This window comes from Gopherus flavomarginatus, chromosome 7 (genome assembly GCF_025201925.1).
Source record: "Gopherus flavomarginatus isolate rGopFla2 chromosome 7, rGopFla2.mat.asm, whole genome shotgun sequence".
NCBI classification, from domain to species: Eukaryota; Metazoa; Chordata; order Testudines; family Testudinidae; genus Gopherus; species Gopherus flavomarginatus.
In genome coordinates, this window is record NC_066623.1 from 99007117 (window position 1) to 99151295 (window position 144179).

At 40.6% G+C, this 144179-nt stretch overlaps 3 protein-coding genes across 6 annotated transcripts; 1 reads left to right on the forward strand and 2 right to left on the reverse strand.

Annotated features, from left to right (window-relative positions):
• The first annotated feature begins 701 nt into the window (after positions 1-701).
• ITGB3BP (integrin subunit beta 3 binding protein) lies at positions 702-55487 on the forward strand. Of its 4 annotated transcripts, XM_050962080.1 has the most exons (9): positions 706-894; positions 8315-8357; positions 14183-14317; positions 31484-31575; positions 38291-38369; positions 39940-40033; positions 40649-40708; positions 51514-51567; positions 53265-55487. In XM_050962080.1, the coding sequence occupies exons 1-8, from the start codon at positions 890-892 to the stop codon at positions 51564-51566; spliced, it is 561 nt and encodes a 186-aa protein (XP_050818037.1). In that variant the 5' UTR covers positions 706-889; the 3' UTR covers position 51567; positions 53265-55487. The 4 variants fall into 4 exon arrangements, with proteins under 4 accessions (XP_050818038.1, XP_050818039.1, XP_050818040.1 ...); XM_050962081.1 differs by lacking the exons at positions 51514-51567; positions 53265-55487 and adding an exon at positions 48263-49913 and having other exon boundaries at positions 702-894; XM_050962082.1 differs by lacking the exons at positions 51514-51567; positions 53265-55487 and adding an exon at positions 45666-45739 and having other exon boundaries at positions 703-894.
• A 1286-nt stretch (positions 55488-56773) lies between these two features.
• Positions 56774-100942, reverse strand: ALG6 (ALG6 alpha-1,3-glucosyltransferase). Its single transcript, XM_050962084.1, has 15 exons — positions 100872-100942; positions 89476-89586; positions 84986-85070; positions 80459-80548; positions 79371-79459; positions 72544-72626; positions 71489-71553; positions 67635-67820; positions 66464-66599; positions 62665-62750; positions 61884-61968; positions 60535-60605; positions 58770-58838; positions 58419-58617; positions 56774-57808 (listed from the first exon to the last, which is right to left on the reverse strand). The coding sequence occupies exons 2-15, from the start codon at positions 89555-89557 to the stop codon at positions 57611-57613; spliced, it is 1524 nt and encodes a 507-aa protein (XP_050818041.1). The 5' UTR covers positions 89558-89586; positions 100872-100942; the 3' UTR covers positions 56774-57610.
• A 13920-nt stretch (positions 100943-114862) lies between these two features.
• Positions 114863-117483, reverse strand: FOXD3 (forkhead box D3). The gene is made up of 2 exons (XM_050962061.1): positions 116917-117483; positions 114863-116752 (listed from the first exon to the last, which is right to left on the reverse strand). Exon 2 carries the CDS (start codon positions 116709-116711, stop codon positions 115515-115517), a length of 1197 nt encoding a protein of 398 aa, XP_050818018.1. The 5' UTR covers positions 116712-116752; positions 116917-117483; the 3' UTR covers positions 114863-115514.
• Positions 117484-144179: the final 26696 nt, after the last annotated feature.

A 144179-nucleotide genomic window follows, 5' to 3' on the forward strand; every position in this document is an offset into this window, starting at 1 on the left:
TTCTGTGATCAAAATTCTAGTTTCTACCATTTTGTCACAGCAAAGGCAAACCTCCCAGGTCTCACTCATTTGACAGCAAGAAGCTCGCTCTCTTACAACAGTATTTTAAGCCACTTCCTAACCATCTCCCCTTCTGCTCACAGAATCCTGATTCTGTGTGTTTCGGGGAGATTTCAAAGCTAGTTTAGGGCAATTTAACCCTCCAGATTACATACATCCCGCCACCTGATTTCACTGGCGAGCTCTAAGCCACTAGCACAGTGGTTCTCAAACTCTTGTACTGGTGGTGACCCCTTACAGAGCAAGCCTCTGAGTGCGACCCCCCTCAGAAATAAAAACAAAAACACTGTCTTGTAGATTTAACACCACTATACAGGCGGGAGGCAAAGGGCTTGGGGTGGAGGCTGACAGATTGTAACCCCCCATGTAATCACCTCCCCTGGGAACCCCTGCCCGAGCAGCACTCGGGTACTGAGGCTGTTGCCCAGGGGCAGCGGCGGACGCGTTCTCTTTCCAGCTGAGGGGATTTTGCTCCCGTCTCCCGATTTGCTTTGTAAACGAACGTGCCCGGCCCCTAAACGGGAGCGCGAAGGGCCGGGGGCTCCCACAGAGGCCGCGTATAGGAAGGGGCAGAGAGCAGAAGGCGGGGGGGGGATGGAATGACCGCTCCTGTGCTGACCTGGGGTGGGGGGGCTCCTTTTTTCGTGCCTTGCCCCGGCCCGGGCCCGCCGCCGTGCACCCTCCGCCTCTGAGAGTCGGGTACGGGCCGCCCCCCGCCTGAACGGAACCGGCCGCCTCCTCTGGATGGTGTTTCCAACCGGTGGGGTTTGGGTGGGACACGGCGGGCGGGAATCGAGAAGTCCCCGGAGCGGTTCCCAGCGCTGGCATCATGCCGTAGGTAGCGGGCACGGGGGCAGGGCAGCCGGCGTGGGGGCCTTGGTGGTGAGAAGGGGGCAGGTGTTGGGGGCAACCGGTCAGAGTTGAGGGGCGGGCGCTGGGGGCGAGAGAGGACAAGAGCTGGGGACAGGATCTGGGGGCGAGGGGACAAGAGCTGGGGACAGGATCTGGGGGCGAGGGGACAAGAGCTGGGGGGCAGGCGCTGAGGGCAGGAGGAGAGAAGGGGACGGTCTGGGGGCGAGGAGACGAGCTGGGGTGCAGGTGCTGAGGGCGGGAGGGGACAAGGGGACAGGGTCTGGGGGCGAGGAGACGAGCTGGGGGGCAGGCGCTGAGGGCGGGAGGAGAGAAGGGGACGGTCTGGGGGCGAGGAGACGAGCTGGGGGGCAGGCGCTGAGGGCGGGAGGAGAGAAGGGGACAGGGTCTGGGGGCGAGGAGACGAGCTGGGGTGCAGGTGCTGAGGGCGGGAGGGGACAAGGGGACAGGGTCTGGGGGCAAGGAGACGAGCTGGGGGGCAGGCGCTGAGGGCGGGAGGGGACAAGGGGACAGGGTCTGGGGGCGAGGGGACAGGAGCTGGGGTGCAGGCGCTGAGGGCGGGAGGAGAGAAGGGGACAGGGTCTGGGGGCAAGGGGACAGGAGCTGGGGGGCAGGCGCTGAGGGCAGGAGGAGAGAAGGGGACGGTCTGGGGGCGAGGAGACGAGCTGGGGGGCAGGCGCTGAGGGCGGGAGGGGACAAGGGGACAGGGTCTGGGGGCGAGGGGACAGGAGCTGGGGTGCAGGCGCTGAGGGCGGGAGGAGAGAAGGGGACAGCGTCTGGGGGCAAGGGGACAAGAGCTGGGGACAGGATCTGGGGGCGAGGGGACAAGAGCTGGGGGGCAGGCGCTGAGGGCAGGAGGAGAGAAGGGGACGGTCTGGGGGCGAGGAGACGAGCTGGGGGGCAGGCGCTGAGGGCGGGAGGGGACAAGGGGACAGGGTCTGGGGGCGAGGGGACAGGAGCTGGGGTGCAGGCGCTGAGGGCGGGAGGAGAGAAGGGGACAGGGTCTGGGGGCAAGGGGACAGGAGCTGGGGGGCAGGCGCTGAGGGCAGGAGGAGAGAAGGGGACGGTCTGGGGGCGAGGAGACGAGCTGGGGGCCAGGCGCTGAGGGCGGGAGGGGACAAGGGGACAGGGTCTGGGGGCGAGGGGACAGGAGCTGGGGTGCAGGCGCTGAGGGCGGGAGGAGAGAAGGGGACAGCGTCTGGGGGCAAGGGGACAAGAGCTGGGGACAGGATCTGGGGGCGAGGGGACAAGAGCTGGGGGGCAGGCGCTGAGGGCAGGAGGAGAGAAGGGGACGGTCTGGGGGCGAGGAGACGAGCTGGGGGGCAGGCGCTGAGGGCGGGAGGGGACAAGGGGACAGGGTCTGGGGGCGAGGGGACAGGAGCTGGGGTGCAGGCGCTGAGGGCGGGAGGAGAGAAGGGGACAGGGTCTGGGGGCAAGGGGACAGGAGCTGGGGTGCAGGCGCTGAGGGCGGGAGGGGACAAGGGGACAGGGTCTGGGGGCAAGGAGACGAGCTGGGGGGCAGGCGCTGAGGGCGGGAGGGGACAAGGGGACAGGGTCTGGGGGCAAGGAGACGAGCTGGGGACAGGGTCTGGGGGCGAGGGGACAAGAGCCGGGGCGGAAGCTGGGAGACAAGGACACTGACTTGAAGTCAAGCCTTAATGCCCTTCCATCTGCCCGTCAGCTTGGAAAGGGCTGTACAGGCTGTGGCCAAAACATTCAAACTTGAATGCTTAAAGTTCCCAGCTAAATAAGCTGCCCCTTTGTGGGGAGGGTTCCCCTAGAGTCGCTCAGCCCCTCACAGATGTCAGTGTGTGTGAAGACACTTTCAGATTTGGGTGCCTTAAAGTTCGGCACCTGAATAGGCTGTCATTCCCTGTAGCACCCCCAGCAGTTAAGTGAGTCCTCAGCGCCTTGGAGAAGCAGGTTACTATTTAAGTGCTTAAAGCTAAGCTACCCCAATTTGAAAATGTTAATTGTTTCTACATAGAGTGCCACCAAAATTAAGCCATGAGGACTACTACCAGCCCACATCTCACTGCACAATAGCAGGGGTGGAAAAGGAGATTCAGAACACCAGAGCAAATCCCTTACTTCAGGAGTTCTCAAACTGGGGATCGAGACCCCGCAGGGGGTTGTGAGGTTATTATCTGGGGAGGTCGCAAGCTGTCAGTCTCTGCCCCAAACCCCACTTTGCATCCAGCATTTATAATGGTGTTTAATATATAAAAAATGTTTTTAATTTATATGGGGGGGGTCATACTCAGAGATATACTATGTGAAAGGGGTCACCAGTACAAAAGTTTGAGAACCACTGCCTTACTTGGAAAGTGTGTGGGATATTTTGTGTCAATGTGGAGTAGATATAAAACATAGTTAAACAATTCTGCCACAACAAACAGGAATCTCTGAATTTTTATTTGACTAATGCTTTCCTACAAATACCAGTTTTGTATATAATGTTAACCCAAAGGCAATTTTTTTTAAGGCAAGGCTATTTTAGTAGGGGTGTCTTACTGTGACATCAGAATGCATTGGGGGTGAAAATTTTATAACCCACATTTGTACAAAAAGTGAAATACAGATTTCCTCAGTTTAAATGCTGTTTTCACACTGGTATTCAGGTTGGAAACTAAATAAAGGATTCTTTTTTGAGTGTATGTTTTTGTATTTCCACTAACAATGAGAGAGGTATATTCAAATTAAAAATATAACTTCCTTATTAAAGTCTTCATGCTGTCATTACTTAGAATAGGATTATGAGATAGTGCAGTGCTTCTCAACCCACGGCCTAATTAGCACACACCTGCGGCCCACCTCAGCTGTCTGCTAAAGGCTGGTCTGCAGAGTTCCCGACTGCCCAGTATGGTTGCATCCGGGCAGCCGCCTGGCCCCGCAAGCTCCGGGGTTCGGGTCGGGCAGCTGCCCAGCACTGTGTTGCGGGGGTCCATGGTAGGTGTCCAGGCTGTTCCCCTGCCACCCAGCCGCTGAGGCCCAGGTAATACATTGTGGGCCGCATATGTAGCCCATGATGATAAGTTGAGAACCACTGATATAGTGGCCTTGAGGCTTGTGATTCAATCAGTGACCTCATGTGTGACCTCTTTATACTTAGTTCCCTGCAATACTAATTACCTACCATACCAGGTTTTTGTAAAACTTAATGTCTTTCTATAAAGTGAGTTAGAAAATAGTAAGGTTGAAAGTGTGTGTCAGTGGAGTCTGTATAACACCCAAAAATACATTGTGATTTCCTCAGAATAAATTTTCTATTAAGAAATACAGCCACTTCATCATGCCATATACTTCATTTTTTACCACCTCGTACAAATACCTTTCCCCACTCATCTTCATTTTATTTCTTTTATAATTTGCTTAAATACATGCAAAGTTTTAAAAAAAATCTTAGCGTTCCAGGAGACTAAAATCTCACTTCCTTACCAAGGGCTAGATGGTGAAACCCATACTCTCTCTGATGAGCAGTTACTCACATGAATTGTTTCACTGGAGTAAATAGGAGTACTTTTGTAAGTAAATGCTCACCAGTGTTAGCAAGAGACTCTGAGTCTGGCCTAAAGGGATTTTCCAATATGTTACGACAAACTATGGTTCTAACTTTTTTTTAGATTAGTAAATACACCTCTACCCCACTATAACGCTGCCCGCTATAACATGGATTCATGTATAGCGCGGTAGCAGTGGGGCTCCGGCGTTGCTTTAAAGGGTCCGGGGCTCCGGCTGCTGTGGGGAGCCCTGAGCCCTTTAAATCACCGCTGGAGCCCTGCTGCCGCTACTCTGGGGCTGCAGCAGCGGGGCTCCACCAACACTTTAAAGGGTCTGGGGCTCTGGCTGCTGCGGGGAGCCCTGGGCCCTTTAAAGCCTGCTGAAGCCCTGCCGCTGCTACCCCGGGACTGTGGCAGCAGGGCTTACCGGTGGTTTAAAGGGCCCGGGGGCCCTTTAAATCACCACTGGAGCTCCGCCGCTGCTACCCCGGGGCTGCGGCAGTGGGGCTTGCTGGCGATTTAAAGGGTTGGGGACTCCCCACAGTGGCTGGAGCCCGGAGCTCTTCAAATCACGGCTGGAGCCCTGCTGTCCTACCCTGGTATAACAGGGTTTCAGCTATGACACGGTAGGGATTTTTGGCTCTCTATGACCGTGTTATAGCGGGGTAGAGATGTATTATGTGTAAAGTACCAATTACTAGTATGCATATACTTACATGAACATTCAACACCGTATACTGTGCACAATTAAGAAAACAAAATGAACTCTGTCACTGGAGGTTTTGGATCAGCTTGAGGGTAGGGGACTCAGGTAAATGAGCTCTTGTACACGGTAGCTTCATGTGCTTGGTTTTTCTTTCCTCTTCCCTACTTGCGCAGACTGACATTTACTACTGTCCTGGTGCTGTAGTAACTTTGTCCAGCCATGGGAGAAAGAGAGTTGGAACTAACAGAGGTGATGCTACTGCGCTCTATATCGTAAAGTAGTGTGGGGTTCTCATTTCCACAGTTTAGATTGTGTTGAGCTTTCTCTCCTCTCCCCCATAGGCATCTTTTTGAATGTACATGGGAGGGAGGGAAGGAGATACCTGTGGCCCAGTGGGGCTCCTTTTTAATTTCCCAAATGAACTTTGTTTCAGAGCTTTTAGCCAAGGACAGTGGTTTGGACTTTAAGACTGCCAGTTTTACATGATCCTGATTCAATGATAGTTGATTAGTAATTTACCTGCCCCTCATTAGGGCATTGGGTGGGATAGAATCTAATGCTTTCACTGGAAAGAGCAAGGCTTAGATCAGTAGTTCCCAAACTGGGGTTCATGAAATGTTACAGGGGGTTCTTGGGAAAAAAATTCCCTAATGGCGGACAGAGCTGTCCCTAGGGACCCTGAGCATCACAGGGCCAGCAGCCTGGAGCCCTTGGACTGCCAAGAGCTAAGCAGATCAAAGCAAGCATATCTATTACACTGAGAAGATTTAAACTTCAAGACTCCTTATAAGAAATGGAAAGGGAGGTGGATATTTTTTGCTGTTTTTAAAATTAAATAGGCAGCTAATATTGTTTTTAAAATTATTATGAAGAACAAATTTAAGCTTTGTTGTAATGTGTGTTGTTTGCTTGGACTGCTCATGACCTGAAAGTTTGTGTAGGAGGAACTCTTTGAGTTGGCTTCTTAAATATCTTCATGCTGTTTCACAAATGGTGCTCCTTGATGAAACATACGAGCCTTGTGTATAACAGGTTTATTCAAAGTGTTACAAGCTACAAAAGTGAGATCTTGGAAGAGTGTTGCAGTTTTCATAATGTAATAAAAATACCGTAATGATAAATAATAATAAATAGTGTGTAATAAGCATGTCATAAAAACAAATTTTATATTTCCAAGATCACCGCTTTTATAATTTATACTCAGGTAAAGGAGAAAATCCCTGGAAATATTCATTTTTAGGAGGGGGTTCGCAAGACTTCACATTCTAGTGAAAGGGGTTCCCAGATTGTTAAAGTTTGGAAACCACTGGCTTAGATGATCACAGAAGGCATTATGCAGCCCCTTCTGATGTAGAAGTACTTACCTGAGAATCTGCCTCTAAAGCTGGATAGCTCAAGGGGCTTATAGAGGTTCCACAGGCCAACAGAGGCAAATTTGTGCTGACTAGAACTCTTGCTTTACGCAGTATCTGACAGATTTTAAATAACACGGGGCTGTCCATTCCACAACTTTTTCTCCGAGAAATTTCCCAAATCCCTGTAATTTAGGATTTCCATGTAGTTTTTCATTTGTCCTCATCATAAAGCTACCTCAGGTCCAGATTCTGCTGTACTTTGGCTTCCAGCTCCTTTTGAAGTCCATCATAAAAACTTCCATCATAACATAGAATCAGAAATGTAGGGCTGGAAGGGATGCCTTAGTATAACATGCAAATACATTGGCCCCCAGAGCACCCTAACCGAGAGAATGTATTAATGTATATAATGTTTTTCTGCTGCCACTGGGGTGGAAGATATAATGGAGTCTGCATTCCTTAAGCAACATGGGTCACTATATTAAAACAAAAACAAAAAAACCCACACACGTTGTAAAGAATTCCATCAAACTGTTACACCTTTGACTGTCTCTTGGCAAAAATTGGTTGTTTTTTTTAATACAGAAAATGTAAATCTTACATGTTTGGCTTTTTTAAATATAGTATTTTTCTATTATCTTTTTAAAACACAGATAATTGTAAACCAGTGTTATCTCATACAATAATATTACATGAATAATATTTCAATGATGCATTTTTAATTCATTTTTTGGATGCCTTCACATTTGAAACTCAGAAACAGTACCACACTCTAAAAAATGGTATATTTTAAATGAGGTCATCTTACTTGCTAATGAGTCAAAACAATCTTTTCCAAGGTGAAATCTGTGCAGTTACATTTTGAAGTAAAGTGCATTTTCCAAAGCTTGTTTAATCCGAAATGAATGAGTAAAGTTCTTATAGAATGACTTTATAAATATTTTTATAATTTTCTAGTTACCTTGTATAATGCTTTAAGCTATTGTTTAAGATTTAAGAAAGTACTTAAGTTGCAGTTGTCTCTGGGTAAAATAGTCTTAATTTATGTTGACCTTTCTTTCCTTTGAGTATTTAGCCTGCATTCAATAAAATTTTGATGACTGCTCTTTAGAAGACAGCTGTACGATATAAGAATTATAAATATTCAGCTTTCCTTTCCTAGTGTTGTCATTAACAGCTGGTCATCCAGTTCAGCAGAGCAAATTTTGCAGAGAGAGATTGGCATGTTCCTGAATCAGTATAGTGAAGAAGACTAGAAAATAGTTTCTTATGGTTTGGGGACTTGTAAAGACATAGAGCATCTGTTCCCCAGTTAAGTCATAGTCTGGCAGCATTGAATCATGTTAAGAGCTAAAATGATGGGAAGAACTACCTTTTTCACCTTGCTGTATCCATGTTTAAATACTTAATACATTATTTCTACTAATGGCAAAATAATTATAACATCTACCCAGAAGGTATGTAAGTTGGAGTGCACTTGTGTACAGTTATTTTAATTGGTATTTTATATGAAAGAGACTAATATTTGTTTTTTAATATATAATCTTGGTTTGAAATGGTAAATACTGGAGAGATGGATGTTTTTTAGTACAAACACTTGTGTTCCAGCTTCTAAAAAACAACCTTTTTGTCACATGTTCTTTGAATTAGTTAATAAATTTGCTGTATCTGAAATTACTTTCCCTAAAGAAGCATTTAATGCATAGAAAATTTAATGCATTCATAACTAGGAAAATATTCTTTTAAGACCAAAGATAATGGATCTTATTACTAGACACTTTGTATTTGAAGGAGTGTAAAAGTTGTCTGTCTTTTGCTTGCAGAGTTAAGAGAGCACTGAAGTTGGAGACCCTTGCAAAAGAAAACGTAAGTACTGTATTCAGTTTTGTGATTGAAATTATATGGAATTTACATAAATACACAGCATTTCATTAGGGTTATGTTATAGCAGATTGGCTGACAGTCTACAAAAGTCTCACTAAGGAGAAGAAGTGATTACTAAAAATCTTTGGCATGAAATTATTGTTTTTTGTATACATTTCCTGTCAATAAGTAAAGTATTTATCTGCATGAAGATATAGGCATATTTTTGGTTACCTTCACTACTTGTCCAAGAGCTGAATGAATTAGGAGCCTTTTTGAAAGCATTTATTAGAAATTAGCTCCATAATTGTGGAAGCAAATGTTCTGCCATCTAATTGTACATGTAACAATATGGAATTATGATAATGCTATAATCTTCATATAATAAGCTGCAAAATTGAAATGAAAACATTAAAAGCATTTTTATGTCAAGGATATAATTACATCCCTCAGCTAATCTGGCATAATGAAACAATAAAATACTAACGCTACAATAAATTTCACTACAGTTATCACAATAAAAATAAAATTGTACTGTTGCTATTATTTTTTGTAAATGCAGCCATTGTATATTCCCAGTGCCAGCATGTCATGACATATGTCGGTTTATTATCTACCCATACCAACAGGGGGTGTTGCTACAAACACTAGCACGGAGGAGTTCATGAGAATGGTAGCCTTAAAGGGAAGGAAAATTAGTGGAAAAGTATATTAGAAAAAATAGCTGGTCAGTAAATGAGCCTCTGGTAAATCTCCACATGGCTATGTCATTTTAGAGAGATTTGTTTATATGTGATACATATTTAGGAGTCTCACTGGTATTTAGCAAAATAGAAACTTGCAATTTTAAAAATTTGCTGGATACTTTTTTATTTAAATAAAGGTGGCAAAATACCACAGTGGCACTAAAAAAAATCATTAGCAATTTAATTAGCAGTTTAGTGTACCATTACCCAACTTGTTCTGTGCAGAATGCAGCTGTGACTGTAATTTTGCATCTGTTTCTTGGGTTGGAGTAGCATTTTTGTGGATGAGTGGTCCAGCCTGAAATTAAGCACAGTTTTTTTTCTACCCTAAAGCTGTTATTTTTCTGAAATGGGAACAAAAGTGTTTTAACAGAGAAGAATTGCATTTCAGACTAGACTCTCCTTCTGCAGCAAAATGACTATAATAAAAGCCCTTGTTTACATCAGCTTTTCAGAATAGGATGGGTTAAAATATTCACTTGATGTCATTTAGATATTGGGGGGCTATCAACTGTAACATGATTATACAATAAAGTTTTCATTTATATGGCACCTCTCCTCTTGCATAGATTGCATCCCCATCCCATACTGCTGCTGCTCCTTTGTCTCCCAGAACCATCTCCATGGCCATAAAATGCCAAACGTCTCCCACTATGCCCTCACCTGATGTGACCTCTGCTTTTTTATATAAAAAGGCAGGAATGAGTGGTTAAAACTGTGTAACATTGATATAACAGCATAAGGATTTGCCCAGCTGTGCAACAGATCTGGACTCTCTTTCCCTGAAGAGAAACTCTGATTGCCACAGAGGTATTATCCTGATTGCCACAGAGGTTGTGTGCTGCAGTTAACTCTCTTCCCAGGTAGATTCTCAAAGGAGGCTTCCTTCATGTCCAGAAATATGGTGGCTGCAATGTCAGGCATTCAAGGTTAAACAGAGAGGGCCCCTTGAGGCTTCAGTGCAGTTGCACAGGATCTCCATATTGCAAAACAGTGGATGTAGGTTAGATGCCTAATGTACCATTGATAGCGTTTTATAACTAATATTTCTCTGAAAAACTGTCTTTACTGGCAGCAATGGGCTCAGTTCATCTTAATGTGGCAAAAAGTTAGCAGTAGGGTAGTCCAAGGTTTCCTACTAGGACAGGGACTGTTTAAAATATTAATGAACTGGAAAAAAAAGGATGCAAAGATGATATACAATTATTAAATTTGCAGATGATACAAAATTATTTAGGCTACTCAAAACAATGGAGAAGATTGAGTAATTCAGAGGTATATAGGAAAGCTAGATGATGAGCACCAAATCAAAATTCAATGTTAATATATACAAGATAATGCAAACTGGAAGAATGAATTAGATCAATTCATAAAAATTGCTGTTTTATAAACTAACAGTAACTGCTCAGAAAAAAGCCCTGTGTATCACTGTGGGTAGTTCAGTGAAAACTTCAGCTCAGTCTGCAAAGGCAGTCAAAAAAAAAAAAAAAAAAAAGCAAACAAAATGTTAGAAAGCACTACTTAAAATATGAGGCTATTCTACAGAACAGTGTTCCATCATCTGAAATTATGTCCATTTCTAGTCACCCTGTTAAAAAAGGAATTGCAGAAAGAGAAGGAGTCCATATCCAGATAGTAAAATGATGAGAAGCGTGGAAAGACTTTCCTATAAAGATAGATTAAAAGATTGAGACTGTTTAATTTAAGAAGATGAAGAAAAGGGGACAGGATAGAATGTTATTAGGAAGGTAAATTGAGCATTCTTATTTATCCTTTCCTATAATACAAGAGCAGGAGGACAGTCAATGAAATTGGAAGGCAGCATATTTAAAACTGAAAAGGAATTTTTTTTCTTATCCCGCACATAATTATCCTGTGGAACTCATAACCTCACCAACAGCTGTGGGCAAAGGACTTAGAAATAAATAGACATTAATATGCATAATGAGAATATTCATAAAAAGCTACACAGAGGAAAATATAGGGACATAAACCCATATGTGTCTGTCATAAACCACTGATTGCCTGGAGTTAGGAAGAAACTTATCCTGTGGGCAGGTTGCTACATAATTGACCATTAGGCATTTGGTACACACTCATCCTCCTTTTTTCATGGTTATTGTCTCTGTAGACTTGTGACAACAAGGATGCTCCCGATAAGAAAGTATCCTTGTCTGAAAAACTTTTAGAATCACGTAAATAAATAAATATTAACTAGTTGATAGTACACGTTATTCTACCCACTGCTGAAATGTAGCCGCATCTCTAAAAGTAACAGCACTGAATTCCCACATGTGGGAGGCAGGGAGCAGCAAAAGTGTCTTAAAGCCATCTCTGTGCCCTCCTGATCTTGGGCTACTTGAGGGCTGAAGAGGCCCCACTCATAACTAAGACTCAGCACTTTCTCCTTAGACTTTTGTGTAGCAGCCCTGCCCTCAGAACAACCCTCCTGCTCCCAGCCTTGTCCCAGTACAGCTCCTGTATCAGTGCATGCAAGACGTTCCTGCACTGGGGAATTCTCCCCTGGCTGGGTCATGGGCTTTCAGGTATGTCTACACTGCAGCTGGAAGTGAGACTCACAGCCCTGATAGACCGACTTGAGGGGCTTGAGATAGCGTGCTAAAAATAGTCATGTGGACGTTGAAGCTCTGGTAGAGACTCAAAGTAGCCACCTGAGCTCAAGTCTAGGGGATTGGGTGGGTTTGAGCTTGGGTGACTAGCTTGAGTCTCTGCTGGAGCCACAATGTCCATACAGCTGTTTTTAGCATGCTAGCACGAGTCTGTCTGCCTTGGCTGGGAGGTTCACACCCAGGTGCAGTGTAAACGTATCTCTGGAGCCCTTTACGCTGCTCTGGCTCTTTGTTTCAAGGAGTCAGGGTGAGGTGAGGTTCTTTCGCCAGAAGAACATTTGTGCACAGCAACATTGAACAAAATTCAGGATTAAAAGTAAGGAATACTGTATTCATTTGAAACTGCAGGGAAATTTAGGTAAGCAAAATACAGATAATCAAGTTGAAATCAGCTCATACACTACGTAAAGTATCAGAGGATCATTAATGAGCACAAAAGGGGAGAACTGTGATTTTATATTTTATCCATGGTGTCAAAACTGTGTAATAGTCATATAGCCCTGTAATTATTTTGTCTATCATTAATGTATGGTGCTTAACTGAAGAGATTATAAACACAATTAATAAAGTTGCTGTAAACTAATGTGTAAAATTGAAGAAATATTCTGAGTAATGCACAGAAAAAACACAGATGATATATATTGAGTTTTGTGGTGTACAGTGCATTGTAGTGACAGGAGAGAAGCCTGCTTCCTGTTTTGTGAGCTGTTTTTTATTTGTGAAAGTGTGGATTAACAAAGTTAACTTTCTAAACTAAATTTAACAATTAAAACAACTAAAATGAGAAAAAGTACTTTTGGTTTTTATTCTGCTTTTCTGTGAAGGGTTCTTTCTGAAAGCTCTTGTTTCCAAGGAGAGGAAAGTTGTGAAATACCTACATGTGGTATTTTTAATGGCTTAAAAATTTAATATGAGAAACTTTTTCAGTAAAATATCTATGGGGAAAAAATGGCCTTAGCCAAAATGTCCCTTTCTCTTCACTATTCCAGCACCTGTTGTGCACCAGTCCATTTCCATCTTTTATGCCAGCAGTGTGTATAGTAGCGATATCTTGCCTGGTGACTTGAGGTCCTTTGATATGAAAGCTGCTGGATAGAAGGGAAATATTATTATGCAAATCTTGAAGCTGGGCCTTCCAGTTGGTTCAGTGTTTCATTCTTATGGCCCCTTGTTCAATTACTGGGTCAGCTGGTTACTTATTTTACTTTGAAGTTGTCAATATATGATTGTGTGTTGATTGTTACACATGTTGCTTAATACTTAAAATTCAGTCAGAGGTAAAAACTGGTGGTCATTGTACCATTTGAAAGTGTCTGGGGGCTTTATATCACTCCTAAGGATATGAGTGAAATCCTGGCTTCAGTGAAGTGGGAGACTTTCTTTTTAGCATTGTTTGAGTTTGATGGTGTCTTTGTGTGTTTCCTTTTTGACCTAGTCATTACTGATGTTACTTGAAGCTGCCATTTCTTCCTTAGTAGGATGCAAATCATCATCAGAACTTAGATCCTCAATGTACCAGCAGATTCCTAATTTCTTGTGTAGTGGTAATGCAGTGCAGCTCAATTTTTTTCAGGGTTAACAGTTTAACATCTGATCCAGGAAGCAAAATTTATACAGTAGAACCTCCATTCCCAGGCTGTTTGTAACTCTGAGATTCTACTGTACCAGTGACTTCCAGTCAATGTGTTTTCTTCTAACACTTGCAAAAATATTGAACACTAGTTTGGTACACAACTACCTTTAGGTTAGTAATCACATTACTTTAAACTAGAGACTTAATTTTGGTTTTAATTGACCTCGGCTGTCTTAACACTGACTTTTTTCTTTTGTTTTTAGGAAATCAAACACTTGATAAAAATGATTAAAAATAAGCTAACTCTTTAGTGGAATAAAAAGCCTAAAAATTCTGACCATGATTTTTAACCATAACGAATCTTGGTGATAAAGGAAAGTGCATGCCATAGTAACATCAAACTAACTTATTTTCACCAATAGAATTAACTTTTAGACTACCTGCTCGAAAGAGGACTTGGCGCTCAGTTTAGGCAACTATATCTCTAGGTACCTCGCAAGTTGGACTTGTGTATGAAAGCTGAGAGGTTGACATCTAACAGTTTAATTTGCATGTTTAAGTGCTGTTTGCGTGTACATTTGGGGATGTTTATAAACGGGGACACTCAAAATTGGGAATCTCTTTGAAAATACGCTTACAAGTTGGCCTATACTGCTTGATTAAACATTAGAAAATTGGACCATTTTAAGACACTGTGTGCTGACTGGTTCTGGGAGTAATGTGTAGTCCGCCGTAACAGGAAGTGTGGAGGCTGTAATTATGAAGCACTGAGAATGGAAATTGGAGGGAGAGATTGGACTTGTCAGGGTTACATAAGAGGTATGGAAGGACCTCCCTATGAACTAACATTTATTTATTCTTTTTTAAAACTTTGTTTAGCCACACGAAGCAACACCTTTGAAGACCAGAAAGAAAAATTTAAGCTCATATTCACCAACAACAGGAACATGCCAAATCAGTGCATTTTCATCTCCCACGAGACATAATGTACAAAAGCTCGGAAATGGTCTATCAAATGGTTAGTTGAACATTCTCTTTTACTTATTGCAAAAAATTTCTTATTATTGGTTAAATCAGGGTCTTGATTTAGTAATTTATGTCTCATCTGGTATGTCTGATTTCTTTTTTCTCTTAAGGAGTTTTGAACTTTATGGTGAAATCCAACATTTTTAGGGCTCTTATCACATAAATGTAAGCTTTTGAGGTAATTATGATGAGCATTCTGTAGAAGCCTTTTCTTTTCTTTGTTCAATATAGAACCACTAGCATGTGTGGGGGCAACTCCATTCCTTTCTGGAATTAGGCCAACTTTTGCCCACAATGAAATTTTGCCCATTCTCTCTCTCCAACTCCCAGTTTTCATTTAAAGTGACAGTGTGTACTACTTTTCTGAATTAAAGGGAGCATATATTTTGGAGTTGCTGCATATTACCTGAGAATGTTATAAAAGAAATCATGTTTTAATAATTTGGAAGGCAGTGTAATCTAGTGGCTAGAATAGAGGTGCTGTATTCTCAGTTCTACCACTGAGCTTGGGCAAGTCATTTAATCTTTTCTATATGTCAGTTTACCTGTCAGTAAAATGGGTGTAGTACGTGCTTCTCTTGTGGGAGTTTTGAGTCTTTATGAATATTTGAAAGATGCTTTGGTATCCTCTGTTCAAAGGTGATATAGAAGTCAGGGTGGATTTGATTTAAATCACTAGTCAGGAAGACTCAATTTAATCGTGGATCTCTACATAAAAGTGCATTCTTCTTAGTTGTTATAACCTTAATACATATTCTTCACAACTCAGAGATAGACGAGACCCAGACTGGGTCTCTTTTGCGGCCTGCTGCCATTATAGATTTTCCCTTCTAGTGTGAGAATGGTATGGTAGATCTCAAATCAATGAAGGCTACCCTCAGAAAGACCTCAAGACTTCTGGAATATGCTGCTCAAACAGTTTCACTTTTGTTTCTACTGCCTGTCCCTCCCTTCTCACGTTTATCTACAGACTACTTCTTGTCCAGATCTATTCCGCCCGCAACAATCTTCTATTCATTGAACTTTTTGAAATTTTGCACTTTTAGATAGAGGTAAGGGATTGATTGTCTACACAAATTTGCAGAGGGACAATAGGGTTGAGGTCTGTTATTTCTCATCTCTATATGTTATTTATTTATTTAAAAACATTTTTGCTGTTAACAAACATGTTATCTCTGGAGACACAAATCCACAGTTTGAGAACTGCAAAACTAAGCAACTCTGATGGTATCTTCTAGCCTGAGCACTGAATCCCATTGGGTAGATAGAAAGATTAACCTAAATAATCTATACAGAATCCCCTGGAACCCCATAAGATTGGGTCCATAATCCATGAACTATTGGAACTCATTTACAAAACTTTTCTTAAACATTACATGAATATATTGTCTCATACTCTAGAATTAGAATTTATAATCCCTATTCCATGATGAGATATCTTTGAGCTATAATGTATCTTAATTAAAACTATTTTTAGATAGGTTTTGTCCTCAAAAAACATTTTATCAAAAAATCCAATTTGAATCAAAACAAATCTGATTTTTTTATTTAAAAAAAAATCATTTATTTGTATCTACCCTGATAGAAGTACAGTGAATTAACTCTGCTGCTGTGCTTTCTTTCATGTATCTGCTGGGTAGGTAAGTGGTGTAGGGTTTTGGTTTTGTGGAAGATTGTTCCACCTTTTGTGGGGAGTAGGGCTGTATAGTTTGGATGGCCTCCACCTTAGAACAGGGATCAATCTCCTTGGGGACAGGCAGACTAGAGTATTCAGGAGAGTGTTAACTAATAACAAAAGGGAAGAGTAAAAAAGAGAGAAGATGTGAGCACTCAATAAAAAATTGAGATGCTCAGAATGAAATCAAGAAGCCTTAGGACATGAAGAGAAGAAATTCTTGAATTTCTTATGCTAAGAGAAACGCTAGGAGCCTGGGTAACAACAAGAGGACCTGGAATTGCTCATTTACTAGCATAAGTTTGATCTAATTGGTACTTCTGAAACGTGGTGGGATTATTTGCATGAATGGAAAATTAAAATAAATTATCACCCATTTAGGAAGGATTGAGTAGGCAAAAGGGGAAGGGGAGTGGCACTGTATGTTAGAAATGGCATGACCTGTTTCTGAGTCATTGATAACTCGCAAGAAAATGATCTTAACTGCTTATGGATCAATTCCCTAACAGATCATATACAAGATGGGGTATTAGCTGGTGTCTGCTACTAACCATCAGATCACACTAGGGAATAGAGTGACCACCTCCTAGCGCACTTATCTATAATATATAGGGGGGAAAACTGTGTGATCATAGGGGACTTGAATTTGAGTGACATATTTTGGAAGTCTCATGCTGCAATTACTAAAACATCCTTGGAATTTCTAACCATTATAGATATTTCTTAACTCTAAAAGTGCTGCAGCCAACATGGGGGGATTCTTTATTAGACCTTGTTAGTTTGACAGGAACTGATCACAGAACTAAAACTTAATGATAGCTTAGGTACGAGTGATCATTACTTGATAACATTTAAGATGTGCATGCAGAATACAATCCAGACTGGTAATTTCTATACTTGGTGCTTTAATAGGACCAATTTCACAAAGGTGAAAACAATTATGAGCCTGATCAGCTTGGAGAGAGGATTTAATCAGAAAAAATTTGAATGATACTTGGGAATCATTTCAGAATACCCTATTCGATGCCTAAAAAGCCACAATCCCACAATGGAGGAAGAAGGTTGTGCTGGTTTTAAAAAAAACCTAGTTTAGAGCAGAAGTAAAGACAGCTGTAAAATATAAAACAACAAATTGAAGAAGGGGAAAGTTGATCATAATCAGAAGTTAGTAATTGTAGAAAATTGCTAAGGAAAGAAAAGGGATACAAAGAAAAACTTATGGCGAGAAGAGTTAAGGACAATAAGAAGTTTTTAAAATATATTAGAAACAAAGAGAATGGCATTGGTCCATTATTAGATGCAAATAGTAGAATTAACAATAATGCAGAAAAAACAGAAGTTTTCAATCAATATTTCTGTTCTATATTTGTAGTCTCATCAAATGGTGATATAATACTCTTTCCATTCCACTAGTATCTCTGGAGGATGTTAAACAGAAGCTACTAAAGTTAGACATTTTTAAATCAGCAGGTCCCAATAACATGCATCCAAGAGTTTTAAAAGAGCTGGCTGAGGAGCTCACTGGACCATTAATGTTGATTTTCAATAAGTCTTGGAGAACTGAGGAAGTTCCAGAAGACTGGAAAAAAACTAATGTGCCCATTTTTAAAAAGGATAAACAGGATGACCTGCATAATTATAGGCCTGTCAGCCTGACATTGATTTGAGGAAGATAATGGAGCAGCTGATACAAGACTTGATTAAGAAAAAATTAAAGGAGATTAATTTATGCAAATCAACATGGGTTTATGGAAAATAAATTATCCTGTCAAACTAACTTGATATCTTTTTTTGATGAGATTACAAGTTTGGTCAATAAAGGTAACACTGTTGATATAATATACTTAGACCTCTGTAAGGCATTTGACTTGATACCACGTGACATTTTGATTAAAAAACTAGAATGATATAAAATTAATATGACACATACTAAATAGATTAAAAACTGGCAAACTGATAGGTCTCAAAATGTAATTGTAAATGGGGGGTCATCAAGTGGATGTGTTTCCAGTGGGGTCCTGCAGGGATTGGTTCTTGGCCCTATGCTATTTAACGTTGTTAAAAGAAAGTCATCACTGATTAAGTTTGCAGATGACTTAAAATTAGGAGAGTGGTAAATAATGAAGAGACAGGTCACTGATTCAGAGTGATCTGGATCACCCGGTAACTGGACAAAAGCAAACTATATGTGTTTTAACACTGCTAAAAGTAAATGTATACATCTAGGAACAAAGAATGTAGACCATCCTTACAAGACGGGAGATGCTATTCTGGGGAGTAGTGACTCAAGAAAGATTTGGCCATTGTGGTGGATAATCAGCTGAACGTGAGTTCCCAGCGTCATGCTGTGGCCAAAAAAGCTAATGTGATCATGGGATGCATAAACAGGAATCTCGAGGAGACGAAGAGAGATTATTTTACCTCAGTATCTGATACTGGTTTGACATGATTTGTTCTTGGTAAATCCATGCTGGTTGCTAGTGATTACCCCGTCATCCTCCAAGTATTTGCAAACTGAATGTTTTATACACTGGTCTAGTAGCTTCCCAGGTATCAAAGTCAGGCTTACTGGTCTGTAGTTCCCCAGCTCCTCCTTTTCCCCTTTTTTAAAAGATGGACACTACATTAGCCCTTCTTCAGTCTTCCGGGACCTCTCCTCTCATCCGTGAGTTTGCAAATATTATTGCCAGTAGCTCAGAAATTTCTTCAGCTAATTTCTTCAGTACTCTTAGGTGAATAACATCTGACTCTGCTGATTTGAATTCATTCAAATTGATCAGAAGATCTGATATATTCTGTACTTATCCTGATCTGCATCTCTTTTTCTTTATTGTCTATGGTAACTTCACTAGTTGTCCAATCACATGTTCTTTTTGGCAGAAGACTGAAGCAAAGTAGGCATTAAGCAGCTCTGCCTTCCTATCATCTTCCGTTACCAGCTCACCTTCTCTGTTGAGCAGTGGACCCACACCATCCTTGATCTTTCTTTTTTGTCTGACATATTTGAAGAACCCCTTCTTGTTCTTTTGACAGTGAAGACAATTAGCCATTACAAGGGTCCTGGTAGATTCATAGATTCTACCAGAGTTAGCAGAGACTACAAGGGTCGTCTCGTCTAACACTCCCAGGATTCTCCATCACTTACAATTGTTAAATCAAGATTGGATGTTTTTCTTGAAGGTCTGCTCTAGGAATTATTTGAGGAAGTTCTATCGCCTGTGTTATACAGGAAGTCAGACTAGATGATCACAATGGTCCCTTCTGGCCTTGGAATCTATGAATCTATTAATATTTGTCATTGTTTCCATAGTCATATTAATTAACTGTGTTTTAATTATGCTAATACAGTACCCAAAGATCATTAGCTATCAGAACAGTTGTCTTTACTTTATATTTTGAGTATATAAGTATTGCCAATTAGCCCTAGAAGATATAGCCATTCATTTCCAAGATCCTTAAGAGTTAAAAACTGTTGTAGTATATTTTCAGAAGGCCAATCTCTTTTTTGTGGTTACAAGTCTGCTTACTAGTTCCTCTAAACGTTTTTGGTAGCAAATCAGACAGAAGCACAATTACTCTATTTCAACCAAGTTTATTTCCCTTCATGTGCTGCCATTAGTATGGACAAGTGTTTGAGTCTGCCTCACCAAAATATCAGGCAGACAGAAGCCAGTCCAGTTGCTTGATTTTTGTGTCCAGGTCTTCCTCTCAGCTTGCTGCTGGGCATCCCCAGTTGTCCTCCTGTCTTAACGGAATCAGCTAAAGCTGGTGTCTTTGTGATGAAGTACAATCTTTCTTTAAAGCCTCAGTGGAATCCCACAACAACATGGAACGGGAAATTAAAGAAAACGTCCTCCCAGAAAAAGCCAGAGGAGGGCGAAAAAATATTCTTTTTGCAGCCTTCATCAGCTGAATCCCTCCTACCCATCTTGCTCTCCCACTCCCCACAAGCTTGTGCTGAATTCAGGTCTAAGCAGTGGCAGGAGCAGCTCCTAACTGGGTGACCATGCTCTGGTTTTCTCCACTCAATGGTAGTAGCTCGAGAACTGGAAGAGTGATAACCCTCCCATCCCTATTTTCATACCCACAGGTTCTCCACACAATACCCATCAGTCTGGCATTGGTCCAAAGACCTTCCTGAAAATAACTGAGAGCAGTGTGAGTCAGGATCCCTTTATTATGCTCCCTATATTCAACAGAGGAGCAGGTGGATTGCTCAGTTCCTTCCCCTCAATGAGTGAATTCATCTCTCAATTGGCTGTGCAGGTCTTACAATATGAGGGTCTACTTCAGTACCCCTCTACCTCTACAAAACTACAAATGCCATCTGCAGATTGGGGGTGTGGAGCCCAGTATTCATCAGTCTGTTTAAGGAACACTGTCCTCTTGGGAATAAAAGCTCCACATCCACGTGTACTGAGTTGTCATGCTTGAAGCAAAGTGTCTGTGCCAGAGCCCTCTCTTTGTGGGAGAATGATCTCATTACTGGGAGGTCTTCAACAAAGCAGTTGGCCTCTTGGCTGACTACTTCATGTGGAGATGCAGCTCCTCAGTTTTCAGATACAGAGAGCCAATACCTAGACCCCCAGGCCATAGGGTAACTTCTCCATGTCCTAGGAAAGGGATGTAGCTTATTCCTTCTTTCCCCACTCTTGACATGGTGGGTTTTGAAGAAAACAGGCATCAGTACCTCTCATAGCTTGAGTGGCCAAAGTGGGCCTATTTCACAGACCTCTAGCTGTCCTGAGGTCTAGGCCTCCACTTACTAGAATCAAAAGCCGCCGACATCAGGAGCCCTGCTCTTCACCTTGACCTTTATCCTCCTTAACTTCATGAACATTCCCTCCTGTCAAAACTAAGTCAGGGACCTCATCATCTCAATTCCTGAAAAGATACTTCTCTGCTTACTATGAGGTGTAGCCTGTCTTCTTGGTATAGGTCTCAGAAAATCTCCACTATCCCTTCCATTCTGCAGTTCTTCCAGAATTCCTTTGAAAAATATCTGCTAGCCCTTAAAATACAGGTCACTCTCACGGGGGTCTATAGGAGGTTTCCCTGTCAAGTTCTACTCCATTGTAACCCAGTTGGTTCCTCAAGGCAGTTACCTTGTCCCTTTGTTAACTACTTGATTCTCCTTGAAGCCTAAAACTAGTGCCAAATGCTCTCTGCTTGGACCCTTTTGAATCCACCCTCACTATTCTTCTCTTTCTCTTCCCTATGGTGGAAAGTAGCCTTTTTAGTGACCAGCACTTGGCCCAGAGAGTTGGGGAGCTCCCAGCCTTGGTTTGTAAACTGCATGTTAGAGCTAAGTGGAAATCTTTTCCCATCCTGTAAAAGTTTTTGAGATTTCAAAAATGTTTCTCATTCCCATTCATCAGGATGAAACTGAGACCTTTTGAAATTTCACAGAAAAAATGAAGCACAGACACCCCCCCTGAATCGCCAGTAGCCCAGGTGGTAGACCCAGGTTCAAGCTACTGCTTCAAATCAAGCAAAGGATGTCCACAGCCCAGATGCGTACCCTAACCACTGGGCTATTGGCAATTCTAGTGTGGGTGGGTCTTTCTCTCTTCTTTGAGACCAGAAATCCCATCCTGGACCTGGGAAACTCCCGATGAAGTTTCTCCCAAACTGACATAGTTCTGTGAAAAGTTTTGTGTAAAAGGAGACGTAACTACCTTTTTCTGTGTTCATATAGCTACAAATTGGTGTCAGATACTGACTGCTGCATCCCATCCTTTCAACCGATTGCTTCTCTTTCTCCCTAGACATTTTACATTTATTTTAAATGTTTTAGGATTTTACTAGGCCTTTGATTGGCAAGTTTTCAGAGGGGTCCTTCCAAAGCAGCTCTTGGGAGGTCTACTTGCCCCAACCGGCTCTGTCTGGTGTTCTTTACCCACTTCCTTCTGTCAGTTTCTTCCTTCTTGCCACTTTATGGCGAAGCTTGATTGGGTTTGGCTAGTTACTCCTTCTCTCCTTGAATGTGATCATTGCTAGTCAGATTCGTTTGTCCATAATGGCAGTAGTCATTTCATGGAAAAGCAGATTTCTCATACCTTGGTCATTGTTTTCCATGATGTGGCAGCACTAGTATGTACACCAACCTAGTCGGGAATCATGCTCGGGCAAAATGACTAGATAATCAGGGTAGTGTATACTAACCATAATTGTGCTCCAGCTTTGATGTTCTTAACGTGGGAAACTTGCCTGCACCCTGGGAGGAAAGGGAAGTGGGATAGAAATCCTGTGTCCTAATGGTTACATCTTGATAGACTGATAGATGAGGAGGCCTCATCTGTTTCCAGTGTTGCCATGTCTTAGAAAGCAACGAACAAAGAGGAATCTGTTCTTGTGAGCACAGAAATACAGTTGCAGATTTTGTGGGTGTCTGCAGATAATGAAACTGTGCCTCAGCCTTGTTGAATATATACCCCAGAAGGTTAATACATTAATTTAATACCTGATGTTAGCATTATATGCAGCTTTAGAATCTTTCAAAAATTCAACAGGCTGGGGCTTTTAAAATATGCAATATTATTCACTAGCCCATTGTGTATGCATTTACGTTTTTGAACAGCTCTTTCATTTGGATGTCGATAAATACCTTCATCAAGTCATACATAAATGTGTCTGTCTGTACAGCAGGTGTTAATTTTCTGCAGAGCTGCACAACTCTAGGTGTGCATTATACATCTTTTTTTATAAAAAGGAAAAAATGCCTTGAGGACTAAAATGCTTGTGTATTGAGATGTCAATGGGAAAGGTGAGCCTGTACTGTATTTCCATACTGAAATTAAATATGGACATAAGGGAACATTTCTTTTGGGTCATAAAAAGACTGATCACATGTTCACAGCTGACATTTAGATGGATAATTATTCAGTAATGGAGTACTAACTACCTTTTTCTACATTCATATAGCTACAAAATGGGGGCAAAGACTGACTGCTGCATCACATCCTTTCAGCAGACTGCTTCTCTCTCCCTAAAGACATTTCAAATTTTATTTTAAATGTTTTAGGATTTTACTAAGTAATGTAAGAATACAACAATAGAGAATTGTATTACAAAATGTATTTTATTAGCTATAAAGACTTTCCTATTTACACCATGCAAAGTACAAGAAGTTCCATATATAAATGCTGTCTATTTGAGAACACAGTAAATATTGTTTTTCCTTTGAATAAGAGTGACTAAGTAAAGCCCTTAAGAAGTCTAAATGCCTAGAGCATGGTACAGTTGGTTAAAAGTATACTGTATTTTTCAGAATCTAATCACCCTGATGTAAGTACACATGCATGATATCAAGAATTTGTTGTTGCAGTGCTCTGGTGGGCTGCCTGAGAACTTACGTGTGCATTGGCAGACTACCTTGAAGTACATGGCCCATTTATTACCTTCTGAATAAATAATATGATCCCTTCCTCAGTTCCTCTTCCTTAATAGCTAGTATATTTTTTAAGATTCATTTTTAAATTAATTTACTAATTTTCAAATGTACTTAGGGTTCAGCTCTTCTACGTCACTGGTGCAGTGGTAATTTCTGTCTCATAACTGATGGTTAATTTACTACAAGTACTTAAATTTAAATTTTAAATAACTTGGGGATAGGGCCCTCAGCTATTGTAGTGGAACAACTTAAACTTTTATAACACTTTGTCATGCTGAGGAATCTCAAAACCCTTTACAAAATATTAAAATTAAAACTTAATCCATCCTACAGCGCTAATACTTACATGAAATAATTTAAAAGCCAGTAAAAAGAAGTGAAAGTACTTAACATTTAGACTGAATCAAGGGGAAGATGGGGCTATTTCTAATGTAAAAAAGGTGATATATAATAGCTAAGGGTGAAATCCACCCCAGTGCAGTGGGCCTGCACTGGTACCTATGCACCTCTTAAACCCCACATTAAGAGCCCACAGCTTGCTGTAACTCCTCTGCCCTTGAATGTATTCCACCTTACAGAGGCAATGAGACACTGTAGTATACTTTGGGAATGAAGCTGTGTGTATTGAGGTAGGGGTAGGTATTTTAAGAACTAAGTGAAAATGCTTCTTTATTAAATTGTTTTGGTAAAAATAATACTGATTTTTATTATTTTTGGAAATAGAAGAACTGGGCATTGTATTTGATCGGGTCTTCTGACCTGTAAATGCTGTGGACACTAAAATTGACTGACATATTACAAGCGCTTCTAAGGGTACATCTACACTACCCGCCGGATCGTGGATCAATTTATCGTGTGTAGTGTAGACACGATAAATCAATCTCCGATCGCTCTCCCGTCAACTGCTGAACTCCAGCAGTGCGAGAGGCAGAAGCAAAGTTGACGAAGAAGCCATGGCTGTTGATCCCGCGCCGTGAGGACGCGAAGTAAGTAATTTTAATTCGATCTAAGATACGTCAACTTCAGCTACGCTATTCTCATAGCTGAAGTTGCGTATCTTAGATCGATCACCCACTCCCCCAAAGTAGACCAGGCCCAAGGCATCCATTGACATAACCAAGTTTAAAAAACCCTCTATCCTATATCGGAGAACAATAGCATGCATCACACTTGCATCATCTCCTCTTAACGAATGGCCATTGCAGAGAAACTAAATTAATTCTTTGCATCGGTCTTCACTGTTGAGGATGTGAGAGAGATTCCCAAACCTGAGCTATTCTGTTTGGGTGACAGATCTGAGGAACTGTCCCAAATTGAGGTATCATTAGAGGAAGTTTTGGAACAAATTGATAAACTAAACAGTAATAAGTCTCCAGGACCTGATGGTATTCACCCAAGAGTTCTGAAGGAACTCAAATGTGAAATTGCAGGACTACTAACTGTCATCAGCTTCTGTACCAAATGACTAGGGGATAGCTAATGTGATGCCAATTTTTAAAAAGGGCTCCAGAGGTGACCCTGGCAACTACAGGCCAGTAAGCCTCACTTTAGTATCAGGCAAATTGGTTGAAACTATCATAAAGAACAAAATTTGTCAGAGACATAGATGAACATAATTTGTTGGGAAATAATCAACATGGTTTTTGTAAAAGGGAAATCATGCGTCACCAATCTACTAGAATTCTTTGAGGAGGTCAACAGGCATGTGGACAAAGGAGATCCAGTGGATATAGTGTATTTAGATTTTCAGAAAGCTTTTGACAAGGTCCCTCACAAAAGGCTCTTAAGCAAAATAAGCAGTCATGGGATAAGAGGGAAGGTTCTCTCATGGATTGGTAACTGGTTAAAAGATAGGAAACAAAGGGGAGGAATAAATGGTCAGTTTTCAGAATGGAGAGAGGTAAATAGTGGTGTTCCCCAGGGATCTGTACTGGGCCCAGTCCTATTTAACATATTCATAAACGATCTGGAAAAAGGGGTAAACAGTGAGGTGGCAAAATTTGCAAATGATACAAAACTGCTCAAGATAGTTAAGTCCCAGGCAGACTGCGAAGAGCTATGAAAGGATCTCACAAAACTGGGTGACTGGGCAACAAAATGGCAGATGAAATTTAATGTTGATAAACGCAAAGTAATGCACATTGGAAAACATAATCCTAACTATACATATACAGTGATAGGTCTAAATTAGCTGGTACCACTCAAGAAAGAGATCTTGGAGTCACTGTGGATAGTTCTCTGAAATCATCCACTCAGTGTGCAGCGGCAGTCAAAAAAAGCGAACAGAATGTTGAGAATCATCAAGAAAGGGATAGCTAATAAGACAGAAAATATCATATTGCCTCTATATAAATCCATGATATGCCCACACTTTGAATACTGCATGCAGATGTGATTGCCCCATCTCAAAAAGATATATTGGAATTGGAAAAGGTTCAGAAAAGGGCAACAAAAATGATTAGGCGTATAGAACAGCTTCCGTATGAGGAGAGATTAATAAGACTGGGACTTTTAAGCTTGGAAAACAGGCAGCTAAGGGGGGGGGGGTATGATAGAGGTCTATAAAATCATGAGTGATATAGAGAAAGTAAATAAGGAAGTGTTATTTACTACTCAAAATACACAAACAAGGGGCACCAAATGAAATTAATACGTAGCAGATTTAAAACAAACAAAAGAGAGTATTTTTTCACGCAACACACTGTCAACCTGTGGAACTCCTTGCCAGAGGGTGTTGTGAAGCCCAGTACTATAGTGGGGTTCGAAAGGAAGCTAGATAGATTCATGGAAGATAGTTCCATCAATGGCTATTAGCCAGGATGGGCAGGAATGGTGTCCTTAGCCTCTGTTTGCCACAAGTTGGGATTGGGTGACAGGGCACGGATCACTTGATGACAGCCTGTCTGTTCATTCCTTTTGGGGCACCTGCCATTGCCCTGTCAGAGAACAGGATACTGGGCTTGATGGACCTTTGGTCTGACCCAGTATGGCCGTTCTTATGTTCTTAATGGCAGATACAAGGGATAATTTAATCATGACTGCTTATTTTGCTCAATTCCAACTGATTTGGAAAAGAAAGTCCAATAATTAGGAGAGAGCCTAAACAAGGAGAAATCTTACATTGCACGCAAAAGTGACAAGGATTGGCTTTGATGGATATTTGTTGGGAGCAGATTCCAGAGCCAAGGGTTCACAGTTGAGAAGGCACTACTCTGTACAATGCCTTCAAGTTCAGCCTTTGGGACAGACAGCTGAAGTCTTCCACTAGTCTGCAAGTATAGAAATGGGACACAGAGGGAGAGTTGGTCTCTGATTGTAGCTGAAATTTAAGCCATTGTGATGTGTAACTTAGAAGCTGCCTATGTAGGCTGTATGATACAGAATACTACTATCATGAGTTACAACTCATGATAGTTGGCTCACTGCCAGAAGGCTTTTATGCTATGGGGTTTTATATATATATTTATAATATCTCTGGTATAATCTGTAGTCCCCTGAATGGACTTGTTATATTCAACAAGAAAAAACTCTTTGCTCTTGGGCCACAAGTCACTATAGACTTATTATCCTCCCTCTTCCCCCACCCCCGAAAAAACAAAAAAAAACCCCCAGTCAAATAGAAAAAGAGAAGAGAGGATTTGAGTCTGTAAATAGAAGCTCTGAATTTGTACATGAAGCAAAACCTATTGAAGTCATATGAATTTGAACTTGTTTTTCCTGAACTTAAATCTAGCTTAAATTTTCTTATATTTTTATTAGGGCTGTCGACTAATTGCAGTTAACTCACCCAATTAACTTAAAAAAATTAAACATGATTTAAAAAATTAATCATGATTAATCGCAGTTTTAATTGCATTGTTAAACAATAAAATACCATTTGAAATGTACTAAATATTTTGGATGTTTTTATATATTTTCATATCTATTGTATTCTGTATGGTAATTTAAATCAAAATGTATATTTTTTATTACAAGTATTTGAACTGTAAATAATATAGTATTTTTCAATTCAGCTCATACAAGTACTGTAGTGCAATCTCTTTGTCGTGAAAGTGCAACTTACAAATGCAGATTTTTTTCGTTATGTAGCTGCTCTCAAAAACAAAACAATGTAAAACTTCAGAGCCTACAAGTCCACTCAGTCCTACTTCTTGTTCAGCCAATTGCTAAGATAAACAAGTTTCTTACATTTACAGGTGATAATGCTGCCCTCATCTTATTTACGTCACCAGAAAGTGAGAACAGGCATTTGCATGGCACTTTTGTAGCTGGCTTTGCAAGGTATTTACATGCCAGATATGCTAAACATTCGTATGTCCCATCATGCTTCGGTCACCATTCCAGAGGACATGCTTCTATGCTGATGACGCTCATTAACAAAATTATGTGTTAATTAAATTTGTGACTGAACTCCCTGGGAGAGAATTGTATGTCCCCTGCTCTGTGTTTTCCCGCATTCTGCCATGTATTTTATGTTATAGCAGTCTCAGATGATGATCCAACAAATGTTGCTCATTATGAGAAAACTTTCACTGCAGATTTGACAAAATTCAAAGAAGGTAACGATGTGAGATTTCTAAAGAAAGCTACAGCACTCGACCCAAGGTTTAAGAATCTGAAGTGCTTTCCAAAATCTGGAGGGACGAGGCATAGAGCATGCTTTCAGAAGTCTTAAAAGAGCAACACTCCGATGTGGAAACTACAGAACTGAACCACCAAAAAAGAAAATCAACCTTGAGCTGGTGGCATCTGACTCAGATAATGAAAATGAACATGCATCGGTCCGCACTGCTTTAGATTGTTATCAAGCAGAACCTGTCATCAGCATGGACGCATGTCCCTTGGAATGGTGGATGAAGCATGAAAGGACATATGAATCTTTAGCGCATCTGGCACGTAAATATCTTGCGACACTGGTGTCATGGTACAATTCCCCACTCTAAACCTTAGCGTCCAAAAGATGGGGTACCAGCATGAATTCCTCTAAGCTCAATTACCAGCTTAGAACCTGTAGCGCTGCCACCAACCAGGAATTCCAGTGCCTGGTACACTCTGGTCCCCCCAAAACCTTGCCCGGGGACCCCCAAGACCCAGACCCTCTGGATCTCAACACAAGGAAAGTAAACCCTTTCCCCCACCATTGCCTCTTCCAGGCTTCCCCTCCCTGGGTTACCCTGGAAGATCACTGTGTGATTCAAACTCCTTGAATCACAAAACAGAGAGGACAATGCACCTTCCCCCCTCCTTCTCTCTTCCCCTCCCAGATTCTCCCTGAGAGAGACAGTGATCCTAACACAGAGAGAATTTAGCCTCTCTCTCCCCCTTCCCTCCTTTCTCCCCACCAATTCCCTGGTGAATCCAGACCCAGTCCCCTGGGGTCTCACCAGAATAAAAAAAACAATTAGGTTCGTAAACAAGAAAAACTTTTAATTAAAGAAAAACAGTAAAAATTATCTTTGTAAATTTAAAATAGAATAAGTACAGGGTCTTTCAGCTATAGACACTGGGAATACTCTCCCAGCCTAAGTATTCAAGTACAAATTAAAATCCTTTCAGCAAAAATACAAATTTGAACTCCTTTCAGCCAAATGCACATTTGAACTCCTTCCAACCAAATACACATTTGCAAATAAAGAAAACAAGCATAAGCCTAACTCGCTTTATCTACCTCGTACTCACTATTTTGGATCTATAAGAAACTGTATCAGGGAGATTGGAGAGAAACCTGGTTGCACATCTGATCCCTCTGAGCCCCCAGAGTGAACAACCACCAAAACTAACAGCACAGCACAAAAACTTCCCTCCCTCAAGATTTTAAAGTATCCTGTCCTCTGATTGGTCCTCTGGTCAAGTGACAGCCAGGCTTACTGAACTTGTTAACCCTTTACAGTCAAAGAGATATAAAGTACTTCTGTGCTATTAACTTTTCTTATCTGTTTATGACAACTGGCTACACCAGTGCCATGAGAACTCCTGTTCTCACTTTCAGGTGACACTGTAAACAAGAAGATGGCAGCATTATCTCCTGCAAATTTAAAAAAAAATTTTTACCTGAGTGATTGGCCAAACAAAAAGTATTTTTGAATGCAGTTTTTTGTGTGTGTGCATAATTCTACATTTATAAGATCAACTTTCATGATAAAGAGATTTCACTACAGTACTTGTATTATATTATTGTTTTACAGTGCGATTAATCGCAATTAATTTGTTTAATCGCTTGACAGCCCTAATTTTTATGGCTTTTTCTTCTTCTCTGTCAGATCCTTCCTTAAAACTTGATCCTTCCACTTATTCTTCTATCACTAGTATCCTTTCCAGGGCTGTCTGCTGCCACTCTCACACTAATCCTTTTATAATCTCTGTTGTATCAATCTGGTTTACATGATAAGATCCTTTGAGCAGGGCCTTTTTTCTTGCACATAAGTAAAATGCTATGTACTTCTAAGGCACTATGTAAATAACAAAACTAAATCTCTGAACTAAAAGTTAATGTTGTGGTTCATAGTGATGATAGTCACTAATATTGTTGAAGATATGATAAAAAGAACTAGGTCTCACTTTTTATCCTTTTGTAAATGTGCTTTAAGCCATATTTATATTTTAAATAATGTATTCACTGTCCAAGCAGTCAGGTCAGCTGACATAACAACGTGAATGGCGGGGAAGAGAAATCTCTGTTGCCATTTAGTAAAATTTTTTTTTGGAGTACCATCCCCCCTGTCACCTGTCAGAGGACAATCAGAAGTGAAGACACTATTTTATCTGGATAGAATTTCATGTTTGTAGGGACTCTGACTCAAAAACAACACTGTATTGGGTCTGGTTGTTTGAGAGCTTTCTGGCTTTGAGAACTTTTGATCCTCGTGCAATTATTTCTTTGTTATGAAAGCATAATGATAGGTTTCTATAAAATCTTCAGAATAAATTATTGGTGAGAGGGAGAGAATAATCATCCAGCTCCTTCCTTGCTGTGCACCTGAAGTGCATGGAAGTGAAATTTAAACACAGTAAAGACGGACTGTATATTTTGCCATCCCTGTAATAAAATCTCACGGGAAATATCTTCATACAGTGATTCCTGGGGCTCAGGCTAGGAACTTTACATATAATATTTGATTAAGGTTGGCTTTTTGTCCCTCAATATAAGTATACTGTATGTTTCTTGACATTTATATATGGCTATCAGAATAGCTCCAGCAGATATGAATCAAGAAGCAGTAGATTTAGTTAGTACTACAATAGCTTTCTAAATTCTTGTCCATTTGATTGTTCAGTTGAAAAACTTTTTTCAAGTTAAATTGATCTGAATATACACCAATCTAAAGCTCGTGATCTATAATTGCTCAGCTAGCATCACCGTGTAGGTTATACAGATTTCTTACCCAAAAGGCAGTTTCTTTTCTTTGCACCACATTTGAATTCAAGTTTAATTAACAAAGACATAGCAATGGAGTTTTGTGGTGATTCCCTCTCTCATCCCATTTTCTGACAGAAAGATGCAAATATTCTAACAATCTGTACATGGAAATACAGAAATATGACTTGTTCACACCCTGTCATATGACAGGCACTTGGCTAGAATACTGTAATATCAATGTACTATGTGAGAGCATTTGGAAAGAAGTTGCACTGTCTCCTTTTAGTCGCATACAGGATGGGGTTCAGGGTAGAGGCCAATGCTTTCTGTTTGTTAAATAAGGTGGAGGTTTTACTTCTCAGTCATAGCAGTGCTTTGTAGGTAACAATTTTTCTCCAACATGCTGCATTTTAAAAAATATTCTTAAACAAGGTGTTCAACAGTTTTTGATCTTTTAATTTCTGACAGAATCATACCAAATTCCAGTCACTGATACTGTAGTTCCAAATTCTCTACATCTAAAAGCTACAGAAGCCTCTGTATTAAAAATTAAAAAAAAAAAGTTGGTGTGTTTGTTCATGGACAGTCGTCCTTGTTTCATAAGCAAGCTGTTTTTAAGAGATTTTTCTGTAGTGAGGATGCATGCTAACACCTCTTTTTTTCCCTACAGCTTCAAACTATATACAGTACACCAGTTTCATTTTTATCTGTGTTTTTGTTTCTTTCTTTAATGTGGACTACTTAGGAGACAGAGATGAGCTGAATGACCCAGAAATCAGTGTATCCAGAAGAGGGCAACCTCAAACAGAAGAGTATGATAAGTAAGTATACCAGTTTGTGGTGATAAAATGTCATCATTTTCAGTTATTAGAGAAGTGACTGTTTCCTTAGAGAAATAAAATTTAGAATGATTGTTCGTTTATACTTGAGATTATACAGGGTGGGATTTTCCAAAGCAGCTAAAGGAGTTGGACACCCAACTCTGATTTTTCCATGGGATTTGGTAACCTAACTCCATACCCATCATTAGAAATCCCACCTATAATGGCACTATTGTAATTAAGGTACACGAAGGAATGTGTTTTGTTTTTCCAAACTGTTTTACATGTGCAAGCTCTATAGATTTTGCTGGAAGCATTGCTTGTGGCAAAGATGCATTGCCAAATTCTAGTGGTTGATTTTGATACCTCTCATCACAATGGGTCATGATTCTAACTTCAGGTGTATATTTGTTTTGCTGAAACGTTCCCATAAGAATCTTGTTTTTCTTGCTGCAAACTATCTTTAGTACATAAGCCTTCTGACAGTGATGGACGTTTATAGACATCAATTCAGAAAAGCACTTATGCAGGTACATCAAGCTAAGTGGCTTCTCAGGTGCTTTGCTAAACAGGGATGGACATAAGGAGTGCATAAGGAAGGAATGCTTAAGTGTTTTGCTGAATAGGACTCAGAGCTGGTAAAATATATTATAGATGAGGCTGGTAGCGTGATACATATTAAGGTTGTCTGGCACTGCCCATTATAACTGAGGCTATGGTTTAGTCACAGAGGTCGCGGAAGTCACGGAATCCGTGACTGCCAGCAACCTCCATGACTTCAGCCTCCGGTGGTCGGGAGCTGCAGGGTCCCCTGCCTCCAGTGAGGGCAGGGAACTGCCAGGTATGCCTGGTGCTCCTGGTGGCTCCTGGAGCTCCAAGCCACCACAGGCTCAGGGGAACCCCCAGCTCTCAGCCGCCATGGGTGGCGGGGAGCCCCCGGCTGCCGCAGGCAGCGGTGGAATCCCTGAGCCACTGGTGGCAGAGGATGAACCTCCAAGCCGACTGGGGAATCCCAGAGTCCCAGGTACAGGACCTCCAAGCCCTCGGCTGCCACGGGCGGTGCGGGAATCTCTGAGCCTGCAGGTGCCACCACTGGCGGGGAACCACGCAGCTCCCGGCCGTGCTGAGGAAACCCCCACAGCTCCCGATCCGCTGCCGATGGGGTTACCCTGCAGTGCCCAGACGATATGGGGGGTGAGGGCACCCCACAGCTCCCAGCCCCCATAGGCAGCGGGGGCAGGGCCGGCTTTAGGAAGTGCGAGGCCCAATTCTAATAGTTTCGAGGGGGCCCTGGCAGGGAAGACAAAACATGTAAAAAAAACACGTGGGGCTTGCACTCACCAGGCAGTGCTTCGAGTCTTCGGCGGCACTTTGGCGGTGGGTCCTTCACTTGCACCAGATCTTTGGCGGCACTGAAGGGCCTGCCACCGAAGTGCCGCCGAAGACCCAGAACAAGCGAAGGACCCACCGCCGCCAGGTGAGTAAAAGGACCCACTGCCGAAGTGCTGCCAAAGACCCAGAGTGCCGCCAGGTGAGTAAAAATTAAAGAGGCACCTCTAGCCAGGGAAGGGATTCTCACTGGGTGCGGGGCCCTCTTAGGCGCGGGGCCTAATTCGGGGGAATTGGTGGAATTGCCCTAAAGCCGGCCCTGAGCGGGGGACCCCTGGAGTTGCATGCAACGGGGTGACCCTGCAGCCCCTAGCTGCTGCAGAAAGCTCCTAGCCCGTGTATAGCTGCCCCGCTTCAGGCAGTGTGGAGACCCACAGATCCCCATTTTTTTGAGGTATATTTTTAGTAAAAGTCATGGACAGGTCACAGCTTCCGTGAAATTTTCTTTTTTGCCCATGACCTGTCTGTGACTTTTACTAAAAATGTTCTTGACAAAAATCTTAGCCTTAATTATAAGACTCTGTTTTCTGTTGCTTATAATTTACCAAACTTTAACAGTTTGGTTGAAATTTTCCATGCCAGGTATCTGCCTGAGTTGAAGTTTGGGGGCAAATTTCATCCAAAATGGTTCCGCCGTTTCCAAGAATGAAGCTAGGGAAGACACATGCTGTTGTGCCTATGTTAAATGCTGGGTGAACTTTTCGTTGAAAAACTCTATTGCCCCCTTGCTTTGGAGCAGGGCCTTGAAATTTGGCCTTCGTGTCAGCAATGTGACTTTTGCTGTCCCTTTGAAAATCTATCCAGATTTTGCCAAGGTATAAGCCTTTGAAAAATTGCAGTTTGAATAGACTTGGTGTATTCCATTCTCACTGAGCATGCTCTGTCCCCTCCTTGCTCCTGTGTGTGACCAGACTGTGAATGTACAATTCCCACAGAGCAACTAACCATGTTCGAACTAGGGCTACAGGGGTCAAGCTGGACTTTCCCTGTCGTTGCTGCCCCCAGCTGCTTGAGGCTGGGCATTGGCACTGAAAGCAGGGATCCTGTCTCTCCTGTGCTCTAAGTGCCCCCCTGCTACTACCCTGGCAGCATGGAGGAGGAAGCCACCTGAAATGCAGAGGAGACAAAAGCTCTGAAATGCAGAGGTGGAGGAAAACTAACAGATTGGAGCAAGGAGTTTGGTGAGACTGGGACAGGAATTGGGGACGGACAGAGAAGTTACTGGAAGTTGGTTAGAGAAACAGGACTGGGAACCAGCTGGCTGGAGTGGCAGAGGACACTGAAATTGGATGGGGATTTGGGGTGCAGAGGGAGAACTGGAACTGGGTGAGCAGAGAGACTGGGATGAGGAGGTGAGGGAGGGGAGACTGAATGAGGAGAGTAGGACTAGGAGTCGGCAGGGGGGAAGGAGAGAGATCAGTTGAGGAGCTGGAAGGAGGGAACTGTGCAAGGAAATAGGTAGGAGAGAACTGCGATTGGATGTGGGGACAGGGAGAGATTGGGTGTAGGGAGGAGCATTAGACTCAGAGAGCACACCTGGATGGGGGAGACTAGGACTGGCTAGACAAAGGGAATAGGGCCTAGATGAGAAGCCTGAGGAATGAAGACTGGGACTGACTAGGAGAATGAGACTGAGACAGGGACAGTTGGGACGGGAAGGTAAAGAAGAGGTCACGTTTGTGGGAGTGGGCAGAAGAGTCTGTGCCCTCTAGAGTACACTCCTCTCAGGAGCCTGGAATGAAACCAAAGGTTCCTGAGTCTCATCATTCCTCTGCCGTCAGCAAATATCTATGAAACCCACTGTCAAGGTGTGTCTTTTCTCCCTCCCATGCTGGTCCACATAAAGAATGACAATCTACTGCTGCAGTTACTCTGTTAACTTAATTGGCAGAAGTCTATGTGGTGGATCTCAAGTTTCCACCCTGCTGATGAACCACGTGGGTGTCCATATGATGCCTTGAGGGAATCTATTTTTTCAGTTCATCTAAAACAAAAACAAAAACCTAGAAAATTACAGAAAAGCCCACCATTAAAAAACACTAGTAAGATTGCGAGGTCAATGCCTGTGCAAATGTAATTTATTCCTCTTGTGCATATGCATTGATACAGTATTTAATTACATGATTGCATGCTATTTTTTCCACTGCACCCTTGCCTCATTCAGTGGACAGGATGGACAGTGCTCACTTACTGAGCAGCTCTTCAATATTTTGTTTTTTCCTCATTGTTCAATTTGTCCTGCAGACAATGGTCTCCTTCTTTACACAACCTTGGCTTATCTCCAGAGCAGGTCCACCCACCCTGTGCACTGAATGAGGTAAGAATCCTGTGGATGGTGCATATGCAGTCTGGTCAGCACTAGGAGATCTGAGAGGCTCAAGCATGCTAACTAAGGATGGAATTTTCAGAGATTTTAGATGCTGAAATCTAAGTTGCCACTACTGAGCATGTGCAAATTGTGATTTTTTTTCCCCAAAGATTTATAATGCAGCCAAATCTGGGTGGATTTTCTTAGGGGTGGCACAAGGTACAAGGTGATACAAAGGCCACCCTCTGCCAAATTTCAAGCCCTTGCTCCAAAGCATGGGGATGCTAGAGCTTTTCAAAGAAAAGGTCATGAGAATTTTTTTAAATGGGCAAAACTTATTTTTTCCTAGCCTTATTCTTGGAAACAGCAGAACCATTTTGTCTGAAAGTTTCCCGAAAAGTTCAGTGTGAGGCAGACACTTGGCATGGAAAATTTCAGCATAAAGTCTGGTAAAGTTATAAACAACTGAAAAAAGGGTCTGATAATTGTCAGGCAACTTTAATAATAGCTGGCTCTACCACCCCTGCCTATAACTGAAAGTTTAGCAGCTTCAGTCAAACAGGAATTCTTATTCACTTCCTCCAAATCTTAAGTAGTTTCTATAAGTTTTCCAAAAATGCTTCTAACAGTTATGATTTGCAACCTTTATTTGAATAAGCATTATATTTTTTTTTCTTGTGCTTGGAGTTAGAGCTCTTCCTTTTGATAAAGGTATTTCAGAAGGTTCTTTTTATTATACTAGATGCTTCATCTTTTTGCTTAAATGTGGGATTCCTTTATTGCAGGATACTAAATATCATTTAAGTGGTGGAGCCCACTAGAACAGTAAGCAGCACTCTAGTTGTTAGGAATTAAAATCCTTCAGCTATATCAGTGATTGTAATTCATTAAGTGCTCATTAAAAACTATGACCCAGTCCTGCAAAGGGATCCACATACACTGACCTTGATACCTACTTTACAATTTAAGAATGTAAGAAAAGTGTCTTATGTCCTGACCTTTCATCTCAATCTGCACAAATTCAGGGGACCATGCTAGTAGATTCCCATGCAGAACTGGAACTTAACCTGCTTTGACTTGTGATAAAGGGACACCAATTTTAAAATTTACCTTGATCTTTTTAATTTTGAGCATGGCATTTAAATCCTCTTTCATGATTTTAATTTTTTTACACTAAAAGCTGTGGGTTTACTTGTAGGTTTTATTAATTTTTGGAAAACATTTTACTAAAGAGACAAGGTGAGTGAGGTAGTATCCTTTATTGGATCTTTTATTGTTCTCACCAACAGAAGTTTGTATAATAAAAGATATTGCGTCACCCATCTTATCGCGCTCATATCCTTGGACCTACAGTTACACTCCATACATGTTTTACTAAAGGTACATTGAATTTGTGTGGAAGTCACAAATGAATGTCAAAGTTAATCAGCTAAAATGCTTTCAATTGTGGAAGAATTCACTACAGTTCCTTCATATGAAACAGTTGTTTTTTTTCTTCATGCGTAAACTAAAATCCCAAGAGAGTACGTAACAATTGGAATAATTAACCTGGTTGACTCTCCATCACTGGAAGGTTTTAATTCAAGGTATGGTCTAAAAGGTATGTTGTAGCTCAAAAAGAAATGATGGGCTTGATGCAGAAACTTTTGAGTGAGGTTATATGACCAGGCTTGATTATCATAATGGCTCCCTTTGGACCTTTTAAAAAAAATATTTGAATAATCGTAATCTCTTTAGGCAAATATTTACAAATGTCTTGTTTTTAGTGTGGAAAACTCTTAATCCAAGCAAATATAGTCTTCCCATGATACAGTAAATCTCTGGTCAATGTATATACCATTGTTTCCAAGTGGTGGTAACCTTTCAGATGCAAACCCATTCAAGTAAGCATGGTCACATTTGACATGTAAATGTTTGTATTCAATATGTTTAAAAATAACTGCAGAAGTTGAGAACAGTGGTTAGTGACATGTCAATAAAGCACATGTGCAAACAGACACCTACATAGTAATATTTTATGTGAACTTCCATACGCTTTATATTCTAAGGGGAAGAATATATTGTATGATACACTGACATTGGCATTTCCTCGTCTGGGTAATCATCTGTTGCTGTGTAAAAATGTGATGATAATAATAACTTTCTTTTTCCATAAGGCTCAGTATGACAATGAGATCCTTCCTTTTGTTGGGGAAAAGAAAAGTGAATGGATGTTTTTCCACTTGTCCATATTTGATTTCTATGCTGACATGCTACAAAAAGAACCAGTTCTAAATCTTTGTTATAAGAACATTTGATGGTTCCCCCCATAAGTATTTAGTGCACTTCCTCAATCATACACTGAATAATCTGTGATTTAGAACCTGATCCAATTGTGTAGTACTTTGCTTTTCTTACTACGCTCATCAACCTCTAAAATCTGACTAATCTTTACATCAGTATTAGAACAGGTCTGTGGACTGAAGGATGGTCTAGTGGTTAAGTCACTGAACGAGACTGCATGGGTTCAATTCCTGGCTGTGCGACAGCCTTCTTATGTGATCATGGGCAAGTTGGATTGGGTATGTCTACAGTGGACGTGGCAGCAAGTCTCCCAACCCCAGAGGCTCAAGCGAACAGGTTTAAAATTTTGTTTTTTTTAAAAAAGAGTGTGGAGATTGTGGCTCAGGCTCTCAAGCTCACCTGACCCCTTAGGCTTGAGAGCCTGAGCTGCAACATCCACATTGCTATTTTTAGCTCACTAGTTCAAGGCCCGCTAGCATGTGTCTGTCTACCTGGACTTGGAGGCTTGTTCTGCTGTAGTGTAGGTATAGCCTTAATTTCTCTGGGCCTTAGTTCCCCATTTTTAAAACAAAGATGATACTTTCCTACTTCACAGTAGTGTTATCAGGATAAACTATTGTTTACCTAGTGCTGAGACATTACTGTTGTTGGGGGGACCTCTAAGAAAGACTTTTTAAATGATTATTCCCAACAGATGCTGACATCATTGATTTAAATCATTTCTCTTTTATGTAGGTTTATGGTGTTGCAATCTGAAGTTGAAAATTCATTGGTGAGATTTCTGAAAATGAGACAAAGCTTAACAAGTTTACAGGTGTGTCTCTACTGGCATTAATTTTCTTAATATACTTCAAAAAGAAACTAGAAAAGAATGAAATCTTATATACAGTATCCTTTGAGATTTAAAGGAGAGAAAAGAAAGCTTTTGACCAGAAAATCATTGAGACACAAATATAGAAGCTGACAATACTATTTAATTTTTTTCCCAAGTCACTTTTCAAAGTGCACTGGCACAACAAGTTTTTTATTCATAGAGTCCAAGGCCAGAAGAGACTATTGTGATCATCTGGTCTGACCTCCTGTGTGACACAGGAAAATCTTTGCTTGTCCAGGATTTGAATCTGGGACAAATCCTGCAGCGAAAGCAAAATTTATACCTCTATACCAATGAGCCAAAAGGTCTGTTTTTAACTTGTATACCTGTGTCTAGGTTGTATAGAAATTATACTATGTAAGGTCACTACTAAGTAGCATTGACAGAGTTATAAATTATTGCTGCATAGATTTCATTAGAACATAATAATGGTCCATCTAGCTTGTCTTCTGATTGTGGCCAGTGGTTCAGGGAGAATGAACAGAACTGGGCAATTATCAAGTGATTCAGCCCTTGTCATCCAGTCCTAGCTTCTGGCAGTCCTACTGTTGTATGTAAGGACTTGAAAATTAAACATCTATTTGTGTTGAAGTCATCATACTATTACATTCATTGTTAATATGTCAACTTTTGATGATGTCTATTTATCACACACAATATTGTTATTCATATTCTCATACTGAATAAATTCATGACAAAGTTCTCTTGTGTTCTTCAGTGTCCTCAGAAATAATTCAGCATATTCAAATTGTTTTATTTTACTTACACATGTTGTTACATACACACTGTTGTTTCAAAAAGACTTATTTAGATTGACCCCCTGGCACTATTTTTGAAATTCTTTAATTAAAGATTTTCAATTTTGCTTTTACAAATACATTTAAAAATAAAATCTTGGCCTTGCTAATGAAATTGATACAGTGAGGATTTTTAGATTTATTATTAAAGTTGAAGACCATATGCAAGAGATTCTTAAAAACGATAGATTTTCTTTCTTTACTAACATATTAAGGCAAATTTATACATGTACTAGAATTTTTTTTCTGGGGATCAGGTGTGAATCTCTTTATTTAAAAAGCTGAAGATATATAAATGAAGCAAACATAACAGGAGTTTTCAAATAATGTTTTCAAAAATACACAAGTTCCATTTTCAAAAGTGACCTACTTACTAAGTCCCACTATCTTTCATTTACTTATGTTAGTTAGGTGCTTGTGAAAATGTTACCCTTTGCTGGAGTAGGTTGTTAATTATAAGTTGCATTGAAAATATTTGTTAGACTGTTTATGCAGTGTTGTAACTGTGTTGGTCCCAGGACTTTAGAGATGAAAGGGTGGGCGAGGTAATACCTGAAGAAGAGCTCTGTGTAAGCTCAAAAGCTTGTCTCGCTCACCAACTGAAGTTGATCCAATAGAAGATATTACTTCACCTACTTAGTATCTCTGTTAGTCTGTATAGCAATTTGTTGGTTTAGGAATAAAATTAATATTGTTTTTAATTCTACTTTCAGGCTTTAGAGGGCAGTAGAGAGCTTGAAAATATTTTTGGCATCTCAGACTCATCCTGTAACTTGAAAGCTGAAGTGCAGAAGACCAAAGTGCTAAGTAAGCTTCAACAATTTTTATCTCTTTACTATAATTTGACAACTAACACGTATCAGATTTTACACTAATTTTAAATTTTGCATGAATACAATCACTAATACTAAGTGCTATCGTAATACAAACAGAAGTTTTCGTAAACAATGTGCTAGTGTTTGGTATTGTCTTTGTGCTTACATTACTAACCAGAGCAAGTATGTTCAGGATAGGGCATAAGATTGCCAGGTCCAGGAGACTGATGTAAACAAGATGTCAAACCTACATGAACCTATAGCACCCTTTGTAGGCATGCATGCATTTCTGCTGACCATAACAGGGAGAAGAACCATTCCTCTCATCTCTGAACTTGAGACAAAGTGCCATGTTATCATCAGAGGGAAAGATTAGAAGAAAAATAATGGGTGGGACATAAGCACTAATTTGAGACATTGTGCTTGGGTTTTGCAGATTATTTTTTATTATGGCTTTTAGCCAACAATATGTGCTGTTTTTATTGTCCTTTTAAAAAATACATCTGCTGGGAGAGGGGGTAAAGACAAGGTATCTTGTCTTTAACTGCTTTCATTAAAATCTTTAGAGTAAAATTTTCTTGGCCTTTAAATGTGTTTTATTCATTAGTGGCTCAAGCAGAAAAACAAAAGCTGCTGAAGAGGAGTAATGCAAAACATCCTGCCCGAGGTAATATTTATTTTTAAATTTGTTATCTAGCATCTGCTTTGATGGTTAATGTCTATCATTGGGTTCCTTTCAGTGACTTCCTTTTGAAAGTCTTCAAATAATCTTTAGCAAAGAACCATGTCAGATTTGTGTTTCCTTCCTATATATAGGCTAAACTAATTTTTCTTTTTTGTTCTTTGAAACTTCATGTTTCTTTTTAGCCTGATTAGTTGTATACAGAAGTTCCTATTTCAGAAACAATGCATGAGGAGGGAAGTTACATATTAGTAGTGCATTGGGGCCTGATTGAAAGGCCACTGAAGTCAATCAGGCTCTTTAGCCTTTTTTATTTATAAACATATTATCTACCAGTTGCTCCTGTTCATCCTCCGTTTTCCCTCACACACCACTTTCTTTGCATCTTTTTGTGTCAGAGACCATCTCATCTTATCTAAATTGTGAGGTGACTAGTACACTCTTGAGGACATTGAAATACTAAATGTTACATCATTTCATAAGTTATTCTGATAGATACAAATCCTGATAGAATTGATTAAAAACGCTATTGAAACTGCAGTGGAAAAAGAATGCGTGTGTCCTAGGACACTAGAATGAATACCTTTGTAGGGTAGAGAAAGAGACGTGCTAAGAAGTTTCTAAATACAGAAAATGGAGAGTACAAAACAAAGAAATGGTGTGAACTGAGTTAGTTTTAATGTATTGTTGATGGGGGCTTCCAAGCTTTCTGGTGAATGTTTCCAGCAACAGACCAGTGTAATCTTTAAAACGTGAAGAAGTGTCAATATATGACTATTGCAAATTTGTTCTGACTATACAACTTTGATGAGATGAGACTGACACCGTTTAAGGGAACTTCTTTTCTGGAAAGCACGTGCACTTAATGTAGGAGGAAGCTTTGGAGCAGCAGCAGCCTCACCATCAAAGTAACCCACACTCCACTCTGGGAACCAGAGATTTACCATCTTGTCGCTGGGCCTTTTTGCTGATCCTGAAAGATGTTGTGACTGGATCAAGTGAGGAAAGGGAACCAAAACAACAGTATCTATTTCCAAGGCTGTACCCTGAGCAACTTCCAAGATGCAAACCCCCTCCTTCGTGTCAGTTTTCACTCCTGTCTTTGTTAGGAGTCAGTGTGGCCTAGTGAATAGAACACTGGATTGGGACTTGGAGATCTGGGGGTCTGTCTCCAGCTCTGCCACTGATTGGCTGGGTGACCTTAGGCAAGTCACTTCCCCTCTCTGTGCCTTATTTTCATATCTGTAAAATGAGGATAATGATAGTGACCTCCTATTTAAGCACCTTGATGGAAAGCCCTATATAAGAGCTAGGTGGTATTATTAGTCCTGTCCTCTTTCTCTATTTGCTTGTTCTCTAAAAACAGTCTTGCTTAGCCAGCCAAAGTAAATATAACCTTGCCACTCTTGAGCACATCCAGTTTGGCAAGCTAAAAATGATTCCCGAGTGGCCTGATCACAATAAAAAATTCTCTCCCCTCTATACTGGCCAAAGGGAAAAAAGACGATCCTAGCCAACCATTTACCAGGCCCAGGAAAGTAGAGCTGGTGTCCAAGAGGAGCTAACTGGGTCACGTATCTGTGGTTTTCCATCAGCCAGTCTGCAAGCAACAGAGAGAGAGATGCATTTTCCTGTCTCTTGTTATTCTATTCTCTTGTGCAGTTGGTTTAGTTTAGGAAGGAACAGGATCAGACTTAAACTGCAAAGCCTGAGAGCTATACTATATGATTAATACTCTTTTCCCCCAACAAAACCATTTAATGCCATTTTAAAAAAATATCCAAGAAAGAATTTTTTGTTTTAAAATCTGTCTCTATAGAGAGAGGAAGAAGAGACTATAAAGGAATTTAATATGAAGACTGACTTGGTTTATTAAAGTTACACATTTTTTGCTTTTTTCCTCCTCCTTTCTTTTTCTGTGTTTAATAAATAATAATGAATATCTTCTAATGTATACAACAAGCAAAACTGAGTTCCTAGTAACAGGCCTTTGAACCCCCAAAACCTCTACCACATTCTGCAAATTCTAAACTTAAAAAAAAATTGTAGCAAAGGTGTAAACAACAATCATGAATTTGAATAGCTGATCCATATTCAATAAAATATTTGAAGTGCATCTCATACTAAGAGCTTCTAGCACCTCTGTTCATTTCATAACTCAAGTATGTTGTCATTACAAAGTTTCTTTCAGATGTAAACAAACTTCCCTCTATGTTTTTACCTGATGGAATTTAGGGAGACATGTAACAGACAGGTGTGATTGGAGTCTCACTAGGGGAGATTTCTAATACCATGAAGGGTAAAGCCAGATAAGAACCCAGGTTCTTTGAGTTTCATGGACTTCTGAAATTCCCTGGTGGTGAAATAATCTGATGAAACACTGTAGCGATTAGTAGTCAGTCCGCTACCACTTACCTCTACATGTGTTCTTCTTGCTTCTACCCCCCCCCCCCAATCCAGTCAAGTACCCATTATTCTCTGATGGCAAATAAATGTGAGGGTAAGAGACTTGCTCTAAAGCCCATCAATTAATTAAAAATGTAGATAAGTGTAATTGAAAAAAATTAAAATGAGGGAATTTTTACTGTCCTATGTTCTAACTGCAAAGGAAGATTAACTTTTTGTCCACCATAAGTTCCAGCCAACAGAAACTGTTCCAGGTAGCAACATCAAATCAATGTGGATTGCCTCTGCTCAGCTGCAGATCCCTTTACTTCCTGCTGTGTGGAATTCTCCTCCTATAGTGGAAAAAAATGAAATTCAAGACAGTCTTGCTTGCTCAGAGGAGACTAAGACAGAGAGAAAAGAAACAAGTTGCACCATATTTTTTGGTGGAATGTGATCATTTGTGCAAGCTGAGGTTTTGAAAAGCATGAGGGGAAGTCTGTGCTGCTATCTTCACAATGGTCCCCTGAGCCTCTTGGCCAGTGAAAACCAATGGAGAGCATCTTGGGCCATTGCTGACAGGCAGTTGGTGCCTCTCTTGTGGAATGCTTTCTAGCTGCTACAGTGGAACAAATGTATAGGCCCATTTGTGCTACAGAAACTAGCCTGTGCCAACTATCAAGCTCGTTCGATGAGATTTTTCACCCTGAATCTGAATTCATTGTCTGAAAGTAGGGCAGAAGCATAGTTACCAGTTGTAACAAAGTTAGTAAACTTATTAAACTTTATCCATTTTAATACTACTTCAACAAGGACTGAGCTTCATTGTGCTCTGTAAAAATATGGGAAAAAGAGGTGCAAAGAAAAAGTGTGATAAAAGAAAGTATTTGGAGATATTTTTACTTTGCTCTTTTAGTTTTGGATGTGGTTTTTTCATAATTATTTTTAATTAGTTATGCCCAAGACTTGAAACCTATGACTATTCTGTGGCTTGATACACATGGAATGTCACATTATCATCACATGGTGAGGCATGAAATTTATTTACTTTACATAAACAACCTCTGCTTAAAACAACTTAATCCAGAAAATTCCTTAGTCAATGGGCAGCATTATGTAGAACTCAGTACATCATTTTGTGTGATCAGCATAAAAAATGGCATCATTGTTTGTCCATGACTAGCATTTACAGTAAACAAAATGTTTTTTAATAAAATGTAAGCAAACTCTAGAGCAACTGCCAAGAGATGAAATCTAGTCAGTTTGCTGTAGTCCAAAACATGCTTTGTGTGTGTGTTGAGAATAAATATATAGGTTGCACTATGCATATTTTAAAGAGCACTTGACAGTTTGAGCATTTAGAGGATTGACGATGATAAAATTCTAAACAGTGAAGCAGCTTCAGCTGGCAGTTACAAAATATTAATAGTTTCTCTACATTTCCTGTAAATAAAAACAATGTATCACTAAAGTGAGCATGAACCATGCCCATGAATGAGTCTGTTGAGGCGCAATAGAGAGTCTTCTGGCTAAAGAGTCCCAGAAGATCATATATTTACAGTATGAAGAAAAAGTATATTCAGAGCCTTAAGCTCTAGGCTATATTAAAATAGGAAAATGAGCCTATATTCCAGATACTCGTCCTTGCAAAAAGTTGGGTAAATTTGGTATTTGTATTGCAATTACTCTTCCTCAGCACCAATAAGGAAGTTTTTCTTCCTCTTTTTGTACAGGGCAATGGAACCAATTTCTGCCTCTCCTTGTACACACTCTTTAACAGTGTTGGTTTTCAGGTGAAGAAGTCAGTCTTTAACCAGATGAGTTTTCACTCAATCATATGGGAACAGGCAGTTACTGCTGTATGAGACATCAGTCTAGGGCAGGGGTCGGCAGCCTCTGGCATGCGGCGAGAAGCTGCGGCCAGCACATCCCTCGGTCCACACCTCTTCCCACAGCCCCCATTGGCCTGGAGTGGTGAAACACAGCCAGTGGGAGCCGATCCCTAGTCTAGGGCGTTTCAAGATTCTTGTTAGCCTCCACAGTCTTGCTGTGCCTCATATGATGGACGGTGCAGTTTTCTTGGCTCTGGTTAGTTATACCTGATATACCAGAGGAGGCTGAGAAGAAGAAAATCACTGCTCCTCTGTGGTAGCAGTGCACCTTGCTCCAACTGGGTCTTTCGGTCACTCATGCAAAAATTCTCAAACATCATGCTCTCAACCATCAGTTGCTACTAGACTACTGTTGCTCAAACTCACTGCCTCAACAGCAACCAGAAAGAAGTTGCCTCTAGCAACGCAAGGTACTCAAGTAGGCAGCAATTATACAAGATTTATATCAGGAGACATGCTGTTGTCTTCCCAGATGTACTGACCATGCCAGGTGTTGGCCATCACCTTTGTGGAGGCTAAATTTGTAGCTGGATAATTTTTGTTAAACCTAAAAGGCCTCTTGGGTTGGAGAGAGACCTTTAGTTAAAACCTCACCTTCACCACCAGTCAAGCTAAATTGTCTCAGATCCCTGTCTCATCTAAATCTTGTCTTTAAATACCGTCAGGTCACTCTTCAATGAAAGACAATTTCAGAGCCTGAACTCAGCTGCTAACTATGACCTTCGTTGAACAGTTTGAGAATTAAGGAGCCAAAACCAGCCTTCACCTTGATGAAGCAGAGAATCTGACTCTTATATTTCTGCACAAACAGCCTGTGGAAGAGTTGTCCAACCTTCTGTTTTCAAGAAATAATCCCACCCTCTTGTATTTAGTGAGTGTTTACAAACCTAAACTAGTTGGACGTTATCCTCCACTTACACACTAGACAATTAAGAACAAGCAAACTGTAAAAGGGATTTCTTTAGTAGACAAAGATCAGCTTCCCCTTCGTTTTGTTTGTTTGCATAGTTGAGTCATTAATGGTGTTCAGAGATTTTTGCTTGCTCTGTCTGGATAAAAGCTGTTTCCTTGGCTAAGCTTGAATAGCGCTCTTTTCTCATTCCATCAAGTGTCCTCCTCCCCACATCTTGGAATTGTACTTATGGAAAAATTTTTGCCTTCTCCAGCCTATAGGGCCATCAAGTGTCTTGACCAGTGCCCAAATTCAGCAATGCCATTGAATTTTTAGTTAGGTTCAAGTGGTTGTCTTGGTTGAAGTGAGAAACTAACTTTGTCCATTAGAGAAATACCACTGATGGGTAAGAGAGATTGTAGACTATTTCTTTGACCCAGAGTGTACTGTTTTTTCTCTCTTCATTGTTTAAAAAAAAAAAAAAATTTCCCAGCAGGCTCTGGTTTTACCGTGTTGCATGTGCACCTTAGAGTGTAAATATAAAATACATTTTGAAATTTGGAAAGTGTGTGAGTCTGAGGTCAGAGACAGGAGCTTTTGGGGGAGTAAGTTACAAACCTCTCCAATGATTTAACGTCCTGTGCTATGCAGATGAAATATTAAGCTATTAACTACTGGCTGACAGAAATGCACGATACACACAGCTATAGACTTCAGACATATGTATATACTGGACTGTCAACTTACCATCTCTATGTGGGTATCATCAACCACATTGATTCATGAACTTTCACACCTTTGTTTATTCCCTATTTTCCTATCTACTTTTTTCAGAATCAATTTAAAAAAATAATCTGGCAGATCAAGGCTTTAGAGTATGAAGCTTAATGAAAAATTAAAAAGAACTACTGCTTCATTACAACATGAATATGTATAGCAACTCCTACATGACTATAAATACTCTATCTGTATTCTCCTGGGAATATAATTATTTTAAATAAAGAAACAGTTTGAACTCACTTAATAGCAACCTTATGTTTAAGAGGTGTAAATAACTTGCTATCCAGACATTACAAATATCCAGGTGCTCTATATGTGCTGATGACAACAAAATTGAAAAGAAAGACTGTAATAATTCTGACTGGTTTTCTCTGCAGAAGATATTGATTATTTGTGTGTGGTGAGAGATTTGGAAAATTCAATTAAAGGAGTTGTGCAAAGGTTTCATAAATTTTCCCTGTACAGCGTGTACATAGACATTGTTGTGTATTAAATCAATGCAGCATTTCACAATATATTTTCTTTGAAACATAAAAATAAATAACATTTAAACAGTTCTGCTTACTACAGAAACAAATTTTATTTTCTGTGAAGCATTTAGTCATGTGCTATCACTGACTCATACACATTTGCCAGCTGTAACAAATTTTATAGACATTTTCTCCAGAGACATAGCTCATATACTATGAATTTTTAAATGAGCAAATGGTGAAGAAGGGATGTCAGCAATATAAAAATTGATCAGTTAAAAGATAAAAGCATAAGTAAAGAGATTTGTATGGTAGTCTTAATAGGTTTTATTAAATAAAAATACTATAAAAAGACAGTAATGAATAGACTGAAGGTTTTACCTGTAGTTGAGGTGGAGAAAAATTATTCTGGCACATTTAGTAGAAGATTGGTTTTATAGCACCTGACAGGTGAACATTTTTTTCTCTCTCCTTTTTAGATGTGTAAATGTTTCAGAGCAGGCCAATTTAGTGGTGGGGCCAGGGGGAGGAACGGGAGACAGACATTGCAAAAATCCTGCCCTTTTGCTATACTTGTGGAGTGGGAGAGGGAAGGCTCATGGGAACTTCTGCCATACCACAGAAAAAGCAGGGCAGGATTTGTACCTAGTATTCAGGCAACTATCATGCATGCCTGTGCACTGAAACTCCAAGGACTTTAGTTTAGGGTATCACGTCCAGTCCCCTATTCCAGCTGGTGTGTGTGCTGCAGAGAGCAGCGTCTGCTAGCTGGGGGCTGTTACTGGAGCAGAGGGTGATAATCCTCCCATCTCTGCATTTCTGGCCAACTTCAGAGAATTTTGCGCTGGCCGATGGGTTTTCAACTGCAGGGGATCCACTGGGTAACATTTCTTCTAGCTGCACTGACCAAGACAGGATTTGACCTTAGTGAAGGTTAGGTAAATTTTGTTAGGTTTGTATTTATTAGAAGGGGTGGGGGGAGAATCATAATTAAGATGTATGTCTGTAAAGGTGCTGATGATTATGAAAGAGTGCTGCTTCATTGTTATGTTTTGAGTCATAGCTTTTAAGGCCAGAGGGGACCACTAGATCATCTAGCCTGATCTCTTGTGTATCACAGGCCACCAGCACCACCCCACACCCGCACACAAAACCCAACGTCGGAAATGAGACTAAAGAAAATGAGGCCCCCAAGAGACTAGACTATTATGTTCCACAGGCAGAGAAAGGTTGGACCTGATTATCTTATGAGCATCACAAAGAAGAAAAATTCAAACTTAGGACAGGTATAGTAAGTCACATGAGCATCTGTGCAGTTTATAATAGGTCATATTCTTTGTTGGCTATTTAAATACGTAACCCTTAATACTATGTGTTTAAAGAAAACTATAAATACAGATATTTTTTCAAAGATGTTAGAGTGAAAGTTCTTAGAAAAAGCTCACTAATGAATGCAGTTTGAGTCTAACCCAGGGTGAGTTAGATATTTTGTCAAGGTACTTTTTCAGACTGTGTGACTTGTATCTCTTTGCACTGGTGGATTTCTTATGCAATTACTTGCACTTGGGCAAGTAAAGAGTTATTACAAAGATTTTTTTATTCAGAAATCACAGCACAAAAAAAACAGCAGTTTAGAAATAGACTGATTTAATATTGATCACTGTATTACTGTCAGTTACTGCACCATACAATCTGTGATGTCAGTTATTTCCCTATTCTAAATACAGGTAACTGTCAGTAGAATTTTGTTTTTTAATGGCTCCTTGTGTAAACAGCAAAATTTGTTTAGTGGGTAGAAGCCTAAATAAAGATAAACATGGTGCAAAGACACACTGGATGCATTTTTTATTAAATGACTTTATCAAACCTAGATTAGGCCAAAATTCCTTGGCAAATTTGGCCCAGACCGAGGCACCATTTTGGAAAGTCCATTGCTTATACTCTTTCATTGGGCTGCTGGGGCAGGCATCCTGAGCCTTGCTGGCAACAGCCAAGCTGGGAATGTTGGACCTTCATGTGTGTGCACTCTCCCCCTGCACCCTTTGTAAAGGTGGAGCCTTAGTCTGCGAAAGATGGTAGGTGTAAGCATCTGCACACTAAGGATGGATCACTTGATTGAGCTACTCCTCTCAGTCATGCAGGGACTAGCTACGTTCCTGCTGCCCTAGATCATGTATCACCAAAGCCTACCCAACTGGATGTAAACAGAAAAGAAAATACCCAAACAGTACTTAAACTGTGCAGTAAATTATACAGGGGGTGGTGCTACTGAAACCTAGAGTAAGGTGGAAACCCACTGAAAGCAAATACTACTTATGCAGGGCTAACCTAAGGTGGAAAATATAGGGGGAAAGTATCTCCTGAATGTGAATGTGGTCATATCTAATCTTGTGCGTTTCTGAAGCTAATACAGTCAGGTTCCATCAGTTCTCATCAAGTTTGGCTGAAACAGACCGTGAAGGCCTAACAGCCTTCCACCCATGATCTCTGCATTTCCCCTTCTTCTCTCCCTTTTCATTCTCACACAATGCGAGTGACGGCCAGATGTTCCAGCCATACATGATCTTGAGCTCACTCTGACTGGCTCATTGCCCGAAATAAGGACAGAAACAAAATCTGCAGAATCCTTAGTACATAAAATGCAGCAACCCCGATCCTGTTACAGGCCTCAGATCTAAACTTTGCTCAGCTGCAGTAATCCTGTGACAAAGTGACTCACCAGTCAATGCGCTGCACTGGGCCTGTGTGACCTTGTAGGATTTTTTTGTCTTCATAGCTCAGCTGGCCAGGTCCACAGGTGGTTCCCTTCATCTTGTGACTCAGCCCTCTGGCAAGGTCACATTTAGTCTCACCCCTTTTGGAGTACACGCAAAGCCCCACAACCTCACATCAGGTTAGTGGCCTGTATCTAGGCCCAATAGTGCTACTGTGTCTGGGCTCTTCACGCTCACCTCTTCGGTGACATTGTAGGGGAACCCAGGCCCAGGCACCCTGTAACAACCAGTTAAAGTCTGTCTTGTCAGACCTCTTGTTTCTTCCCTGGGCTACTTCTTGCATTAGCCTGCTGTCTCTTCGGGGAGCTTGCATTCTCAGTAAGGGTCTGCCCTATGGCCAGACCCCTTATCCCAATTCCCAGTGTAACAAAGGAAGGAAAATTAAACTAACAGAAATAAAGAGTGGCACCAGCCCTTCTATCCTGCATGGTCCTTCAGCCATCTGTATTACTGCTCCATGTTCACAGGCTACCAAAGGCAGCGTGTTCCTCTTGAGGAGCTAAGAATGAGAGGTCTGTCCCCCTATGGGGCTAGGAAGTTCAGAGCTAGGTTTCTCCCTTTCAGACTCCTCCTCTAAGTCTGGCATGCTTCTTTTAACCCATTCTTGTCTAGAGCAGGGTTTGTATACCCCATCACAAGGTGTGTCTATGCCAGCGCTGGAGGTGTAATTTCCAGCTCAGGTAGACATACCCATGCTAGTTCTGACTGAGCTAGCGTTCTAAAAGCAGAAGGGTAGCTGTGGCGGCACAAGCAGTGGTACAAGCAAACTGCCAATTCTGTCCAAGGCACATATGCACACTGTTAGCCCGGCCTGAGGCTCATGCTGCCACAGCTATACTTCTAGTTTTAGCATGGAAACACAATCAGTGAGTGTGGGTCTGGCTACCTGAGCTGGCAGCTATGCAGACATACCCACAGACCACTAAGTGACAGACAGCAGCATTCCAGACCAACCTTAGGCCCCAGCCTTGCCTCTGCTATACCTTTTCCATAAGGCCATCTGTGCTAGTTCTACCCTATTGTGGGATTTCCCTTAGAGTAAGAGAATCCCCAAGAAAGTGGTAACTTCACCCTTCCAACAGGGGGTGGAACAGGAAAGGGGGAACAGGAAATCTTGCCCACTGTGCCCCATATGTAAAATATCCACAGGCTATAAGACTTTGCTTAATATTGTCTGTGCATCTGTATTTAATTTAAGATTCCACCCAAACAATTTAATCCTAGATTGCAGAAGCATATAAAAAAACAAACAGTTCTATTCTCTCTATCTGTCAATATTTCCATTCAAGCCCTGATAGAATACACATTAAATTACTGTAGCTCTTAATTTTACATTTCCTGGTGTATATCCAAACTTTTACTTATATATATAAAAACAATGTATTTTTAATTGGTCAGAGTTAAGTAATGGAATCATGAAAATGTAAATAGCAAATCATACATTGTAGAAGCTGCAGCTTACAATATTGACAAATTATGAACTCTGGAATATTTTACTTTAGCAGCATGTTGATTTTGAGATTTTTATTTTACAAATAAATGATGGTTCACAAACCATCATTCTGTTTGTGAACATTTGGTTTTGTTTCATCCACAGAACACGTACAATCTGGTAACAGCTATGAATTCCTTAAATCCCTCATTAACTGAGGTAAGCAAGCTTTCCCACTTCAGTGTTTGACTACACAAACTAATGTTTACAATTAACAGTAATTATGAGGACTGAATTTATTTGAACATTTGCAAAATGATCATAGGTACAAATGTGCATGATCAGATTGTCATATTTTGATCTGAAGACAATTGCTGCTCATAAATGTAATACCTCAGTAATAACAAACAAATCTACTTCTTAACATTTCTGCTGATTTGCTGTGCAAATGGGTTCCTATTGAACCTATAGAAAGCTATCATATTGAAGACTATTACAGGAGGATTTCTCCAAGTCACCAAAGTCAGGTGATAACTAGAAGGTTTTTCAAATATTTCACACTTGAATAGGCACGTGACCAAAGGAATAAGGGAATTTAAGTGCCAGAACAGGTTATACCTTCTTAGATATTATGGGAGACTCTTCTAATGAGCTGCTTCAAAGAGGACTGCCTGCCCCTGTCCTGGACAAATAGATTTTCTGTTCTGTTCTATTCCTGAGGCCTATGCTGCTCGGGAGACATTGCTGTCCATTGTTTGAGCAGTAATGCCATCTCCTCGGCTCAAAGGGGCAATAGGAAGGTTTGCGTAGGGAACGATTTCCAACTGACATTGCCACTTCCCTATGGCCTCCTCACGTATATCGGCAAAGTCCTGTGTTTGCTGCTAGCCTATTTTTCAATTCTCTTTTTTGTGGCAGTGTATTAACAATTTACTGTTTGCACTTGCTGGATAAAATTTCCTTTTAACAAAGTTCCTTTCTTTCTCTAATTTCATTTAAGACAGATATGGCACCTCTCCCAGCTGCTCACCTATTGTTTTATACTCTATTTTGTGCCGTTCACACTGGTGAGCTAACAGAAGCCACAAGGCAAGCTTTGTGGGTGCTTAATTTCTGTTATTCCATTGGATGCTTCACCCTGTTCCAGTGACATAAGCAAAAGCCCAACTAGAGACTGACCCTGTCAATCAGCAAAACACCACTTATGCATAAGAAAACTGTCTGCTCAGGGTGTCATGTTTCAGATTCTTTTCAGACATATTTTCATCTTTAGATATAGAGACGTAGCTGCAGATTAATTGGGATGGATGGAAGGTATCAGCATATACCCCTCTTTAGAAAGTCAGTTTATTCTGAATATTCATAATACAGTATGAAGAAGGGAGAGTTGGCTCACAGATATTCACAGAATGTGTATATTTAAAAAAAGTAAAATGCCACAAATCTACAGTGTAACTTTGAATCATGTCTTCACTGTTCAGTCTTTCTAATAGGTAGCCAGTGATATCAACCTCTGTCAGTTGTTCCTAGTAAAGGCATATTTACCTTTTCCTGCTTTTATTGTGTTCTTGTGTAAGTGACAAACATACAGTTCATTCATTTTCTTACTATAAAAAGGCCCATAGTAAATCTGCTGATGGTGAAAAAGCTTTCTGCGGTTGGCAATATTAGATTGTCCGCTTTGATTTTCAACAGTACCAGGAGAACTAATTATGAATAAAAAACACCCTTTTATCTTCTACCATCAAAAACATTTTACCTCAATGTAAGAGAAACACAGAATTGTTCATTTTCTGTTGTATTATGTGTTTTTACATAATGAAGTTAGGGATAGGCAGATACGTTATTGTGAGCAGTAGGCATATGGTAAAGTTGTCTAATTAAGTCTTATTTCAGTCATTCTTTTAACCCCACAGGCACTATGTGAAAAATGCATTCCATATCAACACAAAGTTCTACATCTGCTTTATTGTACTTAAAAGGAGAGAAGAAATGCCTGTAAATCTATCTCCCCAGCAAATACCAATTAAGGATTGCTCATTGCACAAGGCAGGTGCATATCTAGATAAAATGTCTGGTATCTAATTTAAACTTTACAATGTGCACAACCAGATAATCTCAATGTAAATAATTCATTTCTTCATGGCTCTTTTATGCATGTTTATGTACTACAATCTGATCTAGATTTACTGCTGTACAGAGTATAAACTTCTTTTGCTACGTGCAGTTATTACAAACAATAGTTGTGCTGCCTTGGTGTAAAGGCTGTAATATGTTTTAGCATTGAGCAGGAAGACGCTGAATGTTTCAGGATGAATACTGATTCCCAGGCCTTCAAAGAGACTGAAAATTTCACAGTAATGATATGCTCCATCTCTAGGAATGGGTGCCAGTTTTACCATGAGCAGCAATGACAATTTGTAGGGCTTTGTTTATTGCAGTTCATCAGCCCACCCAAAAGTTGAGATGTTATATAAGATAAGTTGCAGCAGTTCCATGGCATTTTCAGCAAATGCTGACATACTCCAAACGGAGTGTTTGCAAAATATTTTATTTTTTTGGTTGATTGTGATCAAATAACCTGGTAAATTACATTATGGTAGGAGTTCATTCTGAATACTCAACAAATCCAATTTGTTTTCAGCTAGATAGCAGACAGTTAGGTTCCCTAACCCAGGGCCATATTTATACTGCATAAGTGGATGCTATTGACTTCAATGAGAACGTTTGTGGAGTAAGGCATAACTGAACATTAGTAAAGGTGTCCGAGGCGGGCCCTCACTGTTTACATGCATGTACTTAGAGAATGATTATGTGCTTCATTTAGTCTAGTGTACATATTTAGTACAAGGGAAGAGTTAGCGTAAAAATGGGTTTGCTATTGTTTCGGCCATCCTTTGCCTATTTCTGATTACTCTGAAAACTCTCCACATTTAGCCAGAGTTGCCAAATTTGTAAAGGCTGTTGTGGCCTCTCTTGTGTGTTCGGTAGAAAGTACAGGAGATGTACAAAAAAAGGTGCAGGAGCCTCACCATTGTAGAGTAGTGCTTCTCAAACCAGGAGGCGACTAGCATTTTACAACTGAAGTTTTGAGTTAGACAAAGCTAAAATGATGAGTAGTGCAGAGATGTTGCCAGCTTTGTATACTCTACAACCGTTCCATAAATGTAGATATTTTAGAAGTAGCAGAAACATCTCTTTTTAGTAGATATGCAACCTGATCCAAAAAGGCATTTGGTGTGCAAATAGAACGCAGAATGTCTTAAGTTAGACAAGGGACAGTCAGCAACTAATGTCAAGTTAATAAATTATTTTTATCTTGACCCCATAATGTCAGAATAACCAATGTTAGCAATTTTTTAATTAAGGAAAACAGAAAATTCCGGGCTGAATGGGGAAAAAGATCTAAGGTCTTGCCCCAGATATTACTCTTAACTATGTGTACCTTAATGTTGTTAAAGTCGTTACTGTTTCTTTGACCTCTTGGTATACTTAGCTTTTGCCTTTCAGAAACAGCTGGGTCTGCTAAGAACCATTTCCCAATTCTACACAAGGTAGATCAGATGACTCTCGCTTTATCACCCTTGGAGGCCATCTGAAGGACAAAGAAAAGAGATACACACAAAACGAATGTTTTTATATGGTGGGAAACACTTGGCCCTAATCTTGTGATGAATACAAGACAGAAGAGACTAACTGAAATGTGAAACTATTCCATTTTCTTCCATCTTAGTTGGATGTTTTACATTCTTTTATTGAGAATAGAGGTTCACTACATTGCTTTAACTTATGGCAGTGTTTCACAAGATTATTTGAGCAAAATTCTGTAGGCGTTGTTTCTCAAAATCATGGTGGACTCTTTCTATGGCTGATACACATAACTACCCACTCCTTTTTAAAAGAAAAAAGATTTTATTGTGGATGGAAATTTTGCATGCCTTACACATGGGTAATTATCATGATAGCACCCTCTCAGAAGAATGTTAAATGTTTATGGAAAGTTTACAGTTACAGCTTTGAATAAACTCTCATACACTAAGTCAAGTGCTGTCTGTCTACATATATAATTGCAGTTCAGTAATGCCTTATATGTTAAGTGGAATGTTTTACCTCCTACAAAATAAAGCTGCCTTCTAGAAGTGCTGGTAATTACTTGTTGACAAGATTAAGACAAGTTGTTTCACCAACAAATACACTGCCTCTTTTAATTAAAGAAATGTAAACTCAGTGGGTAGAAACCTCTTTTTAGTGATCTCGTAATTCATACATGGGGAAGTAAGTTCATAGAACACCTGCTACATACATTCATGTCTTATGCTACACACCAAAGACAGCTCTAGAATATTTTAATGTCAATGAGACTTTGGTATTTTGCTCAGAGTAATCAGGTTAATATGGGAATGCCCTTAAACAAGGATGGTTCATCCTTTCATGTGTGCCCAATCTGATTTCAGCTTCTAGGCTGTATCTGTCTCCAGTGATACCAGCTCAAGGGCTCTTTTCCCCCCATTCAGCCCTACTGTGCTGTATAATTACATTAATTAGTTTGGATTCTCTGAGCTGCTAATACACTGTGCAGAGTGCCATTCAGATAAGAAGGATAACAAGTAGCTCAGTCTGGAAGTTATTCCACAGCAATGTGTAGCAGAATCCACTAGCTCCTTGTTTCTCAAGTATGCTAGGGTAGCTCAGCTTCCATTTTAGTAAAATTAAGTTTTTGTGGTTTATATAAAACCTTTTTATTTTTTAAATACTAATTTAAATGACACTTACCCAAGGCTTTTGGGGCCTTAACACAACATCAATGCAATAAAATCCTAGAAGCATTGATCACTCAGCTAAAGGTGAACAGTATAAACTTAGGCAGTGTTGTCTTCCGGCATCTGCTGACAGTCTGTAACAGTAACTGAGAAGTATAGACTGGCTCAGTTCATCTCAGTAGGGTATTAAATCTGAAATCTAATATTAACAGAATACATGTCCAAATTAGCTTTTGCTGTTAAACATTGTAATAGATTTTCTGTAAATGTGATTATCCAGTATTGCTTGATGCAGTTTTGGCTATTCATAGGGAAGTAAGTGAGGTAGCTACTACTAGGAACAAGAAGTCACATCTGCCCAGTCCATAAGGGAAAGGTAGAGAGAGATACAGTCTCTCCCATGTGCAAGAAGCATCAACTCTCCCATAGCCAGCTGTTCAAAACTCCAGTTCTTCCCCCCCTCTATCAACTTCCACATTGTACTGAAAAATGTAGAAATGCAAAGTTCTGTGACCCAGAGTGTTGGGACAGCATAAATAACACAATGACTACTGTGCCCATTAATTATTTTCATATTCGTTTCAGCAAAAACCTATAGTTCTACTTGTGGCTGATGAAACAGGATTTTGGCCTACAGAATACTTTAAACACTCTGGAGAAGAAAATGCAGTTTAACCAGATTTTAATTTAAAAATTGACGATTCCATTCAGGTCATAAAATTGACAATTATCTACAGAGATGTGTAGTTTGTAAGTTATATTACCCATATGAAAAAAGATATGTTGGAAAAACAATAGCAGCAACCATAGCACCCTGAAACTCTTGTTAGAATAAAAACGGACTTCAGCTGGTAAAGGGGTTATTGCCAGAGTAAGATGGTCATGTTACCATGAACTAGGATAGTGAGTCGTGGATATCAGTGCAGTGGCCTTGATGATTTTAAGCATATCATATGAAAGCATCATGACAGTGAAATAGTGTGCAAGGCTGTTTAATTTATGTAAATCAAAAGAAGCCAGCAAGAGATGCCACTTAGAAGCAACAGCCAAGAGTTATTGTTTAACCTATATTTGTATCTCTTCCACATTTCATGCTGGGAAATGTATGACTTGACACTAGCAAATTATATTCATGGCTTTGCTAAATTAAACTGGCACTGCTAGTTAAGGGTCAAGACTTCCTGTATTTAATCATTTATAGTTTACAAATAGCCTTTTCATATTGGAAAACCATATCAGAAGTACTGAAGTTCTTGAGAATATAACAAGTTGAGTTAAATTTCAAACACTGTTTGGTAATAGCTACTCTTCCTCCTTAAAATAAAAGTCATTAACTTATTATTTGTGTTTAAATGTAAAACAATTTGTTTCCTACTTTTCATTGGATCATGGGAAATATACTAAATAAGACAGTGATTTAGAGCTGCCTATTGTAACTGATATTTTCACTGAAAATATTCTCTTTCCAGTTTAGTCTTGAGTTTTCAAAGCTTAGAATTTAACTAATTGATTTTCTTCTGATTTCTACCATTTCTTGAGTCCCACAGTACAATAGCATTAAAATACATCAAAAAGAATAAGAAGTGTAAGCAGGAAACAACAGACACAGATACAGGAAATAAATCTGGTAGCTTCTGTGGAGGAGTCAGTGTGGCACTCATTGAAGTGAGGATGCCCATCAGAGTTAGTGAGACAATAAACTGTAAGATAGAGAATGATACATTAGTTAACATTGATTTACAGTGTCAAATGAAGAAGAAGTTACTTTCATTGCTTAGGTGCCTTGAATTCTTCATCCTCTATATGGATGACCTCTTAGAAAATACAGTGTGCATCTATACTGACATCTTGTGTGCCATTCTCTAAGCTGATATAAACACAGTCAAGCTAATCACCTCAAAAAAAACCAGCCAGAGATTAGACAGTTTCCTACTATATATTCAATACATTAAGGAGTATTTTGGAATGGGCTCTTTTGATATGTTGCTGCAAAGTAAGGCAACTTACTTATTCTGGGCTTTTAGGAGGGATTTGAATGAGGAGATTGAGGGGAGGGAAGAGGCTCGCACTGGAATTGGGAAAGTATTACATATATGGAAACAGCTTGGAAGAAGACAGATGGGTCTCTTGTGTGGTTTTCAACATATGAAGTTGTTCACATGAAACTTCTATTAAGAACAAATGTGCAAACAAGTATATTCCATAAGCAATATATAAATCCTATAGCCACAAAAATGTACATAATTGTGGGCATAAAGCTGGTTTATCATGATTTTAAAAACAACATATGAACAGTTAAAAGTTTCTTACCAGACTCTTAATAATCTTTGGGAATGCTTTAAATGAAGGAATGTATGCCCTAATAGAAAGGGAGAGTGACTTCAGCTGCAGGTCCTCTTCTGAAGTCTTTTCAAATATTGAAAAAGAAGTTGCACATACTGTCAGAAACGCCAGTGTTGTCACCACATAGGCAAGAAGCAGGCCATCCTTCAACAGAAGAGGCAGTAAGCTGTTAAAACAGAAGGGCATTAGTCTACATTCCAACAAATTTACATTTTAAGCAACACATTAAAAGGTGAGAAAAAAAGAATATGCTTAGAAAGATGTACAAGAATCAAGGCAGGAAGCATACTGTATTGAAGTTAATAGTGTCTGACTCACCTGAAGGTTGACACAAGTAAAAACCATGTACACATCAAAGGAATTTCGTTTATCATTAAGCAGACTGGTCTACAATGAAAAGAAAAATAGGTGTACAAACACTGTAATGACAACAGCTTTGCTGGTTCTCTATAAACTTTTGTTATACACAAGTTTTACTTATTCTGGGCCAGAGACTCTATCGTGGTCTGGCTCCTTTTTTTGCCATCTGGAGCCAGACACTAGCTGCAAATGGTAGAACTCCCTCCTGGGGCAAGAGTGCCAGTACTGGGCCTGCCACCCTCTCACTCAGCGTAGGAGACATGGCAGAACTCCCCTCATTCTATCCTCCACTGGCATAGGATCCATTAAGAATATACCAGGGCAGAATATCTCTTGCACCAGAGCTATGCTTGATGGTAGCACCTGGCATCTTTGATTCTTGGCGTCAGCCTCTCACTGCCGTAGGGCTGTGTATATGAACACTCAGTGCACAGCAAGCTGAGGTGTAAATCTACAGTGCCCTTGCATGCCATGCACTGTCCGTATGGATCCTGCTACTGTGCACTAAAAGTTCCCTAGTGTGCGCTGCCCTACTGCTGATTCAAACCGCAGTATGTGCGTGTGCACTAGAGAACTTTTAGTACGTAGCAGCAGGGTCCACACAGACAGTTAGAGTGCTACACGTTGGAACACGGTAAATTTACACCACAGCTGCCACGCACTAGGTGTTTGTGTAGACATGTCCTAAAGCAGTGACAGGCTGACCCCAAGAAACAAAGAAGCTGTGACCACACCAAGCAGAGCTCTGGTGCAAGAGATATTCTGCCCCGTGTGTTGATTTGCAGCACAATATGCATTCAAAAGGAACAGTTGCAGTTTATAAGCATCCGTGCCTAGTCACATTAGTAAGAATGGTAAAGTTGTGTGTTCAGCCAGGAAGCTAGAAACAATAGTTTAGTGGCCAGTCTAGATAAAATTGTCCCCTGTGGGCTTCTATGTAAGCTCTCTCATGTAAACCTAGGAGAGGAATATTAAAGGTGCTACCACACCAGTGTTCAAATTTCTCCCACATGATGGCTATGCTTCATCCAAGGAGAAGAAGATGACCTTTTGCGTTAAGACGTATCTCCCAACAAAAGAAAGAGAAGGGGAATACAGCTCTACCCTGTTATAATGCCACCCAATATAACACAAATTCAGATATAATGCGGTAAAGCAGTGCTCGGGGGAGGGGAAGGGCTGTGCGCTCTGGTGGATCAAATCAAGTTCAATATAATGTGGTTTCACCTATAACGCGGTAAGGTTTTTTGGCTCCCAAGGACTGCGTTAGATCAAGGTAGAGGTGTATATACATTAATTTCCAAGACGGGAGGCCCTTTGCCATGTAGTTATTGAGAAATGAGGGAGAATTCATTCTATTTCACTCATCATTATTACTTACCTTATATATGCTTTCTGGACAACTACATGTCCAGGTTTTTCTTTGGTTTCCATGGCAGTGTCACCCTTCCTACCCCCAGAATCAGTCAACCCTACCACCTGGACAGCCATGCATATTTTGTGCTGACTCTGCCATTAGTGGTCAAAAAGGAAATTTCTACTTTCATAGCCCCGAATTACTTATCATTCAGAAGTTCTTACAGAATGAAAACTATATGCACATTTTTTTTAAAAAGTCTCTGTTTTAATAGATACATTATTTCTAAGTGAGGAAGATGCCTGTGGCATCATCCAAATTGGAGAACAGGGTATCAAAATATTTTCTATATAAAAAATTACTTACATTGATACTAGAAGAATGGATTTTTCATGTACTTGGAAGGAGAACAGGAAGAATGACAATGCACAACTAACCTAAAAAGATTCAAGTAGAAGAGGTTAATATAGATCTCCCCAATGCAAAGTGTAGGTTTTAGTTTTTCAGTTGGCCTAATTTTATGTAAAGGCTGGCATCAGTGTGAAGTGTCCAATTTAATTAAAGTATCTAATTTGTACTAAATATATTCAACTCCAGAGCAATTTGCATGTTTCAATATAGTTAGAGGGACAAGTACACTGATCTGCACCTGTAACAGATTGTGGCTGCAAAAAGGAGCCTTTTGGAAGTTTGACCCAGAGTATTCAGAACATGTCTCATGTAATAAGGCCCCTATCTTGCAAAGACTTACACATGTGCTTAACTATCCTCACATGAGTAATCCTATCAAAGTAAACTGAATCACTCGCATATATACGTGATTGCAGGATTGGGGCCCTACTATATAAAGTCAGAACTATGCAACTACCGTACCTGAGGTAGGTTGTATTATGCTAGGTCAACTGTGCCCATGAACAACCCGCACCTCAGAAGTAATAACAAAAGGTCTCATTCTTTTTACTGAACTTAAAATATATTGAGCAAGAATTAAACTACAAGATAATTCTTGGGAAGGATTAATCCTAGTTATAGGCATCGCTATTATAAACTCAAATAATACTTAGAAATTATTGTATATTTTAAAACCATCTAAATCAACTACTGTTTAAATTTTAGTGATATCTATCTTGGTATAAAAGTGCTTTTAGTTTAAAAGGAATTTTTTACATTCATGTCGTGTAAATATGCCTAAATTTATGTTCAGTGATATTAGACTACAGAGAGAAAAGCAAACATTTGTTAAAAACAAAAAAAGGATCATTCCTTTTCAAACCACTAATGAGTCTGCAATGACTATTGTGGGAATTTTTATTGAATCTGGCAGCCAGTACATTAAAAAAAAACTATCACTCTGGAAACAAAACGAAAGCGAAAGGAAATCTCAAACCCATACAAAGCTTTATTGTGTGGAGGATCTTCAAACGGCTTTTCAGAGGAAAATAATAAAAATACAGAATTAAAATAAAGAAAACTGAGGATAAAAGAAATAAAGAAGTATAGACATGGGGAAAACCTGAGATTTAAAAGACATTAGTTAGGTCCTCCGATACAACTTTGATATTCAATTCTATTGGTGATATGCTTTTTAAACAAACAGATACCAAATGACATTTAACAATATACATAACTCTGCACAGTTAAGGAGAACTGTTGGCCATGCTCCAACATTCAGTGATAGATTTTATATAAGAAACAATTAAAAAAAATACACTTACCAGAGCAAATTTAAATCGTCGGAGTGAGGGTTGGAGGGTTAGTTTTATACAAGCCGGAAGTAGAGTCAGAAATGTAAAAGCAAAGCTAAAAGATTATTTTAAAAAAATATTGTTTGTCCTTTAATATATAAATAACCACTTTCATGTTTTCAGATAATATTTTCAAAAGCAACTAGGTGATTTCAGGGACCCTGTCCCATTTTCAAAAGCACAAATCACAGATGCACTTAAGTCTGTGTGATGTATGCTCCTAATTGACTTATGTACTTATGAAAATTTTATTCTTCAGTAACTTTTTATCCATCTTCCACACTGAAAGAGCCTCATCTTGAACCATTTGCTTATTTGAAATATTTTGGATTATGCAAACTTTAAACATTTAGAAGAAATAATGGAAAAAGTCAAATGCATGTGTTTATTTTTATCTAGCTTCCCAATTTTAACTAATTATTCAGCTCAAAGTATACAAACACACAGAAAAAAGTTTAACAACATTCTAAACACACACAAACCTGGGGAAAATCTTTAATTTTATTTGTATTATTTGGAACTAAAAAATACACTAGGAACAAAAGTCTTTTTAAGAACTCTGAAAATTTCATCTCTCAATTCTTCCCAGAAATTAATGAATGGGGTTTTCAAAAGCATCTTTGTGACTTAGGAGCACAAGTCCCTTTGACTTTCAATAGGATTTGTGCTCCTAAATCACTTAGGTGCTTTTGAAAATCCCCCACGATATGAATAAAAGTGAAAGTTACCTAAAAGCCTTCAGTTCTCTTACCTGAGTTTAAGCTGGGTTTGAGGTGACATCACATTCTTTATCTTTATAAGGACACTTAGACTACACCAGATATTGGCTACTTTATCCTGAAAAGATATTTAATGAGTTGTATCTATGTTAATTTGCTGTTCAAATAATATGAGGATTATTTAATATTTCATTGAAAAATAAATTTTGATACACAAATGTCATATGCTATAATGAAAGGCAATATCGGGTCAGTGTGACCTTGGCTCAAACACAGAAAATTAAAATCTGAAATAAACTGAATTAAAACATATTAAAATAACTGAGAAATACTTTTTTGAACACAAGAGACCATCAGTCTTAAGTCAAGTCCACACACTTTGTGAAAATAAAGCTCTGAAAACATTCATCTCTAGGAAAATTTACATCAAAATGATAGCACCTGTGAAACTTTTTTCAACTGTGAGGACATTCAATTAGGGCTATCGATTAATCGCAGTTAAGTCATGCGATTAAACTCAAAATTAATCGTGATTCATCGCAGTTTTAATTGCACTGTTAAACAATAGAATACCAGTTGAAATGTATTAAATATTTTGGATGTTTTTCTGCATTTTCATATATATATATATATATATATATATATAGTAATCCGAGTAGTAATTGAAATCAAAGTGTTTATTATTTTTTATTACAAATATTTGCACTGTAAAAATGAAACAAAAGAAATTTATGAGGTGAACTGAACAATACTAAGTACTGTAGTGGAATCTCATTGTCGTGAAAGTGCAACTTACAATGTAGATTTTTTTTTGTTACATAACTGCACTCAAAAGCAAAACCATGTAAAACTTCAGAGCCTACAAGTCCACTCAGTCCTACTTCTTGTTCAGCTAATTGCTAAGACAAACAAGTTTGTTTACATTTATAGGAGATAATGCTGCCCTATTCTTATTTAGAGTGTCACCAGAAAGTTAGAACAGGCGTTTGCATGGCACTTTGTAGGTATTTACGTGCCAGATATGCTAAACATTAATATGCCCCTTCATGCTTCGGTCATCATTCCAGATGACATGCCTCCATGCTGATAATGCTCATTTAAAAAAATAACGCATTAATTAAATTTCTTACTTAACTCCTTGGGGGAGAATTGTATGTCCCCTGCTCTGTGTATATATTCTGCCATATATTTCATGTTATAGTAGTCATGGATGTAGCACATGTTGTTCATTTTAAGAAGACTTTCACAGCAGATTTGACAAAACACAAAGAAGGTACCAATATGAGATTTCTAAAGATAGCTACATCACTCAACCCAGGGTTTAAGAATTTGAAATGTCTTCCAAAATCTGAGACACTTCAAATTCAAGGTGTAGAGCATGCTTTCAGACGTCTTAGAAGAGCAACACTCCAATGCGGAAACTAAAGAACCCGAACCACCAAAAAAGAAAATTAACCTTGTGCTGGTGGCATCTGACTCAGATAATGAAAATGAACATAATGTCGGTCTGCACTGTTTTGGATTCTTATCGAGCAGAACCCGTCATCAGCATGGACGCATGTCCCATGGAATGGTGGTTGAAGCATGAAGGGACATATGAATCTTCAGTGCATCTGGCAAATAAATATCTTGTGATTCCAGATATAACAGTGCCATGAGAATGCCTGTTCTCACTGTCAGGTGACACTGTAAACAAGAACCGGGCAATAATATCTCCTACAATGTAAACACACTTGTTTGTCTGAGCGATTGGCTTAACAAGAAGTGGGACTGAGTGGACTTGCAGGCTCTGAAATTTTACATTGTTTTAATTTTGAATGCAGTTTTTTTTGGTACATAATTCTACATTTGTAACTTCAACTTTAATGATATAAAGATTACACTGCAGTACTTGTATGAGGTGAATTGAAAAATACTATTTCCGGGGGGCTTTTTACAGTGCAAATACTTATCAAAAATAAATATTAAGTGAGTATGGTGTATTCAGTGTTGTAACTGAAATCAATATATTTGAAACTGTAGAAAACCTCCAAAAATATTTAAATAAATGGTATTCTATTATTGTTTAACAGTGTAATTAATCGTGATTAATTTTTTTAATCGCTTGACAGACCTAGATTCAATATATTCTCACATTTATTACACACCTGAATGTATTTAGCTCTGCTTACTAGCAATGACAGAGTTAACCACTAATAAATCAAGAAGTCTAAAGACATTAGCAGTTGTGCTAGGATCACTTTCAAAATTACATTTGTAACCACAGCTATCATGCCCATGAAACTCATCCCTAAACAGCTGCTAGAATCACAGCTGTGTAGACATAACAAGAAAGCTACTAGCACCAACTACTAAGCCATCTTCCTTGTGTGCTTACTAGCAATGTGCTTACAGAATATGCTCTTCAAATTTGCTGAGAACTACAAGTGAACAGACGGTTTTGCAGCACCAAACATGTAAGATGCCTACTTCATAGCCAGTAATATTTTACAACCATCAGCATTTGTTGCTGTTTCTGTAAATGGGAATCAATTCAAAGAACCTGTTACAGGCAACAGAGTATAAACTTACTGTGCATTGCTTACATAGACAATTTCTCAGTTTATCCAGATTAGTATCCAAGTAAGTCACTCCCCTATTCAGTCTGAAAATATTTGATCTAATATTAGACTAAAATCCTTGGGCTCTTTTGAATTCATTGTTTGTTGACATTTACAGCTTTTATTTTTAAACTTAGCAAAGGGTAAAAAATGCAAAGTGACAAAAGGTATTTTGGTTTGTAAATATCTTTCTCTCCCAAGCTTCAATTATTTTTCAACAAGCTGCAGGAGCATACGTTCTGAAAATATTCCTATGGCTGCATCTAAATTAAATGCCACCCACAGTGTATCCATAATGTTAGTTTTTCAGGGCAAAGATACTGCAGGTTGTGGTATCATTTGTATCTGCTGAAGAACTGCTAATAGCTAACACATAAATAAGGCAAATCATTTACACTAACAACAGTCAGGTAGGCCCAGATTCAGCAAAGCACTTAAGTCCCACTGAAGCATTACTGAATCAAGCCCTCAGTTTCTACTGTGAGGAAGCCTGTGGTATAGAACTTGCTCTTAAACTTGAGTCAGTCTTGCCAGGGGCTAAGCACTCTGACCCCAATCTATCAAAGCACTGAAGTGCCTTTTTAAGCATATAAGTAGTAGATCCACTGGCATCTATGAGACTACTTGTGTGATTAGATTTAAGTATGTGCTTAACTGCTCTGCTGGATTGGGGCAACAGAGCTCAGCATCTTGGAGGATCAAGCCTCAAGAACACTGTGCTGAATCAAACTACTAGTTAGGAATAGTAAAAGCACAACTGGTCTAAATAAACTTTTGTAAAAAGTGGTTACTGAGAATATCAGCTAAGACACAAAGCAGGCTTTAATTTACATCTGAAACACTACAACCATTACTAATTGTATAAATCCTTTCAATAAAGATGAGTATTTTGCTAACCAAAGGGGAGATTCTGAAGCTGTTAACTTTTACATTGTATCTTCTGACTCTCAATTACTATGGAATCTATGTCAATGGAAAAATGTATGATTGAAGTATGGGTTTGATGATGGGATAAGTGTTGTCTACTCATATAATATCCTGGAAGATGCCAGCTCAGCTAGGGGTTAAATACTGGATTAAATAACTGGCAAGAAATGACTGCCAATGAAGGCAGCTCAGATTACTAGTTCTGTGGTGTGTCTTCCACATGAAATCCCTAAAGGTCACGATGAAGGTTTCTCAAGGGATCTAAGAATACAGAATATTTACACAAACAAAACAACCCACATACTTCAAACAAGCCTCGATCAATGGGAAAGAGTCTTCTGAGTACTTGCAGGATTTGTTCCACTTCTGTGCAGAATGGAAGCCAGCAAATCGCAAAAGAAGCAACCACCGTAAATGCTATTTTAATTAACAACACTAACCTGGAATAAATAGAAGAGTTTAAGTCAAGATATTAAGAGGCAAAAAACTCAGTTGTTTATATATATAAAAAATCAGGCACTTGGGGCTTAAACACAGAGTGTATTTACAGTATACAACTGAATGTGCGTAAGATCACCAAATGTGACAAATTTGAGCAGGGCTACCAGTACTAGAGAAAAGGTATGTCATCATCTCTCGACCAGTCGTAAGTAATCCAGTAGGATTGTGTCACATATACTGGCATTTGTCTCATTAACCTGGACTTTTAGCCCATATTTAACTTTGATTCCAGCATGTTGAAGGTGTGCAAAAAAAAGGATGGTTAATGACAGCTGAGCAAAGAAGAGTTTTTTCGGTTCACTGGCAATTCCAAAATATTGGAACTCACACATTTTCAGGTAAAACCAAAAATTAAATATTTCAAAATTTTTGGCAACTTAGTTTTAACATTCAGTTTGGATTGAACAGAATATTTCCTTCATCCAAAAATGAAACTGTTTCTATTTTGAGCATTTATCATTTTTTATTTTTTTTAAAATAAAATTAAAGGAAATTTCTAAACAAAAAGTTGTTTTGAACCAAAAAATTTAAATGTTACATTTTGAAAATGTCAAAATAAAATTTTTGCCTTTCAGTATTTTGAAATATTTTGCTCCTTCTTCCCCTCTTCCTCCCCTGCTGCCCGCAAATCAACAATTGGGGAAAACAGACAAATTAATGAAATGTTTCAGTGTCACATCTGCATTTTTTGCTGAAAACAGATTTGGCCTAAAATTTTCACCCAGCTATAAGTTTAATATATGTTGCTACAATTTCTAAACACTTAAAACTATTTAGATATTTAGTGTATCATTTAATGGCTAGAAAGAAACTTGTTCTCTAAGAACAGAGTAAATTATAACATCAGTACCTTCCCTTGGAGCTTAAGAGAGAAACAATGGAAACACAAATAGGATTAATCAAATTCCCAAGGCTAGGCTACCTAAGTGCATTCTTGAGCTAATGTTTGGATACTGAGTTTTAAAGATACTCACCCCTTTCCTGTAAGGCCTTTTTGGCAGCACTTTCCAAGTAGGTAGCAAAAGAATGGTAGTGAATGGTAGAGTTCCATTTGTTTATAATTTATGGCCAAGCAAAATGCCAGTGATCCTAAAAGGTCCCAATTGTAAGAGAGAAAAAGTACACCCCACAAAGCAAAGCCCAGGCTCACGGAGTTGTATATGTTTTTTATGTTAAGGACAAGATGTGTAAGACAGGGAACATGCTGAGTATTGTGACAAGTTAAGAGTGAACTAATGCCACAGGTGATAGGTGTAAAATATATTCAAAACAGACGTTTTATATGTTAGTCTTAATTTTTAAAAATCTAGTGCCAAATATGCAGCTATTTTGTTTACACAGAGAAATATTTTAAATTCTATTTAAACAGGTTAGCCAACTGTAACTTTGATTTGGGGGCCTGATCAAAAGTCCATAGAGTCAAAAGGAAAGACTTCTTAACTAGAGTTTTATGGTTGCACAGATTATTACAATAGTACAGTACAATCAATTAACCAGAGTTAATAAAAAACTACACTGACATAGTACTCATAGGATACAGCTAGTGGCAATTCCACATTTTCTTGTGCTTATTTTTTCCAGGTTATCGGTAAAACTTTCAAAAGCCCTAAATCTTTTTTGCTTTACAGCTTTGTATGGAATATTTAAACATGCTTACAGGGCCGGTGCTTCCATTTAGGAGACCTAAGCGGTCGCCTAGGGCGCCAGGATTTGGGAGGGCGGCAGACTGCTCCGGTGGACCTCCCGCAGGCGTGCCTGCGGAGGGTCCGCTGGTCCCACGGCTCCGGTGGAGCATCCACAGGCACGCCTGTGGCAGGTCCACAAGAGCCGCGGGACCAGCAGACCGTCTGCAGGGACGCCTGCGGCAGGTCCACCGGAGCCGCGGGACCAGTGAGCCGGCCCTGCGCCTAGGGCGCCAAAAACCCTGGTGCCACTCCTGCATGCTTATACTTAGACTGTACTCTCTTCAGGGCAGGGACTGTCTTCTTGTTATGTGTCTATACAGCGCCTGGCACAAAGGGGCCCCAGTCCATTATTAGGGCCCTTAGACACTATTGCAAAACAAATAATAATAATAGTTACAACCAAAAAAAAAATCTGTTATTTACTTTTGACACAAGGCCTCATCCAAAACCCGGTGAAGTCAATTAAGAGAGACTCACTGACTTCGATGAGCTATAGTTCAGGCCCTAAATGCATCAAAACCAGCAACTAAAGTGTAATGAAAGAAACCAAATAAGAGAGATGCCACAGATATCCTAAGAAATACTGAAACAATGTATGTCTCTCTCCCTACTCTGTCTTGGCCAGTACAGATAGCTACATGACAACACATTTGGGTTTTATAAATCATTTCTCAGTCTATTTATTCCCTAATCAAAAATCATAATCATATTTGTCATACTGTCACAGCAACTAACCATGATGCCAAAAGGCCATGATCCTACAAAGAGTTACACAAGCAGTTAACTTTCTGCATTCTAAGTACCTCCAATGACTTCAGTTAAACTAGTCACAATGTATAAAATTATACACATGCACAAGTCTTTGCAGAATCAGTGCCAAAGCTATGATTTCAGGATAAATGGCAGCAGCAAAATATAGCAAAAATCTTTTATGAAAGTAGAGTCTGTTTCTTAAAAGTTTTGTTTCTGCGGCTGCCTCTCACCTGACAGCCGCATTTTCTAGAGCGATGGTCCCCAAACTTTTTACGTTGCATCCCCCCTTACCGCAGTCAGGAGCCAGGGCTGGGAGCTAGGCTGCTATTGGGTGCCAGCGAACTGAGTTCAGGGCAGGAGCTACAGCTGTGGCTGCAGTTGGGAGCAGGGCTGGGCCCTGGGAGCAGCAAGCTGGGCAGCAATTGGGGGCCAGGGCCAGGCCCGGGCGCTGAGGCTCTGAACATGGCTGGGGGCAGGGCCAGGGCAGAGCTGGAAGCAGAGTGGAGCTGGGTGGTGCACCCTCCTCGCCCTCCATGGGGGCTGCCCCAGGTTCCGCTGCACCTCCCTGAACATTCCTCTATGCTCCCCACAGTTGGGGGACCACTGTTCTAGAGGGAACACCACAATTAGTGTATTATTAGAGATGAACAAAATTTAATTTTTCATGTGCCTAGTTTTGACCCAACAGCATATTTTAAAGTGTCCTCATTTATCACAGCCCCAAGACTTACTCACATCTCCATTACCTGGCACACCTTCCTACAGCTTGGACTGAAGAACTACTGCACTTGCTTATGGATAGGCACAATAGCTAATTTTCTAATACAAGCTGCAACCAAGACCTAAATATTGATATTTATTAGTAAACTAATGCTAAAAAAAGTACACACACCTGAATGAATACCATTAGAGGTTGGATTTTCAAATCTGCCATAGGAATCTGACATGCCCAATTCTCATTAAAATTAATGGGAATTGGGCTTCCAACTTCCCTTGGTGGCTTTGAAAATCCCAGCCTAGATTGTGGGTACATAAACATTGACATGGCGGCTTTTACAGACTTCTGAAACTTTATGCATTTAATATGATACGCAAGCAACCAATGGCTCAATTTACAATACAGAGCAAGGAATATTCCAGGTGGCAAGGAGAACATGACTTTCCCTGGAAAATCTGGGGATTATTGCACTAGTCTTCGTCAATGTGGCATACACCTTGAAAAAAAAAAATACAAGCTTTATTCTAATTACAGACTAGTGTAGTGACATAAAAAACTCAGGAGGTCAGAAGATACAGAATGCATTTCAAAAAACGTAATGTAGCCATGTGTGCTGTATGTTGGTACACTCCATTACAAGTACATCTGTGCTCCAATGGTACAAGGCGATAAGTTAACTGTTACAAATTCAGGTCAGCTAAAAGCCAAAAGTCAATTTTTACACCCTTTTATGTGTTTCCTGCGAACACTCACAATACTGACTTTTGTTGCCATGAATGTGAAAGCAGAATTTTGAAGTTGTACACGTGTTAGCAGAACACAAATCTTAAATATAGGTATTCTCAAAAGAAGTGCTTGTGAACTCCTTTAATCTGGGGGCAGAAACACTAACAAAGAGCTCTAATTAGGAATCCTCAATCAATAAAATATGAACATTTTTGAGTCAACCTGCTACACTGGTTGGATAAGGTATTTGCTTTGCAAATAACTCGCTCAGCTCTACCTATAACTTACAAATTCACCATTTGTTTCAAAGGTACCTATAAACATGGGAGTCAGTGGCTCAAAGGCTATTAGAGGACACAAGAAGCAGAGTCTACTCTAATTTACTATTGATGTTGTATACTGAGTCAGGTGTACAGATATATCTCATTGTCAAGCATCATGGCTGCTAGAAATTGGGCAGAAGCATGTGAGACACTCAATAAATGTTAATGATCTCCTCCCATTCTCTGTAGTCAGCTAGTGGTTGCAAAAGCTAGAGACAGTCACATTTTATAGAACTGAACAGCATGGCTGCGTCTGACACTCCTCTCCACCTCCCAACAAGAGATACGATGGTTCTCTTATCCAGGCAGAAATCACAGGAGTATCCATTTTTTTCACAGCCATACTGCCACCGACGTTTACTCAAACAAGGCAGAGTGTGAATTTTGGGATGCAAATAAAAGCTATGCCATGTTGGATTGATTTACCCCACATCAATCTTTTGCTCCAAGTCCATTTAAGGCTGTTTCCTTTCAAAGGAACCTTTCCTTTTGCTGGGGGAGGGGCCAAACCTTCAGCTAATAAATCTAACTTCTTCCCCAGTAAAAAAGTGATGTTATTGTAGGAGGGACTGATGTTATTTTATAACTGAAATTATTTCATTTTAAAGCAAATGGAAGGATACTGAAAATGTCCATAGTCAATGAGAATGAGGCCTGGATAAAGCAATATACAGAGAGCACTGGCAATCTGGGAGAAAGAGAAAGAGAAAAATCTTTAAACACACAAAAACAAGGCACTTTCTTTTATAGCAGTTCATTTCACCCTGGAACCAGAACATGATTGATTCTCCTTTAACAAGCCCAGCCCAGTCAAACTCCTGTGGATCCTTACTCATTCATCTGGGGAACACTCTTTTCCTCTAATTATTCCTCCCCCAGTGATGTGGGAAGAGACGAAGGATCCCTAGTAGGAAAGAGTATTAAAAGGAGCATCAGGGTGTCTTCTGCCAGCCAATTCACAAAGATGACTGCTCACTTTAACCCTGGGAACTGCTCCATGGCTTGACAGACCAGCTACCTGAGACCAGTGAGCATTAAAAACCCTGAACATGGTGTCACTTTCACAACACATTTCAGTTCTGCTGTCTAAAAAAGAAGTGTGCAAGACCCAAGGCTGTTCCTAGATTCCCGCATGTCACAGCACAAATCTTTTTTTTTCTTTTTTTTTTTTACTACCCAAGCAATAAATTTGACAAGAAGTGTAATTCAGTAGTTCATGGTTACTAAACTCCAGTGCACCTTTTATTGAAGGGCATTAAAATAATTGCTGTAAAGTAACTTCACATTTTCTTACTGGGAGAGGGGATAGCTCAGTGGTTTGAGCATGGGCCTGCTAAACCCAGGGTTGTGAGCTCCATCCTTGAGGAGGCCACTTAGGGATCTGGGGCAATCTGGGATCAGTACTTGGTCCTGCTAGTGAGGGCAGGGGGCTGGACCTGATGGCCTTTCAAGGTTCCTTCCAATTCTAGGAGATTGGTATATCTCCAATTATTACCTTCAAAAGTCTTTTATTAAACATATACTTATTGGCATCCATTTTATGTAAATGCAAAGCACTGCATGGTTTTGTATCATTAATTAACTTCCTTTTCAGTGTTTTAAATTTATATTCTAGTTAATAACATTTTTATTCTCTCTCTCTCTCTCTCACACACACACCCCACAGACTTATACTTGCCTTTTTCTTAGTTGATGTTTCTTTTAAATAACAACAATACAAGATAACTGCAGGTATGTAAACCAGCAAATCAGCAATAAGAACTGAAAAACAGAAAGATTAACTATGCATAAGAGTCTCCCCAAACAAGTATAGCTCATCACAATCCACTGAAATTACCTATTTCCATTTATAATTTGTCTCTGGATTGTCAATATGTGACTTTATTCTCCATTTTCCCCTTCCAACCTACATGGCTTGCATCTGATGTTTTGTGGAAGGATTAAATCTTAAATGCATCTGCAAGATGGGTGCAATGCCTGCACATTGTTTAGCCCAAACAAAACCCACAAACTATATAGCCACATACATGGATGGGTAGGTCCAGCTGTCCACACATTTTTAAATGTATATTTTGTATCCATCCCCTACAGTGGAAACTTATTTCCTCATCAAATTCATGTCTTCTGAAGTTTCCCTACAGTCTCAGCTGACCACAGTATTCTTCATTTCATGTCTTCAATTGTCATGTACTGTTGTTGTGTGCTCCAGCATTTGATTCTAGAGAGGGCTCTGCTTTACAGATCACATCATGTGTATCTAGTTTGTAAAGTGTTTGCAGAAAGAAAGGAAATATATAAACATAAGGACTGATATAGGAATGGGTTAGTTCAGCTTTATTGGGTAGGAGAAATGGCTGTACAGAATTTGATCTGTTAATGTTTCCAAACATACTCCCAAATCTGAAGCTTGCATGCATTAGACTGTTTAGGCCCCAGCATAGCTTCACTCAGTACATGAGCAATGCTCTAGATCGTTACATGCTGGAGAAAAGACGTTCTCAACTTTCAAAAGACATCAACTACAAATAAATTCTTGCAAGTTGTTCTAAGACACAGGACCGTCTCCAGGCACCAGCGTAGCAAGCAGGTGCTCGGGGCGGCCAACGGAGAGGGGCGGCATGTCCGGCTCTTCGGCAGCAGGTCCCTCAGTCCCTCTTGGAGGGAAGGAACTGCTGCTGAATTGCCGCCAAAGAATTAAGTGGTGCGGTGGAGAGCTGCTGCGGAAGTGCCGCCAACCGTGATCACGGCTTTTTTTTCCCGCCGCTTGGGGCAGCAAAAACCCTGGAGCCAAACCTACTAAGACATTGGGGGGGCTGATGGAAGATTAAAGAGAGAAAAGCATGTCTGGATTCATAACACAGTCCTGTACTTTGCCAAAGTGTTAGTATTTCACAGAGGAAACACTGGGAGACACACAGAAGAGAGGTTCTTTGCTCTGCCCACAGTAAATATTTGTAAAGGTGGTCTGTAGTGGGACAAAAGAAGAGCTGGAACAAGGAGGGCTGCCTACTATGTTTTGGATTAAGCCCTGCTCGTGCTTAAGGTGCTAGAGAAATTGTTCAGAGGCTGTTCTTATGCAGCCAGTCTAGTTTTAAACCTGAGATTTTGTCCATCTTTTATATATGGACAGTAAAACCTGCCTTAGCGATTACCTCTGAAGAGAGACCACCTGTCTTGAGCGACTACTTGCAGAGGCCACAGAACATTTTTCCCCTATAATTTAACTGTGAAAAAACTGTGAAGAACAACATGTCATCTGTGACCAGCAACCACATTTTCTTTACTCCTATCCATGAAAACAAACCTGTAGGAGAAACTGATCTTCCTCACTTCTGTGCTGCTGCTGGCAACAGCACAGCCAGCCAGCAGCTGCCGCTCTCTATCCACTCAGCTCTGAAGGCAAAGCAGAGAGCAGGAGCTGCTGAACTGCCACCATTATTTCTCTGCAGCTGCTGGAGGCAGTGCTCCCTTCAGAGCTGGGCATCTGGCCAGCAACCATAGATCTCAAGCCATTTAGCTCTGAAGGCAGCACAGAAATAAGGGTGGCAATTCCACAACCCCGCTACAATAGGCTTGACGCCCCCTTTTGGATCAAGACCCCCAGTTTGAGAAACGCTGTGTATTTTTGCATATTTTTACCCTATAGTGTAGGGTAAAAGTTTACCAATGACCAGATTTCATACACCACTGCAAATTTGGTAGGGCCCTACTTCTCAGTCTGTATATGAACCAGAAGTTGAACTTGTAAGGAAGACATGAATGTGTTGAAATGAAAGGTGTACACTATTGTAAGTTACAGTTTAAAGCTCAAAGTCAACACAGAAGCAAAAAAGAAAAATGCAAATCCAAAGTGTTTCTTTCAATAGAGTAACATGTTAAAGCAATATCACACCTAGATACCATTTGTCATCAAATTGCCAAACAGTTTGGAATTGGAAAAACACAAATCCAAAACCCATTACAAAAGAAGGCAGAAATCCTTGCCGATTATGAGTCAAATACAAATTCTTCAAGGAAAATTAAAACATGCCAAAACTGGAAATTAAGAAGTCAATTTTCTCACTTCCGAGTGGTTTAAATCCACTGTTGTTCGTTATGTAAATCTCTCGGGTGGTCCAATGTTAAAAGCACAAGCCATGAAATTTGAAGCCAGCAGTGACTGGATTGCATAGTTTAAGAATAGGCACAACCTTGCCTTTTGTACAGGATGTGGTGAGAGTGGAAACATTAACCAAGGTGTGGTTTCAGACTCGAAGCAAAAATTACCTGAACTCATACAGGATTATCAACTATCTGAAATCTACAACATGGGTGAAATTGGACTGTTTTTTAAAGACAGCGGCAACAGCAAAACCCTCCTTGTCAAAGGCTGGCAGTGTTCGAATGGGAAACATTCAAAGGAAAGAATCATCCTTGCTTTATGCACGAACATGAATGGAGATAAAGAAAAACCTATACTGATCAGTAAATCACAATGCTCTGGCAAGTTAAATATCAAGGAGCTGACCATGGGATATGAATTCAACAAAAAAAGAATGAATAAACTCTGAGCTTTTTGAAAAAATGATTACAAAGATTTGATCGCAAATTGCTACTACAGGGACATTAAATTCTGTTTGTGAATAATGGGCAATGCCACTGCCCTGTTAAATCTACAAACATTAAACTCTGCTTCTTTTCCCCGAACAGCACCTCCGTATTACAACCTATAGATGCTGAGGTTATTCAAATCCTAAAACTAAAATTTCAGAAAAGGAAAATTCAATTATTCTTCATCAAATTGAATCTGATGTAACTTCATTGGGCCCAATGCTTTTGAAAAGAGTTTCACTCTTGAATGCAGTACACTAGGTTCATCGAGCATAAAGTGAGATTGAGCCAAGCACCATTAAAAAAATGCTTTGCTAAATGTGAATTCACCATTGCCGAGTCAACTGTGGATTCACCAAATGAGCTCCCTCTTGCAGTAGTTAACATGTTGCTAAGTCTTTTTGGTGTGGTGATTGAGAAGACGTACCAGATTGATGAACACCTTGCAAGAACTGAAGAAGTCACAGGCTGGTCACAGCCTGCTAAAAACTGCTAGAAAATTTCAAGCCATGTGACAACTAACACAGTGACACAAAAATTAATGATGATGATGATGAAGGGCCTAGCAATGGTGCCTCTGAACTCCCGGGAAGAATCATTTCTGTACCTGAAGCCAAGAATATAACTAAAGACATGAAAGCATTTGCCATTCTAAAGGGCAGCAACCGACTTTCGGAGCTGTTCAAAGATGCAGAAGTAGTAACAGTAAACATGCTCCTATCGTTGCAGAGGCAGCCAAGAATAAGTGAGCTTTTTCAAATAAATACAGGCTACTCTAGATTGAAACCAGGACTTTTTGATAACACAGGTACCTCTAATTTTCTTTTGGCTTCAGTCTAGAAAATAAGCACTTGTATTAGCGTACTGAATTTCCTCTTCTGAGTAACATATACTGTACTACTGTATTAATAAACCCACCAAGAGATTTTAAATTCAGTACTGTATTGTATGTAATGTTCACTTAAAAGACAATTAAACATGAAACACTGGTAACAATTGTAGCCTTTCTGTACATTGTAAAAGTGCCCATTTTATGGCAAATCTTTGAAAAGAGACCACCTCTTACAAGCAACCACTTTTGCTAACTTCCGTAAGTGGTCGCTCTTGGCAGGTTTTACTGTATCTCTTCCAAAATCAAAAAACATACCTCACCTTGTTCTCACTACCTACTATTTACAGATAGTATAATTATCACATGAGAGAGGGGGGAAAGTTTTAAACACACGTCAATTTAATTTGTTTGGAATTACATCCATATGCACATACACATCATGGTGTAAAGAGCAGCCTAAAACAGACATGACACATACAAAAAAGAGGAGATATGCGTTATGCAAATAAGCTGTACTAATTCATAAAGTATTTATATACTTGAAAGTACAAGTCAGTGGTACCACCTATAAGTTAGTTCAAACTTTGCATAGATGTGGGAAGGTTGGTGTTTTTGGAAGCACTTATTTACGATTACTCTACAACATCTGTATTGTACGATTAAAATGTCTCAGTATTTCTGTCATTATGGATAATATTTATTCTCACTTAATCTTTCTTAATTCTTTTGTATATAGGGCTGTATGGAAAAACAATTGGAAATATTTCTAAAAGTGACTCATTCTTCAAAACTTTTGCATCCCAAAATTTCCATTCATATAGGAAAGAGTATATTTACAAATATTCTAGTAATATCTTGTTTGAGCCTTCACCCTTCTGATGAGAGGAAGCAATATTGCAAAATAAGATATTCAACAGAAATAAAGTTTAAAGAAAAACTGACTTTGAAGGATAGTTTTCATTATTCTAAGGAAAGGAAGGCGTGAGACCAGCAGAATAAAGTTCCCAGTTTGTGTTCTCTATAACACATTAAGGGCTGTTATAAAGAGGATGGTGGTCAGTTGTTCTCCATGTCCACTGAAGGTATGACAAGATGTAATGGGCTTAATCTGCTGCAAGGAACATTTAGGTTAGATATTAAGAGGAAACTTTCTAACTGCACAGTTTTTAACAACGGGTTGGACAAACCTGTCAGGGATGGTCTAGGTTTGCTTGGTCCTGCCTTAGTGCAGTCACCTGGACTTGATGACCTTTCAAGGTCCCTTCTAGTCCAGCATTTCTGCAATTCTATTATTAAAATTCAAAATTTTAAATTTTAAATATTGGGGTCTAAATTTTAAAAATTCACTAGTGATTTGGGGTGGTGAACCTGAGAGAACCTGAAGAGACCTATTTTTCAGAGTGCATGTCTCAGCACTTTCTAACAATCATGTCCCTTTAAGGTGTCTCATATTCGGCACCAAGAAACTGAGGCACTGAAAATCACTAGTCACTTTTGAAAATCTTGGCCTGTTTCTCTACAAAAACATAATTGCATTGCTGCATATTTTTCAATCTAAATGAACAAAGGATTGATCCTGCACTAAGGCCCCAATCCAGCAAAGCACTTAGGCATGCGAACAGTCCATTAAATTCAATGCAACTACTCGTGCTTAGAGTTAAGAATCTGCTAAGTGCTTTGCTGGATCTGGGGCCTATTGCTCAGCACCCTGAAAGAGCAAACCCAAAATGAGCAAGTCATCAGGGCTTACTCAGTCTGTGAAACATTATCAACTTGTCACTTCTTGAAGAAAATGTTTTCAAATGTATTTGTTAAAAATTGTAGAGTATAACACCAATGGTCAACATTCAACTGTACTGAATGTTGTAATCCTGATGCACTAGTTTAATGGCTATTGTTAAAAGAACGTATACCAGTTTTCTTACTTTGTACATCAATGTTTTGTCAAGCGTGTTGATTTTAACATTAATAAAGACCATTTCAAGGGTAATTTCATCATAGTGATTTTTTTCTAAATATAATCAATTACCAGAAACCACACTGAAAGGTTTGTGGGCATCACAAGAAATTTCTACTGATGAACATCAGATTCTGCTCAATATAATCAGCAAATAAGGATACTCATCCAGCACAGTCATTTTATAGGACTCTGCACTGCCATGTGAAGCAAAAGATCTGACTAAACTTTAAAAAATAATGGGGTGATTTGGCTGCCTTATGGCTACTGTCACATCACTGCTCCCCATATTCTTCGCTTGCTAGAAGCCATTGGCCACATCAACAGCTGTCCCACTAACATGTCCATGAGAAGAAATGAAATTATTTGCTATTTTAATGGAGTCAGAATATATTACATTACATTTTCATTATAAAGGCTGTTACAAAGGCCTGATATGGACAGAAAAGTGATTTTGAGATTTTTAATCACGCTATTTAAAAACACTTTGATTTTGCATTTTTTTGTTAACAGCTATTTAATTCCAGTGGCTGGTAAACATTTTAGAGAAAGGTTGTCTTTGTTATAAAGATTAAATACCTGCCCCTCCAATTAAGATATGAAAACTCATAGTAAATATCCTTGAAGCCCCTAAGAGTTCCTTCTCCAAATTCATTAATGGCCAGTTTTGATACACTTGATACTTCCAAGATAAAAACCAAGCAGAATTTTTAAAAAAAAAAAACCTTCAGGTCTTCTTTAGATGTCATCAAGAACTAGAAAGGTTGAAAATCCATTTTAAAAAATCCTTTGCATGTCACCTTTAAAATTTAAATTTGAGATCCAAACTGCTGGAAAGTATCCTTTTAAAGTTACTAAAACCAGCTCAGTTTAAAGATTCTGCCTTAAGTTTAACACTATCTGCTACTTTCACAAGGGTGAGCAGAACTGAAAAGACACAAAGGCTTAGTTAACAGTGCCAGACCTGCAATGCCCTCAGATCAGTCAATTTTGCACCATAAATGGACCACTAAAAAAAAAAACAAACCCAAAAAAGCCACACAACAAGGGATGCCAAATTAAATGTGCTAAATTAGTGATCTAGAAAAGCGTTGAAGATTATGTTAAAGAAATGCAATTTTTCTACCTGTTGCACGCATGAATAACTTATGTGGCTGACTCTCATACCCACGGGATGTGTGGAGAGCAATCCAATCAGGATTTATTAACTTTGCACTGTAAAACAAAGTATAGACACATCAAAATGCAGACAGTTCTCATTTCCCTTTACATTCTTTTCAGCAATAAAAATGATATGCACAGGGGCATATTCAGAGGATTAAGATGAACAAGGCAAACTTTATCAAAAGCAATAGTGACCAGGGAAGGGGTTTCCTCACCACGAGACCAGTTTATTTTATCGTATTTAGCTACTAATCAGCAATACAAAAACTGAAAATAGTTATCTTGTGCTGATAAAAATTTAATTCTATTACTATCATTTAATCCTATTAATGTCATTCAGCACTTCTCAAACTGAAAGCTAACTTGTGATTTTTTTAAGTGTTAACAGAAAGTAGGCATAAGTGCAGACAAATGTGAAGCAAACTTTCTCCACATAGCTCCGCCAGTACATCTTAACCTGACCTGCAGTACCCTTTTTCTGCTGCCCCTGAACAGAACACTCCAGTTTTCTAAAAGCTGTTTTAATACTGGTTAAAGACCATAGAGGAAGAACATCCCAATAACAGAATTATATTTACAGGGTATCATGTAGTATCCACTCATCAAATGCCACTTAGGCTCTCAATACAAGATTAATTTTCCATTTGCTGTGAACAATCTCTGATGTGCCTTCCCAGGTACATCACTGACCCTAAATGACTTATTCAGGAACCTATAACTATGACCCATCAGCTAAAATGTCATCTGCACCCACTGGAGGCACTGGAATACAAGAGAAACTGATCCTGCAGTCCTATTGTAGGCCAAGTCCCTCAACTGAGTTCATTGTGGAACAAATGCAGGATTAGGTCTGAAGCAATAACTCCACATCTATTCTGTTTTTCTACGGTTCCATAATTGCACATAATAAGTGAACTATGCCAAAGAGGTAAATCCCTGCCATTTGTTTTGTTCCTCTCCTCTGGGAGGAGGGGGAGAATGCATTTGTTTTTTTCTTTCATTCTCCACCAACAGCAAACATTTAAAATAATCCTAAAATGATTAACTTACACATAAGCACACAAGAGACTGTGATAAGCAGTAAGAGGTGGATAATCAAGGCCCCAGTATTGCAGATTATTGTCACTGGTATTGAAGTACCTGAAAAACAAAAGAAAACTTAAAAACTTAAAAATGGATCAAGGATTCCAGCATTGTAACTTCATATCAGCCTAAAGAGTTTGCACATTAAGCCAACCGTGTCTCTCTACCATATAGTCAAACATAGGAACTAAACATAGGAACTAAATATTGTCCTGTAGCAATGTGGACTCACCCCTGCGGCGCCTCCTGCTGGTGTCTCAGGGAATTAGCTTGATTTCCAGCCTGGTGTGCCCTCTGCAGGCCAGTGATCTGCTACTGCTTGGCCCCCTTGTCCCTCCCAGGACCCAGTGTCCCTTTATCTGGGGTGCTGCCCCCTGGTAGTAACCCCTTTCTCTTTGGGTCTCCCCTCCCCAGGGAACCCCCACCTACTATCCCCACCTCGCCTCAGTTTAAGGCCACTGCCTGTCATCGTCTAGCCCCCGCGCCCTGAGGCAGACTGCAGTATCAGCCTACTCATTACCAGCAAGGTTGGGTTTGGACCTGCTGCCTTTGCCTACCCCTAGGCTGCCCTCTGCAACCCCCAGTACCTATTTGCCTTCTGCTAGGCCGCAGCCTGGGGCTTTCCAGGCTGGAGCTCCCCGGCTCCTCTGCCTTTCCCCAGCCCTGCTTCACTCAGGTACCCTGTCTCCAGCTCTCTGCAGCCAAGACCATCTCCCTCTACAAACAGAGAGAGACTGTTTAGGCTCCTGGCTCACAGCCTTTTTATACAGGCCAGCTGTGGCCTGATTGGGGCATGGCCTAGCTACAGCTGCTTCCCCAATCAGTCCAGCTTTCCAGCCCTCCCAGGCAGGAGCGGGTGTCCACCCCGATACATGCTCATTGGGATTTTTGTTTTGTTTTTACTAGAAATAACTGCAAACACTAAAACAAAACCAACAAAGGATTCAGTATACATTTGCTGGCAACTGTGAAGACAGTAAGAAGCTGTTAGAGATGTTGGCTCTACACCCAACTAAGCATATTCATTGAGGAATAAAATTCCTTTACGTGGAGCCTAGTTGGAGGGATCCAGAGCCTACTGAGACATAGGATGCTTGTACAAAATGAGCTCCCCACACCCGCCAAAGCCCACAATTCCTGATTTGATAGGATCATCCCCAACTCCATCCACAGTCATGAACTACATTTTTCAGATCCAGGAGCTATTCCAGCAGAAGGCTGAAACAGAAAGTTTGCCCAACCACAAAAAGAGAACATAGACTTAGCAGAGCTCAAACAAAAGGCAGTTTTTAAAGAGTATTGATTGGACCTCAGCTATAGGGAGGTTTCCCTTATATTAAGATTCTCAATTTCTATTCTTTGGACTGAGGTAGCCCATTTATACCTTTAGAGGACTCTTCAGCTCACCTGTTTTGTTTCTGACTGGAAACAGGGGAACCCCCCTACTACATAAATATGTCTGCAGCCACCTTTCCCATGCTTTGTGAACCTTACTGAATTCACATATTACACAACTGTCATATTTAGCTCTACAGATCAGTAGAAGGCTCAATAACCTGCAGAGCCAATTCCAGCAAAACATTTGCAGACACGTAGCCACACAGCCAATTAATTATTTAAACAGATCCTACAGGAAATGTATATGTTTTCTTCAATACAATATCCAATGTGTGCATATACAGACATATGTACTAGTTTGTTAACATACAGTGCCTAAATCTCAGTAAATAGTCAGGTGCAGCACACTAGTTCACTTCTTCCACTGATGAGCCCCAGCATGATATAGGTGCGAAGAAACCTTTTTATGACCAGGACTGCTTCTCCCAACATATTCATTCTGTAATGTCCATTTTTTGCAACATCACAACTGGTTACTTCGGAAGAAAACACTGTGTCCCCAACGCTGGACTGTGTCATCACTGAGTGAAACAAGAAGGTAGAGAGCTTACAAAGAACTACTGTAAGGAAGAGTCCACTTTCTCTGATCCACATGCTGGATCTTGGGTCCAGTTCTGCTTTCCTCTATACAAGGAAATCTTAGAGAAAACAACAGGTGTTCCTCACGCAGAGGCAGAGAGTAATACCCTAGTCTTGAATTGCTGTTAAAGTCTGAGGGCAGACTCTTGCCTTTCATCATCAGTGACAGGAATGAGTAAGTGACAAATGAAGTGGGATTTTGATAAGATATTGCATTTTGTGAAGCATGACAGCAACTGTTGGAGAAATTTGAACCTTGTACCCCATACTTTTAGGTTAAAAAGTATACCATAAGCAATTGGGGCAGACAGACATACAAGAACATATATACACACAAACTGGAGTTTCACACAGAGGGAGATCACACTCACATCTGTGTAATTCTACCAGTATGTAGAAGAAACAAAGGCCTAAAGGAAATTTAATAGCAGATATAACTGAACTATCAATGTAATACCTTCTAAATAGCTGACACAAGGTCATGAACCTAGATCAAATATGTCCCAGCAATAACCACTTCACCTAGTTCTACCTCAGGAAGAAAACTCTGAAGGATAATATGTGAGGGTACACAAAGAAAGGGTTTTCCAGCCTACAATTCTGCTTTGCCAATGTTTCTGTGGAAGGCTGGCAGCCATTAGAATTTAGTCACATCTTCCAGATGAAAGGAGGAAGGTTTAATTCAAAGAACATAAAAGTTATAAAAATAAGACATCGACTCTTTAAATCTCAGAATGAAACAGACTGACTAGTCTTTTATAATTGCCAAGGGGCAAGTTCATGGCTTTTCCAGTCTACCCACTCCAATGCAGCCAATTTTTGACATTTATTACAGTAAATGATATTTCTTGAATTCCTTATGAGCTACCTGGAGTATCTTATGAACAATTGATGATAAATTGTATTTCTTTAAGCTGCATCTCTGATTCTTCTAACACTCAAGATTTCTCATGCCAAGACAGCTCAGATATTTCACATGGATTTTAATATTCTGCAATTTGCTAGTAAGCTTCCCAGTTACTTTGTGTATTTTACTCTTATCCTTCCCTAAACTTGTATTTCTATGGGAAAACAGTACATGTATCAGCGAATACTTAGCAAGAGGTAACAATTGCCACATTTTTAATTAGTAATACAAGAAGACAGGACATCATTAACACAGCCTTGGATAAGTATGCATGTGTTCTAGAGAAGGACAGGAAAAAAGACAAAGATTTAAATTCTAGCCTCTGGCTCAGAGAAATCTCATGCAAGGAAACTATATACAAATCATATTGTAGTTACTGCAGCAATTTTTTAAATATACTTTGTTTCTGAACAAAAGGAATAAACATGGAACACAGCAAAATTACATGTACATGCATATCTAATATTAAATTAGGATTTACGTCTATGAAAATATCAAGAGATATTTTAGGAGCTTGGCAACTTCAGAGAATGTCTCCTTGTAGCTAAGCAAAATAAATTTATATTGCAATTCATTTGTTGCTGCACGGACAGCAAACTTAAATGAGTGCTATGAAAATTACTCAGATTCTTAACCTTTGTAGTTTAACAGTTCTTGTACGCATTGGAGTGTAGCAACCTTCCATAATGAACATGTCCATCCTATCCAAAACAAGGCTTAATCTTCCAAGACTCAGCCATTGAATATACAAGTTGAGATACTAGTCTCCTGGTGTCCGAAAAAATTAATACAAGCGGGCTGTTTTCGCAAGGGTTCAGATTCCAGAGGTATGATAGTCTTAATAATTCTAACAATTGTTAATTACTTACTGACAACAGCCACAGCCACAATACATAGAGCTATAAGCCAGATACTGTAAAACATACACTTTCTGGAATACTATCAGTACCCAAGGGCCTGTTTCATTTAACAGAAAACGCCTCATTCAACAGATACCAAAGACTGTATATTTTAAACTATCAGAGGGGTAGCGTGTTAGTCTGGATCTGCAAAAGGAGCAAAGAGTCCTGTGGCAACTTATAGACTAACAGACGTATTGGAGCATGAGCTTTCCTGGTTGAATACCCACTTTGTCGGATGCATGTCATCCGACGAAGTGGGTATTCACCCACAAAAGCTCATGCTCCAAAACGTCTGTTAGTCTATAAGGTGCCACAGGACTCTTTGCTGCTATTTTAAACTAGAAGATTATGGTCTCCTGTAGTGCCAATGGCAATTGCTCATATTATTACTTTTACACAGGATGAGCTAAAACATAGCACATTCTTTGTATCTTTACTGCATTCTCAGACTACTGCTTGTCAAACTTTTCTGTTTTGTATACAAAAATCTAATAAATCAAATTTAAGTTCTGAACACTTGCACATTTATTAAGCAAAAATAATGGAACCTCAGTCTAAGAATAGGGAGAGGAAGGTTGTTTAGAGTAATTCAGAGAATGGTAAAAAGCTTTTGAATAGATTTAAAAATCTCAAGTCTTACTTTTATGCACCTTAAAGTTGAATTTTTTCATTACACTTCGTAGCCTGAAATTTAAAAGTGACACATACCATTGCTTGATGGGTAGATTGTAAGTAACTTCTTGCCAATGCCTCTGAGCTTCATAGTCTCCATACATAGGCGGTTTTCCTGCACCTATGAAAGCAAGAGATGGCAAAAAGGGCTTACAAATTTAGTTTTTGTTTCTGACACTGCTTTTCATCCAAGAATGCATCTGGAAATTAATATCATACTTGTTCTGGGTACACTGCTATTATTAGTATCTAAAATTGGGACAGAATGAATAATGGATTGTGTTTCCTAAAAAACCATACATATGTAACATAGAACAAGTATTGTTACAAAGTATTGTCTTTTGGTGTTACAAATATTTCTGAGATGAGCAGTTATCAACTTATACAATTTTCAAGAAACAGATACAGTAGCCAGATCATTTTATAAAGTCATTGGTAATGTTATCAAGTACACCTCTACCCCGACGTAACGCGACCTGATATAACACAAATTTGAATATAATGCAGTAAAGCAGTGCTCCGGGGGGAGGGGGGGTGCTGCGTGCTCCAGCAGATCAAATCAAGGTTGATATAACACGGTAAGATTTTTTGGCTCCTGAGGACAGCGTTATATCACGGTAGATGTGTATAGCATGAAAAGTGTTGCATTTTCACAGAAATAAGAGCATGTAGGATTACTGCATTCTTATACATTTGTTGTGTGTGAATATGCCTACTACTTTTTCTGAAATAAAACAGTAAATGAGTTGCCCTTCTCCTTTGTACAAATTGCCCTTCCCCCCTAGTTCTTAACAGAGAGTTAACATTGTAAGCAGTTTACTTATTTCTAATGTACGATGTAATATCATTCTATTAAAATGGCCCCACATATGGATTGGATTGAAAGGAAGAATTCATTTTTACAAAGCTTTCTGAATTATCAGACTGTCTATGCTCCATTTTTGTTTACCAGAATCTTTTTTTCCCACATCTTTCAATTGAGTTATTGTTATGTAGTAGTACTGAGTGATGACCAATGTCAAAGGAAGCTTCTTACACACATACACCATTTACAAGGCTCTCGGGAAGTTAGTTCAGTATGCCATGAAAAATCTTTATCAATGCAGTCTTCATAGGTTTGTTCGCAAACAAGTTCCTCGAAGTGGTCTAACTGTGGTAGCCCCACATTATGCAGCCACTGTATAAATACTATTCACTGCCTTTATCTTGTGATTACCTATTGAGAACAGAAACTAGGCAGACAATTTCTTCCACTGAGATATTGACTCTAACCTCATGGAGATTGAGGAGGTTCTTTTAGATATAGGAAATCCATCTATAATTCTCTCACATGATCTATGTTTGTGGGATTCACACAAGCACAGATATATGTGATTTGTTTATGGTCACACAAAGAGAATACATTAGTTCTGTAAGAGACGTTCACATGAAAGGATCCCTAACAGGTCAGGTCATCTGGGAGTAAAAGCCTCATCAATGCCCACCCTGGAATGATAAATCTATTGGACAGAAAGAATCTGTCACTAAATTTACTAAATATAAGGAATGGTATTAACCAGATTTTTCTAACCATCTCAAGATTTTTGTGGATGTACAGGAATTTTATCACCATTTCCTTCCAAAAGAGGTGAAGAAAGAGAATTAGATCATTTTAGAACTGGCAAACTATTTCCTAATCCATAGTCTGACCCACTTTCTATATTCAGCTATCTGGTGAATTAAATAATTTGCTAGCTCAGGAATTGGTACTCACATTTTGTAAATACTAGCATGCTCTAAAGCAAGCCGAGAATAACAAGTCAAATATACCTAAGGGATCTTTATTCAAGAAAGGCAAAAGGAATCCTACCACAGTAATTAATGCACCTTTCAGAAGTTGGCAGCAGATATATAGCCAACTAGGATTCAGAATGTACGAAAAATATATTGTTGTTCACATGCATTCCAATTTTCTATTCTTATAAGAAATGCACCAGATACTAGATACAGGTACTTTAAATCAACACTTGCTTTGTTCAGTTTTATTGCTGCCTGGAAGTTTGAGATTTCAAGGGCCTAATTCTGCCTTCAGGTACACGCAGTTGGCTTCTACTCACTTAATGGCAGCTTTGCAAATGTATCAGAAGACAAAATCTGGTCCTTAGACTCTAAATGTAGTATAAACTACTTTTCCTGATTGTCTAAAACCAACTAGCCTTGGCTATGCTGCTCTGGATGGTGACCTTCACTGCCATGCATTAGTTGTCTGTCCTCTCCCAAACATAACCCTAACTCAACAAGGTTAGTGTTGCCTCAAAAAGGCATAACAGGACAAGCAACAAGATAAATAACATAATGTAGCAACACAACACTAGTATAGTTAATGGGAGTGGAAATAACCTCCTTGTGTCTGGTCATTCATGCCACACGATTCTGGACTATCCTGAACCAGCATTAATAGCACAGTCTGTTTCAGAGAACAATAAACAACTACTTTTGATCTCTTGATCAAGTGTGTGATCTCACTGAGCAACAGTGACAAAGCAAAGCAAAGGGACTCCATCATCCTGAAAATTGCATTCCTTAAAAACATCTATTTTTTCCAATGTACTTTATGCATCTGACAGCACTGGTTTATAATCAGGTTTACTGTTTCCCCTGAATAGTCAGTTAGGCCTTGATCCAACAAGTACACAAATAGTCCCATTAAAATCAATGGTAGCTTTCATATGATTCAAGTATAAGTACATGCTTTCCTGGATTTAGACCTCATTCAGTTGCTCCCTTGCTGAAAATCCTTTTGTAAGGATAAATTATGGACCAACAAAATCCTTATGAAAAAATTTAAGGATTTTTTTAAAACTCAGAACATTATTTAAAGGGTACTCTCTCAGAACTTGGATCATTCTGGATTAGTCCAATTAAAAAAAAATCTAATTAACAGTGTCCCTTTAACATGGATGAGTGCATGCAGCACAGCAACATAAAAAGTTAACACAATGGTGGCAGTAGAAAAGTTATTACATTTTGTGTGTATGTTTAAATATATGAATTCTCAAAGACCTAAGCTATCTACAAAACAGAGAGGTCTCAAATGTACATCTTTAGAAGGTGCTCAAGTCAACCCTCTTTACTAAAAAATTATGAAATTAGACAATCGTGCTTGAAAATTTTCAGTTTAACTTCAAGTGATTACTCCAAGTAAATGAAACCAAACAGTTATGCATCAGTTTAGTCACAACAAAATATTGGACACTTCTTGTGGCTTTAGTGTGAGGCTCTCAGCTACATTAAGAAAAATTAGGGGTTGATCCCAGACTCGCCTTGTGTTTCTTCTGGCGGGCAGGGATTGGAAGTGTGGTGCATTTAACCAAAGGAGTAACGAGCAAGTTTTGTACAAATTGACTGACACTTCCAACAGCCAATTTAGAAGAGCCATCAGGAGGTCTTGAAAAAACTTATGTTAGTTCTTTTGCAGGCAGCACAAGGTTGTGGGGGGAATGGGAAGAAATGGATCCAATAAACAATACAACTGTGATTTATCTCATAACAAATTCAGGCAAATATGGATGATGGGTGTAAAAATCTAACCCTTCATTCCAGATCACTTGTATAACCTTTCCTTCACTTCTACCAGTACAGTTTTAACTAAATGAACAATTTACTTGTGGTAAGGCTTGAAGAGTGAGATTGACCAACTGTACTATGAGGTTGTAGTGCAGGAGTTCTCAAATTGGGGGTCGGGACCCCTCAGGGGGTCACAAGAGTATTACATGGGGGGTCGTGACCTGTCAACCTCCACCCCAAACCCTGCTTTGCCTCCAGCATTTATAATGGTGTCAAATATATAAAAAAGTGTTCTTAATTTATAAGGGGGGGGTCGCACTCAGAGGCTTGCTATGTGAAAGGGGTCATCAGTACAAAAAAAAAGTTTGAGAGCCACTGCTGTAGTGCTACTCTGCCACTACTGTATTATCTAAGGTGTAGGAAAGGAAAGCTGGCTGTTATTTTATTACTTCTAGCATATTTTAGTGGGGGACATTGTAAAATAGGATTAACAGAAATAGGGGCATTAGAATGGAATAGCTTTTTCAGCATTTTGATTATGGTGGCTGTGATGTCGCTCATTGCTAAATCCAGAGAAAATGGCAGCTCAAGAGTCTCAAGGGCTTGTCCACACTTGCAGTTTACAACGCTGCAACTTTCTTGCTCAGGGGTGTGAAAAAACACCCCCTCCCGAGTGCAGCAAGTTTCAGCGCTGTAAAGCACCAGTGTAGACAGTACACCAGCGCTGGAAGCTGCACCCCTCATAGAGGTGGGGTTTTTTAAGCGCACTGGGAGAGCTCTCTCCCAGCGCTGCACCGCGACCACACAAGGCACATTAAAGCACTGCTGCGACAGAACCTTAGGGAGGCACGGCGGCTATTATAATATGGCCATATACTGCTTCCCATTTATGAAACCTTACAAACAAGTTTTTAACTCTTAACAAAAGCTTTGCAATTCACCTTTATATATATTTTTTGCAGACTGTGAATATACATTACCTGAATAAGAACCAAATGATACTGTCCAGCGTACAATAAGTCCCAGTAAGACAGTAATTGTCATTAAGCTCCATTTTTCCATAGCTGCACTTCAAACCAAGTCAAAGGTACCTGAAAACAAGAAAACAAAGTCTATTGTAGCTCTGCCTATGTTTCTGTTCCTTTACGCATTTGGAATCCCATCCTAATTTAGTGACACTGATGATAGTCTCACTGTGCCCTACACTATAAGTGTGATGTTGCAATACTGCATCTTCCTGCATGCTGCGATTATAGACAGTTTATTCCAAGCACTGAAAAGTTTCTAAGCATAAAACCAAACACTACACAGAAATATCTTCTCCCATTTCTGAGCCACAAGCACACTAGGCTTCTGGCAAAAGAAAAAGAAAGAGTGTAAGATTTCAAACTACTGAGAGGAATCCAGATCTCAAACCAACATTATGTTGTACACACACATACATTATTAGACTCTATCTCCTTAGTATGTTGGGGACTGTATATGTAATACATACAGGTGGCGCGTGATTTCTTTACGGATGATTATTGTTATTTGAAAAACTTCCTGTTACATTGTTTAAGTTTGAGGAGGGAAAATACTGAGGCTGCTCCTATCCATAAGCAGCTCAATAACTTACTTACTACTGAAAACCTGCAAAATATTCAAGGATTTCTATATAATTCCTCAAATTCCTTGACCATTAATCAATTAGCAACAGCAAACACAGAATTGATAATGTGACATTTAACCACTTTTTCTACTGCATTATCTTTTGCTTACATGATGACATAGGCTAAGAATGGATGTTTGATTAATGTCACTGCGCCAGTACTCAATACAGACCTGATTCGGCAGAATCTTATGCCCAGAAGTAGAGCTTACTGAAATGAGTAGTCCCATTTACATTAACAGGACTACTAACAGCAGCAAACTCTACACAACTGGGTACTAACTGTTTTCAGGATTAGGCTCCAGTCTCTCACAAAAATATTTTAAAAACAACTGAGACTTTCACTAAAATAAATAAATCCTAAACTACTTGTTAAAAAATATATGTACAAAAAAGTCAGGATTTCAGATACCCATGAAGTCTTAAAGTTACAAATAAACACATTTCAGAAGTCAAAAGGGTTTTTCATTTTTCTAAATTTAAGCAGGAGGCTGCATCCCTTGCCCTTAACTAGGTATTTATAACACAATCCATTCTACCAGAAGAAAACTAACCTGATATCCTACTAAGCCAAGAGGATTTGACTACAAAATGCTGAGTTTTAAGCCCATCTACGTATTTGGACAAATATTTAAGATCCCAACAGTTCAAGTATTTGTTTATTTAAAAACACTTCAACTTTAAATGTAAGCAATGTTCCCATTTGTTTGTTCCTTCTCTTCCTCCACAGAGTTAAAGGAGAGAAAAATTTTAACAGCTTCTGATGACTTATGTTGAGTACCCTGTTTAATTCCAAAGTTCTGAAATAAATTATAAAATTTGCTAAATAAGAAATATTTAGTAAAGAGAACATGAAAGAAAAAGTATTATATGTTTTTTTTCCTTTTACCCAATTATGAGAATGAGAATGCATGTCCTTCTGCAGTCTCCCTGAGAGCTAAGCTCCACACAGCACAGGAAAACCATGAGAATGAGAAGCCTCTGGCTTTAGTTTGGGTTCTTATATACACTCCACAGCCATCCCATCAGGCCACAGTGTGAAAAGCATTGCCCCACCTAAGAGAAACTATTTCTTAAATTCCATGCTTTTCGTTTCAGTCTCGGATTCCTCACTCTTTTTATAGCAGACAAAACAAATAAATCTTTAATATCTTGGAAGCATAGGATTAAATTCAGTCCTGACATAGGTGGGTGCTACTCCTCTGAACCCAACCTACTTTTGGCCCCATGAGTCTGATACCATCCGGGGCCGAACTAGGCCCTCAGTCTCTAAAGTTTAATTAAAACATGAAGTCCATTTCTATAAACAGGGATTACAAATGTTACCTGCAGAGGGGGAAAGTATAACATAGTCACAGCAGTTGAGTTTTATTTTCTTCTTTTACATAGGTTTTAAATTCAAAAAGGAACCAGGGACCACACCTCCCACTTAAGGCACTCTACCCATCACAGACCTCTTCCACAGAAGATATGCAGGGAGAAACTTTCTACACCAAAATCTCTATATCCCAGCTAAAGCCCATCTTCATATTTCTCACCTTGACATTGATAACAATGAGCTTCTCCTTCCTAATGTGCCCTCGGTCCAGTCTATTCAAAACACCACTGCTAAAGTAATCTTCTCCTCCAACCATGCTGTACAACTGCCTCCATCATGAATTCCTTTTCTGGCTTCCTCTCTTTTATCCCATCAAATTTAAGATACTTGTAAAGTCCTAAATAACCCCATCCTAGCCTATATCTAGACTCTCATTTTCTCCTGCTCCTTTCATCTTCTGCTGCCACTCTTGCCTTCATGGTCCTTCGTACAGTTCCCTATTATTAGAACAATCTTCTTTTTCTTGTCTATCAAGTTCCCTCTTTCTCTCTCCTCCTTAAAACCCAGTTCTTAAAGAATTCCATACTACTTTATCTTCCTTGTTAATAATCGCTCCATATCTTCCTTTACCTAAACTGTTACCCTGTGTTTTGTCTGTGCTAGACTCTAAGCTCCTTGGAGCACAGAACACGTCATACTCTGATAAGGAAAGTGCTGTGTTGATATAGGAGGCAAAATAAATAGTAGTAATAACAATACAAAACACCTATGGTGGGAGCCACAAACAGGGCCGACCCATAACATTTTGGCACCTGAGGCGGGGAGCTCAAATGATGCCCCTATATCCCCTCGCTTGGGCCAAAACTTTAAAAGGTCTCAATTCAGCCTTCTTCCTGTTCTACTCCTCTCATGGTACTGCTATTAAGAACTAACAACTTTAAATGCCTTGTTCAAAAATTTTAACTTTCAAACACCAGAACAGCAAATGTAACTTTTCTTGGCCACATAGTAAACACTGATTTCAGAGTAGCAGCCGTGTTAGTCTGTATCTGCAAAAAGAACAGGAGTACTTGTGGCACCTTAGAGACTAACAAATTTATTTGAGCATAAGCTTTCGTGGGCTACAGCCCACTTCACTGGACGTGTAGAATGGAACATATAGTGAGGAAATATATAAACATACAGAGAATATGAAAAGGTGGGAGTTGCCCAACCAACTCTAAGAGGCGACAACAGTTCATCTTAATTAATTAGCCTCTTAGAGTTGGTTGGGCAACTCCCACCTTTTTATGTTCTCTGTATGTATATATATCTCCTCACTATATGTTTCATTCTATGCGTCCGATGAAGTGGGCTGTAGCTCACGAAATCTTATGCTCAAATTAATTTGTTAGTCTCTAAGGTGCCACAAGTACTCCTGTTCTTTTTATAGTAAACACTGGCATTTTTATCTGTTGAATAATCAAAGTGGTGCTTTCCGTACCCTCTTGGTTGCAAAGATTTGAACTGCTTCCTGAAGGTCCACAGTCTGGGCCAGCTCATGCTCTATTGAGATGGTTGCAAGGCCGACCAGCCTCTCTTGTGTCATTGTGGAGTTTAGATGTGTTTATTAACTTCAGCCTGGAGAAGCTGAGTTCTCCATTGGCAACTGTTACAGGAAGTGTTAGAAGTATGTGCAGAGCAACAAAAGCATTTGGAAAGATGGTGGTCATCTTATTTGTGCACATATATTTCAGAACAGCCTTTGGAGTTGATCCTGCTGAAATGTATCTTGAAAGGGCTTTCAGTTCATCATCTAAATCACTTGCATCAATATCGCGCATGTCTTCATGTGTCAATACTGTCTCTAGTGCCCTGCATTGCTAGTGTAGGTCTTCAGGTATAGTGAGGAGTTTTGGAATAGCATACAATACCTCAAATACACTGCTGTGTTCCCTGAGCTGCATGAAACGTTTTTCAACTGACTGTATTGCACAATCTAGCACCTGGTTAAAGAATTCAACTTTGAATTGTTGTTTGGGGTCTCTTATGGGATTATTCCGTGCCTTATAATCAAAATATCGTCTTCTTCAGTGACTCTTGTATTCTTGAACGGGTGGGAAAATAGCTTCAGTGTGAAGTTCCTCCGCCAACTTCTGTGCACGCTTTAGAATGTTTTGAAATCCCTTATCTGACCAGTAAGACTGTAGGTATGAATTTGCTTTGTCCAGTTGTTCCACTGCTCCAGATATATCAAGGTCAACACCCTGGAGTCTCTTGCTTACATTTATTTTAAACAGTATATCACGCCACAATGCTAAGCCATGCAGAAATTTGAAGTTATGTATATTTCCAGTGATTCCATTTCCCTCTGCCACTGTTCTCACATGAACAGTTCCTGTCATAACATTATCCTCCATAATGGCAACTATGGCATCATCTATCTTCCCAATTTGGTGTTTGATAGGCTTTATAGCCTCCACTCGACTTTCCCATCGTATAGCACTCAGTGGTTTCAGTGTCAGAGAGGATGTTCCCAGATGTTGCTTCAAAACTTGCCATCGATGAGTTGATGCAGAGAAAAATACATAGATGCTTTGAATTACATTAAAAAATTCAGCAGCCTCACCAGAAGCTCATGCTGCATCACTGACCACCAAGTTCAATAAATGAGAACTGCATGGGACAAAAAAATAAACTCGAGGGTTTAACTCTCGGATCTGTGTCTTCACTCCTCTGTTCTTTCCTCTCATGTTGGCATCATTATCATAGCCCTGACCTCTCACGTCAGCTATCGCAATTCCCATATCTTCCAGCTTTTTAAGAAGCACATTTGTCATACCAGCTCCTGTAGTATCATCAATGTCAATAAATTCTAGAAAATGCTCTCTGACAGTCACCACTGCAGAGACATTTTCACTAAGTTCTGTTGTTACAAAACACATCATTAAAGTAATTTGTTCCGTATGGCTGATGTCAGGTGTGCAGTCCAGAATAACACAGTAATATCTTGCTGACTTCAGAACTGCCACAATCTTCCTTTTGACTTTTGTTGCCAGTAACTGTATGATTTCATTTTGAATTGTTTTTCCAAGGTAGTGGTGGTGCTCCTGGAGTACAGCATCAAACCCAGCCATCAGCTCCACAATTTTAAGAAAGTTTCCATTGTTTGGCACATACAGCTGATCTGAAGTGCCACGCAATGCTAGGTTTTGGGTAGCAAGCATTCTCACAATGGCAATGAGCATTTTCAGAACATTTTGCCAGTAAAGAGACTCTGATGCAATCTTCTCTTGATGCTGATCATCTATGGTGGCTTTTAACCTCAGTCTCCTCTCAAGCTCTTTCCACCTATGGAATGCTCTCTGGTGATTTGCAGCCTTCTCATAGCATGCCAGATTTCTAGCCAGATTTTTCCAGTCCCTTGTTCCTGTAGAACCCAATGTAGTTGGAACATTAGACTGGAAGAGTTTGCAACAAAAACAGTATGCAGTATTCTGGGTATTTGAGTACAACTAACAAAATCATCCAAAGCCCAAGATTTGGTGGTGATGGGGGACTTCAACTATCCAGATACATGTTGGGAAAATAACACCGCAGGGCACCGACTATCCAATAAGTTCCTGGACTGCATTGCAGACAACTTTTTATTTCAGAAAGTTGAAAAAGCTACTAGGGGGGAAGCTGTTCTAGACTTGATTTTAACAAATAGGGAGGAACTTGTTGAGAATTTAAAGGTAGAAGGAAGCTTGGGTGAAAGTGATCATGAAATCATAGAGTTTGCAATTCTAAGGAAGGGTAGAAGGGAGTACAGCAAAATAGAGACAATGGATTTCAGGAAGGCGGATTTTGGTAAGCTCAGAGAGCTGATAGGTAAGGTCCCATGGGAATCAAGACTGAGGGGAAAAACAACTGAGGAGAGTTGGCAGTTTTTCAAAGAGACACTATTAAGGGCCCAAAAGCAAGCTATTCCGATGGGTAGGAAAGATAGAAAATGTGGCAAAAGACCACCTTGGCTTACCCTTGAGATCTTGCGTGACCTACAAAATAAAAAGGCATCGTATAAAAAATGGAAACTAGGTCAGATTACAAAGAATGAATATAGGCAAATAACACAGGAATGCAGAGGCAAGATTAGAAAGGCAAAGACACAAAATGAACTCAAACTAGCTATGGGAATAAAGGGAAACAAGAAGACTTTTTATCAATACATTAGAAGCAAGAGGAAGACCAAGGACAGGGTAGGCCCACTGCTCAGTAAGGAAGGGCAAATAGTAACAGACTTGGAAATGGCAGAGATGCTTAATGACTTCTTTGTTTCGGTCTTCACTGAGAAGTCTGAAGGAATGTCTAATATAGTGAATGCTTACGGGAAGAGGGTAGGTTTAGAAGATAAAATAAAAAAAGAGCAAGTAAAAAATCACTTAGAAAAGTTAGATGCCTGCAAGTCACCAGGGCCTGATGAAATGCATCCTAGAATACTCAAGGAGTTAATAGAAGAGGTATCTGAGCCTCTAGCTATTATCTTTGGGAAATCATGGGAGACGGGGGAGATTCCAGAAGACTGGAAGTAGGCAAATATAGTGCCCATCTATAAAAAGGGAAATAAAAACAACCCAGGAAACTACAGACCAGTTAGTTTAACTTCTGTGCCAGGGAAGATAATGGAGCAGGTAATTAAAGAAATCATCTGCAAACACTTGGAAGGTGGTAAGGTGATAGGGAATAGCCAGCATGGATTTGTAAAGAACAAATCGTGTCAAACTAATCTGACAGCGTTCTTTGATAGGATAACAAGCCTTGTGGATAAGGGAGAAGCGGTGGATGTGATATACCTAGACTTTAGTAAGGCATTTGATATGGTCTCGCATGATATTCTTATAGATAAACTAGGAAAGTACAATTTAGATGGGGCTACTATAAGGTGGGTGCATAACTGGCTGGATAACCGTACTCAGAGAGTAGTTGTTAATGGCTCCCAATCCTGCTGGAAAGGTATAACAAGTGGGGTTCCGCAGGGGTCTGTTTTGGGACCGGTTCTGTTCAATATCTTCATCAACGATTTAGATGTTGGCATAGAAAGTACGCTTATTAAGTCTGCGGACGATACCAAACTGGGAGGGATTGCAACTGCTTTGGAGGACAGGGTCAAAATTCAAAATGATCTGGACAAATTGGAGAAATGGTCTGAGGTAAACAGGATGAAGTTCAATAAAGATAAATGCAAAGTGCTCCACTTAGGAAGGAACAATCAGTTTCACACATACAGAATGGGAAGAGACTGTCTAGGAAGGAGTATGGCAGAAAGAGATCTAGGGGTCATAATAGACCACAAGCTTAATATGAGTCAACAGTGTGATACTGTTGCAAAAAAAGCAAACATGATTCTGGGATGCATTAACAGGTGTGTTGTAAACAAGACACGAGAAGTCATTCTTCCGCTTTATTCTGCACTGGTCAGGCCTCAGCTGGAGTATTGTGTCCAGTTCTGGGCACTGCATTTCAAGAAAGATGTGGAAAAATTGGAGAGGGTCCAGAGAAGAGCAACAAGAATGATTAAAGGTCTTGAGAACACGACCTATGAAGGAAGGCTGAAGGAATTGGGTTTGTTTAGTTTGGAAAAGAGAAGACTGAGAGGGGACATGATAGCAGTTTTCAGGTATCTAAAAGGTGTCATCAGGAGGAGGGAAAAAACTTGTTCACCTTAGCCTCCAATGATAGAACAAGAAGCAATGGGCTTAAACTGCAGCAAGGGAGATTTAGGTTGGACATTAGGAAAAAGTTCCTAACTGTCAGGGTAGTTAAACACTGGAATAGATTGCCTAGGGAAGTTGTGGAATCTCCATCTCTGGAGATATTTAAGAGTAGGTTAGATAAATGGCTATTAGGGATGGTCTAGACAATATTTGGTCCTGCCATGAGGGCAGGGGACTGGACTCGATGACCTCTCGAGGTCCCTTCCAGTCCTGGAGTCTATGAGTCTATAAGCCATGGCCTCTCCACTTTGTCACCATTGGTGATTTCATGCCAGTAATGTGTTGGATGGAAACAGCTATTTTCATTGTCTTTGGGGAATATTAAGTTTTTCACTTGCTGTGGCCCATGCAGTACAAGGAAGCTCCTCAGGCTACTGCTCAGGTGGGTCTATAGTCCTGGAACATCTAGACTTAAGGAACTAAACTCAGCAGCAGCAACTATTTCTTGTGCCTCCAGCACACTCTTCTCTGATCTACACTTTTCTTCAGGAATGTGCATGGTTACATCCATCTGAGATTCAGATATGGATGCTGCAGTAGCTTCCAAGTCACCTGCACTCTGACTAATGGGAAGATCAGGCATCTCCTCACCACTCACATCCTCACTGGGACTGGGGGCTCACCGTGAACATTTGTGTCTATGTATCTCAGGAGAGCTCCTTCCTACTTAGATAGAAAAGCTTTCTTTGCTTTCTTTCTTTTTCTGAATGCTGCCCCAGCGGGGCGTTTTCTTCTTTCACTCATGACTGCTGTTCTGTGCCAGCTATAGTGGCTCTCAACACTCAGTTGAAGGGGACAAGTAAGCAGGCTGGTAGCAGGGCCTGAGTGAGGGAAGATATCAGCGTTTTAAGGGCCTAACTGGCTCCTACTACTCCAGTTGACTGCCTGTTCTCCTCAAGTGGGTTCAGGGAAACAGCAGGAAACAGGAAGCTCCATGAGAAGCTGGTGTTAATCAGTCCAGGCTCCTGAGGGAGCTAGAGAGGTACATAAGAGGCTCTGCCTCCTCTCTCTCCCTGCAGCTCCTGCTGCTTTCGGTTATTCCCTCTCACTTTTTCTCCTGCCTGCCTGTTATGTCCCTTGAGCCCTCCTTCCTTTAGCACAACACTCTACCATCTCTGTGCATCTAGAGCAGAGAGAATACATATGTACCAGCAGCAGACACAATTTTCTACACTCTGGGTCCTAGTGGCACCTGAGGTGGCTGCCTCAGTTCACCTCATGGTAAGGCCAGCCCTGGCCACAAATATACTCAGGCACCTAAGTCACGTTTTTAGGCAACACTGCAATCCACAAAACTCCCACTCAGCTTCTGTCTAATCCTGTAGGTAGCTAAACTCACCCAGCACCTAAGTTTTTGCAATAAAAGTTCCCTAGGCAACTACATTCCTGCCTCTGAACATATGCACCACTGATTCGCTCTAGGTGCCTGGACACCAATCTCTCAAATAAGTGACCCACATATCAGGGGGAAGATATATGTTCCTCTGCCTATACTGTGTGTCGGGCCCAACCCAGTAGGTGTGCTAAGATGCAGCCTAACTTCACAAAATGACTGGAGGGAGGGGAGAAAGGAGGACCTCACTTATTACCTTAACCACTGACCTAAAGAGTCTCACCTGGAATGTGGGAGACTCCTGGTTTAAGTCCCCCCTCTGCCTGATGAGAAGACAGGATTTGAACAAGAATCTGCTACCTCATTGGGTGCAGGTGCATAATGCTGTTGTGACTCAGAAAAAAAAAATCCTTTCTGATTACTGGTTCAGGATGAGTGCTTAAGAAAAGATACTAGTCCTGAAAGTACTTGCACTGCTCCATCACAGTGTTTCTCTGTTTTGTCAAGCCATGAAACTTTAGACCTCAGCTTGTTGTCATTCATATTTTTGTTGTTACTGAATGTTAAGTAAAACTTTTAACTTCATTAGACTGTTGAAGCTTCTGTGAAATACAGAAAAGGAAATATTTAAAATGTCAGCAGCAGCTCCAAAGTCTCTAAACCCTTGACCAGAGAGGAAATTGCAGCTGAGGTGCAATAAGTAGCATTTTTTAACATTTTGTGAAACCAATCACATTCAACACCACCAAAAAAACTGAACATACATTATAAAAGAGGTGACACCCAAGTTATCAAATCTAGTCATTCTGATTATCATTTTCCTTATCCTGACACTCATTTCAATACCAGTATGATTTTATAGATCCATGTTTTATACTCTCTGCAGTCAGGCTATGATTACAAGGTCTCATGGTATGGTGTTAGTTCTAGATCTCAGTTCTTGACATAGCAGCCACTAAAATCACATTACAATGGAGCAGAGTGGTCAAAAGGCAAAATGGAATCACAATGATGTTTTTTCAGTGCTGATATCTCTCAAACCACCATAGCTGAAAAAATTAAGCAACATTGCCAAATCAGAGTTGTATTTTGCTAGTGATTAATTATTAACTTATCTCTGTGTTATCTTATGAAATACTGTTCATTTATAAATGGACCAAGCAAAAACACAGGCCAAGACAGCAAACCTCTGGGACCTAACCCAAGAAAACCTATTGGCTCGGACACTTGTAAACAGAAATGGATGAGTTTTGTTCAACTCGTTATAATTTTGTATGAGGCATATCCAGTCTTTTCTCATTGTGACGCCTTAAATAAAGGTATGATGAGAAAGGAGAGGAAGAAGCCGCTGATGTGCTTGAACAAAGATGGCAGTTTCAGACAAATATTTTTTAATAAAGAAGGCAAAGGAAGAAAAAGCCTCAGAGAAGATCCCTAGTCTAATGGCCTCTAACTAGTGTGCCCCCCATATGTTTGTGTGTGATGTCATCAGGCACCTAATGAGCACTGTGATGAAATCCAAGTGCTGCTCAGCAGGGTAAGAGGAAAAGGCTACCAATAGGTACTTGTCAATCAGTTGATTTCGCCGCTGATGGATCGATGTCCTACCTACTCAGTATGCAGAGGACCCCGTCTCCGCCACAAACAACAGGACAGACCCACATAGGGTGACCACTTGTCCCGATTTTATAGGGACAGTCCCGATTTGGGGGTTTTTTCTTATATAGGCTCCTATTGCCCCCCACCCCATCCCGATTTTTCACACTTTCTGTCTGGTCACCCTAGACCCACACTCACTTCTCAGCACCGCTGGGCTCAAAGAGGAGTCCCCTAACGGCAACCCGCCCTCTCCATGACTGTCGGGGCGGAGGGGGCAGGCCACACACTCCCCCTGTCAAGGGAAGACGGCAGAAGTAGAGAGGCCAGGGCGGCCTGGCCCCTTCCCCTTCAGGGCTCTACGCGGGGGCCGTGTGGCCCAGCTGACAGGATCATGCCCCTCCAGCCAGCCTTCGTCCCCGTCACCCTGCGGAGGGCCCCTGCCCGTCTCACAGCAACGGGCCCCACGCGCGCCCCCTTCACGTACGGCACCTAGGGCCCCCTCCAAACCCCCCGTTAACCTCCCGCCGCGGCTCCCGAGGTCCCGCCCCCTGGTGACACCCGTGGAGCATGGACCGCCTCACGCCCCGACTGGGAGCCCAGGAAGAGACCCGCGCGGATTTCCCGCCCCCACGAGGCACCAGGAAGCGCTGCTTCCCGCTCCCTCAGCAACGGAGCGCGCTCCCGCCTCTCCCCTTCTCTCCTGCGCGAGCCCGCGGATCCCACTGGACAGACGGACTCACTGGGACGCGCCCGTCCCCCGCCGACTCCGCGCTCGAGTCGAGCTGTTTCCGGGTCTGGCCGACGGGCACGCGCTGGCAGCGTCACGGGGCGCGCGCGCGTAGTAGGCCGGTGAACGCGGGCGCGAGGACGTGTGGCTGAGGGCAGGGAGGGGGGTAGGGAGAGTGAATGGGGACAAGCCACGGGGGGCAGTGGGAGCAGGGCGGAATGGGGGCCAGGGGAGTGGGCACATGACTGCCAAGCAGAGCCCCCACCAACCCTAAACACTACTAGGTCCACTGCGTTAGGCACTACGGGTGGGTCTCCTGTGGCCTCCTCTTAACCAGGTGAGGAGGCTCCACCCAGGTGCAACCCATTAGATGACCTAGGCGGTCACCTAGGGCACTAGCATTTTGGGGGGCAGCATTTCGGGTCCTTCAGCAACGACGGCGGTGGCCAGATCTTCGGCTGCCCCGGTCATTGTCAACATTTAGGCGGAGGGAGGGCCACCTGCAGCAAGTGGGAGATGGGCATGCAGGGGAACCGCTCCCAGCCCCAGCTCACCTCTGCTCCCCTCCTTCTCGAGCACGCCATGGCTGCTCCACTTCTCCCGCCTCCCAGGCTGGTAGCGCCAACTCTAGGCCAGGGGGAGCTGCTGTGGGGGGCACCTCAGGCTGGAGGGAGGGTGGGGCCGCAAGGTGGAAGTTTTGCCTAGGGCGTGAAACATCCTTGCACCAGCCCTACCTCCACCAGGGCTTTAATTTACCAGTTTATCATGTGTTCCTCTTCTGCATAGTCAGTTGCATCCTACTAGCTAACCAGTGCTAACAACACACCTCTTGCCCTGGTCCAGATATGGCTTGTTACCCCTGCCACCTCCTCAAGGCAAAACATCCTGGCCTGAACGTACACCGATTGTAAATGTCAGAAGGTACCAAAATTAACACTCAGAATAACATTAATGCTGCTTCAGTCAGTACACACAAGCCTTGTCTACTGCCAAGGACCTGTAATTCACCAAACGTTCAGCTCTTCTAGTGGCAGCACTAGTGCAGCTATGGCTTCAGGCAGCTGCCAGCTATTTATGCACCTTGTTGTTTTATCATACTCAGATTAGATCTTTATGACAGTACTTAAAAAAACAATGGCCATCTAAAACCCTGTCTGCTGTAGTGCTGCTCCTGTTGCTGCAACTGGTGGAGATGAAATGTTACAATGGTGGGAAATTATTGGCAAAAAGCCTGATAGGGTAGACACAACTAGGGACTGGGGTGCAGCTCATTGAAGATATTTAGGCATCCAACGCCCATAGAACTGGCCCTGGCTTCCTTACTTGGAGCAGTCTGGAGTCCTGTTCTTTCCCAAAGGAAGAGAGCAGCTTGAGGACCTGCTGTGCATCAGGGAGAAAGTATCTAGGGCGGTGGTTCTCAAACTTTTGCATTGGTGACCCCTTTCACATAGCAAGCCTCTGAGTGCGACCCCCCCCTTATAAATTAAAAACACTTTTTAAAATACTTGACACCATTATAAATGCTGGATGCAAAGCAGGGTTTGGGGTCAAGACTGAAAACTCTTGACCCCTCATGTAATAACCTCCCGACCCCCAGTTTGAGAACCCCTGATCTAGGGAGCAGTTTGGGAGCAAAGGAGAGACCTACCATCAACCATCTCTTTCAAATTTTTCTTAGTCTAGTATTTCTTTACCCTCAGTAATACTGTTGAGGAACCTGACAACTTAACCTAAAGAGTATTATTCAGTGGATAGTCCTAGAAAAGATTCACATGACTATTACCTATTGCCAATAGTATAATATGAATTGATCTATTTTTCCAAGTTTCTTCCTTGATTAATGTTTTTTGTCTTTTGTGTGTTTTCATTCTTGGGACAGTGGTTTTAGCAGAACACGGATTATTCTAATAATACAAGGCACAGATAGTAAGATTTTCAGGGCCCAATCCTGCAAGCCTTCCAGGCACAGAACTCTCACTGAAATGGAGTTCCAAATTGAGGCGTTTTATAGGATTTGAGCCTGAATGCCGCAGAAGGTAGATATTTATATTGGCAATTACCATTTCATGAGCAGCATATACATTTTAAGAAATATATAAGACTTCATTTTTGCTGACCTACAGGTAAAACTATCAATGTGATGACACACTTCCTTAACCACTTTTTCAGGAAAATATTACCTGGAACTCATTTATTTAAACTATAAAATATTAAAGTTTTAAACCTCAATCCTGTTAAGACTTATGCACGTAGTTAACTTTGTTATCATAGTGAAGACTCGTGGTGGTAAAATTAAGCAGCTGCTTAAGTCTTTGTGGTATCAGGGCCTTAGATGGTAGTGGGGGGAGGAGGAAGAGAATCTTTCAAGGACATCCATGCAACATGTAGGGCATTTACCTACTCTCACTAATCTCATTCCTGCCATTCCTCACCCTACCTCTACCCCCAATTGAAAAAATATTGAAAACCAACAACAAAACTTGTAACTAACAAGCTATGAGAATCCTTCACCATATTCATTTGGTCATATGTTGTAACCCCAGCCTCTATCCTGTGTCTATTTTATGTCTTCTAGAATGTAATCCATCTGGAGCAGGGTTTGTATCCTTTGTACAGTGCACAGTTCAATGGAGCCCCACACCCAAATAAGGCCTTTGGATGGTACTATATATTAATTAATTATTCATATTATGTATTATTAACAATAATAAACATCAATAAATCCAGTGGGAAACTCTCCCCCCAAAATTAGGTTTTTTGTCAAAAAAACAAAATTTGGAAAATTTTTGACGTGATAATAGTGTTTTGTCTAGTCTACTCTTGTACATCAGCAGAAATACCTTTTGACTACTTCCCAAAAGTATTTTCTAATGCAATATATAGGATAGGATATACCTGCTATTCCTAGTCATATATCTTCTGAGTATAAATGAATTCAGCAACAAACATATCACCAAAATATAGTTATTAACCATTTGAAACAATTTCTGCTCTTTGCTTGTCATCCCACTCAGTGTGTTCTTTAAGTATTGGAAGATGGAAACTATAGGATCTTTCACAGATGAACATATAAACCACTTATTGGTTTCTAAACTGTGAGAACTCTGAGCACCTTTGAATCTCTGAATCTAGCTGAAGATAGTAGATATAGATAAGAACATCATAACATTATCAGAGCATCAGATTTTTACAATGAGAGCTACTAAACCAGCAAACTTTATTGACTCATATGGATACTAATTAAATAATCATTTGTGCAAGAGATGAATCAGGACTCTGGGGAATGTCTCATTGGGTCCTAAATACATGAATCTATAACAAACTCAGACTCAAAAATATATTGGTTACAAGAGCAAATAAATTAGAACTGGAATGATATTAGAGGCTGTGAAGTATAAAGACCACTAACAATGATTGCTATTTAACTTGCAGTCCCCTTTTTAAAATTATTTTAATTCTGTGTGAAGAGTTAATCCTAATAGACGTTATAGCTTCTTTAGCATAGTACATAGCACTTTGAAACTGGTGAGTTAAACAACACTGTAATTTCAAATCTATCTGAGATCTCCATAGCCACCACTCCCTGAGATTACTGATCCAGCAAGACTGAGCCACAATGCTATCAATTCTGTTACAGTTTTCAAAAACAGCTCTGGTTGATGTCAATGGAAATTTTGCCTATTGCCTGTTTGGATCCAAATTTAGCAAAGTAGGAGGCAGAGCTGGCAAATAATAGATAGTCCAGTACACTATTTTAATCTAGCTAGGAGCCAGCCAGCCAGCTCTGCCTCCTTTTGGCTGTTCCTTTTTCTGCTTTCTTCATGGTTTTGCCTCTACAGTTAACTGATAGCTATTCCTTATTTAGAATAACAAGCAGAGCAATGTTAAACAAATCCAAGAATAACATGCATCTTTCATAGTATCTGAGTTAGTAACTTCCTAATTCAGCAATGAAAGCAATAAAGCTATATCCTGTAGGTTATTGATATTATTCCCTAACTTCTCTTCATTTTGGGGCATGCTATCTCTACATGTACATTTGATAGAGAATTCTTACAGCTCTGTATTGGGGGGAGGGATAGCTCAGTGGTTTGAGCATTGGCCTGCTCAACCTAGGGTTATGAGTTCAATCCTTGAGGGGGCCATTTGGGGATTGGTCCTGCTTTGAGAAGGGGGTTGGACTAGATGATCTCCTGAGGTCCCATCCAACCGTAATATTCCATGGAGCGTTAGGCTATATTGGTGTAAATTCAAGTGCATTAGTTCAATTAGCTTTTAGCTCCCTTTGTTGCAAGGTGAAATCATCCACTTCCCCAGGAAAGCATTTTATTGAATGCTTTCTAAATACTTGTATCGGCCACGTTGCCTGAAATCGAGTCTCTGTCACTAGTATTTCTGCAGTGACTTTGACCAGATCAATGACTGGAAAAGGCATTAAGGACACATTGTAACAACGGGGCAGTAGACAAGCGGGGTTTGTTTTTGGTTTTTTACCAGGAGAGAGAAACGAATAATGATCAGGAAGATCGTTTCTATTAACCCTTTTCACATCCTCCTGACGTTTGAATCAGTTTGCTGGCCGATTGGTTTTTTTTATTACAGCTATTACAATTGACGTAAACCTGCATAGTCGAAACACAAATATCGCTAGTGTGTTCCGTAACTCTAGAATGAAATGCAATTGGAATGATGGAGAAGTCTTTCCTATAGCGGATTGGAGGGAAAGAGGCTTGGAAGAAGCTGCAGCTATAAAAAGTTACTTTCCTGCTCATGTAGGATTTAATTCCTGAATTGAGCTGGGATGCAGGAGGAAGTGGGAAAACATACTCTAGAGACGTTTTCAGTTGGGCGCTCAACACTATAAAAATTGTAAGTATCTGTCCTTATATCACACGCATTTGGTCGAAAAGCTGGAACACTGAAAACCATCACGCTGATGGTTTTCTTGTAAACAGAGCGGTTTAGCCACGGTTATTTGTAGCTCGACTTTCATTATTTCTCTTATTTCTCTTTTTTAATCTTTACCATAATCCGCCTGCAAGATGATTGGCATTGTGCCATAATAAGAATAATTAATACATAAGTACATAAACTAGTTAGAAGGGCATGGTTGACCTTAAGACTGACTACTACTATTGTTAATTAAATTCAAATAAATTAAACTCCAGATTAAAACCATGGCCCACTGGTTTAACCCTCCGCTGTGAGTTGTAGGTAAGCAGAGCCGGTCTGCTATTACCACTCCTGTTTGACATTCACACTTCTAGAATTGAGACTTTCTTCGGGGGAAGGGGTAGGTCAGTGGTTTGCGCATTCGTCTACTAAACTCAGTGTTATGAGTTCAATTCTTGAGGGGGGCCATGTAGGACAAAATCAGTACTTGATCTCACTAGTGAAAGTGGGGGGCAGGCTGGATTTGATGACCTTTTGGGGTCCTTCCCAGTTCTATGATACATTGCTACCTCTGTAAAAGAAAGTGTATTTGAGGTTCAGCCATTTCACTGCTTAATTGAAAGGAGAGGCTGTGTTCTTTCGTATGCCCTGGCTTTTCCCATCTTGCTGAAGCTCAAGTAAGCAGGGATTTTATTAAACCTTCAGTCCACGGACACTTCTTCTCAGATTTTGTTTTCTTAATCAAGTTGTGGAGTGCCTCCTTTCTCAGCTTGCTTACCAAATCCTGAATTAATAAAGTTTACTTAGTTATTTAAATAGATTAAATGTCACATTTTAAATGGAAGGGGAAGGCTCTACTTCACTGACCTATTTTTCATTTCTGATTTAGAAAAAAGCAAGATTAGCATGGATATTGCATTTTCAAGGACCTCGCCACTATTAAATAGACTGTTAAGTGCATTTTATGGCTGAAGAGTCTGTTCCCAGTTCAGTCTCAAAGATGTGCTAAGTTCATCTCTACCTGCTACATTGAACATCCACTGACTAAAATATTTTCTGTGGGTGTAATACCTATGATCTGTATCTTTTTAAGTGCATAACGCTAAATGTTTTAGGACTAGTAAAACGTAACTCAATAAAAGTCCCTAGAATTTAAGTGTGGTCTCTCACGAAAAATATATTGTTCATATTTGGCCAATTATATGCATTCCTTGCTCCATTAACAAATGTTGGTATCTAAAGGTGACCAGATTTTGAAAATCAACACACAAACTATGGTAAAGTAAGGTTGTCAATCTGTATTAAACCAACAAAGCAAATGGATCAAAGGTAAGTCCCATTCCCATTTGAACTCTCCTTGCATGGCTCTGGGATCACTAGGTTAAATGCTCCAGTCTGAACAGAGTAGAGATTTTACCTCCTAATCTCTTCGGTGCTGTGAGTTTGTCAGTTCAGGGTTCGTTTTCAATGGTAGTTTTGTAACCAGACGGGAAAATTATGTCTGAGTGTGTTAAACATAACCGGTAGCCTGTGAAGCGCTTGCAGACTATTAACTGGTTCAGGTAAACGTGATATGTTGTGTTTTCACGCACTTTAGTTTTAGAGTGGACCAAAAGAGTTTGCATACAAACATTGTTATCATTAATGGATAGACTAAACTGCATCTCTCCAATCTGTGCACTCAACAGATGTTTGATGAAGTAATTGCAGCGCGTCATTTTTAAATTTCACTATCTGGTCTATTTAAAAATATATCCTAGAGACATGCACCCATTGAAGCCAACGGCTTCCTCTTCACTTCCCAGTAGGAGTAAGTCCACTGTATACCACAAATAAACAAGATATGGTCTTTGCTTATGGATGAGATTTTCAAAAGAGTGTATGGGAACTGCGACATTTCCATGGGAACTGAGTGCCTTATTCCTTTGAAAATCCCACTTTATAACGCCATCCTCCAGTCTCATGCTAGACTCCAGAATGACTCCCCCTGTGATTAGTTTTAAGGTGAGCTCTTTGATTCACAGACCGCTAGAGAATGAGCAGCAATTGCACGATCTTCTTCACAGTGATCACCTGTAAGTACCAGAAATCAGAAGCTGTATCAGTAGAGAGATGGTGGTTTAGCCTGCCCTCTAGCTAGTAATTCCGTTAGTGGCCTCTCTAACGAACCTGTCCTGCCAGCAACAACATGCGCAGTGTGATTTTTAAACTCTAGACCATTTTGAACAAGAAACTAAAAACAAAGCACCCGATTTCCTTCCCCTTCCCCTCTCCTTTACATTACTGTAGCCTAAAAATGACATAAACCCACTGTCCTCCATCTGCTGTGAAACTTTTGGTTCATGCCAATGGGATGTGTGTGCAGACTGAAGGTAGTGAATGGCTCCAAGTACGTTTTAAAATCCTGGTTCTGCCTGAGATTTTGTTCAGGCCAAAGGATATTTTTATACTCTGCCCCAGGAGCAATTCTGAAAATAGGAAATAATATTGCATTGGGAACATTGACAAATTGTTGCACTATAAGGAGTCTGGCAAGCCCCCTTAAATAGTGTGATGCTACCGGGAACCTTTAGTGCTAACTTCTCATCCTAAAATGCTGTTCTGGAGGTTTATAAGGTGGCCATGGATAAATATATACATAATACATTCCAAATATATAGTAAAGCACCTTTTGTCTGGAAGTATCCAAATTGCTTCAAGGTGTATAGGTCAAATCATGCATGTCTAACTCATGCCAGTGGTTCAAACGAAGTCAGCGGAAGGAACAGAAGTTAGTAAAGCCAGTTGGATGTGACCACTAAGTATATGGAAATCACTTCACCCGCATAAATCCAGCTCTTTCTGGGCCATATCTCTGAGGGTAACAGAGCACAGTAGCGCCAAACAGCTAATTTTTAGAGATGAATTAAAACAGAGGAAATTAGGTAGGCATAATTTAATTACCCAGTCTGGGTAATTGGAAAATTACTAGATTAAGGAATTACCCAGGGGCCGATGCCCTGTATTGGCAGCAAGTGCACTTGGATATTTAGCAATCATGGGCTCTATCCTGTACCAATGGGAGCTTTGGAAGGACAAGGGGGATCAGGGCCTGGTCTGCGGTTTCCACTAAAAATGTCCTGTGTTGCTATTTCCAAAAAGGTATCAGAAGAATGCACTAATTTACAATATTGTTTCAGTTGCAAGAGTCCTACAAAGAATTCTGCCTCAAGCAACTAGAAGGTGAAGGTTTGATATTACTTTTGAGAGCTCTCATACCAGAACATGGGAGAAAAATAAAGAGTCATCTATGGATTATAGTAAGAAATACGATGCGGGGGGAGGAAAGCTTTTCAATTACAATTTTAAAGGATTTTAGCGCTTTAATTTAGTGGATGTGACTTATTAACGTGGTAGCGCATAAATGCCTGTAAAGAAGACCATGCAACCGAGTCAGATCTTTATAGAAGGGAGCCAGGCAGACCTTCCTTGGACAAAATTTACACAGGAGCCCTGGTCTATCACAACCAAATGGCCTGTCATCAAGTACTTCAGTAATCATGCACAGCATTGCAGTATCATGCACCCCCCAAAACATGTATTTTATTATAAATAAGGCAGATTTTAAAAAATCACTACAGCTGTAGCGCTTCGTAAGCACTAGCCACTACACAAACCTAAGCAGAGATTTCACTAAGACCGGGTATTTCCCAGTCGCCTTAGTAAATGATATTCTCCTTTTCCATTATCCAAGGGGAGATTCATGTGTTCTTACAGCGTCGAAAAGGCAAAGCCTGCCATGAACTAGAGTACAAATATAGACGACATGTAAACTAGATAGTACGCCCGTCCCCCCGCTTCAAATTCATGGTGAGGGGCTCATAGCTCCGGACTTCGCCACGCTTTGCATTCGCCCCTGGGCCTTTACCACGTGCCCCTTTTGATTGATCACTGGATGAGTCGAGGACCGCAAAGGAACCCCATTTTTGAACGTCCTGGCTTCGGGCCCTTTGTAGTGTAATTCCCACTCACCCCACCTCCCCCTACCCAGATGAAAGCAGCTTTTGCCAGCCGTGATCTTTGCTCCCAGGTAGCTGGTTCTTAGCCAAGTCACCTCTCACTGCGCCGCCAGCGTGTGCAGACTCGCCCTTCCAACGACTAGGCGAGACTGCTCACAGAGGGGAAAAGCTGATAAAACATACATGGCCTGATTAAACTTAGAGGCTGCATGGGGAGGACAATGACAGGAAGAAAGGACTCCACATCTACCAACGGTGCCGTGCAAATTCCACCTCCCCAATACTCTGCCACGGGAGAAACTTCGGGATCAAAGTCCATTGGGATCCATTCATCTTAAACCTTTAGTTGCTTGACTCTGATGAGTAAAATAAATGTAGTAATCGAATCGGTTCCCTTCACGCTAAGTGCGTTAGCCAGCCTCTATTTCATTAACGATGTTCAAAGGGGCCTCCTCCCATGAATAGTACGGGAGTTTGGGAGAAAAGAGAGATCAGGGGACCCTTCCTTTGGAAAGTTGTATTGGTAGAGTAGTTGGTGGGATTTTTGGACCCACGTAAAATGCAGACACAGACTCTTCCTCTCGGGCCTCATTAGGGCTTTTCCTTTCTAGGGACGCGATCCTGCCGCCCTAGAGACGGGCAGGCTGGTGTGTGTAGTGAGACTTTGAAGCTAGCTGCCTCGCCTCTACAATGTAGCCAGCCAGAGAGGAGGCTCGTAGGCCGGCACCCCACGGTGGGAAAATGCAAAGTCGATTTATGGTAGCACCGAGAGGGGAGATACCCCGTGCAAGGCCTAGCCCTTGTGTGGGTTCTGGTTTCAGCTGCGAGGAATAGCCCGGCTTGTGTCCTTTTGAATGACCCTAGCGCTGGGATTCTCGCCTCTGCCGTTATGCCCAGTGACAGATCAATTAGTATGTAACCTCGATGCGTGGAGAACGGATCGAGAGAGGAATACAGCGCTTGGGTCTGCAACGAGCATTTCCGCTTTAGTGCAAGAACTCAGAAGAGTGTCCGATGATTTTTCTTTCAAAATAAAACCGGCTGTAAATGTAAGGGCCAGATCCTCAGCTGGTGTCAATCGCAGCTCTACACCGATTTACAGCAATTGAGGAAACAGGGTGTTAATTAGACTGTGTGTCCCCCATTTCCAACCATGTAAACGATTTCAAATAGTATTAGTATTATTAAAGTATTATTGCTCGTATATTCTGCTAAGCCTCCTCTGCGGTGAATGAAGAATGTTACTGCATTTTTAATAAATAACCAAAGTGAGAAAAAAATGGCTCTGGATACCTACACCAACTGCAGAGCATGGTCATTTTCCCAGCGTTTAGGATCTGGTTACTTTTAATACACCCTAGAGGCCAGCATGACATGTCTTACACTAACAGGCATCTGTCACCAGCCGTGTCAAGTTTTGCCATATGTGTCGGACGGTTTGTGGAAATGGGGGTGGGGAAGGCACCCCAGCAAATAAGACTTTCGTTGTTTGATTGATTTGAGTGGTTTTCCCATTGTGGAAACTTTCCTACTTTGCAGGGATGGTTCTGTGCAGGGGTCAGGGAGATGGGGTTCAGAGCTGTGTCAGGACTTTCATCAGTGTAAAACGGCGCAGTTAAAGAAGTGCGGGAAGTCATAGGAGATTCCCCACGTTTCAAATTGCTTTTTGACTCAGCAATCGAATATTTTCTTTTTGCTGGACATCTTGGATAAAATCTATGGCAATGGGTTAGGAATGTTTCGTCTCTCTTCCTAACGGTCCTGTTCTAGGAACCCTGTTCTAAACCCCGTTTAATAAAGGAATACTATATATTTCTCTGGCATCCAGCTGCATCAGTGCCCAGAAATTTTCTTTCCTTTCAAGCCACAAGAACGGACAAATATACAGAGGAAGGGCCCGATCCCGCTGGTATCCGAGTTAATGGTAATCTTCCCGTTGACTTGGGAAGGAGCAGGATCAGAAAGTGCTTTTTGGAAATACAATGCACGAAAAAACCCATAACTGCTGAATTCAGTGATGTGTGGACCTGTCTGTCTGTGTTATTTGTGGATCTTCCCAAAATATTATGGCTATTCACGGGACTATGAAAATAAAGGATCCCCCTTTCCTCCACACCTCACTTCAGAGTCGTTTGTTTCTCATCATCCGCGTTAACCTGTTTACCTCCTCCAGACCTCTATAGAAATCTGTCCCATTCCCAAGTTACAACACTGGAGTGTGCCTCTCGCAAGCCTTTCCCCAAGGAGTCCCTCTGTGTATGACTGGGGAGAGTGGGGGAAGAAGTCTAGAGAAGCCGCTTTATAGATCGCGGAGGTCAGGAGCTGCTCCAGACTTTTGGGAAATTCGTTCTATACCTAACGCCCCCTACAGGTCCCACTCCGCTATTACAATTCTGAGTCCCCCTGGGAGCCCCAAAGTGAGATTTCACCTGCAGCCTCTGGATTCATTTTGCTCCTCGATTCCTTTCTGTTTAAATTAATGATTTCTCTTCCCGTCCTACTTTTAGGTGATGGGTTCTTTGCCTTGCAATATCCTTGTGCCTCTTGCCTGTGTAATACAGTACAAGACAACAGGACATTTGGCGTTTGCTTTGCAGAGGCGGCAACAGCAGAAGCTAGAATGGCAAATTCTAGGTCTGAGTCAGCGGTGTGTGTAGCGGATCATGGGGGCCGAGAGACAAAGACGCTATAATAAACTCTTTGAAAAAAAAATCCTCGTAATAATTACATAACATATCCCATCATTACATGCAAGCCAAATACGATTAAAATTAATCCACTCTTAATTTAATAAAGAACCTAGGAGAACAATTGATCAACTCCGTATTATTTTATAACCTATTAATTTAAATTATTGTAATGTTCCAAGCAGTGGGGAATATACTTGGGCTTCCGTCTACCATGTTTGCTTTTCTAATTCGATTTGTACATTTTCCTGCTGCGCCTAAAACGTTTACACTATAATTATATTTACGTTTCTTTCTCAAAGAAGTAGCTGATAACTGGAATCTGAAGAGAACTATTCAGCAGCGTTAGAGAAACGACAGTTCTCCCGGTCCCCCCTCACTACTGCTATAGCTCTGCTGGCCTGTTATGCAGATCATGGGGGAAAAGAAAAGAAAGAGAAATGTCTCCAATCTCCGTGTCAAAGGAAACTAGTTGGGAAGAAAGTTGCCGGCTATTTTGCCTTCTTCCCACCCCGGCCGCCTGATAAATAGCTCGGAAAGGCCTTCCCGTTTAAAGGCTGCTGCTTGTTCTGAACACACATGCAGGGCCGAGAGGTATTATTGCTATGTACTGAAATATGAGGGAGTAATTTTATAAGTAACAAAGGATCAGGAATGGAATGAGCCCCCTGTTATCCAATGTCAGTGAGAAGCACTGGATCAGCAGCTTCTTGAGCCTAAAAGTGAATTCAAGAAGAGCCTCCTTTCTCTTTTCCCAAGGGTATCGGCTAAATATAGAAATAACCTCCGCGTGTGTTGCACAAATCATGCACCATTTGCTGTTTGTGTAAAACCGATTAGCTAGCCACAACTGTGAAACAACTTGTTACTTTTATAGCCGCAGCACACAAACAAATTTAGATCTGTTTAGTTTTCCTTGTAAAAAGAGATTAGAGGAGTGTCCATGTAGGGACCTGCACGAGGAGCCTCTGATATATAATCTCTTCTTGGTTAAGGTGACTGTTTTTCCTTTCCGTGTCAGATGATTATCAGGTCCTTATTTATAAAGTTCAAACTATCCAGTCACCAGGCAGCTTGTTTTATTTTAGTATATGTATCCCGAGGTATAAATGTTTACTTAGGATGCAATAATATTTACTGTTTGCCAAGAAAACAAACTGCGTATAAGGCAAGGACACATTTTTACAGCAGATCCTATACTTGAAATAGGCAACAAATCAGTGTTGTAGTAATAAGTCGTTAACGCCTTAATATAGCTGATTAATTGAACATGCATTCTGTGCACTACATTTTACTAACAAGAGGAGATTCTTGTCTATGTGGAATTTGAACGCTGACATTTTATTTCCAATACCTCTGGTGAAATTGACTCGTTTTTGACGGAGGACAGAATAGCCTAACAACATATTTTCAATGCATATAAATGAATACTTTTCTTAATCTTTCGCTGCTTTTTTTTCAGGCTGAAAACAAATGTGTTTTTAATTCTATCAGATTTTATAGCGAATTATTTTCGGCATAGCTCGTAGTCACTTTAATTTGCTCCAAATATAAATATACACAGTATATATTTGCAACTGTTCTCCAAACTTAGTTATTAGAAGTCTATAACATAAAATGACTGTAAATATATTTTAAAATTCTCATATGATAAAGGTTATTTCTTTCTCTTTAAAATATAGGTTCAGCTGTTTAATAATATAATATTTGTCTTATATTAATCAAGGAAGATTCATGCAACTAGATTGGTTGGGTACACATATTAATTCTACCGCAAAATAAATTGGTAACAATCTTTTGATTGCCAGAAGGTTTAATTTAATACTGCATTTTTAAAATGGCAAAAAAATGCACACACAAAGTATATTCAGAATAACTATAGGTATTATGAATTTTGTGCTACTTTAACTGACTGTTTATATACACACAGTTATAGTAGAAAAATAATGTGATTTGGGGAAATTTTATCTCACGTTCTAAAGCGTTAATGCGTCTCAAACATAATCTAATTGCGATAATGTTTTATTTTTGTACTGTTGATTTAAATTAGATTTTGCCATGGCAGACCTTTCTGTATTGCAACTGGATTGCTTTCCTGCTCACTGCGCAATTGCGCTGACAATTTAGACTGAATAAACGGAAGTTATCTGCACTAATCGTCTGTTTTATTATGGCAGACACTAAACAAATCTGGGATCTTAAATTAGTCAAGATCTATAGAAACAATAACTAACATAACTAGCATGTTATTTAACAACTCCTGGAAAGGTTATTTGAATTAAAGGGAAAGTTAGGTATTTACAGAAAAAGGTTAGTTAGATTCAATCATTTAAAATATCTTCTCATCCATACATTATACACCTAAAATTGTCACCCGATCAGACTCTCTCTCTCTATAGTATATAATTATTAAATAACACAAAAAACAGCATTTTAAAAATTTATTTACAAAGTTGTGTACAACACGAAGGAATAACATTTAGAATACATATATTCATTCATATATAAACAGACTTCTATAATAGAATGACTGGGTTTTTGTCCTTTTCCCCTCCAATTTTTTGTTTGTTTAATATTTAAAATTTTCCCCGCTTTTTTAATACATTTTTTGTTCTTTCAGATAAAACTGTTTGGAGAGTAAGAACCTTCAAAAAAAGTGAAAGTTCAAAGCTCCTAATTCCTACTGTTATTTGCCTTTTTAAAAAAATAAAAACCCCAAAAGTAAAGTCAATACTTTTTAATACAAATATGTACAAATGTTGATTGGATTTCTTTTCTTTCTTTCTTTTTTTACCTGTACAGAAAGCATTCCTTGTGTGATTGTGTGTGTGTTTGGCTTTTTTTTTTTTTTTAATATAGGGGGCTGGTTATTTTTTTCTTTCTTTCTTTTTGCTTGTACAGTGCAGGTTTTTAATTTGATTTTGTTAGCGTCCAGGGGTTTTGTCTCTGATTGATAGGAAGAGAGGTCGGGTGTTTCCGGCCCCCTCCCCGAGTCTCTTATTTATAGATAGATGGATATAAAATAATAATAATAATAAAAAAGCAAAGAATCAGCACTGAGCCCGGGGTAGTTCTTAATTACTGGGCTGGCCATTTTGCCTGCACGGCTGCCGCGGACGCTGCGGGCTGCAGGAACTGTCCCGAGATAATGTTTGTAGGCACGCTCAGGATGGGAGCGATGGCTGCTGTGGTCCGGGTGAGGGACAGCGGCTGGTGGGCCATGAGGGCGGACTGGACGGTGACCGGGGGCCGGAGAAAAGTCTGTGCGCTGCTCCCTGAGCTGGTGGCCGACACTCCGATGATATTCTCTATGCTGAACGAGGGCCGGCTGCTGGGCTCCGACTTGATGAGGGAGCTGGCGGCGCTGAGGCTGTTGAGCTGCAGCTGGAGGCTGGGGCTGAGCTGGGAGTTGAAGGCTTTGCGGCTCAGCTCGCTGGAAGGCAGCAGGGGCACGGCCGGGGGCAGCATGGGCCCCACGGGCGGGATGTAGGGGTACTGCAGGGCGGCGGCGGCCGGGTGCGGGTAGGCGCCGGGGTGCAGCCCGTAGGGCCGGCCGTAGGGGCTGGCCAGGCTGTAGGCGCCGAAGCTCTGCATCATGAGCGCCGTCTGCTCGCGCAGGTGCTCCTGCTGGTGGCGCTTGAAGCGCTTCCTGCGCCGGAGGAAGCTGCCGTTGTCGAACATGTCCTCGGACTGGGGGTCCAGCGTCCAGTAGTTGCCCTTGCCCGGGTTGCCCGGCTCGCGGGGGATCTTGACGAAGCAGTCGTTGAGCGAGAGGTTGTGGCGGATGCTGTTCTGCCAGGCCGGGAACTTCTCCCGGTAGTAGGGGAAGCGGTTGCTGATGAACTCGCAGATGCCGCTCAGCGTCAGCTTCTTCTGCGGGCTCTGCAGGATGGCCATGGTGATGAGCGCGATGTAGGAGTAGGGCGGCTTCACCAGGCTGTTCTTGGGCTTGCTCTGCCCCGGCAGGGCCCCGCCGCCGCCGTCCTCCCCCACCCCGCCGCCGCCTGCCGCCTTGCCCCCGTCCGCCGCCCCGCTAGGGATGGCCTCCGCCGGGCTGCTGCTGCCGCTGCGCTCCCCTCCTGCCCCCGCCTCCTTGGGGAGCAGCAGCTCCTCCGCCTCCTCCAGGGGCAGCCCGGCCGGGCTGCTGGCCTCGCCGTCGCTGTCCTTCTCCAGCCCTTCGTCCCCTTCTCCCACCACGTCGATATCCACATCTTCGGCCGTCAGGACGGTCTGGCCGGACATGTCGCTGGTGCTGCTGCCGCCTGACAGGGTCATTACCGCTCAGGGGAAGGGGGGCACAGGGGAAAGGGAGGGGGCTGGGGGCGAGAAAAAGTGAGAAGGGAAGAGAGGGGAGGGGAGGGGAAAGGGGGGAGAAAGAGGTGAGCTGGGCTTGGTGGCTTCTCTAGCTGGCACCTGGGCTCAACCTTCCCCCCCCCCTCCCCAGCTGCGGGGCTTCTTGGTGGCTTCCCCCAACAGGTACCTCGGATCACACCAAAGTCCCCTGTCTGCGGGGCTCGGTGCCTTCTCCACCAGGCATCTGGGATCAGATCAAACTCCTCTTGGAGCTGCTGGGCTTCTCGGGGGCTTCTCCAGCAGGGTACCCGGCATCAGGTCAAACTCCTCCGCCGATTCCTTTCTGCTGAGCGTGGCGGCTTCCCCAGCAGGTCAAACTCCTTTACTGGTTCTTATAAGCAGGTATTTGGGCTCAAACGTCTCTGCCGGTTCCTGCTTCCCCCAGCAGACATATGGGATCAGATCAAACGCTTCTAGCAGCTGGGCTGGTGGCTTCCCCAGAAAGCTACTGGGATCCGATCAAAACTCCTCTACTGTTCATCTGAGCTGCTGCTGCAGGTTAGATCTCTTTAAACTCAGCCTTTCCACCTCTTCTCTTAAACGGTGTCTTGCTTCTGTCCTCTCAGTAGCTTCCCCACCACCACCACACACACACACTTCCTCTCTCTTGTTTCTCTTTCCCCGTTTTGGAGAGAGGGGGAAAGGTATTTCTAGACGCGGGGGGGGGGGGGGGAGGAATCAGGATGTTATAAGAACTCACTTGCCACTTTGAAAGTCCTTTTTTAAAGACTGGCTGATAGATTACTTTCCAGTTAAAGATATACTAGGAGGCGTGGCCACATGACCGCCTGACGTCAGTCGCCCCACTGTTAAGCCATGCAAAACTCAAGTTGTTTCATGGAATTGTCAACAAAGAGACAACAGTGGCTCTACTTATCATGATCATATACAAGCATCACTTCAGCCCACAGCCTCCCTTCACGCTAGGTAGGGACTCCAAAATAGGACTATATCAGTGCGAAACCATTAGTCTGCCTTTTTCTAAGATTACAGGTTAGAAGCATTTCATTTCTATTACAGGATGACTGGAGCTTTTTTCAACAATGATAAGGCTGGAATTCTATGAACTGGTAAAAGAGCGAGAGAACAACCATTCTGATTTTAGCATTAAAACAGAAGTTAGTGCTGCTTTTTATTTAAATACAAACACCCTGCGAAATGCCAAAGGTCAGGAGTAGAACCTGAACTGTGTAGGCATCGCCAGTATGTTTTATGAGCACCATCGCCTCTGACCAAATATACACTAAACGGCTGCATCATCATATTAATCCTTAACAACAACAACTTTTGGCTCTGAAATCACTTTCCGGTGGGTTTTTTTTTCCCCAACAGCAGCATCAGCTGGAAACCGAAGATCAGAAAATGGCTATTGATTAATCTATTAGATTAGTTGCAGAGAGAAATAAAAAAGACGTAAAATAACAAAGGGAAACTATAAATAAAGAAGCCGTTAGCTGCCTTTTTTTTTTTGGCAGAGGTGTTAACGACATAATCATTGCCAGCGTTAGCATATGAAAAAGTAGGAAATGAGGGAGTGTGTGAATGTGAAGACTCTATTCACCCGAGTGCAAGGTAAGCCTTGTCCCAAGGAAAGGGGGAGGCAGGGTTACAAATCCTATTCCTTTTGTGCCAAGGGGAGCTGTTTAAACCGAGAACAATAACACCTGGGTAGGTCGGAAACGGTTTGCTCGGTGATTTTCTTTCTTTTTTTTTCAATCCCTGTATATTGTTTGAACGACCGCGTGTGTTTGGGATTTTTTTTTTTTAAAAATTTAAGTAGAAGACTGCAAAAGGATAAACAATTTCCGATGAGCAATTATTGTTGGAAAGGGCACATAAACTCTTCCCTCCCGCCCCCTTCCAGCTTTAAAATAAATCAGAGAGATCGGTAACGTCTGTATTAACATATTGGTCTTCCATTAAGATCCCTCCCTGCCCAAAAAGAACATATAACCGTCCACAAAGGGAAATCAATAACCCTCCCCACCTTTTTATTATCAATTGGGAGGGGGTGAAACCATGTCAATTGCTTTCCGGTGCCTGAAAGGTTTATTCGGTTCAAACAAAAAATGTGAGGTTCACTTTACACGACTACGAGCAGGTGAATATCACAACTATAGAGCAGCGCTGGCTTTAGTGGGATAAAAATATTGATGAGTAAAGATCTGATGAAATATTTTACAGAAGACGTTTGGCAACAGATTGATTGATCCCCTACCCAGTGGGGAGGAGATCTTAATCAAACTTGCTTCAGTATATACTGTAGATATACAGTACAGTATTGCTATTTAAATGAGCGGCGCTGGCCACTTAGAGTTAACACTTGCGCTAAATCTGTTGTTTTTGTATTGGGAAGAATGGAAACTAGTTCGAGATAATGTGAGCGTTAATTTTCAGGACAGATCTTCATCCAAATAAATCTGATGGCTGAGGCTGACCTAGCAAAAGTTTAACGAATGAGTATTTTTTTTTAAAAGTGACAACAGTTAAAATGCAAAGATAAAAATACCATTATAAATGTGTCTAACCAAAAAAGTCGAACTCTCATATATATGATTGTAAGTTTTGAGAGAGGGGGGGGGGGAATATCTTTCCTTTCCCGTGCTGAAATAAGATTGTTTTAGATTTAGAATGACTCTCTCTCTCTGCATTATTTAAAAAACAAACCTAACAAAAAATTCCAACACAAACAAAAAAACCCTCGCACACAGCCAATGAATATTTTAGACAAGAAAGCAAGCCCCCAACATTGTACTATCCCAGCTCTCTCTGCACAGAAGCGTCGCTCGGTGCTTTGAAAGCCAATGTTTTTCTCGGTGATTTTTGTGTGTGTGTAGCTGTGCTTTATTGATTGCCGTCTTGTGTCTTCTTTGCGCTTTCTCCAAATGATCCTAATTTATATTTTGCCATCTGGACAACAAAGCTCTTCCTCTGGTGCTTTAAAAACCTGCTGGAGCTATGGCCGAGCCTTCTCGCAGGGAGCTGAATTAGTCCTACTGTTAACACACAGAGACACAAATAGGCTTCTCTGTGCGCGTGTGTGTATATTAGACTATCTCTCTCTGAAATCTCCCGGGGGTGGTGGTGGGGGGAGATCAACTCTGAAAACCCACCGTTTCATTTGTTGAGCTTTTCTTCGACACAATAAAAGTCAAATTAATTGATTCATACCATTAATTACGGTGCTTAGCATGAAAAGAAACGTCTCCCCTCTATTAGAGATCTATTGTGCTAATCTCTTGTTCAATCGGTGTTACCATCTGATAGGGGGCCCATCTCTTTTACGGAAACTTTTCGACTCGAAATGGAGAGCTTAGACTCGTGTGCTTCAGTTTTCTCCCCTGAGCCTTCATATCCTGCACTTCTCTGTTCCCCTTTTTTTAAAATCGATGGAGATCTGGGGGGAAAAGGGAGTGATATGCAATTTTGACTTGCTTTGGGTCAATGCTGGACCACTGCAAATCCAGCTCTTAATTCTGCATGGACGCTTGCTTTTATGTGTCTCTTTCTATCTTGCCCAGCATTATGGAAAACACTGTTATGATATGAGGGGGGGGGCGGTAACATTTGTGTTGCAAGAATTCCCTGCAGGACTGAACAATTAAGAAGTGCAGAACTGGTAGAAATGGCAAAGCTATAGGAAAGTGTTTAGGAACCTGTGCTCCTCTCCATCTGACAATATTTGGGCGTTAAGTGAATCCTTTTTTAAGACTAATTGCAGTTCGTTATTAAACCCATAAATCTTCCATCATTAGGCCTGATTTTAGCCAGGATTGGGGGAAGGGGAAGGAAGAAACCTTTTATAATAATAAGCAAACTTTCCCAGAATGAATCTGGTAGAAAGGGATGGCATGCTGCCACCTAATCTACTAAAATTTAAAGGATTAACATGGACTAAAACTCGGGGATGTACACAGCAAAGCACTAAAATGATTAGGGTAGCGTGCGCGCAAGGGACTGGAAAAAATACGTGGGGGGGATGTACAAAGAGATTTAGCAACAGGAGAAAAGAAAACTGAGTAGTCCAGATCGATATGGAGACAAATAGAGACACATCTAACATCCAGGATGGGGAAGATTGAACAATTTATGATAGAGAAAGGGAAATTAATTACAACTCCGTTTGGTTCTCATAAGCCAAAGCAAATTCCTGGATGAAGAGCGAGTAAAAATTAAAACCCGGAGGCTGGCTTTTGGGGGTGGGGTGGGGAGAAATGGCAATGCTGGGACAGACCCTTCTCCTGTAATCGTTTTAAAGGAAAGAGGAATCAAAGGTGTCCTCTTTCATCTCCTTAAGCCTATTACTTTCACTAATGAGTTATATAAATCGTTGACCTGACCTGGATTAGACGAGCATTGTGGTTTGTTATAAGTGTGTGTGTGTGTGTGTGTGTGTGTGTGTGTGTGTGTAGGATAGTCTTACTGTCAAACCGATCTTAAAGCATGTAGACAAAATGAGGGTGAGATTAGTTGCTTAGCTCTCGGTGACAGTCTTGTTACTGAGATGAAACTGACCCGGGTTGAGAGGTCGGTGCCCCGTGCGCTTGGGCTGATGTTTATTATCCACGTCTGCCGTTATTGTCCCCCTTGCAAGTATTTGTAAATAACATTTTCACAGTTACTGTAAGTGGGGGGCGGGGCGGAAGAGGTAGTTTACTCTAAGGTGCCCCTGAAAGCACGGGAGGGGGCAAATCTCTACCCTAAAGCAGCGATAAGGAGCCCATGTCCAATTTCATTCTCATGACCGCGGACAGTGGGTAGCTTGTGTCCCCTTCCTTCTCTCACTATCCCTCCCCTCCCAGGCTTTTAGAAAGATGCTGATTTCCAAAACCATTTTATGGATCGGCACCTTTTTAAAAAAAAAAACTATTTGCAAGGGCTGTTTTAATCGCAACAAATCGCCCATAAAGCCAGGAGACCACCAGGTAAAACAAAATTGGTCATGTTTCCAACGCGGTTGCGGATTTATTTGTATTGGAAATGTATAAACATCCATTCTGTAAAAGGCAACACGTTTAATTAACGATGAGAGAGCAGTTAGGGGCAGAAAGCTAGTAAAATTGTGTGATAAATTTATGGCATTGTTAGCGTGCTTTTAATTATGGCTATTATGTTAATTATTTCACATTAGCATGGAGTTATCAGCAGCATGTCAGATTTAATCAAAACGAGCCTTTCTCTCGAAAATTGTGCTTTTCATCTGCCACGAGGAGAAGGGGGGTCCCGAGCCGGAACTGCTTTTTTTTTTTTTTTTAAATAAAAAGACTTTCCCATTGAACAACAGCGGGTTGGACTCGAGCCTGTCTGGTGCACTCGGCAGATTCCTCTAGGCTACTGCAGGCAGAGAGCGCGAGCTTAGGTCTGTTTTTTAGGAATTCAACCATTTTCACCCCCTTCGGAGCAGGCACTTTATCATCCTGGATCATTCTGTCAAACAATATGATGTTGCTCATTTTTATCTGTCCCGGTTTACAAAACCCCCATTCACACCGCTGGCCAGGACAACACGCCCGAGCACCAAAGAATAAAAGAGACAAGCCGGGAATATAGAAAGCTGCTGAGATCAACCCCCCGCCCCAGGGCTTGCAGAGGAGCCTGGGCGAGCTCCCCCTGCCCGGAGCTGGTTGGGGTTGGCCAGCAGATCCTATTTGCACAGCATTAATCGTCTCCCGCTTGAAGGCACCAACGCTCAGATGTGCTGGAAGTAGGGGTGCTGCTGCACCCCTTGGTTTGAAGTGGTTTCCGTTATATGCTGGGCTGACAGTTTGGTTCAATGGCTTTCAGCCTCCCACCCTACAAATTCTCCCAGCTCCCCTGCCAGCGCTAGAGCCTTTCTAGCTACCTCTAGGTTCAAAGCCATCCACCGGTTTAACGGGCCCCTCCTACTTGCCCCTGAAGAGGGGCTGCTGTCCCGCAGGACGGGTCTGTGAGCTGTGCCGCTGTCTCTCCCCCACCCCCTGGTCCTTACATAGTTGTAGAGAAAGGGGGCCAGGAGGTGTCCCCGGCTCCCCCAAAGATTGCGTTTCAGCACCAGCAATCCAGGTAGTGGCAGGACATCCACTGCCGTTTCTGGAAAGGATGCAGTTGTTTATGGTGGGCCCCACACTTTCATTTTTTTTTTAAAGGTCATGTTTTGAGTTGCACTATGTCTAATCGGCATGTGTGGGGCGCGTCGGTTCAAAGGGAAAGTCCTGCCTGTCCTCAGAAAAGTCTGCCCTGGCTATATATGTGGGGAAGTTCGGGTACTTCTCAGGTTGGAGGATGGATGGGGAGGGGGCTGATAACTACCCTAGCCGCGCAACGGATGATCTGCCCTCCTGGAAGGGATCGGACTGAAAAACAGTGAAGACAAGCACCCAACCGGACAGCCACACTGTATACAAATCTGGCAAACAGCGAGGTGCCTTTTCTAAGGGGGTGGGGCGGGAAGGGGAGCAGGGGAAACCTGGACAGACACCAGTGCCTCCCCTGGCCTCTCAGAAGACAGTCCTGGATCATCCACTCATCAATCAGTGGTGCCCTTACCGGGCGTTTACAGAGAAAACAAAGCCCCCGCGCAGTGCCAAGGGGCTGTCCCTTTCAGAGGCTCCGGATTTTCCAGCCCCAGTAAAGCTCAGTTTGTCAGCGGAGTCCAAGATCCCCTCCTCCTGGTGCCTCCTGATCTACTCTCCGACAGATCAGCTTGGGGTGGGCACACACTCGAGGGCCGGGCCCTGCCCGCCAGGAGGGTGTGTTAATCTGTTTTTTGCAGGGTCAGCAGAGGCCGCTTAGTTATTAAACTTGCGCTGAGATTCTTTCAGCCCCCACTCCCCCTTTTCTTCACCATGGGAGGAGGATGCAGAGAAGGCAGCTGCTAATTTATTTTTAGAGTAAGTCCATTCCTCTGTTTAAATTTAGATCAATTCATTATTTAGGCTAAATTCACTTTTAGTGAACTCCCAAATTCGAACCCGATAGGAATCCGATAAACCTCCCCCTCCCCAGGAGGGCTCCGATACACTGGGGCCCACACTAATCGTCCTCTTACGAGGTGACAAGTTACTCCCGGCAGAGTTTGGGAGTTAATGGGAAAGCAGGTCCCCACCCGCAGTGCTCAATGCTCCCAGAACATCAGTCAGCAGCCCTGTTGTTTTAATTGCAATACAATCGCTGCTACAGTAACGCTGGTGAGACCCTCGCCTGTTTTCCAGCAGATCACAGGTGTACGGAAAGAAGCTGGAAAAAGTCTGGGATTCTCTCTCTTGCCTCCCTGGCAGTGACTTTGAAAACTACCCTTTGCTCCGTGTTGCTTTAACCATCGATTAAACGGTTGGGAAATGCAGGATCGGGCCTCTGTCCTATAAACATTTATCGTTCCTGTGCAATCATTCAAGCAGAGATTTAAAGGTGGATTTGCAAATCTCACTTGTGGACACTCGCTTAAAGATCGCATCAAGTGGATAAAACGAGATTAGCGGCGGCACATATCACACAGAGCTATTTATATACTTTTAATGTTACATTTCCCAGTGCCATCTATCCTCAGAACTTCCCGTAGGATTCTGGAGAATATTATACACTCAGGATTAACATTAACTTGATGGGTCTGACTCATGAAACTCCACCTGAAATATATAATCAGACACACATTCGTATTTAAGCCATTATTTAATATGCTTCAGCTAAGGGAAAATATATATTTCTCTCTTTCTCTCTCAAAAAAAATCAAAATCGGTATCCTATCGAAAATGCAGCCAGTTTAAATAAAATCTGGATATTTACTAATGCTATTGTAAAAGTACAGTTGTGCATATTTTTCGAAGTATTTTATTTTACAATTCCTCTTTCCTCTGGATCTAAATATGCAAAAATGCTTCTCATATACAGGCTTGGGAATACAATTTAAACATGTATATTTATATCTCATACAAATTTCATTCTTAAGTATGCAGGTTATATTGTGAACGGCATATACAGTACAGCACGTGTATATCATATATAGACAGACACATACTGTACATGACCGCCCGTGTTATAAGAACCTGCCAAGGTCGCTACTCCTAATGCCAGGCAAAAGCTTCTGATGAGGTATTTCTCCTGAAACACTCCACTAAATTGGGAGAGAAAAGGGCTCCCAAAGGGAAGTCCGTTATTCCTAACATCTCAGGTACTGAACTGGAGTCCTCAGAAGTTTTGATAGGCTTTAAATTCTTCACTCAAATAACCAGCGAATCTTGTTTACCCAAGGAAACGCCGGATGCTGAGTTTTGCTTTCAGACCCCGCTTAGGACGAGCCTGGTGTCACCCATAATCGCGAGATGAATTTCCAGGCAGCTTTGCCTTTTACTAGTCCACAGCTTCATCTGTTCTGGGCCAAAGCGCAGGGAGGGCACAAGGGGACGGCGACTGGGAAAACTCCCCTGACCTTGAGACAATAAAGGGGATTATCTGCCTTTAAACGGCTCCTAAGACTGAGGGTGCCAAGCTGAAGGACACTGTGGGAAAGTTTAGCTACACGAAGTCAAATTCATCCCTGAAACAACCGTGCTGCTACAGGGCGCAGTTTGTCCCACTGGATCGAATCAGGTGGGATAGACTCAAGGGGCTGACTAAGCGAGCAGTGTAACCGGGGAGCCTGTCTCGCGCGTATTTGATTCTTTCGGAAGTTACACGCGAGTTTTTGCTTAGAAGAGACGCTGCCCTTTTGTCTTCTGCGTGTGAAAAAAAGCCCACTCCGGGGTAAATGCGATCCAAGAAGGAAGTCTCAGCAGAATCAAGGACACCGTCCTTTAGGGGAGGTGTTTATCTGCTGAAAACAGAAACCTCCTGCCAGCTTCATGGTGCTGGGGCAGATCGGCTGGGTGAGCGTTAAGGGACAGTGGCCTTTATATGATGTAAGCCTCTTTCCCCCTCGGACACAGGAAGGGAGACTCTGAAGACCAGCTGATGTCAGTAAATACTCTACTGGGAAGCATTGCTGTACTAATCCATTTCTCCTGGAAGGAGGGGAACTGCTGCCCCGCTCCCCCAGGACCAGTCTCTGAAACCACCTTCTGTTTTATGATGCTAGAGTTGGCTGATAGAGTAAAAACAAGTTCTCTCCTTGAAAAACAAACAGACCTGTGAGTCCAGAGGCCAAACACATATGGCAAACCATCTTATTGTTCTTTAGCACAAGGGACACCTTCTAGGGTTGCTTTGACACACTCATGACTCAATAAACCATATAAAGCACTGTCCACTTAAAATCTAGTCAATTTTTAAAAAGCGCTTACAAGTAGTTTCTGGTACTTAGGCCTGCATCTGATTCCACCCTGGGCAATTTTTGTGGATTTGTAGTCACATTTTCCTGTTTCAATTTTTAATTTTCCTCCTTAGCCAGTAAAAGGTCTACACACACCAAAAGGGAAACTGACTAAGTAAGCAGCTAAGCATGCAAAACTACAGGTTACTTTATTAATAGTCTTACTGAAGTCAATAGTGCTACTCACCTGCATAGTTAGTCCCTGGCTTAATTGATTGCAAGATCAGGGCCTAACTGACTATCAAAGTGCTGTCACATGCCCCAAATCAGCATACTGGAAACACATATAATCTCCAAATTCTTTAAATTACTGTGATTTTATTATAACAATAATTGGTAAAACATTTTCAGACAGTAGTTTGATTTATTTTAAAGTGTCTCTTTAATAACGTGTTGATCCTGCATGATTCTACATGGTTAGACACCTAAGCAGTATGTTTTATCCTGCTCTTCGGGGATCTTCTCCATGCATGATTTAAGGGGAATATAAACACCAAACCTGAGATGGGTAATTTATGTAAAACTGACAGACAAATAAATAAAATGTTATATAAATATATAAATTTAATTTAATAAACCTCCCAAAATATTAATTTGACTTCAACTATCTATTTGCTTGGGCTCATGCAACCGAATTATACTAGCAAGAAGTACTGCTTGTCAAAAGCTAATTTTAAATCTACATGCCCCAGTCCAATGAATAGTAAATGAGCACTTCACTAGTATTTGTACTGGAAACCTGCTTATCCAGTCAGGGAATAGGAATACTATGTGGTCAATTACAACTCAGAACACAGCTCAGATGTTCTATATAAAGTATCAACTAGCAATTAATAGAGTCAATGAAATTCATGAAAAATGCCATCAAGTAATGTTTGTGGATGGACAGAGAGGCAAAGTTCATCAAATCAATTATTAGTTACAAACTATCTGCTCAGCTCTAAGCAAACCCACCCATCTGTTTCACCCCTAAAGAAATCACCCATCTAATTGGTGCCACGTGGCTACTTCCCTTTTTTCTATTTGAACTGAGATCTTATGGTGCTTGTGGTGTTACAAAGGGTAAGAAAAGATCCTACAGGGACTCTTCAACCTTCCTCAGTGGAATCCTCTCTTTAGGAAAGCCAGTGCCTCTTTTCCCACAGAAGTGTCTTCTTAGATGCTTTGTCTTTGAAGAAAAATGCATGGTTAGTTTAGACAATTTGGACCTGGTGGCAAGTGAAAATCCCCTTCACTCCAACATGGAGTGACTAAAAGAGCAGGCACATTTTGTTTGCCTTGAAAAGACATGCACATGTGGCAGACATTCAGACCAAAACATGGACAAGTTACTACACACATGCTGTGAATTTATTCCACAGATTTTCATAAGCATTTTGGCTAGCAAGCACCTTATATCACAGATCACAGCAGGTACAAAAGTGTCTTATGTAAACAGTGACTTAAAAATAAATCTGTCAAGTGCTCTCTCTGCAGTTGCTAGATATCCTAGTCATCCTCTAGCAGCTGCTCCAAAAAGGATGTACATTTTCTCATTTTTTATAATTTATATAAAAGTAGACAGGAATATCAACAGCAAATGGAAACCGCTCCTCTACTAAATGGACTCTATTCAATGTCTTTTCCAGCAGGAAGCCTCTATACGGTAAGGCATAACTAATCAAATACATAGGAACAAATCATAGAGTCCAATCCTGTAGTCTTCACAAAATCTAGATCATCCTCTTCATCTGTTTTTGCTCACAAAGGGAATGAAAGGAATGGGAAAGTGGCATTTTTGCTCCGTATTGTCAGGAGTTGGGGTAGGGAGTTGAGCTAATGTGATATGACCACTGCCCCAGCACTCAAAGGAAGCCCCGATGTGTGTCCTCCGTCAATGGAGGATTTTTGGGTTGGGAGAAGATGTGTATGACTGGATAGGGAAGAGCTGATGCCAGTGGAGAGGCACATTCACTTAATCATTCCCCTTCTAAGCTCTGAGATTTCTCCACGTGCTGAAGGGATGAGGGAGGTTGAATGGGCTCTTGAGGAGAAGGGAGGAAAGGAGCATAAATCCCTTTTGATAAACCTTCTACTACTGAAGTAAAAGGAGGAAGTCAATGTAGTGTAATCCTTCTCTATCTGTCATAAGAAAGGCCATACTGGGTCAGACAAAAGGCCCATCTAGCCCAGTATCTGGTCTTCCGAGAGCGGCCAATGCCAGGTGCTTCAGAGGGAATGAAGAGAACTGTGATCATCAAGTTATCCATCCCCTGTTGCCCATTCCCAGCTTCTGGCAAACAGAGGTTTGGGGCACCATCCCTTCCCATCCTGGGTAATAGCCATTGCTGGACCTATCCTCCATTACTGTGCATTATCTGTGTAAATGTAAACCATAAGGACCTGCAGGAATACCACTAGATTGTGGCTCGAGTTGTTGATGGACTGAGTGAGCATGGCTGGGGGATAGTGGCTCTATGAGGCATTGTACCTTGGCAACCCCCCAGGAAAATTTCCATGAAAGCTAACACCAGATCAAGTCCTCACTTTCTCCATGAAAAAGGGAGGTGAGGTGCAGGGGTGGGAGAGGAAGCGATGGTGGCTTGTCTCCTCAGGGAACCAGACTGTCAAAGCAGAGTAAGGTCATGAGAAGGCCACAGGCACTGTCCCCTCCATCCAGAGGACACCCTAGCCTTTTGCATCTGGCTGGGATTTCTCTATGGAAGCTGGGATATCTCTGCAGCTGGAATAAAAACACTGACTCCTCTAGGGATCTACCTAACCTTCTGCCCAGCAGGATGAAGCCACAAAATTTCTGTAATCCTGTAATTTCTCCCCTCCCATGGGCTTTTTCATGGCAGACCATGATCTGGCTCAGGGCTTTTTTAAAATCAGCAGTCAGGATCAGAGCCTGAAATCTTGACACAGGCAAAATCTCCAGTGAAGTCAGCTCTACTCTTTCTACTCTTGTTTTCCAGGGCCCCAAACAGACTTTGTCTTTCAGGATACGGTTTTATAGGCTGTTATTCTGCTATGTGGATAATATCCTTGATTCCCTTTGTTAAACAGAAAGTCAAGTGTTGAAATGCTACTACAGTAAATAGAATTACTCTGACAATATTGTTCCCCCTCACAATCAATATTATTAATTCTTAATTTGGGATGTTTTCCCCCATGCAGAAGGCCAACGCAAAGTCTGTGAATCACCAAAGTCCTCTAAATAGGACCTTGGTGGGACTTAAGTGTCTCATATGCCTTTTTATGGCCTCCCTGAATTTCATCCAATATGCATAGGGCAGGTTAAGCTCCATATTAGATATTTATCTAATCAGGTCCATAATCTCTCTTTTTAAAACACCCCAGCCACTTATTTATGTGGTAAACAAGGTAGTTGTCTATCTGGAGAGTTTTCAAAATGTTTTTTATGGGAACTTTTTTTTTCTTGTAGAAACAAAGAAAATTCAAACAGCAAAAGCTTTAGGGTTCTGATTTAATAGCACAAAACAGAATTGCTGAAGATCCATCCTGAGACTCCATGCTTATGCACTGCATGGAGGGCTTCTGTCTAAACTGTTCTGTTCAACTGGAAATTGGGTTTTTCATAGGCGCCCGGGATTAGTTATTTGACAAAAAAATATTGTGTGAAAAGTATCTGCTTTCTGTAGAAAATTTTGAATTTCTGTCAAAGAACCGAAAATCTCAAAAACAAAACCTTTTTTAGCCAATTTTTTTGATGAAAAGTCAAAATTTTCAGCAGAACCTCCTCAGTCACCCTTTTCCAACTAGCTCTAATTCAAAGAGCCTGAACAATATATACTATATGCTACATAATAATCCCTTCCATACTCTGCGTGCTGTAGAAACTGGGCACAACAGAACAAGTAGGGGAAAGCAAAGGTTATTTGCCTTAGCTACACATTTCCTTGCTTTTGTGAGTTTAAATAAGACTGTATGTGTTATGCTACCCCCAACTCTGTTAAAGTCTCTTCATGCCTTCCCAGGAATCATCTGAAGTATTATCTATTTCAAAAGCACCTTTGAAAAAAATCAAGAGGTTTGCCACAACATTACTAGCGTAAAGACCTCAGTGAGAGTTTTTGTAACTCATGTGGGTAGGGCACGTTTCATCACTGCAAATAATGCCTGGGAAGGTGAGTAGCAAGTTTATTTTGATTTGTAAAAAATGATTTAAGGGATGACATTTCAAATCAGGCCATCTGTTACTCTACATCCCATTATGGCACTTGATAGCACTGGAGCTGGAGCTGCTGTTCGACCTAAGATGCAGTGTCAGACCAAGAGGATGTAGCTTCCACCCCAAGATCCTGCAAGTGTGGAATGCTCTGATGTTTTAGTATAGGTCTAAAAGCTACTCTGGTGTCCCACAGAGTGAGTCTAAAGGTGTTTATTGCGTGTTGTTTCCATTTAAATGTATATTAGCTTGTGGGGTTGTTTATTTACTGCTTTTTGCCAGGTCTGGTTCCTATGGTTTGGGTAGGTCTGCCTTCATTAAATGTTTGACTTGTAATTGTAGTTTCTTTTTGTGTGTGTTGCGAGGCTTTAAATGGATGGAGACCTTAGAAAGTATTATTATTTAGTATGGTAGCATCTAGTAGCCCTAGTCAGTGGCCAGGATCCCATTGTGTTAGGTGCTGTATAAACACAGAACAAGACACTCCTGCTGTCCCCAAAACCTTGCAATCTAAGTACAAGAGACCACAAGTTGATACAGCCAGATGGGGAAGGAAACAATGAGATAACACTGGTCAGCGTGTATAACAAAAATGAATATTTATTTATTAGAGGCACATGTAGCCCATGTAAAAGATACTTGCACCTCTGGGATTCTGTTTGAATATAAACCCCTACATGTTGGAATCCCCTAGCAGCAAATCCTTCCAGCTGTTGGGAGCTACAAAGACATCAGAACCAGTGTAGGGGTGGGCAACATGCAGTGAGGCTGCACAGGGACAGAGAGCTGAAGGAAGGCAGCATGCTGTGGAGTTCAGTCCTGCAGCAATCTCTTCAATGGGCTGTGGTCAGTGGGTCCATGCCTGTGCAGATCCACCAGCAGAGGGCAACATGGTGGTCCATGAATGCTATTGAAGTTCTATGGTACAATGTTGGTTGTTCGGTGGTTGCCCTCATGCTATGGGGAGGATTTTGTCCTGGCCAGTTCCTACATAGTCCTGAGGTGCACAGCCCAATTAATCAGGAGGTTCACAAATGCTTTATATAATATTCACCAATATAAGAAACTAGATAGCTAGAAATCAGGCTTTTTCCTTTAAACGAAATTGACACAATTTTTTGTTTTGATTTCAAGCTCTTATTTTTGTCTAGATAGGAAGGGTTTCCAAGAGGAACCCCAACAGATGAAGCACTGATGCAAGAAAAGAACATTGTACCAAGCATGTCAGGCAGTATTTACAGTCTGTAAGTAGACCATATTTAGGATATCTTGTTAAAATATTGCATGATGGAGGATTTCAGCAGACATGTTTAAACGGATTCTAAGAAGCTGGACAGAAAGGAAATACGCCTGTGGGGCTGTAAAATATTTATCTGCCCAGAAGAGAAAAGGAAAAAAAGCCCTGAATGATACATTGTGTGGGAAGAAATCTGCCCAAATGTCTTAATTGCTTTGTAAACTCATCTAAATAAGTAAAATTTAGAGGGGCTGTCAACAGCCAATACTGTGTAGTCCCTAGAATATCGTTTTAGGCTAAAAGGAGCATCTTTCTGCACAGCTTATTCAGCAAAACTCCTAGCAGTATTTTCAGCCTAAAGTTATGTTCACTTGTGACTCGGGGTCCTGAGATGTGAACTTTGTCAACGGGCTGGTTGTAGCATCAGTACAGAGCAGTCACAACCTACCCTCTGCTGGGTGGCCAGCAGGGTCTGTGCAGCCCCCAGAGCAGGTAGTTCTGATTGGGAAGGTGCTGGTTCAATGCATGTCTACAGTTGCCTCTGTTGATGGGGGATCCCTCTGTGGATTTGAAAGCTGCTCCCATCCTGAAGCAGAGCAGGTTGCGGTACCACTGCCTGTAATCCTTTGTGGTGAATCCCACCTCTTGGGGTGCAGGGTGCCAGGCGAATACGTAGAGATGGAAGATACCTATTAGGTTATTTAGTCCATCCCCGACTCCTAGTGCAGGATTCTTCTCTTCCCAACATTTTCTAGTGTGTTGTTTAATCCTGTTTTAAGAATTCCAATTTACAGGGCTTCCACCACATCCCTGGGGTAAATATTCTACAGCCTAATAGGTGATTGTCCTGATAGTCAGCCTTCAGAGCCCATTTATTAATTTCATCTCATTACTGGTTGTCTCACCCTTTAGTGTGGCTGCAAAGTTAGAGTAAGAATAATACATTCATGCTTACATGGTCCTTTCCTGCCAATAATCTCAAAACATTTTACAAATATTAGTGAATTGAGCCTCATAATAGCCCTGGGGGGAAGTCCTATTGTTCCCATTTTTTCGGGGGAAGAAATGGAGGCACAGAGAAGTTGAATGACTTGCCCCAGATCACACAGGAAGTCTGTGGCAGAATTGGGAGTAGAACTCAGCTCCCCTGATGTGCTGGTCTGTGTTGTAGCCGCAGGACCATCCTCACCCTCTTTTTAGGGCTACTTCTATTCTATATTAAACAACGAAACTTAATCGTCACCAGTCCCAAAATCACACCAAGTGTGGATCCAGGTTGTGAATGGAATGAAACGAGCCTACGAAGATGGACATAATGGTGTGTAAAGGGTATGGGGTCCAGACACGTTCGTGTTGTTTTGTTGTTATTAATGTGTATTACCACAGCACCTTGGATTCCTAGTCATGGACCAGGACACCATTGTACCAGATGCTGTACTAACACAGAACAAATGATGGTCCCTGACCCACCCCTAGGGGTTTACCATCTAAGTAGGAGACAAAATACAGCATATGGATGCAGACAAGCAGGAGAGCACAAGGAAACAACAAAATGCTATTGGTTAGCATGATGGGCTGTCATTCTTTTTACAGGACAAGACTGTCCTTGCTAAAAATCACTTTTTAAGAACTAGTGCTTTATTTTGTCAACTAGTCTTATAAAGTATAAGGAAACCAGTAAATGTAACAGAACTGAATATGATGCAAATCATTTACTTTACATCACTAAATCATTTTTGTTTTCTCCTTTTTTCACTCCTCCTCCCAGTTTGGTCTCCTGATCCACTAAGTCACTCCAGTATAAATGCTTTCACAGAAGAGCCCTGCCAACACAGCCTTTGATGGAGTGAGATGGGAAGTTCAGCAAGTCCTTCCAAGTTCCTTCCCCAGCTCCTGCTTTCATTCTCTGTCTTGTTCCAGATAGATGGGGCCCAATCCTATTCCACCTTGAAGTTAATGGTGGCGCAAGAAAAGGTCTATATTGCTCTAGGGTCCAATCCTGCAAGGCATGCGGTGCCCCAATCTCTGAGGGTACATGGCATTTTGTAGAAGGTGCTCCACACCCTAGAGGATTGTATGCTTACAGCATGGAGATCTGCTCTGCAGCAATGAAATGAAAAGAATTACTGGGGCCACTTTGAAATGATGTATTTTTAATCCTTTATCACCATGTGGATGGGAAATTAATACCTGATGCCTGATTCTGCATTCCTTGCACACTCAAAACTCCCAGTGACCATCGCTTAAATTGTGTGATTCATGTAACAATTGTATGTTCAAGCAGTTCTTCTGCATCATAATGTCATATTACATAGATTCCTGCCTCTAACCTTTGAATACATATTTCACTTATGTCCACCACATAGTCAAATCATTCTTTTTGGAGTAGGGATAAAACTCATAAAAATTTACTTCATGAGTCAAGTTCTGCTCAAGCTGAAGCTAAAACTCCCATTGAATTAGATACTAGCAGGATATCGGCCCATTTGTTATAAATTTAGGGTTTTTTTAGAACATTAGTTTACTTAGATCTATCCATATTTGCTGACCCTCACAGTCTATGATTCAGCATGGCATGTAAGCACTTGCTTAACTGTAAATCAATGGGACTTAAGCATCTGCTTAAAGTTAAGCATGTTCTAAAGCTGAACTGGAACCTTAGTTTCTTGCTAAGTCTTTTTAAGTTTACATTTTGAGGTAAATTTTTATTGTCATATAGGAGATAGATGGATACTGTCTTTTTCTTTCTTGACTGGAGCTTCTTTCAGGCGTTTAGTTACTATATCTTCATTTCTGCATGAACCCTGACCTAGAGCAATGGTCATTCCAGTGTCAAAGCTGCAACATCTGCAGCTACTGAGTAAACACGGTGGCAATGTGAATGGCCTTAAGGGATAGTTTTTGTGCAGCGTAGGCGAAGACTGAAGCTGATGTGGGGCAATGGTGTGAATTGTCACTATGTACTGCCATTTTGATTTATGTTCACTGTTAACTAGGCCCCCATCCTGCACTCCTGATTTACACAAATCTCCGCATCCAGGGGGAGTCTTGGTTGAGCAAGGAATGCAGGAGTGGGCCATAAAAGGGCCAAGTGCCTCAGCTGGATCCTGCATAGTAGTCCTTACTCACACACTTGTCCCTAAGTCCCACTACATTCCGAGGGACTACTTGTGTGAATAAAGGCTACTCAGAGAGGAAAGGTTTGCAGGATCAGACCCATCCCATGTGAAAAGGAAGTAGGTCTTTCGTATGTATAGCTAGTATGTCATATATTTGAAGGTGAAATGTAATACATTAGCTTACTTAGGAGTCAACAGATGAGCTCATAAATCCAAGATGAAAAACACATGCCACTTATTATAGAGCATTCACATATATGTTACATGTATTTATTTTCCACATGGGATTGTATGTAATTAGGGCAGAGGTCGGCAACCGTTCAGAAGTGCTGTGTTGAGTCTTCATTTATTCACTCTAATTTAAGGTTTTGCGTGCCAGTAATACATTTTAATGTTTTTAGAAAATCCTTTTCTATAAGTCTATAACACAGAACTAAACTATTGTTGTATGTAAAGTAAATAAGGTTTTAAAAATGTTTAAGAAACTTTATTTTAAATTAAATTAAAATGCAGAGCCCCCCGGAACGGTGGCCAGGACCCGGGCAGAGTGAGTGCCACTGAAAATCAGCTCACGTGCCGCCTTCGGCACCTGTGCCATAGGTTGCCTACCCCTGAATTAGGGCCTTGCTCCTGCATTCATTAAAGGCAATGGGAATTTTGTAACTGATTTAACCAGAGCAGGATTAGGCCTTAATTTTGCCACCAGACTGCAGCTGACCACATAAAAGAACAAAAATGATTGAATGATCTATTTTAAAAAAATCTTAGTTTTAGATCAAAGAATGCTATTTTTGTACAACGAGCTGACATTTTGAATGCATCATAGTTTCACCCTGAAATAATGAAAAGGATTTTCATTTTATATAGTACCTTGCATCCAGAAATGGCCAAATGCATTTTAGAAGTTATAATCACCACCTGAAGAGCAACCACTTCTGGCATGAAATGCAGCAACAGTTTAACAACATACGATAAAAATGGCTACCTGATACGGTTCACTCAATGCTACAGAATATTTTATTCAGATTGAAACTACAGGGGATTTTTTAAACTGTACAGACTATAATTACTTACATTGGAATTTGGTCAAGACACTAGGGTTAGAAACCTTGTTTGCTTTAGGTTCTTTAATGCCCACAAGTGGCCCGGAGATTGCCTTTACATCTCATGTGAATGATGGTAACTTCAGTGCACTTTAGCGTGGAGGAGCATTGGTTCTTTCAGGATGAAGAATGCAACCAAATGAATTGCCAGCACTACTTCCTGCAACACGTGTATCTCCCTGGGCCAATCTTGCTTTGTTTATGATTTGATGAGATTAGAACTGACTGTGACATTGCTGAAGGGAGGGTAAATAATGTAGAACCGGCTTGGTGTTAATTCAGATAAAACAGAAGTTCTGTTTAGAATGAAAGTTCAAATTATTTCCATGTAATACAATGTGCAAACTATGATTCTAGTTATAATGAGCTTCCACTAACAGTGAACCTGTGCTATGAAAAAATGACTTTGCTCAAAGAGGGTTTCATTGCATTTCTGTTTGTTAAATACTAACAGTAAAGGTGGATCCATTATGTCAATATCATAGGCTATATGTCAGTCTATACTAGACATATATATTGAAATACTTGGCAATCCCCTTAAACAGGGACTCTATTTCATTCTTCACCAGCACATGACACTTCAGAGATCAGTCTCTAGAATTTTGTTCACTTTAAGAACGTAAGTTGCCTTCCTGTCACTGGCTCAAGTGAAAGGTTGGTTCTCTTTGAAGGCAACTTTGTGCAACTTTGTTTTACAGAAGATGGTATTGCTCAGGAAACGGAGTTAAGTAGACAGAAGTCTCCCTTTGTGTTTTCCCCCATTACTTTCCATGACCGTATAATGTTAATGAGGAATAAGAGGAAGGAAGAGAAATAACCCAGTTTGAATGGTATGTCAGTGATGACAGGGGAAAGGATCAAGCCCATTAGTAGTACCTAGCTAGCATGGAACCCGTGAGGAAATGCCATTTTCACTTTTCAGAATGTTCATTTCTGTGCATCACACATCAGAAGGTTGAATCTCATGTTGCAACTTGCACAAAAGAAAGTCCACTTTTGATTAAACAAATTATGATGTAATTAAAGGATCTGATCCTGTAGTTCCTATTCAGGAAAAAATCCGAGGTTGGCAGAATCCTGTCCCAAATGTGGCCTTCCATAAATCTTTTATGTCAGAAACAATATCTGCAGTTCTTTACACATCCTATTTTTACTAAGTGACCTTTTTGTAACTTACTGACTCTATGGCACAATATTTGTTTTCAGTTTCTTTTGGGAAAGTTTATAGACAAGTCTTTAACAGAATGAAGGGGCATTTTCTTTAATTGTATTTACCTATTACCCAGTCTCCCATCTAAATTATAGTCTAGCTCTGTGCCTCCATGTGTAGTTCGATTCAGATGGGAGATTCATGTTTGGTTTAATGAACCCTAATTTCTGACAAAGGTAACTGTCACCTTTTGTTTCATTCTATGCGTTTATTTTCAAGCACTACAGCTGACCTCTGAACTCAATCTGTACTTGCCTATTGATGCATAAATATCTATAATATCACAGTAAATTAAATTCAGTTTGAAAGGATTTCTATTTAATAATCTGTCAGAACTTTCACAGTATTTGATTTCTGATTTCCACTGTCCACCGACAGGTTTATCTCAATATGGCTTGATTAATGAAACCTTTTATTTGGAGTAAGCACACCGATTATTACCATAATCTCTTAATGCTTGCTTAGGCAACATTGTATTCTGACAGCAGGGCTCCAAAAACTTCCAACCTCTTTAGTTCTAGTAGAACATGCAGTGAGATTAGCAGGTTGGTGGAGTGGGTAGCATTGTAATACATAGTATCATAGTCGTGATGTTTGCAGAATTACATAGCTTTCCAGTGGAATGGATTTGACAAAATTATTTTCAAACCTTTGTCATTTTAAACATATCTTTTTTTTTTTTTACAAATCCTTTATACAGAATCTGAATTAGTAATACTAGCAAGTACACATCACACTTACCATTAATACTGTCCTTTGGAATTAGTGGGTGTTCTGATGAAGAGTTCCTATGACAAGTTCATGATCGTTAGTGAAAGAAATTACGGTAGCATGGTCTAAGTGTGAATATGGATTTTGGTCTCAGGGCCACCGAATTCAGCCTTGCCAATATGTAGCCTTTGGTAAATCACGTAATCTCTCTGTACTTGAGTCTAATGTCATGTACCGTGCTATAAATCAGGAGTCAATACAGTTACACCAGTTTAAAACTGGTGGAAGTGAGAGAAGAATCTGGACAATGCATCTCAGTTTCCCTAATAACAATCCTTATCTATCTCACAAAGAGATTTGGGAACCTGAATTCATGTTTGCATAGTGTTTTAATCAAGCATTATTATTTATTATTATTATTATTTATTAAAGACTGCATTGCAAAAGAGCCTTGTATTTAAGATGATGTGCCCTAATAGTATTTAACTAAGCAAATCATCTTACTTATTCTATGTCCAAAAATATACATATATCCAATAAGTAGCCTTCTCAGATCATGAAAGCACAATTAGTACAGATTACACCATTAAGTAGTATTTAAATTAAATTTTAGCTTTGCGATTCCCCATTTAGATGGAACTGTTATCTAGCTCACACAGGCCTTAGGCAAAATCCTGACCCCGCTGTAGATCATAGGAGTTTTGCCATTGACTTCAATGGAGCCAAGATTTCACCCTAAGTCTTATCCTATCCTTATTTATAGTCAGATTTTCAAAGGGCACTGATTTTGGATTACCCAGTTTTTGGGATGCCCAATGTCAAGCACCTTGGAATTCAGAGGGAGGGGTGTGTGCTCAGCACTTCTGAAAATCAAGTCCAGAGTGTCTCAGATTGTGCATCTCAAGAAAAAAAAAAGGGGGGGGGGATGGGGAGGGAGAGTGAGAGAGAGAGACAGACACCAAAACCTACTTTTGAATATTCTGGCCCTGAACTTCCCCAGTATTCAGTGGTCTCTAAATGTGGGACTTGGGTTTGTCAGATAATATAAACACAGGGCCAGTTGCATAATGCAGATCCAGATCTGCATGTGGATCTGAACTTCATCAACATTTTGGCATAGCATATGAAGCCAGGCTTTTGGTTTGGGCCTTCTAAACAGAAGTGAAGCAATAAAAATTCTACAAAGTATTACTTGTGGTTTAGAAATTTTAGAAATGTGTTGTTTCCACATACAGTACATTGTATGTTATATTTGAATCATGTTGGATTAATTTCTTCTACCAAAACATAAGGAAAGTTGAATTATCAAGTAGAACTCTTTGGTAGCCTTGTTACCTACATCACTCTGAGATATCTCCTAGCTGCTGCCTATCTTGAAGCTAGTTCTGCAATCCATGCTCTCCTACAGTGAAATCCTGGCCCCATTAAAGTCAATGGCAAACTTCCCATTAACTTTAATAGGGCCAGAATTCCACCCCAATGCAAAAGGACTGTGAAATCAGATAGGTAATGACTATAGAATGGTTGTCCTTAACATTTTTCTAGTTTTGTCTTTTATTACCAGACAATGTTACTATGGTATTCAAATTATTTCCATACTTCTCTACATTGAATACCATGTCAACCTTACGTAGTTATTAAAGGGGAAAATAGTTTTTAAGCTGACCATTCTATCTGTTTTTATAGAATCCAAACAATATATGCAAAGGTTTATTTCATGACTGACACATTAAAATGAGTGTCAGGAGAAACATGGTCTCAATTCTGTATTAAAGCCCAACCATCAGTTGATTTATGTCTCTATATACGTACACAGTCAAAAGAACAAAAGGACATATTTTATACATACACACGGACCCTAGATATTTTGGTGCCTTAAAAAGGTAAGGAAATTATTTACATGTAAATTGATATTTAGAATCAATAAATGCAATATAGTTCAATAGCTTCCCGTATGGTAGATGCTTCCTTGCTCTTGGCTGTGGTGGTTTTTTTTTAAACAGACAAGTGCTTTTCATTATTAAAAATATATCTTTGGAAGGAAATATAGACTTCGCTGCCGTAATTCTCCTTGTAACATTATTGTAATTCTCCAACATGTTTCAGACTTTTTGGGTTGTTTTACACCCTGCTTTTTAACCTTCAACAACAAATATTGTTGTATCATGAAGACAGCAAATCCAAACAATTACATATGTAGTCCAAAGGCATACACAAGAAAATCAATATTTGACATCTTTGCAACTCCCTCTTTGGAGCAGCGTTCAATAGCTCTTATTCATTATACACTTATATCTCTTTCAGATTCGCCTTTGTCACCAGAAACCCATTTTTTTTTCTCCTTTGACTTCCACATAACTTCTTTGCCCTGTACTTTTACAGATGCCTTCTGGCTATAAATACTAATGAAATCTCTTTGCTTAATTCAATTTTGCTGGTACACTTACAGTTATGACCTAACTTTCCCACGAGAGAGACTGATTGAACATTCCAATACCTTATGGATGGGAGCAAACATTCTACAGAACTGGACTGACAATTTCCATAATTATAGAATTCACAGCCTAATGACCTTAAAAAACAATAAAAAGATCTCTTGTTAATTCCATTTCTGTTACTGACATTCAAGATATTTCATTTTTCACAGGACAACAAATTTACTTTTTATTTTCCAAAGAGCAGTCTATCCTTTTACTCTAGATTAAATTTTCTGAATATTGAAGGATTTCATTGAATATTTAGCATTTCTTTGTCTTTTAAAAGTTAGAATATTTATGATCCTTAGAATGCTTTTGAATGATTTATAGCAATCAATTATAAGAGTTCGTTTTCAAATAGCCCTTTTAAAAATGAAGAATAGAATAATTAAAAAGATCAGGAGTTCTCCCTTGCATATAATTATTTTATTATTTCATTACAGTGCAGAAATTGTTTTTGCTGACTGTGAACAATTTTAATTGAGTGAAATCTGTATTAATATACGATAGCAAGCAGTTCTTCCTAAGAAATAAGATTATTAATTGGCTAAATTTTTAATCAGCACAGTGAGTCTTAAGAGCTACATTGTAATATAAACCTAATTACTATGTACAGCAGATACCTCTTCTATTGTGGAGACATTCTCAAAGCATAATCTTGCTGTACAGTTAATTTATTCTTTCAACAGATTTATTGCTTTATTAAACATTTGTTTGGGTGCTGATTTGTCACATGCACAGTGCAGGCAGCTATGCACTCAGACCTACAGTCCTTATTCTAGCAAAACTCCCAATGCAATATATTAATACTGCTTTAGGCTGAGATTTTAAATTTATAATAACCTGAATGGATGCCCCCACCACACACAGTGTCTGGAGAGGAGTGAGGGCATTGTCATGGATTCATTGCCTCCATTGTTTCTCGCCAGGTTAACCCAGATTGCCTCCAAACCCATGGTTCACAGCAGTGTAGAAGAAACCTATATGGAGCTATGCTATGTGGACCTCCTGCTTGCACTCCTGGCCCTCCAAAGGGGAATTGCACTGGTTTTCTTTTCTGGTTCTTCAACACCAACATAAGAGGGGGTCAGGATTTGACTCCATGTTGACTTAACTCTGGGAAATTTGCCATGTCAATTTAGGTTAATCTTTCACAGCCAAGTCTAAGTTCATTGGGCAGGGATGATCCTTTTGTTCTGTTTTTGTGCAGCACCTAGCACAACGAGACCTTGATCCATGATTAGGGCCACGAGGCCCTTCAGTAATACAGATAATAAATAATCCCAGCTGGCCAATATTTGTTTTCCATATAGAGATGAATTATGGAAATTAGAGGTAGTTTGAATAGTGTTGAAGTGATAGCTGTGTTGTCAGGAAGTGATGCTGAATAAATATAATTATTAATAAATAACATTAATAATAATGAGCTGTCCAACCATGCAGATTCTTTCCCTGGAGCAAAAAAAGAATCTCTGTTAATGGCAGCAGCAACGTTTTTATCCTGTCTGTGGGCCTGACCCTGTGAGTGCTGAGTGCTTCCCAGCACCAAGGCTGGCTCCAGGTTTTTTGCTGCCACAAGCAAAAAAAAAAAAAAAAAAAAAAAAGCCAGAATGCAGCCCCTTGAAAAGGGCCACCCCAAGCACATGCTTGGAATGCTGGAGCTTAGAACCGGCCCTAGCCAGCATATCAAGTCCCATTGAGTTGCGGGTGCGCCTCACCTCACATGATGGGACCTGATGGGCCAATGACTTCTGTGTGCAAGTGATTACATTGCAGTGTAGAGCAGGAATGATTCCCATAGGGCCTTGATCCACATATGCCCAAGTCAGTACACGGCAAGGATCTACATCACAAAACCACCACCAGAAGTGCCACCTCTGCTGGCAGTCTCCATGGAAGGACCAAGGACTGAATGGAGCAGGGAGAATAAATCACTCCCTATATCAATAGAGAGAAGACTTGAGCATTTGACAGTGCAGGGAAGGTGGTGTTCCCCAATGCTTAATTTGTAATGAAAGAGGTGCTGGAGCTCAAGCAATTTTTCTACATTCATAACAGCTGCAGCAAGCCCAGAGGTGCCAGGACTATGAACTGCTAAGCCTAGAGGTGCCGGGGCTCAGACCTGGCACAAATTAAACACCGATTTTCCCACTCCATGTCAGTGAACAAGTTGATGGGCACCTGTATTTACCTAAGGAATTGGAAATATTTCTCCATCTTTGAAGAAGTGTCACATTTAAGCCTTGTTCACACTATGGGCTGGTCTACACTAGGGGAGGGGATCAATCTAAGATATGCAACTTCAGCTACGTGAATAACGTAGCTGAAGTTGAAGTATCTTAGATCGAGTTACCTACCGTCTTCTCGGCGCGGGATCGACGTCCGCGGCTCCCCCTGTCGACTCAGCTACCGCTGTTCGCGTTGGTGGAGTTCCGGAGTCGACAAGAGTGCGTTCGGGGATCGATATATCGCATCTAGATGAGACGCGATATATCGATCCCCGATAAATCGATTGCTACCTGCCGATACGGCCAGTAGTGAAGACTTACACTAAGACATTTTTACTAAGATTTCCCACCATTGTTACTCCTGGCAGCAGCTCCTGCGGGGAGCCCTAATGTAGACAAGGCCCTGAGGGACTATTCTTAATAGGATTAAGAGATACAGTGTTTAAAATGATGGAGCCCACTGGATCCATGTCTAAACTAGCAGGCTCCACCATTGCTACTACTGTTGAAGCCGAGCCTGTAGCACCAACAGAGGGAAATTTGAAAGAAGAAAGGCTAATGTGCATAATATGTTCCTGTTCCCATTGGAGTCAGAAAGAGTTTGTTATTGGTTTTCAAGGAAAGCAGAATCTGGCCCACAGTTCCCAAGAGCCAAATACAGATGTCAGATCCCCGTGTGCAATGGCCATCCATGACAATAGGAGCTGTGCCTGAGCTACTGATCCAGAATTTGACCCTAAAATAAGCTTCAATAGAACAGCTGCCTCTCCCTTTCTGCTGTGATTTTTGGCCAGGTTTTGCATTATTAGTGCTTATTTTCATCCCTCCCTATGACAGGGACAAATGTTTCAATCTCTTGTAAGTAGTTTCTGGTGCTGAGTGAATAATCTGTAGGGAATAATTTATTTCATGAATTTAGTCTCTTCTGTTTGCAAATTACCTGCAAGCAGATTGTGATTTACATGAGTGTATGTGCCATTCAAAATCATGTGAATACTTCTTAATCTTAAATGAATTCACACATGGTTCATTGTGACTATTCAATACTTGAAACTCAAAATTTGAGTCAATATGGTGAGTCTTTATTGGAAACACAGATCACAGGCTCTTGTTTCTCATTCCTGCTTAGATGAGTACATTTTATAATAAGGTTTCCAGAGTAAATGCCTACATGTATGTGTTAAAAATTCCTTGTATGCAAATAATTTCTAATATTTGCTCCAAATTCCTTGTTTACATGAGTTTTCCTGCCCCAAAACCTGTTTCCTAGAATATTTACAGTCCCCAGAAGGGAACATCAGTTTTAGTTTGTGCAAATACTCATAGCTATTTCCATGCAAGTATTTGCCTAGCTATAAGAATCTTATTTATTGGTCTCTTCCATCATTGTGGGAGGATTCTGCTGAAAATGTTTTAGGTTGTGTGCTGGAAACCAAAAAATAACTAGCACATGTAAATATAATTATGGTAAAGGTCAGCACATTTTGATAAGAAGGGTGAAAAACATAGTGAAGGTTTGAGGCTAGAAAGCAGGTAGCAGGCAAAAACCAATGTTCACAGTAGTTGTAAGAAAGTTTGGTGTCATAGTGTGTAATTTAAAGGTAATAGTTCACCTATAGATAGCTGAAGACTTCCAAAAACAAGCCTTGTAGAAGGTTTTAGGTGACCCAGGTATCCTATCCTTTTGTACACTGTTTCCCTTAATGGCGATTGTTGCAAAAAGCTTCAACACCCAGGAAAGATTATTCTTTGGCTCTTTGATCTTGGAGTTAATCTTATATTACTGCTTTTAATTTCAGCCCCAATTTACCCAGAGTTCCCAGGCTGCTGAGTTGTGCTGGTCTGGCACAA

Excerpts from the sequence above, each read along its gene's own strand:
- ITGB3BP (XM_050962080.1), top strand. Across the intron at positions 38,370-39,939 it reads AAAGCTTAACAAGTTTACAG|GCTTTAGAGGGCAGTAGAGA; the intron begins GTGTGTCTCTAC and ends TTCTACTTTCAG. Across the intron at positions 40,034-40,648 it reads GCAGAAGACCAAAGTGCTAA|TGGCTCAAGCAGAAAAACAA; the intron begins GTAAGCTTCAAC and ends TTTATTCATTAG.
- ALG6 (XM_050962084.1), bottom strand. The coding sequence starts at position 89,557 with ATGGAAAAATGGAGCTTAATGACAATTACTGTCTTACTGGGACTTATT. Across the intron at positions 85,071-89,475 it reads ATCATTTGGTTCTTATTCAG|GTGCAGGAAAACCGCCTATG; the intron begins GTAATGTATATT and ends TTGCTTTCATAG. Across the intron at positions 66,600-67,634 it reads AAAGGCCTTACAGGAAAGGG|GTTAGTGTTGTTAATTAAAA; the intron begins GTGAGTATCTTT and ends TATTTATTCCAG.
- FOXD3 (XM_050962061.1), bottom strand. The coding sequence starts at position 116,711 with ATGACCCTGTCAGGCGGCAGCAGCACCAGCGACATGTCCGGCCAGACC.